The sequence below is a fragment of the Grus americana genome, chromosome 5 (assembly GCF_028858705.1).
Source record: "Grus americana isolate bGruAme1 chromosome 5, bGruAme1.mat, whole genome shotgun sequence".
Classification (NCBI taxonomy): Eukaryota; Metazoa; Chordata; class Aves; order Gruiformes; family Gruidae; genus Grus; species Grus americana.
Genome location: NC_072856.1, coordinates 33,113,216 through 33,214,403, shown reverse-complemented (window position 1 = coordinate 33,214,403; position 101,188 = coordinate 33,113,216). Strand labels below are relative to the sequence as shown.

Here is a 101,188-nt window from a genome sequence, read left to right as displayed (position 1 = left end):
CACTGAAGACTTTTGTGGGTTGGTGCGGTTTTTTTTCCCAAATCACTTGTTCAGAAATAGAAATTTGCAAGGAAAATTTCCTTCATAAATATTTTCTTAACTAAGATTCTTTGTTGTTTGTAAGATATCCTTAATTTGCATCATTTTGAGTCAACCTGAAAGAGGAGGGGAAGCAGTGTATTTATTGTGCAGAAATAGATTATTTTTATATGATTATGATTTTAAATTTTCTGCCAGTCTATAGATAAAGCTTTTGTGTATGTCTTCATCACTAATTGTTACATTCAGTAAAAATTTTCTCTTTTACCAGACTTACCACTATTGAAGCTCTTCTTTTCCTTTTTCGCATGCCTGCTTTTTCTCTCCTTTCCCTGTATCCCACCCTGTTCTTGTGAGTCCATCATTCCTTACAGTCACACCTGGACCTCACCCTCTGAGTTTCCCTTTCCAGTGCCTTCCCTGATCTGTACGTCAGAGATCAGCTGTGGAAAAGCCCATGTTGGCAGCAGTACTGTACTTTGAAGCAGTGCGATAGCAAGTTTGCTGAGATAGACTCGAATTGTTGTTCTGAGGCTCTCGGTGCGTTTGGGTGCTGTCCTTGGCCTGGTCATGTTGGTCAGTCATCATGGTTACGGTTCTACCTTTTTTTAAATAAAAACTTAGATTTTGCTCAACCTGAGCATTCATCTAGGTTACCCCAAGTACCTTACCTATACTAGGACCCTCCTGCACTGAACCCTGCACATTCATTTTGTCTGCCATGCCTCTCTGAGGGATCCCACAACATGGGATTTTTCTTTCCGTCATTTGTCACTTTACGTTTGTAAGTTTGCCCAAGGTGAGGGAGAGAAATTTTCCCTTTTACCTGGCACTTGATGCCACCTGCCTCAGACTGGTTCTTGCAGGTTAGTGGGGAGCACCCTCCAGCTGCTGAGGTCGCCAAACCTCACTTGGTTTATGAATTCCCTGCAGAACTTGCCTCCATCCCTTTTGTTTCAGGTGTTTTGCCTATGTGAAACGGATGTGTTTTTCTAAGAATACAACACTCCTCTGGAGCGGGAGTACCAACAGCCCCTGTGGTAGGTTAGCGTGCCTTCCACCACGGGCTACAAACTGATTTCTGTCCTCCCAAACACTACAGTTTGCCTTTTTCTTGGCTTTGCAGTGACTTAGATACTGTTGTAAGGTGCAAGAATTACCAGCCGAGCAGCATTTTTGATAGTCTGGCAGTTGGAGGTGCAGTGCTGCGTTTCTGAGCAGGACATACATGACATGTTAATAATGCTGCTGACAGACTTGGCATTTGGAGTGCTTTGGTTTCCCTCATTTGACAGTCTTTAAAGGTCCCAGCTGTCACATCCATGACTGACAGGACTGAAGACAACATATCCCCGTGGGCTTCCTGCATTTTTCTCTGTTTGGTATTCACTCAGGGCAGGGATGGGAAGCTCTGGCTCCCTAAGGAGTATCTGAACTCCACACTATCGGTAACATGGTTTTGGTGGGGTTTTTTTTTTTCAGTGAAGGCAACATGGTTAGCCTTGCCCTGGCCCTGTGCCTAAGGGCCTTTGGAAAAATGGCCTTTTGCACGTGCAGAGGGAGCCTCTGCAATAAGGAGTCGCCAGGAGCCTTTGCCAGTGTGCAGTATTCTGTACTGATTATAGAGACACCTCCAGTCTGAACCAGTAGGTCAGTTCCCATTGCTGCTCCTTGATCTCCTCCTTCCTTCAGGCCTCCACAGTAGTTCAGACCTATACTGCCTTCTTCACTGTCATCCCCTTGATGTTCGTTGGGAATAAGAGCCATTTTAAAGCCCTTTCTCTCATTTCTATGTAGTGCTGTGTTATTGGCGTAAGGGCTTTTCCCCACCCTTGGGGGTACGTTGTTCTGGAGAAAGGGAGAGACAGTTTGAGATAAGTGCGAAGAAGTCATACTTAGTTTTCTTTGTGAGTTATTAAGGGAGTCACAGTTGCCCTCTTGTATTAGCCCCACATCAAGGGAGTTTAGTTAAATGCTTTTGCAGGTAGAGAGGGTAATGCAAGAATGCCAGGATGGTTAAGCTTACTAAAGGGAAAAAACCCAAAGCCAAAAAGCCAAATAAACATGCATGGAACATAATTTCTCATATTCAAAGCAGATTCTTTTATCACTCTGAATTCCATCATGAACAGCAGACAGCTGTGGCAAGGATTTTCTGTACCAAGGTTAGTGCTGCATCCTCTGTTCCCACTTAACTATCATGGTGCTTGTTTCTTTCTTGAATTAGCCAGCGTGATACTATCTGGGGTGTTGGTCACCAGGAAACAGAGCAAAACCTTCTTTCTTGTATTATTTTTCTTTGTAAGCTATTGGGTAAGTTCAGTTTCTGAGATGGGGGGAGTAAACAGAACTGAAAAAAAGAGGACAGAGGCTTTTACTGTAAAATAGAGATGTCATCTTCAGGTAACAAGGAACCAACCACTTCCTTGCACAGGAAAAACTCAAGCTTCAGCTATAGATGATATAAAATATGGCTTCTATCTTTCTTTTCCTAAAAAAATGAGAGATTATGCAGTGGTTAAGGAGCAAAAGAGAGAAGACATACATATATCTCAGCACAAATATGACAAGTTGGCAAAAAGGTACTAGGCAGCTGTCAGAAATGCAGGCTTAAGAGAAAAACTGCCTGTCTAAATCCCCTCCACAAAAAACTGCAGCTCTGAGAAGCTGTTTCAGGTCGTAGCATGCTCTGTGGGGAACTGATGTGTATTTGTTTCACACTGATTAACAGCAAGTCCTTTCCAATTGATTGTCCTTCGAAAAATGCCAAACAGTACTTTGCATCAGCTGAGATCTGCCAGTTGTTCTTCCATTTTTCCTCTCTGCCCTGACTCTGTCCAGGACTTTTAGCCGTAAATAAAAGCAGAGAGACTGACTGCTGGTGGCAAGTTGTGAAAATGAGAGTGGGACCTCCTTTCAATGCACTGTGAATAAAAAATAGTTATCCCTACTTGTCTAGCAGGAGCTATGGAGAGCCCAAATCTGAGCTATAAGTATGTGTATATAGTTTTATGTCAGATTTTTGCTATTCAGATAATGCTTTCCATATGTTTTAAAAGCATTACACCCTCTTCTTTCCCCCTCTGGTTCTCCTGTGATATATGGGTAGCGATACTAGATGTTGTTCATCTGCACATCTCAAAGTGCTGTCATCTCTTAAAGACTGGCTCCATTTTAGAGGTATTTTCCCCACACCAGAAAAATAGTCAGTCTAAGCTGTATGATTATAACTTAAGAAATCCTTACAGAGCCCTGGAAAATACCAGACTAGACTGCCTGTCTCTTAACAGATTGGTTACGGGGGAGAAAACTTAAAATTCAACAGGCCTTCAAGCATGTTTTGTGCATGATAGCTGTAGGGGACAAGCATGATAGCACTTGATGGTGCTGAGCGTGAGGTCCTCAGGAATGCAATACCCAAGTATCTTTTTTTTTTTCTTTTCCTCCGCCTTGTAAATGGGCACGAGAACTCTCAATGCCACTGAGCTCTGGCCCTGTTAGCTCCATGCCCCCCAGTTCACTGCTTTCAAGGCTTCCTGTGTGTAGTGAAATACTGGAGGGTGCTCTTGCTGGCAGCAGTGTGGAAGCCCTGCTGCAACTTTGGACAAAGAAACCGGGAGGTGGGGTAAGTACAGGTAGACGGATGTAAGAGCTAAAACAGTGGATTATCTTTATTTCACTCCGTTGGAATAATCACCAGTTAAAACCAGAAAGGCTTCCTGCTAGCCATCATCCTTTAGCTGGGTGTGTTTCACCCCTAGCTGTGGCTCGTTGGTGGGTTCATAGCAAAACCTTATTTCTCATGATTGGCTGCAGTAGGGGACAAGGAAGAGAACTTGCTGTAGCTAGCAGGTTTGTACTTGAGTGAAAACCTCAACTGTCTCAGCCTACCTTGCCCTAACCACAGAGGGAAGGGAGCTGAGGGAAGCCTGGATGGGTCCTTGTTCTCCTCACTGCCTCTTTTGCTGAGGACCTACCACTCTGGAAGGTGAGCCCTGTGCTCTGCAGGGGACACCAGCATGGAAATATGGCTTATGAGCAAAGCCCAGAAGAACTGAGTTTGTCTAGCTTAGGGGAAATGAAGAACTGAGGGACAAGGAGATTAAAAAAAAATAAAATATTGTGGTGAAGAGGAGGGGGATTTTCGTGGTCCGCTTTCTAGTCTAGCTAGGACAGGAGGTTATGGACTTAAATGTCAACAAAGGAGATTTGGGATAGTCACGAAGAAAAGCTTCCTTATGGTACGCATTGCTCCATGACACGGGTCACAGTGCTGCCTTACAAGCACGCTGACTGGCTCCCCAGCTGCAAACCATCTGTGCTGCCCACTGACAAACCTGGAGGTGATAAAAGCTGAAATATTTTAGCTAACTCTGTCCATGGGCATTCTGCTCCCATACGTGCTACGTGCCCTTCAGTCACCCGCTGCCAAGACTGACACGCAGTGCTTCTCTCTGAACTGCTTTAATTAATGTGTGCCTGCTCTGGATTTTTATAGCTCTTAAAAAGAAGCTGTGAGTGGTATCTGGTATCAGAGGGAAGTTTTATATTGCTGCTGTGAAGCTTGCCATTGCTACTGCTGAGGAGGTGACCTTGGCACGTGTTCCCTCCCCTTCGCTCCTCGCACTATGTGTTAGCACCACGCTTTGCTCTTCCAGTCAAATGCTTCAAAAAAGGACACGTGGGCCAAATGATTTTTTTTTTAAATATAACTTAGCAGTTTTCCAAAAATCGCTGCTCCCTTGAGAAGAAATACAAAAACAGACCTCCAGACCTAAACAAACTTTCTCTTGCTGAATAAGCACTTGTTTTTTAAATCTCAGAACTTCATTTAGGGGAGACAATGAAGACAGTAACCTCGCCTGCCTTATTTTTCTGTAAATTCCTGTGAGTTTGTTGGGGGAATTTTTTTTCTTTTTTTTTTTTTTCCTGGGAAGTTAAATGGAACTGCTTGGCAAGGAAACAAATTGAGCTGGAATCAAGATCGGAAATTCACATGAGTAAAACCAGCATGATTTTCTCACTTCTATCCTTACAGGGCTATACTTATACCCCAAAAAAAGATGAAGGGGGAAGCTTGGAAAACGTAATCAACTTGAAGGGGATTCCAAAAGCAGCTATGGGCTGCTGTGTATTAGGCACATGGCAAAAAAAATGCCCCAAATAATTCATGAGGGCAAGGATGGGGATGTAAGAGTTGCTGTGCTGGGCTGAAGCCAAAGTCTAGTTAGTTCAAGTTAATTTCTCTGACCTTAGTGGTCAGTAATGAGAGCTTGGTTCTCCCTGGCTAGTTTGTTTTTCATGCTTCATATTTTCAGGGTGAAAACTGATGGATATTTCTTCCGGTAGTTTGAGGAGAGCTACACAGAATTTTTCTAGCAAGTCTCCTATCACCAAAACATGTGGTAGTGCCTGCCTTGCTGGGGAAGTGCTATATGGTCAGCAGGATTTGATTTACCCGGCAGTGAGTAGACTCTCAATGAGTTGCCTGTCTGAAAAACGTCAGCCAAAGTGGCCACACGTCTTTCTACCAACACGAATTTCCAAACTGCATTTAGGGTTTGAAGAAGGGGGAGAAAGACCCTGATTGGTACAACACTGCTTCAATTTGCTTGGCTGAAAGGCTCCTGCGCAGGGGGGCTGTTGGTTAGTTAACAGAGCATAGTACAGGGAAGAACTTCAAAGTTTTCACACAGATTGATCTTTGACATACTCTGTTCTCTAGCTGACCCTTCATTTCTTTTAAGGATGGGAGACGCAGGGAGTAACAGTAAACGTAGTAAGGGCATCTGTGGAATGAAGCACTGGTGTTCAGGCCAATCCTGTGGTAAGCTACACAAGCTACTTTGCACATTTTAACACCAAAGACTTTGATGCTCTAGGTGTGCTGGTTTGAGATGCAAAAAAGGCTTCTCCACCCTTCTTCCTATATTTGCCAGTGGATTGTGGTGATAGTGACATAAAAAGACATAGGGCAACAGTGTCAGAGATACATAATCTGATTTCCCAATTACAACGTGTGGCAGCGGAATAAAAACTCCCTCTGCACGTGTGTGAGCCTTGCTGCCCTGCAGATTTGATATGGAGAGGACGGAGAAGGAATTCAAGTTGCTTTTGTGGTCCTCATTGCCTCTGCTTGCCCATCTATAGCCACGCTGTGCAAACAAAACCCTCGTAAGGTAATTTGATGGTCAGCGAGTTGGGGAGATGGACCGTAGTGGCAAGGAGACATGAGCAGATATCATCTCTTCAGGCTTGAGGAACACCATGGCTGCATCTTCAGTGGTGAAGTACTTAAATGTCAATAGTCCTTACTATCTATGCCTATTAATGCCCACTGTGGTGCACCAAGTGACTCATTCTCTAAGCTATTACAGACCGCCTGAAGTGGATCCTCTTTCTCTGTGATGATAGCCAGAAATGTAGACCTCGCTTACATGCCATTAATTATTATTTTGATTGGGGGTGGATTTTTGGATGGTCCTTTTGTTTATCTAACCAAAATTTGATCTGATGCTATCGAGGGGGGTGCAAAGGTTATAGCTCATTCCCCTTGCAATGCAGTGCTACAAACACCTTGAACCCAGCAGCTGTGTCCATCCTGAGGGAGCTGCACTGGTTTAACACTCTCAGTCTATTAAAGCAGTATTGCTTGTGCATCAACAAGCTCCTCTTTCTTTTAACAGTGAAAATATGTAGTGAGCAAATGACATTTTTTCCATCGACAGAGAATAAAAGGCATTAAATCTGTGTGCCTCCGCCTCAGGCTCCTGGCTAGGTGCATTTGTGCACTGCTGGCACCTTGGACCCCTGCTGCGACGCAGAGACTTGTACAAAGGAGCCTGCTGAGGAACTGGGCACTGGAATGCTGCTGAACTGAGGTGGGAGCTTGTCACGGCACCGGGGGCCAGCCTGCCTCGGGAGCAAAGGAGTAGGAGGCAGTCCTGGGGAATGGAGCTCCTTCATTTCTCACTTCACTCGTTATGGACCTCATCATTTCACCTTTTGCTCCTGCTCCATTACTTTTACATCAAGGAGACCCGAACCACACTTGACGAATGTAGGAAATGTGTCACTGTTCCTTCAGACAGTTCCCGTGGGGAAGTCTGTTCTTGTCACGGGGCTCAAATGCCTCTCTTCTAAAACCACAAATCCCTAGAGAGGGCTGATGGTACCCCAACAGCTGAGCTCATGCTTCAGCTTGTGAGGTGGTGGTAGGGCATTGCACCTCGAGCGGAGTGTAGCTAGAAACTGTGTAACAGTACTGGAAAAATAAAAAATGGTTCCTAAATGCAGCAAAATAGTTTTTGGCGGGGAGAAAAAAACCCCAAACAAACTAGAAATAGAGTGAGATTGAGGCATTTTAAGGAGACCAAGCTCCTGAACAGGATTTTCAGAGCTGCAGCTGATCACTCTTCAGAGAAGGGAGGAAAGTGCTTTCCTTAAGGTGTGTCCGTCTGTCCCACTTCATTTCTGAGCCCCCTGGCACCCATCACCTATCTTCTGAATCTTGCTCTGAGCTGTGAACTCCTGACTTCAATAAATCCACAGCAAAGCATGACACGTGGGCTGAGATCAAGAAATGACAAAATCGTCAGAGGCACAAAATCAAAAGTACCTGGAAACCCTGCTAAATCTCCATGCGCTGGCTGTAGCTCATTTATTGACTTTTGCTCAGTCTAGGGACAAAAAATGAGCACCTGGATGAATGTGCAGAGTCGGCCTCAGTTCAGTCCATGGAAGGCAGTGCCAGGTTGCTCATTTCAATGTTTTATTAGAGAAAGAAATGCATCTGAGCCAAAAATGAACTGCAGGTTTTGTGATTTATACTGTAGTGGCCAGTGGCCTAACTATGCATGGAAATTTGGATGGGCCCCAGTTCACGATGAATGAGCAATGACCTAATGGTCTGATGCCATTGCAAATCATTTCTGTTGCAGACGATTTAAAACAACTTCATTTTTAGATGGATATGGTGCTAATGGCACCCCGGATAATAGCCAGATCTTCCATCGTCCTTATTCCTTTCCCATGGTACCCCAGATCCACCAACCCTCAGGTTTTTCCTGCCTCATCTGCAGTATGAGCAATCCACCTTGTGGTCTCCTTCCTTACCATACACCTAATGTTCACTCGCTCCGGTAATCATGCTTTTTTCTCTTTCCAGCAGGCTTGTCCCAAAGGAGCCAGGGCAGTGTTGAGCATGCCCATGAGAGGAAGAGCCTCCTAGCTTTTCCTTGTGATGCGCAGGACACCCGGTTGAGGAATACCTGGCATTCCCCAAAATTGCTCCTCTGGTGAGCGGTCTCTCTTTGCGTGTCCCTCTGACACTCCGGGAGGTTGGACTTTAATTTCTAGACCTGTCGGACATTTTTCATTGTGGTTCCCATTTGTCATTCTCAGCTTTACTGGCTCAGACCTTTCATTTCCCACTTCCTCACATCACAGAAGGCTGTCAACCTGTGTTATTTAATGACAGGGCTAGTTTTCTGCTAGTGAGCAGAAAACGCTTCTCTTCCTTTGCTGTTGATTACACTCTCACATTGCTTATTCTTAGCTCTATTTTTTTTTTGATCCAGGTGCTACGAAGAACCTGAAGGAGGAGAAGGCAGGAGGAGGGAGATGGGAAGTGGAGTGTTTGCTTCTCCTTGCCCGTTAAGGATTGAGGTTTTTCCTTTCCTGAGTGTGGTTGTCATCCTCCATCTTGTTCTGCAAACCTCCATCCTTCTCCAGTTGTTTGTTTTTAACTCAGTCCGTCTTCCCTTGTCGTGTTGCACTCCTTCCTCACTGCTCTCCCATGTCTGGTGCACATACAACCTGCTGAAGAAAACCCATGGCTTTCTGACAGCATCTCTGCAGGGGGATGCACAAGATGGATTTGTCCCCTATAATTTTGGGCTTGGTCACCATGTGAGCTGGTCACAGATCAGCGAAGGCCACCTCCAGGTTCAGGTGAATGCTAAGGCTGCAAGTGCAAGTGGTGACATCATGGCCACACAAATCTGTACTCATTTCAGTCACGGGGCAGCCATTAAGTTGGTTTTGTTCGATGCTCTCAAGTCAATTTAAGACATAGCTCAAAGCAAGAGGCTTGAACTCACTTAAATTATCTTTCAAGCTGCTGTGGGGAAAATGGCATTCAGCCCAGGTCTGGAGGAATAAAGTCAGCCACATAAAAGCTGACATGGCCACACTGGAGCAGGTTGGTGGCCATGCGTATGGGGTGGCTGGCAGCCATCACCAGCCTGTCCACGCTGTCCCTCCAGCTCTGTTTTTCCACTTGGTGGGCCATTTGCAGTGACATGTCCTCAGAGACAGGCAGCTAAAGCCAGGGCAATTCTTGGTGCACCATACAGGGTCCGTTTTCTGAAGTACCACAGACAAAAAAGTATTTTGGGATGCCCCTGGCAGATGATCTGGCTGAGAGCTGCTGAGAAGAGACCCTGGCCTAGGCCCCTGTCCTTCAAAGCGATCCTCTGCCCCATGCGGTGGGCTCACCTTGCTCCACCCTGGGGACGTGGGCTTCCCCCACCGGAGGGGACAGCACCCACTGACAGTGACAGAGCCCCTGGGCTGCTGCCAGGGTCTGCCTCTGCTAATGAGATAGCTTTCACCTGTACGTGGCTGGCAGCATCCTTTTAAAGAAATCCTTTTAATTTATTTATATGTTATTAAAGGGAACGTTTGCCTATTTGAGGGCTGATCTCTCTCAATGAAAACAGAGACTGAGGAGACTGAGACTGGCCAGGGACGAAGCCTGGTATTTCAAGCTGGCTTTTGCGTGTTGTGTTGCAGTAATGCCCTGTCCTTCTCCAGTCCGTCATTGTGCAAGCATTTTCCATCCCTTTGGATATGTAAAGAGCCAGGGCTGAGAGGGTTCACAATAAACTCGTTTATGGGATGTGATGAGTTGACTAAAATATAGGGATAGGTCTGCCTATGGATGAAACACGTAACTCCCCTGGGCACAGCTGACTGAGCTTCTCCTTCCCAGTGAGTTAACATCCATGGGAAAGGTGCAGGTACACACCAAACCAGAGGGACTCACAGGTGCTGGCACCTCAGGTTTGACCATCTCTCCACATCTCCCACAGGGAGGAAGAGATAAAATAAAATAAACCAGAAAAAAAAATCTATTTTAAATCTATTTTATCCTGGATTATCTTGGGAGGGTTGCAGAAGTCCCTGAGGGCTGGAAACCTGTCAAATCAAACCCATCCTTCAGAGCTTGGCAAGGACCAAACAGCCCTACGAGACACAGCTGTCCTCCCGTCGAGCTCCTCCCTGCACCTGATGATAATGGGAACGTGGTGCCTCCTTCCCTCTGTGCCTGCTGCCCTCAGCTATCCCTGGGGATGCCAGGTCAGGGAAAGCTGCCTCCTGTCCCTGGAGACATGCTTACAGGGCTGGCTGCTGCCCAGCCAGGGCAGGAACGTGACCCGTGAGAGCTTTGTGTGTGTTAGAGGTGCCTGAGCTTGCCCTGTGCTGGAGCTGGGACAGAGCCTGCCTTGCTGAGCCGGCTGCTTGGAGCAGGAAAGGCTATGGAGCAGGAAAGGCCAGTGTCGTGCTCGTTCATGGCAGCATAACCATCAGCAGGCTGAGATTGCACCCAGCTGTACATGGGGCTTTAAAACTTGGGCCTATCAATATGGTTATTTTTGTCTATATTGATTTTACTGTGCTAAATTAACCTGTAAGTGTTCTTCAGTATACTGTTAAGCAATGATTATAATTGTTGCACATAGCTCTTTTCATCATCTCTCTGTGGAGAAAGGTATGTTGCAGTGGACACCTTTGTAGAGGAATTACGTGCACAAGTAGTTACATATTTGGTAGAGGTGGCACAGTTCTCTGATCTTGCTGCGACCTTCGAGCAGAAATGGTCAGGCTTGCAATGGCTCTTAGCTCCTAGGGGAGATATTTTCCTCATCTTCAGCCAGCACCAGAGAAAGTAGTGCCTGCTGCAAACCTGAAACTAATCTAAGCGTGTTGTCCTGGTTTCGGCTGGGATAGAGTTAATTTTCTTCCTAGCAGTTGGTTAATGCTGTGTTTTGGGTTTAGGATGAGGATGATGTTGATAACACACTGATGTTTTAGTTGTTGCCAAGCAGTCAAGGACTTTTAGCTTCTCATACTGCCCTGCCAACGAGAAGCTGGGGGACACCCAAGAAGCTGGGAGGGGACATGGCCAGGACAGCTGACCCCAGTTGGCCAGAGGGATATTCCACACCATATGATGTCATGCACCGCATATAATGGGGGGGAGGCAGGGCAGCTCAGGGTCTTGCAGACCATTGACTCTGGGTGCTGAAAAATAGTGTTGTTTGTCACTTGTTTTGTATATTCTATTATTATTATCTTCCTTTTCTGTCCTATTAAACTGTCTTTATCTCAACCCACGAGTTTTTTGTTTTCTTGGTTTGTGGTTTTTTTCCATTTTCAATTCTCTCCCCCATCCCACTGGCGGGGGGAGGGAGTGAGCGAATGGCTATGCGGTTGTTTTAGCTGCCTGCCGGGTTAAACCACAACATGTGTGAAACACATGTGTACATGCATGCAATGATAGATCTCTGCATTCGAAAAAGCTGCAGTGATGTGCTGAGCATCTCTGCAGATATGCAAGTGTTCAAATGAAAGAGTACCACTTCTACTTACGGTGGCTTAGGCAGGTTCTCTGGTTTCTCACCCCTTTTTCTGACTGTTGTGCTCCCACAGTGACAGCTCCTCATTGCCAAGCCTTGTGTTCAGGTATTGGAGACAAGTATGAGCAAAAATGAGGCAGTCATTTTTTAAATAGTGAAATTTCTTACTTCATAATTCCCATTCCTATGCAAAAGCGGTGGAGGTCATTTTTTTTCTTCAAAGCATTCACTGTTAGGGGGAGAAAAATGTTTATCCTGAAACGCTACTATTTAAGAAGATGAATCTTCCCTACTCTACAAAGTAATCTCTATTACATATCCTTATTACACAGTGCATGTTATAAAAATGGCTTCCTAATGATGAGGCACTTTGCCTTTCAAGGACAGACAAAAAGTCTGGGATTCCTCCATTTGGGGAACGGAAGGCTGGCTGAGAGGGCAAAAATCATGGAGGTAGTGGGTAGGCTGGATGGAGAACTGCCAAATCCCACTGCTCAGGGACCAGGGGGCACTTGGAGCATTCTTCTACAACATATACAAGATAAAGCATTGTTGTGAAATGCATAGTGAAGTGTTGGACCTTGCTGTCACGGGAGGTGGTGGAAGCAGATGCTATTAAGAGGTTAAGAAGGTGATTATGTACATGTATAGGCTCTATTCCCATAAACAGATCCTGTAGAGAATAGCAGGACGGTACCCTCCAGCATCCCGTACAAGAGGGGAAGGTGTCCCAGGGGAATAGGAGAGGCACGAACTGCAGGAAGGGGCCAGGTTTATGAGTTCTCTCTAGACAGCGTCTCTTGTGAGCACTGCTGGAGACAGGGTGATAGGGTGAAACGAACCGTTGGTTTCACTCAGCAAACTGTAACTTACGTTCCTGCTAACTACGTCCCAAATGCTACACTTCCTAGTGGTCCTTTGGGGCTTTTTGTAATGGATAGCCCCCGGTGTCAGGTGTGTTCATGGTGGGGCTGTCAGCACTGCGGAGCTTTGGAGGAAAACTCTTCCCTCAGGCTTACCATCTCCTCATCTCCTTTCATTTTGTGGGCCCGGATCTGCAAATCGTGGAGCCCCACGCAGAGATACCAGACAGGGGTGATGTGAACTCGGTTCCCTGAAGCAAATACAATCAAACCCTTGTCACCTTCAGCCGGAGCCGAGCACTGCCAGCACCTTGCAGCGTTAGCCTAAGTCAGACCTGCTGCCGAGGAGGTTACGTGTACCTGCGCTGAGATGCCAGCTGCCCTCAGGGAGGTGGTTCCTGCCAACGCTTCTCTCGCCACCACGGCTGTCGTCGTACTTTTTGTGCTCCATCGATTCTGGGATGCAATATGGCGCAGGTCAGCCCGGCTTTTTCATCCTCCCACGTTGCCTCGGTGCTTTACCCCAAGGCGGGAGAGAAACACTGAATGCTAATACTGAAACCCCAACAAAATGAGCGAGCGAGGAGGGCTGGGTACACGACACACAGGCTGCTGACCCGTCCCACCTCTGGCAGAGGCTGGCGGGCTGGAGTTGCGCAGGGGTTTAATCACCAAGTCTTGCCAGGCAGAGCTGGCACTGCTGAGGGTCTCTCATCCAAAACGACCGGACCTGCGTGATCCCAGTGCGAGGGGTTTTTGCGCTGGATGACTTTATGAAGTCATGAGAGGGTGTGGTGGGTTGACCCTGGCTGGAGGCCAGGTGCCCACCAGAGCTGCTCTATCACTCCCCTCGTTCACTAGACAGGGGAGAAAAGGCATAATGAAAAGCTTGTGGGTCAAGATAAGGACAGGGAGAGATCACTCACTAATTATCGTCACAAGCAAAACAGACTGAACTTAGAGAGGGAATTCATCTGATTTATTACTAAGCAAAACAGAGTAGAGGAATGAGAAATAAAATCAAATCTTAAAACACCTCCCCCCACCCCTCCCATCTTCCCGGGCTCAACTTCATTCCTGGCTTCAACCTTTCCCCCCCTCAGCGGCACAGGGGGACGGGGAATGGGGGTTACGGTCAGTTCATCTCACGTTGTTTCTGCCGCTTCTTCATCCTCAGGGGGAGGACTCCTCTCATCTTTCCCCTGCTCCAGCATGGAGTCCCTCTCACGGGGTGCAGACCTTCACGAACTTCTCCAACGTGAGTCTCTCCCATGGGCTACAGTCCTTCACAAATTGCTCCAGTGTGGTCTCTCCCACGGGGTGCAGACCTTCAGGAGCAGACTGCTCCAGCGTGGGTCCCCCACAGGGTCACAAGTCCTGCCAGCAAACCTGCTCTGGTGTGGGCTCCTCTCTCCACAGGTCTACAGGTCCTGCCAGGAGCTTGCTCCAGCGTGGACTTCCCATGGGCCACAGCCTCCTTCAGGTGCCTCCACCTGCTCCGGCGTGGGGTCCTCCATGGGCTGCAGGTGGAATCTCTACACCCCCTCATCCTTCCTCCATGGGCTGCAGGGGGACAGCCTGCCTCACCATGGTCTTCTCCACGGGCTGCAGGGGGATCTCTGCTCCGGCGCCTGGAGCACCTCCTGCCCCTCCTTCTGCACTGACCTTGGTGTCTGCAGAGTTTCTTACATCTTCTCACTCCTCTCTCCAGCTGCAAAAGCTCTCTCTCCCAGTGCTTTTTTTCTTCTTAAATATGTTATCACAGAGGCGCTGATTGGCTTGGCCTTGGCCAGCAGTGGGTCCGCCTTGGAGCCGGCTGGCATTGGCTCTATCAAACACAGGGGAAGCTTCTAGCAGCTTCTCACGGAAGTCACCCCTGTAGCCCCCCCGCTACCAAAACCTTGCCACGCAAACCCAACACAGAGGGCAGCAGCTCCATCTCTCCAAGAGCTTCAGAAAAATTAGTGCTGCGTTTGTAGAAGCTTAGCAATACCTGGATCATTTTTTAGAGGGATCGCAATGGAAAGGGATGCTGCCAGACTCTGACTGCATACCTTATTCTTACATCAGAAACAGTGCCTTATTGATAGAGTTGGTTGTGCATTGCCCGGTAGAGTGCCTTGGTGTCTTCCAGGCTGACGTAACCGCTTGCTGCAGGTCAGCAGTTTTTATTGGTTTTAGTTCCACCGGGGCTATAATTTCAATAAATATTCTTGCCATCCTTGAAATCTCCTTCTCCCACCTCCCTGGGAATAAAGATGTTCCAATACAATGCGGATGGAAAAAGTAGAAACCGATAAATCTTCAGCATTGTGTTGATCTGCCTGGAATGTGAATAGGGACGTTACAGGGATGCCTGACGTCCTCTGGGCTCCAGCATTTTCCCCATCTTTCTCATGCGCTCCAGTTGCCACCTGGAGATGGGTCTGGATCCCGGCAGGCAGAGGTTACGGGACCAGCCTCACCACAGGGCCACTGCGGCGTCTCTGGAGTTGACAGATCTGTGGCTCCTATTTTGGGCCTTCCCTCAGCCTGGAGTTTCTCACGCTTAGTGCCAGGCCTGGAATGTTTTGGAAAGTTTTCCATTAATTGTCTAGGCTATTTTGAGCGATAGAGCTTCAAAAATAAATACATTGCTGTGCATTTTAGGAAAGTTAAGCATTTTTCACTGCGCTCAACTCAAACACAGTCTGCTGTGCAGGGTGCAATCCACTTTTATGAGACGTGTGAGAAACTGGGTAGGATATTTTTCACAGGTTATTTCCCAGATTGCCATGTTTTCGCATGGAATTCCTCTGTAGTGGAAGACAGGTGTTTCATCATTTTGCCAGATGAGGATTTCAAGCTGCTTCTGCTTTGCAGCCAAGAGGTCTGTTATGAGCACGAACCTGGTAGCTACACTGAGCTGTAAAAGCTTCAAATTTCTATGAGGATTAAATTGCGGTTCAGGTCACAGTCAGCACTGTGATGTGCTGCCAATAAAGGAGAGCAAATTGTCATCAGATCGTAATAAAAAGATTTTATTGTTAATTAATTCTGAGCACCAGAAAAAGTGCTACGTGCTTTACCATAAAGGTGGGAAATAAATCCATGTCCTAGAAAAGATGCAGCAAGGAAGAGAAGCAAATGATTTGGGGTGAGAAAAAGAGGTAAGAAAAGTGGTAGGAGGGAGAATAAAAATTCCTGTCAGGCTCATAAAGTGAATCAGGTTGAATATAAGTGGATCTTCTAGTTAATAAGTTGTATTAATATGTAATTATTGCTACTTAAATATTTATTCTGTTTCTACACTTGTAAAAGATTGCACAATGGGTGCATGAATTTAGAGCACTTTTCGGTGCTGTTGATAGCTCCTGCCTCATAACTTCACTCTTCATTAAGGCTGCGGAGATGGACAGTTTCCACAGTGGTGGACGGGTGGGTTACCTGGCTCAGAGAGGGTTAACGGGCCCATCTCCCACGGGGGAGAAGGGGTGTCCTGAGTCCCAGCTAACCATCTCTGAAGGCTGTCCCGGCTCCTCCATGCTGTCAAAGGAGGTTCATCTTGCCACTGTTAGCCTTTCAGCAGGTGAGTTTCTCTTTGGACTTGGAGTGCACAAGCGCAACGTGGAACTCTTAATTACAGCTTATTGGGAATTCTTCTCTATGCTCTCATTTTCATTAAGAAAAATGTTCGTGAAAACAACATTAAGGTTACAGTGACCTTAAATAGCACTTAAGAGGATGTTTAACTGTACAGTTTAAAGCAACTGAAATCCTGGTTCCCAGTTACCTGGTATGCCGTTTGCCTTAACTTTGCCCTGAGTCATTCCCCTCCACCATCCTACTGCTTGCATGCTGGCCAGAAGCAATTAGCCAGAAGGCATTTCTGTCCCGGCCAGCACGTATGCCACCTGAGGCAGCTTATCTTCTGTTAAACGCAGAAATAATTGGCATCCGCTCTCTGTGCCTATTCCGATTGGGCATCAGGATAAATTAAGGATGGAGCCACTCCCAGGGGAGTGATTTGTCTGTCTGGCCTTTCTACGGTGCCGGCGGCCCTGGTGTTGGTGGTGAAGGGCTGGAGACTGCCTAGGCAGTATCTAGCTCTAAGCAGGGCATGATCAAGACGAGCTGTTGGACTTCTGGCACACCTTGTAGCTTCCCAGTGGCAACTGAGGCCAAGGATGTGGAAGGTGATATATGACCTGAGGCACGGCAACATGGATTTTCAGAAACCCACACATACTCGCGCCCTCTGACCAGCATGAGAAAGCTTTTTCAGACAAGGAATGTATTTCAGGCAGTTTAGGAATTTGGCCAATGTAGATGAGTAATGCAGATAGGAGGTTGGTGGCACACACTTTGCCATCTTGGTGTTACGGTATGGATAAACATGTCTTGGAGGTTTGCGGGGGGGTGATTTACATCTGCATGAAGAGCACAGTGAGATGCTATGGTCAGGCCTTCAGAGGGGCCTTTCAGCCATTATGGGGAAAGGACTTCATGGCTCTTATTGCCCATTAGGACAAACACTTCCCCTTCTCCCTCCTTTTCCGGGAGTTTTCCTGGATTGAAATCAGGGATGAGCTCTGAGCCTTCTCCCTTCAATGGGTAAACATGGAAGCAGACCATTGACCCTGGTCAGGAAGAGACCAGGAGCTTCACAGGGGAGGGCGAGTGTCCAGCCCAGGGATGGGCCAGAGGAGGAAGGAGGAGCCACCTGGTGGCACCAAGTTCAGAGAAAAGTGTCCTGAGATGTCCCACCTTCTCCAGGCACTCTGCTCTGCCTGTCCAGAAGGAGCTCTCTGAAGAGTGGTCTCCTGGGAAAAATCCGTGAACTGAGGCTGCTTTTCCCTTGCATAACTCAGCTAGGAGCAATGACAGAGGCTTAGCTAGGAAAAGTATCAGAGCTGTCTTGGCTGTATGGATGGGCTTGTGTTTAAGTCCTTGTCCCTCATGGCTTTGGAACACACGACCGTCTGGATCTTCACAGCACGTGCAGTGAGCAGGCAGGAGCCCAGCTGGGTGCACAGTACTTTCATGCGAGGTGGAGCTCAGCTCCCGGCCAGCTGTGGGCAAGCAGATCTGCCTTTCCCTGGGCAAGTCCTCTTGTCCCAGCAGGATAACATGCCACTTTCATTTCTCCCAGTTGGCTGCTCTCCTCACTGCCACGGTGACTGCTGATGGGAGCTCCCAGGCAGGGAAGCCTCTCCTGCTAGCCTAAAAAAAAATGAAGCCTCTCTGTCTGGCAAGGGTACAGCTGCACATCCCATCATAGCGTGACTGGCTCCAGCCCCTGAACCATAATGCTAATTTTCTTTAAATGTTCTTAGCTAAACTCTGGATGACTGTTCAAACTGTGTCCAGAGACTAGACAGACCTTATGTTCATGTTTCAGATGGTACTTCCATGCCTACAGGCCACAAATATAATGGACCTGATTTCTCAGATCAGAGTAGTGCTAAGAAAAACCTTTTGGTGTTCTCCAGATGTTTCATAGTTGAAAGCTCAGCTACGTTTTTATGTCAGATGACTGCAAAAACATGCACTTTGTCTCACCGTAACTATAAGGCAGCCACACTTCACTTTTTCTAAAGACAAATCTGCATGATGCTTATCTTTTCTTCCCCCGCAACAAACATCTTCTCAATTTTATGGGGGCAATGTGGGACACCAGATCTACTCTCCTAGGCATTGTTGCTAAGGCTGTCAGCCAAAGACACAAAATGGGCTTCTTGAGAGCACTTTTTAGTATTAATTGTCCTAGGGGTTCTCTTTCCATTTAAGATGATGCTGATTAGGGCCTTGGTGATTATAAATAAAGTTTGTAATCCCCTACATAAACTTCCTCCATGTAGCTGGTCATGTTCCTGTCTCCTCTTTCTGTATCATCTAGATTGCTCACCAAATACTTAGCCTATGCTTATGTTAAAGCATCAGCCGCCTGGATTACCAAGGGATCCCTTATATTATTCTACAAAGTTTGCCACAAAATAAGAAAAGACTCTAACACGGACGTAACATCTATAGAGGAAACTGAAAAAGAACCAGTGTGATGGTAAGAGCTCATAATTCTGCTGTGAGGTTTGTATAATCTTGATTTGTTTAGTTTATTATATTATACTATACTTCTCAGGTCACTTCTCTTAGGGTATTTATTGAATTAGCTGATGCTTTTGCAAAGATCAGCAGTGAAGTATTATCACTGTTAATATTCATTGTATGTCTACATTGCAGGTTGTGTTGAGTAGAGATCTCCATGCCAGACTGCTTTCGGTATTGTTATTTCTGACGAGGCTGGCTCTAATATCTGTATGCAACATTGCAGCTTACAGTATAGCTATACTTGAACAATTTATATTGTCAGAGATCCCTCTTGAAACATAAGGTTAAGACTGTACTGTCTTTTAAAAGAAAGAAGAGATTCTGGAGCAAAGCTCTGCAGTCAGAGGTGAAATCATTGCAAATTCCGGCTGCAGAACACCTTGGGTACAAATAGCTTGGACCTGGGAGCCAGTCATCCTGCAGCGAGTTATTTGGGCCCTGAAGATGAAATGTCACTGTGGAGATGCTTTCAAAGCGTGTGGAAGCCTGGTCCTGCAAAAGTACATGTCTTTTCTGCTAGAGCTGTGCTGAAGGTCCTGTCTCCTTCAGGTCAGCCAGCTCTAGTCCCTAACCCTTTCCAGCTCAAATAGGTCCCAAAGCTTAAGCAATGCAAATAATGGATCTCTGCAAATCCAGCTTACCTGTGCTGAATTGGGCACCTGTGGGCAAGTGTGAGCTGTGCAGCCAGCAGCTCTGAGGGTGGGTAACTCGGTGCTTTTGCTGTGCCCGTTGCTGGGGTTGTGGGCTGGAGCAGAGCTCCGCCACCCCGTGCTCTGGCTGCGTTTCTGCAGGAACAACCCATTCACTCTGGGGCTGACTCCCACAGGGACAGGGGAGTAAAAGCAATTTTCTCCTAGGAGAAAGACCCCTTGAACTTCATCTTGTCCTTCCTGCATCAGAGCTAACTTCTGTTTGGGGCTCTGCTGAAGCTTGCCTACAGAGCTCTCTGCTTGTTTCTGACGCTTACCTGCAGGCCATACAATGAAAGGGTTAAATTATCTGGTTTGTGTTTTCTTGTAGTTAATTAACTGATTTAATGAAGGAAAGTGGTGATTCTGCACAGGAGGGTTCCTGTCACGCATGTAAGTTGTCAGCAGGCCACCTTACCCGGATAGTACAAGTAAACTCGGAGCGTTTGGTTTTTCTGTGCTGTTTTCTGAACTGCTGGCAATGCTCTGGGAATAACAGGATGTGATAGGGGCGGAATAGCAAAGAGGGCTCGGCAGCGCGTTTTGCAGGCATGAGAAAGTGCTGCTGAGAGCTCGAGAGCCTCCTCTCCAGGAGCACGAGCTCGTTAACGCCAGGGAGCACCCACGGGCACACGGTCGGCTTTCAAGGCTTGTGCGTAAGGTGCTTCCAGTGATGAGGGCGCGCTGGGTGCAGGCAGCTGCCCGCTGAACCCCGCTGCGGGCAGTGCCGCCCTGCCCTGTACGGCTCCCCAGAGCACAGAGGTTAAGTCCCAACACAGCCCGAGCTCTCTGCTGACACGTTCCCCTGGGCAGCGACTGCAGCTCTGAAGCCCAGCAGGACCAGATTCCTCTGCTCCCTTTGCTCACCCGGCAGTGCTTTGCACCCACTTAGCGTAGGGGTCAATGGCTGCTCCACACAGGGAGAGGCTTGGGGCCAGCCCCGAGCATGTGAGCCTGTGCTGCAGTATGGACAAGGGGCTGGGATTTATTAGCAGATGGCAAATGTTAGACCGCGCTTGCAACAGTGAAGCGGTAATGCTGTGAAAAATGCAGGGCTCCTCTGGCCCTTGTCTGCGTAGGGAATAAAGTGCGAGGCGTCTTTGCGCAGAAGGTAGTGTCTGCTCTGGAAAGGGAAGAGAGGTCGAAATGATGTTGTCCCTGGAGAATCTGAATCTGAAGAGTCAGGTAGCTGGGCTTCTTCTGAGCAGAAAAGAGGAGATGCTGGGCTGACCTTGCAGAGGACTTTCTCAACTGTTAGAGGCTTGGCTGAGGCAGAGATGCTTGTGGGGTAGGGATCACCATCAGCGTCACTGAAAGTGGTGAAATGTGGTGTGGGGAGGCAATGGTGAAGGCACAGCAGCTTATAGGGTGTGTCGGGGGGGGGCACCGGCAGAAGAATGCGAATGGCTGTGGTGGAAGGGGGAAGCAACATGCTTGGAAAGGCAGGAGAAGGTAGTCTGTTTAGTTCAAGTGTTGGGGCAGAAGGCTTTCTCCTGTTTCACACACATTTCTCCATCAGTGTTTGAGTGATTTGCTTTTCTGTAGTGAATCTCACAGGATGGCGAGAAAAGACTAAGAAGGAATCAAGCAAAGTCTGGTATGATCTGCACAGTGGTAAAAGAGGAGACAGTGTATGGGGCTGGCTCTGCTGTCACAGGGACATGAACACGTCTTTCTCCTGTGTCTCCCCCTAGTTTGAATCCTGGATACAGCTGCTCTGCCTCTCTTCATGTCCCTCTGCAACCATGCTGGACCCAAAACCATCTAGGAGAGCAGCCACCCTTTTTTTTTTTTTTTTTGGAGGACTGTGAAAGAGAAAGAGACCAAAAACAGGGGGAACCCAGCTTCCGCAGGTTACTCCTACCACTGGGGCAGACATGGACTGGGCAGCTTGGACTAATTATGCTTTTGTTGATCCCTTGGAGGACTTTGGTTTTGCCTTGAACATCTCAAACTTTCCCTTGCTGCTGGCTATGATCAGCCAGCCTGGGAAGCTGTGGGTGGTTCATGGGTTATTGCGAAAGGTACCCAGGAGGATGTAAGATGCTTTCTAACACCTTTCTGCAGCAGGAGTGCAGTGTGCTTTGCAGGGAGACTGGTGTGGCGCCATGCTGCAGCCCCAAGAGGTGGTGGTCCTAGCAATAGCTTTCTGCCCCGAGTGCGAGCACAGTACAAGCCTGACGGATGAATTTTGTACTGTGCTGTGCTTCAGGAAACAAGCAGTGTGCAGGTGAACCTGAAAGGGCAGTTTAGCAGGGCAGGTTGTAATTACATTTAGAGGGATTTGGCCAGGAGGAAGGTAGGCAAATAGTCATTTAGAAGCCCTGCTGCCATTTTCTGTACTGTAATTTAAATCCTCTAATCCCCTCATCAGGTGCCTCAGAGGCACCCACATCCTCTAAGCACACGTCTTCACAGGTAGACTTTTCTCGGTACCTCCTGCTCTCTCAAACCCTTAAGCCCTAGTTGCACAGCAGCTGCACTGTGCCTACATGTAGGTCGGTTTTGCAAGCTGGACGGTGTGTTGCCTAAGCTGCCCGCAGGGCTGGATTGGGACAGTTTTTAGCTGCTGCAGCTTTGGCAACACCCTGTAATGCAGATTTGTATCACTGTTGCCCCTCTGCTGCCATGCTTCTCTTCCCACTGGGCTCGCAAGGCCTTGCGGCTGTGGCAGTCCCCGGGGCAGCCAGCCGGCCCTTGTGGGACGCTGTGTGGCTGCCAGGCGGTTGTGGGAGTGGGTGCTCGGGCAGCTCCACCGTGCCAGCCCAAGAGCCTTGCTTCTGTGAACCCCCATGGCTTCAATACGAGCTGCCTCTGGGGATGCGCCTGTCTCCGTGGAGTGGGTGCCTAGATCCCGTGTGCCGTGGGGTGCCGCGGCGTACCCTCACTGGCCAGCTGCTGTAGGACAAAGAGTGCCGTGTGGCACTGGGGCCACCAAGGGCAGGGAGCTGGGCTAGTGGTGCAGGAGGAGGACAGGCTGCTGTGGCACCCGCTCCTGCCTCGTGGGGCTGAGCCCGTGTGACCCACTCCCGGCCGTGGGGGCCCTGCCGCCACATCGGAGCACCCTCTTTCCCGGAGCTGTCACCCCCTCCCCGCTCCAGCTGGAGCGCCGGGCGCATCCCCAGCGGCACCCACACGCAGGCGGCCGGCCAGCGGCCAGCCCAAGCTCCCAGCCCCGGCCGGCTGCTCCCCCCGCCGTGCAGGAGGAGGAGGAGGCGCGGAGCCCTCCGCCCCCTGCGGCGGAGCGGGGGGGCGAGGCGTTAGGACCCGGCGGCGGCGGCTGGGCGGTGCGGGGCCGGGGCCGGGGCCGGAGCCGGAGCCGGAGCGGTGCGGGGGGAGCCGCCGCGCCGCCGCCGCCGTCTCTCCCCTCCTTCCTCCCGCAGCCGCCCCTGCCCGTCGAGGCAGCGCTCCCAGGCTCCCCCGGGGCGCTCGGCATGAGGAGGATCAGGGCCAATGCCATCGCCATCCTGACCGTCGCCTGGATCCTGGGCACTTTCTACTACTTATGGCAGGACAACAAGCCCCGCTCGGCGGCCGCCGGCAGGTCCGCCGGCAGCGGCGGCGGTAGCGGCAGCGCCCGGAGCGGGCAGAGGGCGGCCGGCAGGCTGGAGCTCCGCCGGGAAGAGAGGACCATCCCCCTCATCGTGAGTGAGCCGCGGCCGCCGATCGTCCCGCCCTGCCGAGGCGGGCAGGGATGCTCGGGGAGCGGGGAGGGATGCTCGGGGAGCCGCCGCCTCGGGCGGGGGGCGAAGGGGAGCGAGGAGAGCTTCGCTTTGCCTTCGGGTTGCTTTGTATTTATTTTAGCATTCGTGCTTGTCACCATGGCAGCCGTTACAATCGGGGAGCAGGGTGGGCAAACCTCAGGGGAATAGAGTAATGCCGCGGGTAAAGTATTGGCGAGTTGTATCCGCCGGCTCGCCCGGGCTCTGCTCCTCCGGCCGAGAGCGGCTGCCCTTGGCTAAGGGAAAGGGTGGGTGAAACAGCTGGCAGGGTTTTGGGTCACATTCAAAAGCGCATGTATACACACACACATATATATATATATATGTATATGTATATATGATCCCAGTGTTTTCCAGTCAGGACCAGATAAGAGCCACGACCTCTCACAAGCCCTTCCTCCCGCCAGCCGGGTGGGCGTCGGGCCAGGGGACACAAGCGACACTTGCAGCGGGGAAGGGTGCAGCTGGTACCACCAGCCTCTGCCTCGGTTCCCTCCACTTTGCTGCCAAATGGGGGACCTGGGCGCAGCTCCCGAGTTTTGTCTGGTTTAAGCCAGAGACGGCAGTCTGCGAGTCGGGCTCAGGCTAGGGTTTGGGAGATGGGGGGGCCCTCGGGGCTTCTTGCTAACCCAAGGGGTGGTAGCGGCGCCTTGATGTGCCACCTCAGAATTGCTTTCAAAGCCTCACATTCTGCCCTCCCTGGGTATCTGGGGGCTCAGTAGGGTAATAAAATTGAGCTCCTGACTTGAGCGTGATGAGGACCTTTCTGCTCTGTCTACGGAGGAGGTTTGTCCTCATTCAGCCTGTATAATAGCATCAGTAAAGCTCTCCCAACTCTAGGCGATAGCTTCATAAAAAATAAATCAGCCCCTGGAGCAAAAGTGGCCCAGCAACACCATTCCCAGGAGTGATCCAGCTGAAGCAGTTCAGGAACTGCACTGTGTGTCACTCTTTGGCTGTGAATCCATTTATCAGCCCGTTACGCACACATGGAAGCAAACAAAAGCAGCAGCCTGGTCAGAGTCGGAGCAGGGGCCGGGTGCTGGGACTCTCCGCTTCCCTCCTCAACTGATGCTGGGATTTTTGGCCTGTGTCTCTTTTCTTCCACCTGTGAACTGGGGGTGGCAGGTGCGTGTGGGGGTGTTTGGGAAGCCTCGTGAATGTTTGGAAAATGCTGTCAGAGCAGCCCCAGCCCTTGGGCAGCAGAGTGAAAATCCTTCTGCTGAGACCCTCGGCCATCGCTTGCAGCTGCTGAAACTCGAAAGTCAAAACTGAGGCTCTCGGGCAGAGCGAGGACACTGCTGCTCATTAAGGCCGGGGGCTGCCAGCAGTTCGGGCTGTTCTGCTGTGAGACCCTCTAGGGAGCTGGAGTGGAAATGAATGTGGTGCCTCCCAGGCAAGGGGCTCTGTGCAAGTGCTGTTACTGCCATAGCCCTTCGGGGCGTGCTGGGAAGCGCTCGCAGGCTGGCCAGGGCCGACTTGAACCAACCAAGGATTTGGAGCACTGCCGCTTGTTGGATTCCACCTTAGCAGGGGGGAAGCTGCCCTGAGTCCCCTGATTTCTTGCGCGTGCTTGAACATGCTGCTCTGGCAGTTTTATTTCTCCGTTCCCCCGCTTATCCCTTCCATTTTTTTTTGTTGCATTTACTTTACTCCCTCTCAGAGGGCTTGTGAGGTTACATGAATCCATACTGTCTGCCAAGCACCTTAAGATCCTCGGGAGGAGGATGCTGTGGCAGTGCTGCACGTTGTTATATTGCTGCTATTTGGGGGAGGCGGTATGCGCTCATGGCTAACTGCAAAGCCTGTCGTTACAAGCTATAGCGCCGTGCAACAGCCGCGCCAAATCTGGTCCCGCTTGCAGAACAACGTAAAACATCCCAGCTCTGCTCCGCGCCTGAAATCCCTTAGCGGGGAAGAATAATCATCCTTTGCCTCTCCTGTCCCTCTGTAACTGGGGTCCCACGATGGGCCAGCCCCCCCCCCCCCGGGTAAGCCCTGGTCCCCTTGGCAGGCAGCAGCTGGGATGAAGGAGAACCCTCTCCTGATGCACCTGACAGCAGGGTGTGGTGGAAATACCACATCCTGACCTGCTGCCATCCGTTTGCATAGAGAAGGGGAGACAGGAGGAGTTTGTGGTGTTTGGGCTTCCCCTCATGCAGAGGGGAATCCCAAGGATTCAGTGGGTTGCCGTGAGAGGCAAGCTGGTAAAATGCAGTATGTGTGCCGCTGTAACTATGCAGCAGCATGGCTATCGGAGAGCTTAATGGGCTTTGCTGTGATGGGAGGCGAATGATGAGCTGTCCCGTCTGTGGCTTCTGCCTGCACTGCTGGGGCAGAAGGAGGGTAGCGACTGCAGGCAGACATGGGGCAGGAAGGTCGTCGGGGCCTGGGGACAGCACCCCCCCAGAGGGGTGGCATCTAGCTGCGGTCCGAGCAGTTGGTCTCGTGGGCTGAGTTGCCCATGTGGGCCTGCGGGGCTGGTTACGTGGGGGCTATAGCTGTGCAAAGCGGCCATCAGCACGCATCCTTATCCCGGCTCCTGGGCGCGTGGTGTACGGGCTGCGGCGCTGCCCACCGCCCTCTCCCAGCCAGTGCACAAATTGTGCCATTTCAACCACTCTGATGGAGAAACGATGAATTTAGAGAAATGATTGTCTTTTTTTGCAGTGCAGAGCCCTCAACCCCGAGTTCATTCCCTGCGAAGTCAGATTACTTGACTTAATATATAATGGCAGTCTTGTGTAAGAGGAGGCGTGCCTGTACTCTGCGTGCTTCTCGCGTCCCTTGGCCTTCTGCAGAGCCACTGAGACAAGCTGCCCGTTTCGATCCAGCTTTTGGTTTCCTCTGCTCTGCATGAGTGATGGTGTTGGAGTTCAGGTTTGGGCTCATCTGCAAATAAGGGTGACTCATGTGACTTATGGGTCTCTGGAAAATATTTTTCAATTTTCTAAAATTGGCTGCTTTTCTGACTGGGACAAAAAAAATCTTGTCTTTTGGGTGAGCCAATCCAAGAGTTCTGCTCTTGCATCTATGCTATGACATTTCAAATCCTGGGCAAATTAAGGTGAATTGCATGGTTTTTAAAAATTGAAGTGCTTTCTGGGCTTGTGGTTTTCTTCTTTATTGTCTCCCAATGCAAAGAATAAAAGTCATCTCAGGTAAAAAAATACAGTCGATTGCAAGTCTTAGCTTGAAACTGGTTTGTTATTTGTTGACCTCATATTTATTAGCACAACTTTAAACTTAAAATGTGGATGTCTGACTCCTGGAGTCAGCAAGGGAAATCTTTGGATATTAAAGTTGAGAGGGGGAGCTGACAGAGACCAGTGTCCCAGAAATAGCTCGTGCATTAATGATGGTCTGCCAGATCCCTGTTCTATAGTCAGAAATCTTGACATGTGGGCTCTCTGCAATAGCCTCTCCCCGAACAGGTCCTACGGATGCTTGAAATAAAAATGCAGAAATTGGTAAAGGGCAGGGCTGACTCGATGGTGCGCCGAGCCCCTGCATGCTTCCCTTTCCACCTGCCACGGAGGGTGGAAACACGAGTGAGTACCGCAGTCCTAGGAATGCATTTTTTTTTCTCTGGAGCACGGCATAGTTTCATATCAATTAGGAGGAGCCCTGGGCCCTCTGGCAGTTCGTTTGTGTGTTGGGTGTTTCTGGAGGATGGATTTCTTCCCTGGGCTTTTTTCTGTCCCTCCCAGGCAGGAGGTTGGAAATTTCCCAGAGGCAGAAGCTGTGCAATGTATCTTTTGGAGGGGCTTTGGCATCGTTTCCACACTACGTACGGGTGGTTAATCATTCACCACGTGCTGCTCATCTGCTTTAGCATGGCGCCGATGGGCAGTGCCCAGGACTCTTGTCCTCTCGCCTCTAAAGATCGCAGAGCGTGGGAAGCTCGCCCAGCGTACCTGTGTCCCGGTGAAGAGAGCAAGGCCATCGCTGTCGCCCGGGCAAAGCTTGGTAGTCAGAGGGGTGGCTGGTAGGTAGCCTTGACAGGGGAATTTTGCTCTTGGCTGACTGTGAGCCGAGGATGGGAGTACTTGCTCCTGTGTCCCAGTCAAAAGCTGGACGCGAGGCTGCCCGCGGGCTTCTCCAGCTTGCCGGCTTCTCTGGGGTGGTAGGAAAGCAGCAACGTGTCTGGAAGAGAATCGTTAGTTAAATGCTCTGGGTTGTGTTAGGCGGGTGCCCGATTGCTCTTTGGAGCAGGTATGTTGTCTCTTATCTTTGTCCTGCCAACTTTTGTGACCTGTGTCTCTCTTCTGTGACCCCAGTAGAGACAATCTGGCAGCTGAGAGACCCAAAATTGTAACACAGGCTCGCCTTGCCTGGGCTTGGCCCTCTGACTGCTTCCTGCCTCTCCGCTCAGCCACGTAAAATGAGCACCGGGGAGATACGATCGAGGCGTCCTTTCCCCTTGTAGCAAAGGGTTTCTAAATGCTCTGCAAACGTCGCTGAACTGAGCGTCGCCTGCCTGTGGTGAGACGGTGAGCGGGAGCCTCCTCTGGGACACGCTGCTGAGAACGGGAGGGGTCTGTAGGCAAGTTGGCGAGGGAAGACGTCAATCGTTTGATTCTCCCCTCATGTTTAGCCAGAAAATAGGCAGTGGCTGGGGTTTACCTGCTTCTCTGAGCAGCCGGACTGGCGAGCGTAGCCACGGTTGTATTTGCCACCGTGTACGACCACCCTGACGTATGCTCTTCAGACCCTGGTACACTTAACTGACTTGGCCAAACGATGCGCTCTGCTGCATTTGTTTTCTGTTGCCTTTGGCTGTGGGCAGCTGAATCCCGTGGAGCAGGTGCCACCTGATGTTCACTGTTTGTTTGTGAATGATTTTATTCCCATCCCTTCATCACACTCCCTCTGTGCACAGCTTTCAGGGGATGCTGTTTCCCTCACAACCAAGATAAGCTGCAGCTTCTGTGGATCTGTAAGTGATACCATTTTTCAGGGACTTGTATCCCACGGGATTCCTGCATGTGTGCCTGCCCGGAGGCAGGTCTTGTAGCCTTGGGGATGTAACTCTGGGAACCAAGGTGGATCTTAAATAAAACAAACAAACAAACAAAAACAACAGGAGGGGGAAGAGCAGTAATTCCTTGCATTGGCATATTGTCAGGCTTGCGAAGTACACGTTTGATTTCATGTCCTGCTGTGCCATGGGAGGGAAGGCCTAATCTTTAATGAGATGCCACCGCTCATTTCAGCAGCCTCCTTACCGTTTGACTCTTACCAGGTCGCTCACTCTTGAACCTCCTGCCCTTTGGGGCAAAGATCAGGACTATGACTATATAGGTTTCTTTCTGTTCTTACGCTGGGCGGCCGTGTGTCAGTTTGCACACACGTGAACACAGCACGGGAGGCTGTACGGTCTCCCCAAGGCTGCTGTGCCTCAGAGGCAGGCAGCAGGAACCCGAGTCCCGGGGAGGCACGATGAGCAAGCTGAAGTCTCCATGTTTAACAGCTTGTGAAATGTCTTGTTTTCTTAAAACATTTTCTTCCCTTCAAGCTAAAGGAAAAGTGAAGGGGACTTGGTCTCTCCGTCATGCCAGCCTGCAGAGCAGCTCTGCTCCCTGTGGCTCTGCAAATATCTGGGGTGCTGGAAACGAGACAGAAAAGAAGCTGCAGGTGGTAGTGCCGGTGCTTTTGCAGGGGGAAGGTGCCCCCTCCAAGTGCTGGGTTTGCATGTGCCATTCAGCCTGGCTCCTTCTCCTCCCAAAATCCAGCACCTGCCTGGCTCTTCCCTGCACCTATATGGCTTCTGCTCTTCCCAGGTAATTTTAGGGTGAGGGGCACAGCCCTTAACTCTTGGGGATTTGCGGCAGCTGTTCCTGCTGTGGCCAGATCCCTGCACCAGTGATTTTTTTTTTTATCTCTGTGGGATTCTTACAAACGCCAAATGAGAGGCCTGTGCCAGCTCCCTGGGAAAGGATGACTTGGTAACTATTTCTCCGGGGGTATTACTGCAGGAGGAAGATTCAGTGACAGTTCGACAGCTTAATATTTTATTTACAGTGTTTATGTTTTAAAAATGTGGGAATGAATGCTGTTTGCCTAAATGGCAGAAAACTATTTTATTTTTAATTTGTCCCAGTGGCCCATGTGGCATATTAAAAAATAAAAGAAAAATAAAATAAATTGTTCACAATAATAATGTTAATAAAATCCAGTTGGCAGCGTCGGCCTTAATTGTTAATCAAAGTGACGAGGTAGCTGCAGCGAGGTAGCTGGGGCTTGGGAAGTGTGGTGGTCTGGGCAGCCTGGGACGATGTGTAGAGGTGTGTGGGGGGTGAAACTCAGACTTCCTGAAGATGATTTTTTTTTTTTGCCATAACCTTTCCGTTAAATAAGTGGATGAAGCAGCTGCGAGTTTTAGTGAGCTAAAGCGTTCTTTCATTATGCAGCTGTTTCCCCAGTTAGATTTGTCTTTGCATATACAAAACTGCTCTAAGATTTAAAAGCTAAAAATATAGTAGTGTTTGCTGGAAGCAGAAGCCTTTGAGGGACATCTCAGGTTGCTCTTTGCTGCGGTGAAGCTCGGCCCAGGCACTTGATCTCAAGGTGGGCAGGTAGGGAGTCACTTGAAAGGCAAGGGGAGAAGATTTGGTTTTATTTCAGCGGCACCGAACTGGGACTGCCTGTGTTGGAGCGCTGAAAAACGACTTATTCCTGTTAGAAAAACATGCAGCATAGCACAAAGGCAATGAAACAAACAGAGGTGAACGTGCTGGGGATGAAGCACATGGGTCAGCAGGGGACCCCGGCTCGCCTGTGCCGTGCAGGATCTCTTGCTCTTCCTTGGCTCTCCCCAGGGTGCCAGCTGGTTCTTCCTGTCCCACAGCATCTCAGCGACAGTCCCAGGACCTCGTTCTCTTTTTCCTGTTTCGGTGGTGAAGACTGCTCCTTGGTGTTCCTCCAGCCCTATCTGCCAGCTCCTGTGGTAGGGTTGTAGGCTCTTTGGGGCTCGTCGTGTCGGTTGTCACCGCTGTTCTGCCTGTACAGCGCCTAGTGCAGAGGCTGTGATCTACAACATGTCCCGTACTGGCACATTAAGGTAAAGACAGAACTAAAGTGAGACCCACGGACTGGGAGTCGAGCTGGTTTACTGACTGAGCTGCAAACTCATCCTCCTTACAGGCTTCCATGCCTCAGTTTCCCCCAAAGTTTAAAATGGAGATTTTTATCTGCTTCACAGGGCTTTTGGGAGGCTTAGCTTGCAAGTTTTGTAAAGGGCTGGAGACGAGATAACCTTAGCAAAACATTTGGTTGAGTTCAGCCTTTGTACACATTTGAACCAAGACTGGGATTAGCAGAAATGCAGCAGGTCAGGGACGATCTGCTGGTAGAGGAAGACGTTAAAGGCGCAGCGCGGTGAGCTCTGTGTGCTGAACAACAGGATTTATGATGAAGGCTGTGTCCTACCTGCTGCTGTCTTTCACTGTATTTTTATAAGCACATACTCCTGCCACTAATAAAAGTGATAAAAGACAGGAGCTGGACTGTCCTCATCAGATTTCCAGGTCCAAATTGTGCTTGGGGCTGTGGACACAGTGACATATATATATATATATATATATATATATATGAATAAATTTTTAAAAAGCGCTTTGTTTTAAAGTAGCAGAGAGAGAAGCATCTGTGCTGAAAGCTGTCCTGGCCATTTTGTGGGCCCAAGAGGAAGAAAAAAAAAAAAAGGACTATTTTTCTTGACTTTTATTTTGGACAGGTTGAATCCTGAAACAGCCAGGTCTTGGCTGGAAAAGTGCTCTTACCCAGTGAAGGTGTCTTCAGAGCTTCTCTGAAAAAGTGTTCCTGCAGGACAAAATTGGAAAACACTGATGCTTTCCATCTGCTCGCATGCTGTGTGCCCTGAACAAAGTGTTTGGTGCCAGAGAGTGTCATGCTCAGTAATGCCGTGCTGTACCTTTGTGCCTTTTGGTATCAAGTATGCAGTAAAAAGCCTAATAAATGAGGAACAAGGGCTGCAAAAAGCAGCGCAGCTCCTTGGGTAACCGGTGAGGTGGTCTCTGAGTGTGGGAACAGGGATACAGTAGCAGTGCAAACGGGAGCCATCACATCCACACAATGAAGTTAAAAAATTTCTGTGCTCCCTATGTAGTTTTCCAAAGTAATTTTAAATTGTAAAAATTAATAGTAAAGTATCAGAGTTAGGAAATGTGAGTGTTGCAAGTGCTCACTGCAGACTGCTGCTGCTCAGTGATGTGATCATGCTGTAATTCCCAAGTGCTATACTATGAATGTGTTGTAGTTTTGTTTTGTTTTGTTTTCTTTGTACCTTTCTGGGAGACATTTTGGATCTAGTTGCGTGGTATGAATTACCAGCTACACCAGGGTGCTGATGGAGTAGACTGTATGTATTTCCTAACCTTCTGGCATGTCTCAATTTGGCTGAAGTACCTGTTTTACACCTAAAGGAGCAGCAGAAGGATGGATGCTCTGCAATGAGGTAACACTTTCAAAAAAATCTGTTGGAGCATATCGGAGCGAACTTGCGTCTGTTTGCATCCTCTCTGCATTTGGGTGGTCTAAGTCTGGTTGAGCCGTGCCCGCTCGCTGAGCAGCCCTGCAGGGCATTTCCAGTCTGTGCTGGGAAAACCGGACCACACTGGTTGGGCACTCCCAAAGAAATGTTGGGAAGGGCTGGGAAATCAGTGTTCCTTGAGGACTAGCTGTGGTCAGCACAGAGGCACCCTCGGGTCAGCCAGTGATGAGATGCGGCCAAGTGAGGTCTGGCCTTGGAGAGCACCTATCAAAAGCTCCCTTTGGCCAAGCGTGAAAGGGTTTTAAGTCAGGGGATGGACTGCTGGCTCGGGTCGGGTTCTCAAACAGACACAAATCTCATGCTACGTGTTAGGCGAGCCAGGAGATGGTTTACGGTGAAAGTAAACAACGCTGTCCTTACAGCGCAGGGTACGGATTGAGTCACATCGGGTAGTAGGGAAAATCTGCTGATCTGCTTGCATCACTTAGCTTACAGCATTATTAAAAATAATTATTAATTGTAAATTATTGACTCATTAATTTTCTTAGGCCCAAAGCCTCACCTTCAGGACAGATGTGCTGGAGTTGAAGGGAAACATGGTGGAGGGATAATATAAATGATTGTGCTCAGCGGTTTAATATGAAAAATAGGCGATATGGTATATTCTCCTTTCTGCTGCTGCCCAGCCACTAACGGTGCAGCTCGGCCCTGTGTGCTTGGTACCACTCTGACCTTTGCTGCCTCTGGCGCCTGTGGTTCAAGGGGGCGACCTGGGTGCTCCTGCCACCCTCATGGTTTTGGACAGGTTAGTCTCAGCGTGGCAATGCCCTAGCATCCTTGGCGCGGCGGGTCTCACCAGCTCTCGCTTGCACTTACTCACCGAGGAATTGGCAGGGACAGCGTGCTGCGGGGACCTTGTTAGAGGCATATGATGTGTGCAAAGCTGAGCCCTTTAAATCTTGGTGCCCTAGTTAACGGGGATTTAGTTCTCCCAACCTGTCACAGCCCATCTCATTTTTCCTGCTCTTTCTTTTTAGTTAGAGGATTATAATTGTCGTATTGAGCTTAAAGGGGATTGGAATGCTCTGTATCTTTCTTCTGCCTTTTCCCAATATCTCCTAAGAGGCATAAAGAAGGGGCAGGAATGGATAAACAGTTATTAGCATCGCTGCAAGTGCTGAAGCGGAGATGAGAAAATTCTCCCTAACCTTTCGTGCCTGCCTTCTTGCAGGGTCTGCACAGGATGCTCTGTGGCCTCCTGAGCTGTGGCAGCTCCCTGACACGCTGGCATTAGTCTATGTCCGCAGATCTCCTGGTACGCAGGAGCAGGGACTCCTGGCAGTCAGCTGGGCAGGAGCAGCAGCTGCAGGAGGGGAGAATGCTGATGGGAACTGGGGGGATGAAGGGATCCCCTTCTTATTGTTCTGTTCCTCCTGTACCTTAGGAGCCCCGTAAGGTGTTATTCTAGTTCCCCAGCTCTCGAGTGTGCAAAAGGAACTTGTTGCTGCCCATGGGTTGCATGTTCAGAAAACCCAGTACGCAGATGCACTCAGTTCCTTCGGCTGGGCTTCAGCAGAATCTAAAACACTAACATCTAAGTTTAAATGAAATATCTTGACTTTTTTGGGGGAGTGGGTGAGTGAGGCTATTCACCGTGGAAGAATTCTTCAAAGTGTTAGAGAGCAGAAATGCACAGTGACCATTTGAACTCCCTAGTTTATATAGCAATGAATCTAAGAAATTAGGAAATAATGCAGTGCACAGCATTTATTAAATGTCCAGGAATTTTCTAAACTGAGTCTTGTGACAGATTCATTAAGACTAAGTAAATTTTCTTGTCTAACTTTCTGTTAATGCTTTTATAATTCCACTAGAAATACAACTCCCACTGCTATATTTAACCTGCTGGCCCTGTGTGAAGCTTTAACTGTGGTCCGCGCCATTCTCTGTGGCAAGGACAGCCATGAAGCATGTTGCCAGAAGGTTATTTTGAATCATTAAAGGCCATTCATATCTTTCCAGTCTTGAGTAGGTGAGTGGAATCTGAATGGAAAATATTTTTATCTAGATCAGACTTTGCTTTAAGTTATCAATTTAATATTTTTCTGCCCAAAGTAAATTCCCATATCATTGTCATTGTCCCATATCATTGTCCCATATCAATGATGTGGGTAAACTTAGATGCATTTTGGTCATTGCCTATCGGTTGGTGGCCCTTTGAGAGTCGGATGCTGCTTAGCCTGGGGTGGGCTCAGCACCTCTGCAATGCAGGGTTCGGATCTGCACTGGGTCGCGATTGGGGTGGCTCCAGCCATTACCTGGGTCTGCTTGGCAAGAGCTGGGTGAGTGTTGGCAGTGTGCTTAGGGTTCAGATGCAAAAGGAGAGATATGGAGAGAAGCTGTTCTTTACGAAAACTCAGCCGGCTCCGGCAGCTGCCAGCCTTTTCCCTGCCCTGGCTGTACCGCTGTATGCCAGGGGAGTGCGTAGCCCTGCTCACAGCTGGGTGTGTGTATCTGTAGCAGACTCTTTCTGTACGTGAGGGCCTGTTCTGGGAGAAGTGAGGCAGGACAACTTGTTGAAAAATAAACTGTTAGGGGCTGCCACAAGCCTGCCTGGAGTTACCAGTCACCTTGCCATCCTTTTCTGAGCGATTTGCACATTGGAGTTATGCAGCCTGAGATCTCTGGTGCGTCTTGCTCCTAGCCTGGACCGCACATACAGCCTGTGCTGCTGGGTCCCTCCTGAGAGTCTGCAGATCCCTCCTCACTGGGGTGTTTGGGTGTCCAGACCAGGGCCTCTTCTGTGCAAGGTGAAATGTGAACCAAAAAGACAGCCTCTGTCCTGGGGAGTTTGTAACCTTCATAGATGAGTAAGATAAAAGGTTTGGGAGAGAAAATGTTCTTCCCCCCATTTCCCTGAGATTAAGCCTCAATATCTGTTGAAAGGAAGAAAAGATAAAAAGAAAAAAAAAAGTATATTTGTTATTCAGTTCTGCTAACCTGTGGTTATTAAATCTGATTAAAATACCAGTTGAAGCCAAGACAGCTTGGATATTAACTGTGTACCAACATTAATTCAAAGAACTTGGTACTGGACTGAAGCTACTACCCAGGGATAATTAAAACTCAGTTTGTCCTGCGGTAGCTGGTGGTGTAACTGGCCGTATCTCATTCTTTTATGTTTTCACTAGCCTTGGTAATTTGGATCACCTCCCCACCCTTTTTAATTTCTATGTGATCCATGATGGGCTGGCCACTTAAAAACTGCTTTGGCACTTTGCATAACCCGAGGGGGCTGAGATAGCTTGGGAGGAATAAATTTGGCTCGTGTCTGGGAAGGTCGGGAACTTTCCACCCCCTCAATTACCCTGAGTGCCAGCTCAGGTTTTTGGTGTGTGTTTTTTTCTGCGTGTTCGTTTGGCGGAAGAAGCAGCATTTGAGGTTAAGCCACTGGGAGTGGGAAGGCAGGTTAGAAAAAGCTTCTGAATGATTCCTGTATGTGCAAATGTTAATCATTAAACCTGTTACCACTTAACAGGATGACTTCTTGTCATGATAAGCTGCCCCTCCAGGCTGAACAGGGATAAATCTCAGGGTGTTTGCTGAGCTCTGGGAGCTGGACTTCAGCCTCTCCCACCTCAGCCCTAACACTGAATGGTGTTTAAACACTCTGTGGTGGGCTGTGGTGGCAACCTGCACGACAGTGGGGCTCCTTGGGGCTGCTGCTGCTTCTTCAGTCTTAACTCTGTCTTTGGAGAGTTAAATTTATCAGGGTAAAGTGAGTTTCCCCATGGTATGTTGTTTTTAATTGCCAAGTGACATCTGTAACCAGCGTCTGGATTTGAGTTCTGTGCTCAGACCAGTAGCCTGTGTGATTTGCTCTTCTTGGAGGTTGGGGGGAATACACTGTAGGCACTTGAATCATTCTCTCTGCAGAAAAGAGAGTGTTTGCATCTGGGAATATGCTCCAGGCTTTTGTGGTATGTTTGGGGTGTTGGTTTGTGGGGGTTTTTTTTCCCATGTTACCAAGTTCTTAAAGCAGATGGATAACAGCAAAGTGAGTGCCTGCATGCTGAAAAGCTTATATTCCTGTCCGGTGGCATGTGGCACAAGTTGTAACAGGCAAGACCATCTGACTGGGCATATGGCCTTTTTGCCACAAGTTATTAACAGTCAAATGCAAACACAAGCGGCAGCATCTACTTTTGCAGGAGCACGATTTTACAAGGATGAATTCAGCTAGTTGTATTCGTTCCTCCCCAAAATAGGAGTCTGAATGTAGGACATCCACTGCAGATGTCGAGAAGGGCTAGGTGACTAGTTCAGACTCTAGCAGTCTGAGCAACATCAGCTGGATGACGAGAAGTTACAAATGGATGACTAGGCTTTTACGCCTGTTGTTTTGGCGAGTGATACAGGGTAATATTTGTTGCTAGTAACTCTGTAATGCAGGCAGGGGAAACTTAGCAGTCTAAGGCATGAGGGCCCCAGGGTATAGCCTGTACCTGAGCTGGATAACCCACTCTGCGAGGGACGCTGGAGACCATCCCTACTCATCAGAGAGCTAAAGAGCAATGTTTCTGGGGCAGCAGCAATAGCCATCTCAGGAAGGCTCCTAACAGCCACCAGCATCTGTAAGTCCTTAGGGAAGTCTGTCCTGTTTGACATATACTTGCTATTGCTTCTTCAACACCTCCATACGGCACTGTGGGATTGGGACAAAATTGGTTCTTCAGAGTGGCTCGGCACTGTAAGCAGAAACAAGCTATTTGGAGTTACTTGAGGGAAAAAAAATGGCCAAAATAGACTGAAAACCCTGATGACCTACAGGAAATACCTTTGCTCCTGAGAAGGGTGAGTGGAAAATCCCTACCTGTTTGGTAGTGCCACTCAGGCTCCCTGTAGGCCATGCTTCCTGAAGAACTATTTACAATGCTCCTGCCAGTTCAGTACCTCCAGCATTACCAAAACGCGTGTGAAAAACAGCTGCGTGGGAATGTCTTCAATGTCATTTAGAGGGCAGCTCAACTTTCTGTCCTCCGGACAGACACTGAATCTAGCAAGGAGAAAGGTATTTATATTATGCTTTAGTAAGTGTTGACCTAAAAGAACTTGTCGCTGTGCATTTCTCAAAAACCTGTTAATTTTTAAAAAAATCTTTCTTAGCTTTTAATCGAATTGATTTGGTGCACTTGTGAAAGTGTGAAGGTGAATGGCAATATGCTCCTTGGTTTGCTGAACTAGTTTACATGAACTTTGAGGTGCTTCCTTTGTTTCAGTCTTTACTACTAAGGCTGGCCCTCAGGACCCCCAGACCCTGGAGGCAAAAGATTAAGTCTGGAAGAAGGAAAGCTTCCCTTGGTCGAGGAGGATCAGGTTAGAAATCACTTAGGCAAACTCATCACCCACAAATCCATGGGCCCTGACGGGATGCACCCACAAGTGCTGAGGGAGCTGGCAGATGTTATTGCTAAGGCACTCTCCATCATCTTTGAAAGGTCATGGAGAACAGCAGAGGTGCATGAGGACCGGAGGAAAGCCAATGTCACTCCAGTCTTCAAAAAGGGCAAGAAGGAGGACCCAGGAAACTGCAGCCAGTCAGCCTCACCTCCATCCCTGGAAAGGTGACGGAACAGCTCGTTCTGGGGGTCATCTCTAAGCATGTGGAGGAAAAGAAGGTTATCAGGAGTGGTGAACATGGATTCATCAAGGGGAAATCATGCTTGACCAGTCTGATAGCCTTCTATGATGGCACGACTGGCTGGGTAGATGAGGGGAGAGCAGTGGATGTTGTCTACCTCAACTTGAGCAAGGGTTTTGACGCTGTCGCCCATAACATCCTCATAGGCAAGTCTAGGAAGTGTGTGTTGGATGAGTGGACAGCCAGGTGGGTTGAGAACTGGCTGAGTGGCAGAGCCCAGAGGGTTGTGATCAGTGGTGCAGAGTCTAGATGGAGGTCTGTAGCTAGTGGTGTGCCTTAGGGGTCAGTACGAGGTCCAGTCTTGTTCAACATATTCATCGATGACCTGGAAGAGGGGACAGAGCGTACAGAGTGTTTTGATTATACAAAACTGGGAGGGGTGGCCAACACAGCAGAAGGCTGCGCTGCCATTCAGCGAGATCTGGGCAGGCTGGAGAGTTGGGTGGAGAGGAACCTAATGAAGTTCAACAAAGGCAAGTGTAGGGTCCTGCACTTAGGGAGGAATAACACTGGGCACCAGTACAGGTTAGGGGTTGACCTGCTGGGAAGCAGCTCTACAGAGAAGGACGTAGGGGTCTTGGTAGACAAGAAGCTCTCCATGAGCCAGCAATGTGCCCTTGTGGCCAAGGCAGCCAGTGGTGTCCTGGGGTGCATTAGGAAGACCGTGGCCAGCAGGTCGAGGGAGGTTATCCTCGCCCTCTACTCTGCCCTGGTTAGGCCACATCTGGAGTACTGTGTCCAGGTCTGGGCTCCCCAGTTCAAGAAAGACAGGGAACTACCGGAGAGAGTCCAGCAGAGGGCTACGAGGATGATGAGGGGACTGGAGCATCTCTCGTATGAGGAAAGGCTGAGGGAGCTGGGTCTGTTTAGCCAGGAGAAGAAAAGGCTGAGAGGGGATCTCATCAACACCTACAAATATCTGAAGGGTGGATGTCTAGAGGGTGGGGCCAGACTCTTTTCAGTGGTGCCCAGTGACAGGACAAGGGGCAACAGGCACAAACTGGAACACAGGAAGTTCCACCTGAATATGAGGAAAAACTTCTTGATTCTGAGGGCGACCGAGCCCTGGAACAGGCTTCCCAGAGAAGCTGTGAAGTCTCCTTCTCTGGAGATACTCAAAACCCGCCTGGACGCAATCCTGTGCAACCTGCTCCAGGTGATCCTGCTTTAGCCACGGGGTTGGACTAGATGATCTCCAGAGGTCCCGTCTGACCCCTGCCAATCTGTGATTCTGTGATTCCTTCATGCTCTCTGTGGATGAGAAAGATGTATGAAGAAGCCTGAGGTACAGGAACTTTTGTCTTTAGTATATGGTCCTAGTGTAGGGTGGGTGTGGAAGTATTTAAATGTATTTAAAACATTTGCATGTTTGCTGAAACGTAGAATCTTAATATTGTCTTTCTTACCTCGTCACTTCAGCTGTTTGAGTTTATTGTATTTCCTCTTTGCACATATGGTGGTATTTGCATCAGCCACAGAAAGTGGAGATGTTAAAATAACCGTATCATCCAGGCAGCCTTCCTGCAGATGCTGACTGCCTCCTCTAGGAACGGCCCACACTATCTCTTGGAGCCTCTTGCTTGTTTGGGGAGGTACAGAAACCATCCGATAGCTCTTCCTTCCCTCTGTCCTGTTAAATAGGTTGACAGTATAATATGCAGGATGCACAATGCTGTGGTTTTAGTCTGTATTGAGCCAGATTGAATGCTCAAGGTCCGAAACCAGAAGGAAAGATTGTCTACGGATGCTGGGATTATAGAGTAGGATTCAATGTCACTGGACTGGAGCTGGCTGCTCCTTGCTGTAGAACGAGCTGGGCCACCTCTCCTCCTTTGAAGATGTGTGATTTGGGAGGAGAGGACTGCTGTTAGAGGGGTCCGTCTGCCCCTCCAGGGCTAATTTATGAGCCTGCCTCCCATTCAGGCAATGGAAATCCCATCATCAGTGGAATTTTTCCTAGTACATTAAGTGACCTGGCTGTATGTCATGGCCTAATGGTGTTACTGCAGAGAACGGTGGGTAGAGGATGACTTTCCTTGAACATTTTCTTTGATGCATGGGAAAGGGGCAGTTCACATTTGATTCAGCTGCTAGGCAGCCAGATTTCTCTCTGGTGGTCAATAAACAAATTTACGGACCAGAAACTGGGGTACTGGCTGCTATAGTTACAACTTAGTTTCTGGTGTCATATTAGTTAGGACTTAGATATTGCACCAAGACAAGGATCTATCTACTAAAGATGTGCAGGCTGAAAGTGAATCTGTATTTCTACTTTAAACAGATTTGTAGTGGCACCTGTTCTGCCCAATGATTTTTGCAGGGGAAACAGTCCAGAGGCAGTAAGATTGAGACACTTCAACTGGTATTTTTGGTAATAAGCATCTTTTTGCTTTGACGCGTCTGGTGCACTTGACTCTTCAGAAATGTGGTAGGTGCTTAAGCATCTTCTTTTACAGATCAAGAGTCTGAGGGAGGCTCAGAAAGGTTAAAGTCTTGATTTACACTGATTGCTCAGGCTCTGTTGACTTTCTTTTTGAATGTCTTTCCCACCAGGCATTTGACTGACATCCGTTTCTCTAGAGCTTCAGTGCATGTGCAAATAGTCACGGCTCTTTTGCAGGAAGGGGAGGTGGATCAAGGAAAAGCGAGGTGAATATACCCCACTGATGCACAGTGCCAGCGTGCTTTGCCCGCCAAGGATGATGCTTCTCCTCTTGGGGTGTCTTTGGGATGAAGCATCAAGAGTGCTCAGGTGTCTGTTTGCAAGTGTGACATCTTGCAGTGATGCAAGGTGAAGGCCCTTGTAATGGGTGGCTGGAATGAGGCAAACAGTAACAAGTTGTCCAGGAATGGTTCATTGGCTCCTGCTTAGCAGAAGGAAAAGTGTCGCTGTGATTTGTGCTTACCTAGCTATGCAACGGAATTTTATCCTTGAACTGGGTTCCCGGTTAAGATAAAATCCCTGAGGTGAGATGCATGCCATTTGCACAGGGTTCTTAATTAGAAGAATTCATCATAAACATGGGCATCTTTCTCTTGTTAATATGGCAGGGGATAGAGATTAATTACATCAGCAGAAACATGTCTGTTGTTGTTTACTATTTCTATGAAATGTGGCAGTCCTTGGTGTCTGCAGACAGAGATGAGGTTCCATATGATATTGCTGTGCCGCCACTATTATGCTTTTAATTATTTAATGAATTACTGAGTTTTCAGTTGAGGTAGCTCCACAAGGCTTGCTATCTGCTGATCAGGAGATGCTTAAAACTTGCATATTCAAAAATTTCTAGATCTGCAGTGATAAAAGGGGAAAATCATGACGTTTAAATATTTAATAGCAGCCCTCTCCTAAAATATCTGTGTTCTCCTCTCCTATACTGCCACTAGCAAGAGGAGGGATAGAGTGCAAGGAGATAATATACAATGATAATTTCAAAATTAACAGCTTAGTTTAGGGCACAAGTAGATCTTGTGTCCTGCTTCTCTCCCCTCTGTCCTCTCGCCCACTCCAGTTCAGCTGGCCAAGGGATGCCATTCTGAAAGCGTCTGAAGAAGAGAAAATCCATTGGCTGTGCAGAGCTCAAGAAGTAAAGATTCAAATTTCTTATTGGGTTCTTCTGTTTGAAACCTAGCTTCCAGCACCAAGGATTAATTACTTACATTCAGGTTTTGAAGAGTCTGTGTCTCTCGCAGAGATAAATGCAAGAACGACTTGCTGGCTCCGAAGCATCTAAGCATCGTTTGAAATGCTTGCCAGTGGGATGCAGCAGGGCTCTCCTCTGAAGCTAAAAGGAACAATTAGACAACTGGAGAGTTGATTTTCATGGGGTTTTTTGGCCATCTATCTCCTCAGGGAAATTTTCTTTTAGCTGGTTTGTCTCCTTTCTTCCTCCCCAGATGGCTATCATGGTATAAACAGCTTGCTAAGGAGAGCTGTTTGCTTCCCCTGCCTAAAGAGGAAGTGAACGTATGGAAGCTGTCTTACAGAGACGAGTTTTGAGTCCTCTTGTCACTTGGCAAAGACTTTGCTCTCACCCTGGGAGCCTTGAGGAGCAACGCCAGTGTGGCAGGCAGAGGCAGGAGGGTAAGCCCACATAGATGGCGTACAGGAAGAAGGGACAAAATGTGTTTTGAGGAGATCATTGTGGTAGCAGCTGGGTACACACCTATAGTGTACTGGGCCAAATCCCCCTCCGGCTCTGACAGTAGGTGAAAGCTGTGATTTTCAGCTGCTTCTGTCCTCTAAGCACAAAAGTGAGGAGATCCGTGGTGCTCCTAGGGAGGACACGAGTGTTTGTGCATGTGTTTAAATAAGACCCGCTCTTCAGTGAGTGCTTTATTGCAGATGCTCTCTGCACACTTCTTGCACTTTTCTTTTGGGATTAAAGTGTTAAGAAAATTTCTTCATCCCCTTGTCTTCCGTATTCTCATGTCATGAGTTAGGGATGAAAGTGCCTCCTCTGCCAAATATGATCTGATAGAAGGTCTTGCTTGGAAGATTTATTTATTCGAGTATGAGGTTTTTCAAGTTTAAGTGGACATTAAATTGGAATTTAAAGAAATATCTCCAAATGAAGGAGGGCAGAATAAGCATTTCTGCCTGTCCTTGAGTTCTCAAGTGTGCAGTGCCTATCGCTCTCGGAAGAGGAACAGACTGTTGTGGAGTTGTCAAGATGCTTGAAGAGTCATGGACCTGTGGGCTGTGGTGCCTTCTCTGTCCAGAACCACCCACCCACCCCAAGTAGTTTCTGTGCAGTTTTTTAAATGTCTAGCTTGCAGTTTGGGGGCTCAGACATGAATGATTTTAAGATTTGTCGCATGTCTGAGGACAAGAGATACAGACCCTTAGAACAGATAAGAATTTAGTTAAAATAGATAAGAATTTACTGACAATCCGTAGCTTATTGGATTCCTAGATGTAAAATCTCATGTACAGCACTGAGGATTAATTGGTTAAACTCTTCTCTAAAAAATTTTATTCTTTAAGATGAGTAATGTAAAATTGCCTTACTGGCTCAAAAAAGCATAAAAATAGGAGTTTAAAGTGGCTGTTGCCAGGCAGAGAATACTGATATCTGCTTTTAATTATAGGACAATATTTTCCTTAAAAAAAAAAAAAGTGAATCCAATTCTTTTGTATCCTTATGGTGAATGGAAGAAGTTAATTAAAATAAACACTTTGGGGTTGAGATTTGCAAGGTCTTTCAGATGAAGGACTTAGGTAGACCCGGAATTAGGTTTTTTATGAAGCTGTTTTCCTGCTTTGCAGTTCTCCCTTTGAGCTGAGATGGCAAGGTGGTGTTAATAACTTCTCAAGGGCTCTGCAAGACATTGCCGCGGTCTTGTGAACATCATTGATTGTGTCCTCCAAAAGATCTTGCTGGGGCCATGCAGCTGGAAGAAGGGATGAGCAGCTGTGGTAGCTTGCTGAAAGAAGCGAGAATATTTGATTTAAGAGCCTGCAGGCACTTATTGCTGTTCCTCTTGCTCTTTTAAGGCACTAATCTTGTATTTTTCTCTGCAGGTTACCGTGAACAACTGTGCCATTCCTCCAGATTTTGCTAGCTGCCAGTAGGGACAGTGCTTGGGAGGTCAAGAAACACAGGAGGGAACTAGTCTTACCAAGACATCCCTCCATCTGTCTGCAGACGGTGCTTGTATTTCCTTGTCCCTAAGTAGTGCCTCCTTTTTGGGCTGTGAAAGAGGCAGAGGCTGAGCCAATACAGCCCCACACCAGTAGTAGATGGGGGCTCTGCTAGGTCATGAGGAGGCCTGGGGGCAGAGGGGTCATCTTCCAATAACTGGCCTGAGAAGGCACTGAGGGATGCGAGGTTTATTTGGAAGGAGTTGGGGGGAAACAGGAGGAACGAAAGCCAAGTTGGCCTCCACCAGATGCTGGCTGTGGTCCCTGAGGAATAGCATTTTTGCTCTGTTACCACTGATGTTTGTACTCAAGGTTAAAGCCCCTGGGCAGAGGTGAAGGCACCATGCTGGGAACGTTTTGCTTTAGATGGGTTGACTGCAACCTGTAGCCTGATATTAACCAGGGGCTATGAGAGGGATGATGATTCTGTTACTTGGCTGCTATCATGGAAGTGTACAGTGAAGCGTGACATTAAGTTGTTATCAACTAAAAGAAGCTGAGGGAGTTCCTTTCCCTCTTGGTTTAAAACTTGTTGCTTCACACAGGCTAACACAGTGCTCTGGGAAGAGATCGAAGGGGTGTGTGGGAAAACAGACGGTGGGGATGGGTTCCCTATATGTGCTTTTCCCACTCGCTGCTTCCCTCCAAAGTTTATCAGTAATTTGGGAATTGGTTCTGGGATATTACTCTATGTTATAATAGAAGGAGTCTGTTAAAGGCATATCTGATGGGTGCTGGAGTACTTGTATGAGCTGTCATCTGTTGAGATGTTACCAGGTTAAAGATGGTCGTTTGCTGGGGTGGTTGCTGCACCTTCAGCTCCAGTTCAGCACTGAGTGGAGGGACTGGAAGGAAAGGTGCCATTTGGACTTGCAGCCCTCAGTTCAGCTCCACGAGCTGCTGGAGCAGCCTTCCTGGAAATATCCTTGCATTTCGAGCCACTAGCCTAAATGCTGGCTCCATAACCCAGAGAGTGAATACTAATCTGGAAATAGAAAAGTTTTACAGCCTCTGACTCAGTGCATCTAAGTGACATGGAATGGGGAGACCTTGCAGGGGGTCAGGCAGGATGGATAAAGAAAGTTAATTTGGAGGGGAAGTTATTTTGCAATGTGGCAAGATAGGACCAACTTTGCCTCCTTTTGCTTTTTTCTTTGCACTCTAGACTGCAGAGAACAACATCTGTTTACATACCCCTGTAGACTTTCCTGTAGATGAGGAAAGAAAGGGACAATAATTTTTTAGGAAACCTGAGGTGTGGCTATGTGCACAGTTTCTGAACAGAGTTGTCTGGGAGTACTGCGTCCAGCTCTGGGGGCCCCAGTACAGGAGAGACGTGGAGCTGTTGGAGCAAGTCCAGAGGAGGGCCACGAAGCTGATCAGAGGGCTGGAGCACCTCTCCTATGAGGACAGGCTGAGAGACTTGGGATTGTTCAGCCTGGAGAAAAGGTGGCTCCGGGGAGATCTAATTGCAGCTTACCAGTACCTGAAAGGGGCCTACAGGAAAGCTGGAGAGGGACTGTTTATGAGGGAGTGTAGTGACAGGACAAGGGGTAATGGGTTTAAGCTGAAGGAGGGTTGATTTAGATGAGATGTTAGAAAGAAATTCTTTACTGTTAGGGTGGTGAGGCACTGGAACAGGTTGCCCAGAGAGGTTGTGGAGGCCCCCTCCCTGGAAGTGTTTAAGACCAGATTGGATGAGGCTTTGGGCAACGTGGTCTAGTGGAGGGTGTCCCTGCCCGCAGCAGGGGGGCTGGAACTAGATGATCTTTGAGGTCCCTTCCAACCCAAACCATTCTATGATTCTATGATTCTGTGTGGATGTGTTATTTGCATGGGTGTATATTGACATCCTTGAGGTTGATGTGGCAGCCCAGCTATGACTGCATACTGTAATGATATTTTAATTGTCATAACTTCTGGAGACTTTTTTCAGTACAGAGGATTTTCATCATCTCTGTACTTATTTTCGTGTCTTATTTAAAGTAGCAATTTAGCAAGTAGTAGCAAGTAGTAAAGTTTCTCCTACTGTTCTGAGTGGTACAAATGAAATAGTGATGAGATATTTGACCTCTTGAGCAAAACCATTGGAGTTCAGAGGGATGCCTCCCTGTATGTACCAAGGGAACTGACATACCTACCTAATAAGAGACCAAACCTGATTAGTTTGGCTGGTCCCCACCAAGCAGAAGTCCATCTTGGATAGCTTTTGTTTAAAAGCCCCAGAGCCTTCTTGCAGCAAGGGCTGGTGCAGGTGGCTCCAGGACCCAGCTGCATTCCTTCCTCTTGTCTGGGGCATCCCTAAGCAGGACGTGGGGCATCCAAGAGCTGGGGACAAGCCAGGTTACAGTCCACTCCTGTGTGAGGGTGGGCTTGCCCAAGACTGGATGACTCATGTGTGCATCGTCTGATGAAGTCACCAAGGCAGCAGTGACTGGCAGCAAGTAGAGCCCTCTTTCATTGGAGGTGATGTCTGAGCCTTGCAGCGGAGGCTCCACCAGCAAAACTAGTGAAGCACTTTCAACTCCAATAAATGAACATTTGCCTGTGATGGCTAAGTGAAGTTGTAGTACCTCAACCCATGAGATTTTGTTAGATATTTCAGTGTTCCCGAGTCAATGGGCCTCCTTGAGATAGGTATCTCTTTTTCTCTTGACACCTATCATCATGTCTCAGACCTGGCACAGTAGGACTTGAACTGTGTGACGCTGGTTGTGACACTGGTTAAGGCAGAGATATAAATTGCTATTGCATTACCTTTGCCACCGTGTGTGGTCTGTGTCAGTTGTCTCTCTCCAAGGCATCTGTTTTTGAAGCAGTTCATCACACACTACAGTTACATTTTTGGTGAAGAAGATCACTTTTTGCAAAAAGAAACATGATTTCTTCCCTAATCTATGATTAAAGATCAGTGGACTTTTGAAAGATACCTTTCTACTTCCTTTTAACAAAATTATTCATTCTATTGTTCCACATGACTGACATATAGATCAACCACAGGCCTTTAGCACACAGTACAAACCTCTGCTGCCTGCATTTAAGGACCGATTATTCATTTGCAGGAACAGAACCAGGCCATTATCCTCTGCGAACCAGCACACAGAAATGGGTAGTGTGCAGTCCTAGCAAATCAGGAGGGTAGCTTTTGCAAAAATTGCTCCATTTTATGATGGATATACTTTACAAAGATTTGATGCTGTGAGACAGTTTTCTATTGTTTAACTTAACTGCTAGTTTCTAATGAAGAGTGTGTTGCTAAGCTCTTCTGCTCCACCTAGTTGGGGCACTGATTGCTGAAGGGTCAGCTTTCCTGTATTACCCAAATGCACCCAGTGTCTGGCTTTTTTTTTTTTTTAAAAAAAAAAAGCTTCTGGCAAAAGGATACCTTTCTGCTTCTGGAAGGATTCTCCCTTGGGTATCCTTGACTCTGAACATGACCACAGTTAATTATATTCGGTGAGGTAAATGTCTGGCAATCAACTTGTTTCATTTTTTCCAGATTCCTTTGAGTAGCCTGTGAATAACATGCTGAAAACCAAGCTGTTGACCAATGTATGTTGATAAGGCAGTTCTGGAAAACATCCTTATGATAGTTGTATTAAGGCTTCTGTAGGTCAGACCTGGAAGTAGACTCTAGCATTGAAGGAAAAGTTGGCTTTACATTGTTTGTGCTGGTCTTGTAAGTTGCTTTTGGCTGAGCTCTTTAGGGGAGAAGCTGGAAGTGGATGCTCATAAAAATCTGATGATTGTTCTGAGAAAAGCTAATCACAAGAGCTCCCTGAGGAGGTACAGAGGCACAGTGGCGTGGTACTCATTGGCGTGGGTAGGTAGCAACACCGCGCTGGGTGCAGGCGTCAGAAATGGCTTTGGTGAATGAAGTGGGCAGAGCCCTGCAGTTGCAGTGGGGTGTGAGGCAGGAGCTGAGCATCTCCTCTCTGCACCCTGCTCTCAGGTAGCAGGCCCTGCTGCGTCCGCAGCACGCTGTGAGTGTTGATATTCTTCTCTCATAACTGGAAACTGGCTCTGTTTGCACTGGATAAGAACCTAGCTTTAAAAAAACCCCAAAAGCAACAAAACAAACTAAAAATTACTATGGTATTGCTATGGTAACAAACATCTAGAAATGCAGACAGATCTCTGTATCAGCTGCAGGCTTGGGCTTTATAGCCTGTGCCCTGGTGGTTGCATATGCAATCGGAGACAGAAATGGTGCTGTAAAGGGAAAACAGCAGCAGGTTTATGATACCTTGGGATCTTTCCAAGTATGAGACCTACTGCTCCCTCTGAGGCAGGCTAGGAGCAGTTGCAGGCTGTCGGTACGCATCTGTCATTGCCTGTTCACTACCCACCCAGGCAATGAGAGATGAGGGGCCAAATGCACTTCACAGCACTGTTATGGCTGAGCACAAAGGGCTGATGATGGGATCGCCATTGGAATATCCTGAATTTTGAGTTTAAGAACAGCTTGGCATCTCATCGGCTTTTTGGTGGGCTTTGACTAGTTGGAGAAGACAAATTCATTTTGCATATAGTGTATCATTTGCAGCTTCCAGCAACACGTTCAACAGCAGGCCTAGGAGAAGGCAAAGAGAGTTCAACTTCTTCCCTGGCATGGTGTTTAGTTGTGTGTGTAGTGGTTCTGGGTTTTGCTTTGTTTTCATTCTTGTTTTCCATTTTCACTCTGTTACGGGCAGCGTTAAAATCAGTGAAGAAGGAGAGGAGGTACCAGCAGCAGAGAGCTTTGAGTTGGAGCAGGTTCTTCCAAAGCACCCCTAAAGCATGGGGTGTCTTGGTAACTCATGTAGCCATCTTCCCCTCCACAAGCATCTCCCAAAAAATGTCAGGACCAGGCAATAGAGCAGGAAAAAAAGGTAAGGAACTTCCACTAGTGCAATTATGGAGGCATAGGGGACCCCACTATAATCATGGAGGTTGATGTTAGGAGAGAAGACCACCTGTCCTGAGAAGGCCTGGCTTTGAAGAGGAGAAGAGACCTCAAAATGCTGCCTCCTAAAAGAGGTCTTGTTTCCCTGCAGCTTTCCCTGAGGGATGATCCTGAAAGGATCCTGTCATGTGAAAAGGAAGCTGCCTCTTGTAATGCAAGGATTTCTCTGGCTTGCTGCTGCTCTGGCTCCCTTTGGGACCAAGTCGCAGACTGATTCTTCCTGACTACCATTTCTGGCTTCAAATTAGCTGAAGCTACTGAGTATGAGATATCACTGGGGACTTGATCTGGATGCTTTTGGCATGCCACTTATTTCTATTCTACTTTGCATGTGATTGCAGGGAAGCAAGGGAAAAACTCCAGGGAGCTCAGTCTCCTGCCTCAGGGCATGCATCGGCATGTAGTTATGCGCAGTCATGCCAGTTAATGCTGGTAGTGGACACGCATGGTAAAACTAGCTTTGGGCTGACACTTGTGATTCAGGATTGCCTTCCGTGCTGAGTCCTTGACTCTACAACCTTAAATGTGCCTTTTAATATTGGTTGGGGGTGGAGGGGGCAAAGGAGAGAGCTGGATGAAGTAATATGTATAGACAGATAGTGAAGTGCCCTTCAACTAAGGTAGATAAAGTCCTGAAGGATGTGCTCCTGTAAAAGTTTGGTACATCTCTCATCACTGGTTTCAGAGAGCCAGAGCAACTCGTGTTGCTTAAAGATCTATTAATTATGGAAAAAGATTGAAAAATGCCATCCTGGCAACTGGCTGGATCCTGAGCGATGAGTATTACTCAACGGCCGTGAGAGCTGCTGTACACGCTCCGGCTCACACCCTGTGGCTGCAGAGGCCTGAGTGGGAGCTATCTTCATGCTAATAAAAGTAAGATTTAAACCATTAAATGCATTTTATTCAGTAGGAGGTGCTGCTCTGCTAAAGAGTTTTGTTCTTTATTGGCGTTGGGTGCGTTGCTGGTCAGACCACCTTCAGCAGCAGCAGGGATAGACTGCCTCTGTACTGGGCACACGGGTGAATACACTGCCTGGCTGCTGTCGCTCCGTAGTCCTGCCACGTTCAGACTCATTATATAGAATACCTTTTACATCCAACCACCTACAGTAAGAAATACTTATTCCAGACTCTGTTATGCAGAGTTACAAGTTAATTCCTCTTTCACATTCACCTTTTGTCATTTAAGGGTAGGTCTCCTGCATCTTGTTCCCCCTCTAACAGTTCTTTCAAGCTTTTTGGTGGTTGGTTTTCTGGTTTGTTTTGTTTTTTTTTTTTAAAGTTTATGTTGTGATATCTTTTGGTGCTATCTGTCCCCATGCTTGCATCCACAGCTCTGCTTTTGGTTTTATTAATTTTTTTTAAACCTACTTTGAACAAACTTGTCAGCCCTTTTCCTTTGTTCATGTTTGTTCATCTCCATGTTGCTTTCTGGAGCCAGAAATGCGAAAACCCTAGAAGAAGGAGCCAGAAATGTGAGGAATGTCTCAACATCTTTTTCTATTTGGGAGAAAATGAATTGTGTTACAGACTCCATGTCTCTAACAAGCTGTATTGCACTTAACCTTTACCTTGCCACCACAACCTCCAGCTAGAAATTCATACATTATTTGTCTTCTGGGTAATGAAGGCAATTTAACAACATATGAGTTTAGAATGGTTTCTAAACACAAGCCATCTTCCAGAGCAAATAAAGATTTGGAAGAAGGGTAAGTTCAGTGTGTTAAACAGTTTGATTTTTCCAGTAGATCGTAGTGAAGTCATGAGTGTGCTTACTCTGTGTGTGTTTGTTTCTCTCTGTTTATATTTTTTGTTGTGGCTGAAATCCTGTCCTGCTGAGGTGACTGGGAATTTTGCCACTGGATTTCACTAGTAATTTACAGCACACTTAAATTTTTACATCGTGTTCTTCTGAACACAAACAATGCCTCTGTGTTTCGTGCTGCTTTCTGCAGAGAGGAGCAAGCAGACCTCACTGAGCAGAGCTCATCCTCATGAGCAACCCTATGGTTTTCATGGAGCTGTGACAGGACTGAATGTATCTACGTTTTATTTTTCATTCATATTTAGGAAGGCTGCTGAAGGCTCGGGCAAGATTCTTTGACCATCCCAGCACCAGTGACTTTTTGGGGCTGTGCTCTCTCTTTGGTGAAATAAATCTGTGTAGTGAAAAATGCACCTGCTTGGTGCTCCTAGGCAATGGGAGGTAGCTGGGCTGTTCCGCTGCCTGAAGATGTGAATGGAGTTCACTGAGTCCTACTGGTTATACTCAGCTGTCATACTTTGGAAGAGAGAATTTAAAAAAATGCATCCGATAGGTCTTGAGAAGGGAAAACTGTCTTCCTTGACAGCATCAGTTATACTCACACAACATTCCTTGGGGAAGCAAAAGGTTAGGGGCACAGCCCCAGCTACCCGAAGCAGACACCCACATTTTTTCTTATGACACGTGCATGAACTTTTAGTTTGGAAACTTGCTTGCAGAGTGGAAACTTCTGAGCTGGTGGCTGGGTTGTGAGCCAGCCAGCCAGCCGTGGGGAGGGAGGCTGTCAGGAGCGCAGTCTTTGCGTGGTATGAGGAAAGTGGGACTGGACTGCAGGGCTCTGGGAGCTTTCTGAAAATGAAATTTGGGCAAAACCTCACTAGTTGAATATGTGGAGAAAAATGTCAGACATATCTTTAATAAATGAACTCAGAAATAGCAGCTGCCAAAATCTGCCCAATCAGACTTTAGCCAGGCCAGCTATAGCCCAAGGTTTCTGTAGCATTGTTATTGCTGACCACAAACATTCAAACATTACTTCATTTGAAAATCAAGTTTTGCGTCCTTTATCTTCACCTTCTAGGTTTTGCATTTCTAGGTATACACCTTCTTCTCTTCTGCAACTATGAAGGCAAAAAATTATCCTTTCTAAAGAAAAACTGTGAGTTCTCCTAACAACATAACCCAGGAGTTGCATCTTTACAAGATGACCTTACAATACGAGACTCGCACCAGAGCTGTGAGCACTGTGTGTGCGGAGTCAGATGATGGCTGCCCTTTGTATTCGATGGGGATTGACAGAGTAATGGATTTGAAAGATCCATTGCAATCATTGACTTGATTTTGCCGCAGTTTGCACCTGCAGAATGAGACGAGTGGCCGTGTGAGCGACCATAGCGCTTTGTGCATGGGGAGACCATGTGCCTTGTGCATTTTTCCATGAGCAGTGGTTTTGGCCTTACCTGTCCTGAGTGTATTTCAAGACTGTCAGATGCGTGCATTTTTGTGATGGCTCTGCTCTTCCTTATATGCCCAGCTCTTTCCTAGTTGACAGTGATTAAATGGCAGAGCAGAGAGGCTGTGGAGGAGGCCTCTATTAATAATGTGATTGAAGTCTAGAGTGACAGAGGCCTGCATAGCGTAACACAGGGGTTTTTCATATTTGACAGGCATATATGAGCCCATTTCATAATTCTTCATTGGTATGCACCATCCTCGATTAAATTTGCTATTCGGGAGGTGAATTTAATGCCTTTGCAAATGGAGAGCCAAGCAGGAGCAGAGTGTGGCTCTGAGGGTCTTGTCAGTTCAAATTGATTGCTGAGTCCTGGAATTGGAGCAATGCAGTAACTGAAAAATTAATCAATTAGAATGGAATATCATTTGGCTCCTAAACAAAATGCCAACGGCCTGATAGTCTCAAATCTTCACTGACAAATAGACAATGAGTTTTTCCACTATTAGAAGACAATGTTGCGTGTTGCAGGGCTGAATGCGTGGCAGAGAACATATCTGAGTGAATAAGGTCTTGTGCAGAAGGACTCATTTTCATAATAAATCATGGATACGTATGCACCATCGCTATTGTCACTACAGAAAGAGTACCAGTACAGTCCCTGGGGATAGATCTCATGGCTTCAAACCTCTGCAATACAAGTCCGCTTTGTGAGCTGAAGGTCATTCCTGAACTTCTCTAAGAAACCAGGTCATGATTCAGCAGCGACATGAGGAGTTATATTAAGTCACTCTGTTAAATGCCAGTTTGGTTGTTGGTTTACAGATAAGTTGCATTTTCATATTGGGCCTGGCTAACTCCCAACCAGCATGTCTCGCCAAGAGCTTTTCTGTGTGATGTTCAAAAGCTAATGTGAAGAAGAGCTGTGTGGAGCATCACAGTAAATTATCTGACTCGTCAAGGTCACGTGCTCCCCAGGTGTTATTTCCTGGGAGGACGAGCTCCGAGCTCGAGCTCGGTGCAGGGTCTGGGGCTGTGGGCCAGCCTCTGGGAGCAGCATGGTACCCCAGCTGGCACAAAGGCAGGAGTGTGGCTCCCTGAGGCCAGTCTGCCACCTGGCTCCGTCTGCAGGATGCGCCCGGCTTCCCACCTGCGTGGTGCAGCTATTGGTGAGAGGCTGTAACAGGATCTACCTGGTGATCAACATGGGGAGAGAGGAGAGAGTTTGTGTGGAATTGGGTAATATTCAAAATCATGACCGTTTGAGCAAGACCCACTAAAAAAACCCCAAACATTTTAGGGAAAAATGTTCCTTTGCTGGAAGATGGGGAGAAATTCCTAGCTCCTACTGTGGGACTGGGTTTGTCCCTGATGGGGGTGTGAAAAGTCCCCTTGTCCTCCTGGCTCAGCTGTGCATGTGCACAGTATTTCTGTGGAGTGTGAATGTTGGCTAATTGCAAACCCACTCTATTTTATTCTTAATCTAATCTCCCTTTAAAGCTCTAACTCTTGAGGATGAATGATTAAGAAGGTACTTCAACTTCCTTTCTCTAGCCTTAGCAAGAAGCCCTTACAGCATGATCTTGAAGGCAAAGAAAATGAGCCCCAAGCTTAATATAATTAAATATTTTAAGGCTTTGGGTGAGCAGTGCCCGCTCCTCAGTGCTAGCCAACCTCTGCTCATCTCTTAGGTAACTAGTTCACTACTGACTACGTTAGCAGCTTATGAGGTCTAAAGTTGCTTTCTCCTCTGTGAAAATATCTGTGGCGGCATCTGTCACTCTAGACAATTGTGATTCACTGGGAGGAAAAGGCTGAATGTAGGTCACTTCAGTTCAAAGGGAATAGATTAGTACATCAGCACAGGAGCCACATACATGTTGTGTCTGTGCTGACAGCATAGGTGGGGGAGCGGGCATAGAGAGACACAATTTATGTGACTGATATATTTAATGAAGACCTAGACCACTCTCGTTTGAACTGTCTTATTTGCTTCATAGGTGCTACCAGGTAATCATGAGGGCATCATCTGTCTTGATACAGATGCTATAAATCAGGGTTCAGGTAATGTCTAAATGGCCACTGAGCATCTAACACTTAGAAGGCAGATAACAAAACATTGTGTCTTTTTAGTCTTTGTTTAAATAATTCAAAATCACTTGGAAAGCAGGAACATTCTTTACATATTTAAATGTCTGTAAAGACCTGGATACTTTTCAGGAGAAAAAGTGCAACTTCCTATAGAGCCTTTTTCTCGCTCTGAAGGACCTCAAAACACACTTTTACCAACTGTGTATGTATAACCTTTAGCAGAGCAGTACTCCTAGATACAGTAAGTAACCTAGATTGCTTTTGCTAAGGAGGTTTGCTATGTGATACTAAACAGATGTCTGAATGCAGACAGCTTTCTCTGTGCAAGACCTTCGTTCCCAGAGGCACTATCTCCCCAGCTACCTATTGGGATCTCTTTCTGACAATGCTGCCGTTATGGTGGGGGTGCCAGCATGAACTGCCTAGTCCCTTACCTCAAAGAGTGTGCTGTCATGTCTGTCTTCTCCCTGACACCAGATGTTGTCGTGGATATTTACAGATAGAGAGAAGTATGCTTGGAAAACAAGTGCTGTTTCAGGGAAAAACAACCCCGTCTCTCATGTTGGTGCTCAATAATTTTTAAGACCATCCCCTCACTATTTTTCAGGGGTTTCTCCACGTTGTTTTTCTCCTGAAGAGAAATATAAAAGCATAAAGGTTTCTATCAGCGAAAATGTATGTGTGTGTGTCACAACAAAATTTGCCAAATAGGGAAAAAATGGCTTTACTCCAGGGAATGAGATGAAGATCAAACAAACATAGAAGCCAGATGTATGTGTGTCTGGACATGTGGGTGTTTATACAAAATCAGTGTATGTGAATGTCATAAATATATTAAAAACAAAAATTGTAATATAATTTTTGAATTTTCCGTAAGGGATATCTGTGTGCGTTAGGCTTAAAACTGAGGGAAGACATAGGTCTTGGCAACTGCTTCACCTCATCTGGGGTCTTGTTTTCCACCGTTCTGAGCAGGCTCATTTCCTCAGACCTGTTTGGAAGAGAGTGCCCTCAGGCATCTGTCTTTGAAGCCCTTTTGGCTTCCACTGCTTGGCTTTATTCAACACTCCTGAAAACAAAAGACTAGAAGGATGCCCCCAGGGCATCATGTCCCCTCCCTCCAGTTACGGGCAATGTCTTCCTGCCTCTGGGCAGCTGGGCCAGAAAACTTTGCAGGATCCCTTGCTAACTGCTCAAGGATTCAGGATTACATAGCTGGGTCAAAGATGGACATACTTTATAGCAGTCATCTCCTGCTATATGTTATATATGTATATGCTATATCTGTCTTGGCCAGCAATAGAGCATGATACCTGATAGCATTGTGCGCCTGTCACATGTGAAGTTGTATAATAAATTCCAGTTTCTCAGGTTGCCATTCTACAATGAATATACATTAGGACTGTATTCAGAGGGGAATTCAAGTAGCCAGGATTTATGCATGGACAGAGAGGGGTTGGTTCATGCTGGAGCCAGTCACTGCATGTGGAAGTGACTGGTTTGCATGCAGTAGGATGCTGAGCTCATATAACCAGCATGGCAGCGAGTACCCTGCACTCTTCAGGGCTGCTGTCTGCAAAATGAATGAGACTGATGTGTGCTATAATGCTGGCGCTTTGGCTGTCCTCCAGTTGTCAATCCATGCTGCTTTGCAGACCTTTGGGACCAGGGCAAAGTGATCCACATGTGCTTCCTGGAAGCACCCTTCCCTTCTGTAGACAAGGACATGCAAGATCAGGATGAAATACCACAAGGATGTTTGTCCACAGAGACACTAACGAGATGGCTGAGTAGGATCATTAGGCAGAGGCCACATGGCTGCCTCAGAAGCAAGATTGTGAGTTCTTAGACATGAAAGCAAGGAGTTGGGACCATGGTAGGACAGACACCACCTTTCCATATGCTGAGAAGTTGGATGAGTGCAGTGGTGTGTGAAGCTATTGGAGAACCACTCATGACAGATAGTAACTTAATTGCTCTTGGTTTTTTGGTTGGTTTTTTTTTTGCTGCTCCCCCTGTAAACTTCCTCCACACTGTTTTCCTCTCTTGTGTTGTCTACTTTCTTCCCCAAAACTGCCCAAAAAATGAGCTTGTCAAACAATGGTAAGTCTGCTTGAAAGGTAGTGGCCAAGCCTTGTCTATCAAAACACTGTTGTGACCTGCAAGTCAGCAACATCCTGTTTCTAAACTCTTCACACTAAAACCCCGTGTCTGCTTGTGTCACACATCATAGGAGAGTGTGATGTTCACCTCACCCAGGCTGTAGGCAATAACATGAAGAACACTGTGCCGTCTTCTGTGTCCCTTGGAGGAGGCTCTGAAAGTAGCATCCAAAAATTGATGGGTGTGGGGAGAACATTGCTGTGGAAACCAAACACAGAAAAATAATTGCTTCTCCTTTCTTGCCTTATACAGGATTTCCACCTTTTCAGGCCAGATACTTGAGGTCACTTTCCTTGTCAACAGCTGAATGTCTGACAAAACTATGAGGGAAGAAGAGAAGAACAAAACAGAAAATGTTTGGTGGAATCCCATGACTTCCTAGCCATGAGGCAGGGTTGGAGAGAAAGGGCTTCTCAGGGCTAAACCAGAAGAGAGCAGAGATACAGTCTTGCACAGCTGGCAGAGAATTGCCTTTCCATGCACAGAATGCCAGGAGATAGTGGAAAAGAATAGGCAGGTGGAGAGGTACCTTGGGCAAGCAGCAGTGCTGCTAAGCGAGCCCCAGCAGACTTTCCCTACTTCTCGCCTCCATCATCCCTTGGTGACTACAGCTGTGTCACAGGGCCTGGAGAAACCCTGTGAGCTGGCAACCATGGCCTCTTCTCAGAGGGCATTCAAAATAGCCTCTGCTGGGGGCCCACCACTGGTCTCTCCAGCTCAGTTTGGAACTGGCAGCAGGCTTCAAGATTGTCCAGTGCTGATGGCAGTAGAAAATCTCTTGTGACCAATTAGCTAGTGTGGGAACTGATCAATTCAAGTTGCTTTGCTGCTTCCATTGTGTTACTCCAGTTTGTGCAAGCTACAACCAAAACATTCAAATCAGTCTCTGAACTCCTGTCAGCACTTGCACTTCTCAAAGAACAGAGATGGTTCGATTTAACTGTGGTAATTTTTATTAACATTTCATAACAGAAGTTCCATAAGAGCGTGGTTCCTAAACCACATTTAAAATGCTTTACACAGTTAAACAAAGCATGAATAAAATAGGCCCTGTGCTGTCAGGCACAGCCTTTTCTCTTAAAGTATTTTGAGCAATTTTTCAGAGAAGTATACAGACTACTTCATGAAATATAACAAGAGCCATGTGCACACTGGGATTCCTAAACCTAACTGGAAATGCAAGACACCTTCTAAAACAAATGCTGTTGGCAATAGGTATTCAAGAGATGATATCTTGCAGGTTCAGCCCATCAAGAGTAGCTTGCTCCCTAGGTAAGCAGGATCTCCTGGGAATTTCTTGGGAGTTGCTGCAGCTCTCAGTCCTGCCCTGCCTGTGCTCTGTGCCATTCATAGACCATCTATGTGCCAGCATATTCTCTGTAGCATCCCCAAGCACTGTTGTGCTCCCCAGCATCTGATTGCAGGTGGTGGTGGTGCTGTCCCATCCTCCCTGGGACTTGTCTTCAGGTCACTGGGACAGCATATGGAGTGAGTAGAGCAAGCCCACAGAGAAAAATTTCACACTGTGTGGGCCCCAGCAGCTCCACTGTGGTTTACAGAGGTGATAGCAGTTCCACTGTGGTTTACAGAGGTGACTTGGCCCTGGCCTTTGCTCTGAGAGAAGAGGATTTGCTCAGCCAGCAAGGTTGTATCTCAACTCAGTGTGTTGAAGCTGGCATTAAAGCTGTTCAGAAGGGAAACCTCTGCTGAGGGGGGTTGGACCGGCAGGGCTGGTGGGATGGAGGTGCTGGCAGGGTTGGGGATCGTGGCAGTTGCAGTATGTGAGGCTGTCGCAGTATGTGAGGCTGTGGCAGTGGGATAAATCATAGGGGGGCCTTGAGAGGGAGGAAGGTTCGGTTAGGTTGTTACTCCCTGGCTTGCATCATGTCCATATTCATCAGTAGACCTTCCTGGTCAGTTAGTTCTTCCAGGGAAAGACACTTTCTGGAGATGGCTTGTGAATGATGTTTTTCTGTCCTGGGACTTGACAGAGCTGACACAATCATGAAAATGAGCTTAAAACAAAAGGAAAGCATGGCAGCCCCCTGCTCCAGTTGTGCTGTTGTTGTACTAGCGCTAAATACTTGTAAGAAAGATATGCAAAAGCTGCAAAATATACATCCTGTCATATAAAACTGCTGTTGGACTAATTTCATAGTAACTGTGAAATTATTAACTGCACTTACCTTTGAGGGTTTTGCATACCTTACTCTAGTTAAGTAGTGATTCCTCATGAGCACTGGAGTATGGTTATCCTTGTTGAATTTGGCCAAGCCTGCTGTTACAAAAAGGTATCTTGAGACCTGAAGTCCCCAGCTGCTCTGGTTTTAGTGGCTGTTTGCACAACGTTGGAGCTGGCGTGCCTGTGTCTGGTGGCCGACAGTGACAACGCACAGAGGTGAGTGGCACTGTCTGTATTATAGCCTTGCTATTTTACAAGAGATCAGGCCTAGAGAGGAATATCACTGTGCTAGTTGAGAAATGAGCCTCTCAAGTTGTCATAGATGTGCATGGCATTAATTCCTTTCCCTTAATCTCTTGCTTACAAAGTTAATTTCACTACTTAGTTTCTGGTCTCTTGAACCATGCCAAACACAAATAAGAATGTGCTGTCAACAGCAGAAGAGAAACTCAGTCCATTCTGTCACTGAAAGGGAAAAGCGTACGTGAAAATGAGAAATGGTGAAATGAGATTAGAAGGTTTACAATATTTCCTGAAATGTTGGTATGCGAATTGTGTTGGAGGTCTCAGCAATGTTTGGGACAAACCTTAATTTGTGCAAACTACTTTGCTAATCCCTAGTCTAGACACTCACATTTCCAGTGCCTATTCATCTTTATTTCTGCTTTCATCTAGCAAATTTTTTTGGTCTATCACAGAGCATCAGTCAGAAGGAACTGGGCTCTTCTGCTCCCATAACTCCCACCTGTTGTTCCAGCCTCAGGCATGGGGATATAGGGTGTGTAGCTGCATAGAGAACTTACAAGTATGAACTGTCCTGTTGATGCAGTAAAAGTCTTAACTCTGTGCTCAGCTGTACATACTCTGCCTTTAATATGCCCAAAGCCCATATGTGCTTACATTGACTTCTTCCTCAAGTGAGAAGTGTTAATGTGAAGGGAGAGGAAAGAGGGGGTGGAGGTCAGTCCGCCCTCCTCACAGGGTTTGGCAGGGGACTGAGTACTATTTCAGAGAACCTGTGCTACTCCTGTCAAGTATGTTTTCACTTAAGAGTGAAAAATGTCCTGTGGTCAAACATCTATATTCCAGGAAAAGAATCTGATAAAGCAAGTCAGTCCTTAAAGATAAACTTTATGTTCACTTTGCCAGGCTTGTTCATAGCTGTCTGGGCTCCCCTCAGGATGGTGTTTGGTCTCTTGTCTTTATTGGGCTTTGTTGTTGTTTGCTTGTAATGAGCTGTAGTATCTAGGGCTTTTCTGAGGAGCTGCTACCTTGCTGTTTCTTCCATGTTTTGTATTAACACAGACCTGATGAACTGTAGAGGTCTTATTGAATTGTATTTATTGTTTTTGGACTTTTTTTCCCATTTGTTGAGATAATTTTGAATTCTAATCCTTTTCCCTAACATGTGTGACTCTTTTGCTGGATCTCCTACAGATCTGATAAATGTAGTCTGTCTCAATATCCAAGGTGCTTATGAAAATACCGAATAGCGCTGGATCCAGAACAAACCCCTAAGTCCTGCTCTCACCACAGGCCCCCTCTGCTCTGATGGTGAACAGCTGCTAATTCTGCTCTGATGGTGGCTTTCCAACCAGTTTCACCCATTCTGCATTAGTTTCATCTAGACTATTATTTCTCTGGTTGCTAATAACAAATCAGCCCCTATCAAAAACCTTACCAAAGTCATGATGTATCTATCTACTGCATCTCCACACCTTTAAGACTGATTACTCAATCACAGGAGAAAATTAGGTTGGTCTGACATGATGCACTCTTGACAAATCTCAGTTGGCTCCTATTTAGTACCTTGTTATCTTCTTGGTGCTCACAGAGCAGTTGTTTGATTACTTGTTGATTACCTGTTGATTAGCTGTCTGTCAGGAAGCTGAAGCTAGGCCCTCTGAGCTATCATCCCCCCAATCCTCCCTTTTCCCTGTTTTAAGAGCACAAAGAGATACTGGCTGAGATAAAAATTATAAATGTTATTAACAGATAATTAATTTCTAGTGCTCTTTTACCACTTTTTAAATTTGATGTATATGTGAGAACCATAGTATCTAGAGGGATAACCCCTAGTTGTTCAAGTTTAAATGTGTCATGGCCCTGAGGGCACTAATGGGCTTTCCTGTCCTTGCCCACTCCCCAGGGCTCCCCCAACCCTGCCGTGGCCCAGGACCCCATTTCAGCCCCCCGGTGCCCCCCCTCTCCCCCCCCCCCCCCCCGCGCATGGCCCAAGACCCCATTTCAGCCCCCCGGGGCTCCCTCCACCCTGCCCATGGCCCAGGAGTCCCGGAGCCATCATCCCCTGCCCCAGCGATGCTGCAACAGGGCTGATCTGCAGCTCCCCACAGCCCTGCCCTGCTGGGCCAGCACCATGGTGCCCATCCCCAGAGAGATGCCTGATGCCCGGGGCTGCGCCGGTGCCCCCCCCGCCCCGCTGTCCCGCTCCAGGCTGGAGAGTGGGATGGGCCCTGGCTGCCAGGCCCTGCTGCCCTGAGCCCCGCCATGGGCAGCCCCTGGCCTTTGCAGTGCCCTGACAAAATGGCTCCTGAAGAATTGTTGCTGCTTCCAGCTTTTTTCACAACGTTCATGGTAATATAAACCAAAACCAGCTGTTGTTTTTCCAGGCCTTGGGGAGACAGAGATAAATAGTAAAGGGCAAGCAAGTGACCACAAAATGTTTAAAGGCGCGTGATAAGCCAGGCTTTTGCTATAAATCAGCATTGTTCTAGGGCAAGAGGAAAAAGAGAAATGAAAGCTAAGTTTGACAAAATGGCTAGTGTGAATTAAAGGAAGAAAACATTTCAATTTCTAGAGGTACTAAAGTAATTATTTTCCTCCTCATACTGAAAATACAGTTTCAAGGGAGAGTGTAGGCAGCAGGCTGTGAAAGCAGCCGTACAGATAACGGAGCCATTGCCCTGACCCAGTGCCGTGCCCAGCTGGAGCTGTGGCGACGGGCGCTGCGAGGGGCGGCAGGGACATGGCATCCCTGGTGGGGGGAAGGCAGGGCAGGCCACTCGCTGCGTGGAGGGGCGGAATGGAATGCTATGGGAGTCCTGCATGAGGGTAAATCCATGTGCAGGAGCTTGGTTGTGCAGTGGTTGAATAAGTTTCTTTGTGTTGAAAATAGTGGCGCTTTTTTATTTTTCCTGCGAAAGGACATTTCCCTTGTTCTTGTATGGTACAAAAGGGAAATCTGAGCATCAGGCTGACCTGTATTAGGCATAACGTTATGGGCCACCTTCATTTTTTTTCTGACTTCATTCATCTTCTCTCCAAATTGAATAGTCCTAACCTTTAATTTCTCTTCATCCTCCAGTAGCTTCCTTCCAGAGTCTGGTTTGACAAAACTTGGCGCTCTGGCCACAGCTGCTGAGCTGTCACTGATTTCATATAACAGTGTTCATGATGGTTTCCGTTTTCTCAGTCCCATTTGCAGTGCACTCAATTTGCTGTATTTCCCATCTCGGCGGACCTAGTGCGGGCTTTCACTGAGCTGCCCATGGGGATGCTCAGATCTGTAACCCGAGTGGTCACGGTTCGTTTGAAATCCATCAATGTGCATGAGTAGTTCAATTTGTTTCTTCTAATGTTCATTATCTTGCACTTGTCTATGCTGAATTTCATTTGCCATCATTTTACCCAACTGTCTGGTTCTCCTAGGGCTTTCTGCACTGCAGGGTAGCCATTCTCGGAGAAAGGTGTGGAGATGTTTGCTCTTCTAAGTGTAGTGCTGCGTCTCTTGAGTTGTTTCCCAAGCCACTAAGATGGCTCAACCAAAATGCTGTGTGAAAATGAGGACCAGTCCCTGGTCTCTTGCCCTCTAAAACTCCTAAAGGAGCCTTATACTAGAGGTAGAAATGTGATCAAGCCTAGTATTAGAGAGTATCCAAACTATTTTACACAGAAGGATCTCAGATGTGGATGTGCCAGAATCTGCCTTTCCCAGCAGTTTTAGGGAGCTCCAGCACTCTGTTTACAAGGCTGGGAGCATTTTATGGCTTCTTCATGATTTAGTCTATCAAATGGCTACTATAGACAATTTGTTAAACTATTTTTGTAGTATAAACAATCCTAATTGCTTTATAAGTTGATATTTTACAGTTTCTAGGTTGTTTCCAACCAAAAACTTGTTTCTAAGAGTTCAGCGTGGGCTAGAACTGTTCCTGTCCTCCCTCCCAGTGGCCCTAGTGAATGGTCTTCAGGAAAATTAGGAGAGGAATGGCCCAGGTGTTTTAGCTCTTGCATGGGACTGGTACAGTCATATGCAGCTTTCAACTTTATCACGGACTTTTGTGAGACTGGGCAGAGCTGGGCAAGGCACAGCAGGGAACCTATTAAATCTGCTGTCTCTGTGTTTGTATGTGATAGCGATTACCAAAAGGCTGAAACTGTTTTTCCTCAAAATACTGTGTTTCAGCCACATTGGCTGGAGGCTGCTTGCAAACCCACGTTGCTTGGAAGGGTTTCCAAATGCCTGCAGTCTTGCACGTTCTGTGTAACAAGTGCTAAAGGGAATTTGGCTCTGCCTGTGCTATCAGGAACAGCAGCTTTCATCCCAAACTCAGTTGGTAAGGATAGCGAGGCCTGCAATTTTCCTTGGAGAAAGCAATTATAACACCATATCTGTAAGGGTTTCCTGCTTTCCTTTCCAAGCTCTTGCCTGTCCTGCCTTCCCCCATACCTGAGCCACTTCCAGATGTGTGGCAAACAACCTGCCTTAGCGTACGTGTGTCTGAACTGATAACCTGTGTCTAAACATGAGTCAGCTGCTCTCCCTGATGCTCTGATGCTTGTCTCTGCTCTAGATGACAAGGGCTCCCCAAGGAGAGAAGAACAGCCGGAGGGGTTTTGATGAAAAGGCTTACTTGTCCTCAAAGCTGCTGAAGGCCGGAGAAGACCCTTACCGCCAGCATGCTTTTAATCAGCTAGAGAGCGACAAACTCAGCAGCGATCGGCCCATTCGGGACACCAGGCACTACAGGTACTGTGCAGCCCTTGCTCCAAACCATGGCTGCTGCTTGGTGTGGGGAGTCCACTGCCCTCCTGTATTGTTCTGCAGTGTTAACAAAGGAAGGTTTGGGTTTTTCTTTGCCAGTGTTGATCTGTTACTTCACTGTATTTCATAGTTAATCTGGAAAGGTTTCAAATGTGCAGAAACCCTTGACTAATTCAGCCCCAGCTTGTTGCTTTTCTAACATCGCTCCTCCCAGGTCCAAGCATCATCTTGTTGTTTGAGCACAGCCCTGCCGTTGCAGCTCAAATTGCTCATCTGACAGGTTTTTTTGCACAACTCCCCTCACACTCATGGCTTCTCTCAGCAACCCTCTGTCCTGGCTGCAAGGTACGCCACTGTTGCAGCCTTGCTTTACTCTGGTGTTCCTCACCTGCTGTGTCCTGGCTGTCTGAAGCTGGTTTGGTGCCTTCTTTCCAGCCTGAGCATTATGGTTTAGATGAAGGCTGCTGGGGTGGGGATGAAACCAATGTGTGAATATTTCACGGCTTTGCAAAGTGCTCATTGTTCTGTCCTCATTTCACTGGGGGTGGACTTATTCTGCTGACTAAACTAATCTTCAGATTGCTAATAGTGCTCAGGTAACTGTTTTGTCGTTTCTGGAGTACAAAAAGATAATGTTGTACCTTGAAAACTGTAAGTTTGATGGTGATAGGATAGTGTAAAACAGCCTACTACAATGGAATAAAAATAGAAGCAAACTAACCGTGTCTGAAATGCTTGTCTGTCTGGGCTGGAACCTACACTCTACCTAGAGTTGCAAAGCAATGCTTCACAGCTGCTGGGAATGGGAAACCAGGCATCTAACTTGACTGAAACTGTAAAAGGGATGTCAGGGGACATGGAGCTTTGTGAGCCTGCCAGCACTGACAGCCATCAGGGTGCTTTGTGAATGCAAGCAGTTGGGACCTTGCTTGTGAGATGAAAGCCTTGTGCTCCTCTTCATCAGCATAGGACTTGTGGTTGGCTTCCTAGTGACTCAGAGGCAGCGGTGCCATGTCCTGCATTAGTGACAAGTCTCCCTGCTATGCAGAATTGCTGTTTTCTGTTAATCTGTTGTCATGTTCTGGCCTAAAACCAGCTCACTGCAAAGGTGAATTATTGTTTACTTTGATCTGTGGTAGCATGCAGAGCATGCTTGTTGTGAAGAGCCTCATCTCTGCACTTCAGTCTGAAGAACAACATATGTGATTCCCTGGAAATGTACGATCTTTTCAGCCCCAGCTTTGCAAGGATTCCCTTCAGCAATGGGGAGCCCAAAGCATTGTATTATCAGAGCAGATAAACCTATTTCCAGGTTCCTTCCCTTTGCAGAGGTGGCAGTTTGGGAATGAGGGAGCTGGGTTTGAGTACCTTGTCTTGTGACAAGATTGGAGTGGTTGCTGGGATGGCAACTTAGGATGAGGACTTATTTCAGCTGATACAAGTTAGACTGTGGTTTGAGGAAGGCCCATCCTTGTGTCACAAATGGACTTGGCTCCCTGTTTAAGGAGTAGGGGGTCAATAGGTCACTAACATGCCACTTCTTCAGGCACCCAAGCAGAGCCTGGACATATTTGACTCCACATCCTACAAGCTCCTTCTGACCTAGCATGTAGCTGTTTTTTTCGATCCAAAGCAAAGAGAGGGCCAATTTTCAATACAAACTTTGTCCTTGTTCTCTGTGATGTTGTAATAATGCTGAGATCTTGGGAAGACTTCCCCAAATAACACATATACCAGTCTCTGCTGCTTTTCCACTTCCTGATGCCTTAATACATTTTATATGCATTACATCATGGAGTTGTTTTGAAACAATAATAAATGTGGTATGTCTCCTTTCTGGTCTCAGGTTTTCCACTTTAGTCTTTATCAAGGTTTCTTTATATGTTTGAAAATTTCTGTAAGAAGCTGCTGTCCCCTTAATAAAATGTTGCAATGAAAAAGTCATAAACCAGTAGGATTGAATGTGATGATAAAACCAGTAACAGTTTAGTAATAGCCATAAAAGAAGAGGAAGTAAATGTGGGAGTAAAAGTAGTGGCTGTAAGATCTGAATTGTATTCTCTCCCAGCATGGATTCGGTCTATGCTTGGCCTTGAGTTGTTAAAAACACTAGGCCACAGTTTCAGGTGTGGGCTTTTCGTCAGGCAGGGAATTAGTGCAGACTGACTACTGTTTGACACTGGCTGAAAGTTAAGAAGGTGGACACTCTGGAGGAGCAGATCAGCCCAAATCTGCCATTCCTAGTATCTGCCAGAATTGGATCCAGGATTCACATCTGTGAGTTGTTCTCCAAGAATCCCTGTTCTCCATGGGGTATGAGCAGCCCTGGTGCAAGATGATCCTGAGTTAATCCTTGGTTCTGAGTATGAGAATGAATGTATGTACCTAATATTGCAAAGTCAGATGAGAAGATGGGAAGAATTGCTTTCTATTGTCAGCTGAAGTATTAGTATTGAACCTCAGCAACTCCCTGATGCAGATCACAGCACTAGCTAGTGTTTTCCTTTCTGTAAAGCCCAATGTCAGAAGGATTTGAAGTGCTCTATACAGCAACGCCTGCTCCATGCATCCTTAGCATGTGCATATCCTATGCATGAATAAACAAGATTTTACATGTATCACAGGTGAATCTGGGACTAGAGTCCATGATGTTGAACCTTTGTTCCCCATGAAACCCATGTGCCCTCCTCAGTGTGCAGCATCGTGAGTTTAGGTATCACAGCCTCAAAACTTTGCCTTTCAACAGGCACAGTTCTTTTTCAGCTCCGCCAACCTTGGTGCAGGGGCTGCTGAGGCCTCCCTTGCTGCAGCTCAACTGTGCTGTTTCTGGTTTTAGCATATTATTCTCTTCTTTAGAAATTCTAGGTGCAATGCTGCAGTGGCTGCTACTGGGTGACGTTTGGCTTACGCTTCTGCTCTCCCGTGTTGCAGGTGCACTTCTGTACGCTATGACACAGACTTGCCAGCTACCAGCCTCATCATCACCTTCCACAATGAGGCACGCTCTACCCTGCTCCGCACGGTGAAGAGGTGAGTTCAGCAAGGGGTGCTGGGCCCAGACAATGGTGCCTGGAAGGGCACTGGTGGAGAGTTAGGCATTTTCCAGCAGTTAGACATGCAGGGTGGCTGCAGTTCCCCAAATGCTTGTGATCTGCCCTTGAGCTGGCCCACTAGGACAGGTCAGGGGCTTGGATTGGCAGTGCAGGCATATCTTCAAAGACAGAACATATCTGCAGTTAGCTGCTATATAGCCCCTGTGGGGGAATCATTAGCAGCAGGAAAGGGACTTCTGGGTCTGCATCCGCAGGTGGGAACAGTCTGTATGAGCTTGGTTTGGAAGAGTTGGGGGGGACCAAAGGGCATGCTGTGTGCTGCTAGATGCAACTGAGCAAAGGGGCTTGGGAGGGACTGTGTTTCATAAACAGGAATAAGCAGCCAGCTGCCTGCTAGGGCGTGTGCTACAGAAGCTGGGACTGGCTCAGTGAGGGCAGGGGGCACAGCTCGCAAGTCTTTCAAGCAGAAGGTAATGAACTTGAAGTCTCGTGGAGACTGAGCCCTTGCGGGTCTGGGCAAGTGCTCGGGGTCACTTGCTGGTAAACAGTTGCTGAACCTGATGGCCCACCAGATCCTCCCTGGGGCTTTGTGCACAGACCCTGCTGAACCTGCAGGACACTTGTTATCTTGTACCAGTGTCTCCTCATATCTGAGTATCATCAGCAGTGGACAAATCTAACCAGGTACATAGGTGGCATAGGGCCTGTCAGCATCGCCAAGTAGATGGGAGTATGCAATTATCTGTACCACAAAGCAATGTTCCAGCTGCCCCTTCCCTTCCCTTCCCTTCCCTTCCCTTCCCTTCCCTTCCCTTCCCTTCCCTTCCCTTCCCTTCCCTTCCCTTCCCTTCCCTTCCCTTCCCTTCCCTTCCCTTCCCTTCCCTTCCCTTCCCTTCCCTTCCCTTCCCTTCCCCATCACCTCTGCGGAATGTAGGGAGGCTCTTTTCCTTTTATTTTTTACACAAAAAATGCCCTCTGTGACTTATCAAGTCATTTCTCAAAGGGTCTCTGAAGCCTGCAAGCAGGTTCAGGAGCAGCCTGTGGAGGCTGAAGGAAGAGTGAATTGTCCAGGTAGAAGGTTGAGCTGATGGTATCACTAACAGGAATGCATTATTCATCATCACCACTTCTTCCCCTGTCAGATCCTGTGGGCTTAGAGAAATGTACTTTGTGAATAAATAACAAGGTTTTTCAACTTCACCTCATGGCTAGGAGGCTGGGTTTCTGTCTGCCAGGTTTGGTGCTGCTGTGTTTCCAGAGACTTGTATATATTGCATTAACACATTTTGCTTTTTTACCTCTATCATTTCCTTTTCATTTGAACCATAAAATGAGTTCTACAGAACCACTGTTCAGAAAATGAGCAGATTTGTTTGGAATCACAGTGCTGCTAGGGCAACGGCAGGAGATTTCTGCCGATTACATCATAGGTCAGACAATAAATGGTTAGGTGCTCAGAAACCATGGTAGTAGGATCCTTAAGAAAATCTCAAGGCAGCCAATCAAATACCCAGATGCCATGACAGTTAAAATGAAGAGAAGATGACATTCAGAGCAGCAGTAATGCATAGCAAGAGAAATTGATATCCAGCTCCTATGGAGGTGATGTGTACTAATGAGCAGATGAGTGTTGCCAGTGCATTAACAGGCCAGGCTTGCTCAAAGCAAGGTCAACTAGAGTAGGTTGCTCAGGGTCGTACCTGGTCAGTTTTTAGTATCTCCAAGGATGGAGACTCTGCAACCTCTCTAAGCATTCTCTTCTCAAGGCTAAACAACTCCAGCTCTTTCAACCTCATCTCATAGGTCTGATACTCCAGCCCCTTAATTATCTTAGTGGTTCTTCACTGGACCTGCTTCAGCATGTCCCTCTTTTTCTTGTCCGGGGAAGCCCAGAACTGGACACAGCACTCAAGATACAGTATTACCAGTCTCTCAGCTGTGGTCTCCTGCAACCCAGAACCCCCAACAAAGGCCTTGAAATATAGATGACCCATCTGTTCAAATTTATCCCTGCAATCCTGTTGCCACTGGAGGAGTGCTGTTGTGAAGGACTGGCTGAACTCTGCTGTGAATGGTGGGGTGGATGGCATTTCCTCCCAGACCTCTGGCTACAGCTGAAGTCTTCATTGCCAGATGGTTTACAGCCAGTGCATGTGATTGATTTACTCCTTGCTTACATCAGAAGTCAGAAGTGTCCATGATTTATCCCTGTCTGATGAGGGATTCCAAAGACTGAACTCTTCTTGGGCTCTACAGTATTTGCAGTGTCACATAACCAAGCATTGGCTAGTAGCCTTATCTTTGAGGCCCGTGAGGTTTGACAACCCTACACAGAGGTGAAGGCTCAGGTCATGGCTGCAGTGTTAGAAGAGGTATGGTGCTGAGTCCCACTTGCAGGTTGACACTGATGTTATAGAAGGAGTTGAAGATTTCACGGTGCTCTTCAAGGCTTTTTTGTAACCCGAGAGTCCTGTCTTTCAGCAAAACACATCTGAATGCGCCAGGCTGAGTTACTGCTGTGAGTATAATTGTTGCTGAATTTGCATACACAGTCAGTGCGCCAAATGCTATATAATTATTACTTTGCAGCACTTTGGGATAAGTCAAGTGTCAAAGGGACAGGACTGTTTGGTTTATGACCTGGCTGTGAGTCTGCAGAGGACCACAGGGATATTAAGCAACAGGAGGCATAAAATTGCAATGCCTGCTTACCTGCTGACTAGCCAGGCTTGCAGGCTGTCATTATTTCTATATCTATAAGAGCTTTCTTAAGCCAGATAGATAGAGCACAATTATTTAGGTAATTAGAATTAACCATTTGAGATGCACCTGGTGAAAGTCAAATATGATTTGACTGTTATTATGGGCCTTTTCCCAAGTTTAGTTATCATAATTACACTATGGGGATGCTATAAGAGAAGTGGGAGCAGAAGAGGAAAACTGATTTTCCAGCCATTTTCCTCCTCTGCCTTAGGTAAAGGCAACAGGAAGCTGGACCTGCTGCTCAGCCTGCACAGTGCCAGGGGGACCAAGCCAGCACACCAAATCCTACTGATCCCATGCAGGGAGTCCTTCAGACAAATTTTGTTCATTTGTTTTCAGTGTAGAGGGAGACAATTGATTAAAAATACACAGCAAGAGACTAAATAGGGGAGTAGGGAAAAAGGGGGAAATGGGCTATCCACCAGAACCTGTGAACATGCCAGTTCAAATGGCTTGTTGCTGGCATCCTTGGTCCTGCAGGAGATGTGTGTCAGTCAAGAGCTGCTTGCCTGTGTGACATCTCTTCCTCGGCAGGACATAGCTGTCACTCTTAAACCAGTTACTTGCTTGGCATCCTGTTCTCCCTCAGAAATAACTGTCACTCAAAAGGCATTTTGTGTGATTGATGTCTATGCCTGATTAGTCATTAAGTGATACCATCACTTCTGCTGCAGTGACCATTCTTGCAGAAGGGAAAATCAGCTGCTTTGTTGTCTGGTCCCTTTCTTTCTCTTTATTTCTGATTTCAGTCAGTATTGTGGGTACTGTTTGTCTTTGGTGCAAATGTAAAGGTGAATAGTCAGTCTTTAAGTCAATGGACTTGAACAGCTGTCAGTGATTCAGTGCCTATGCAGAGAGCCTGTATAAATTCTGATTAAAAGGATGCTGTTGTAATGTTAGAGCATTTGGTATAGCAACTCATTACAATGACAATTTAAATAATGGCAAAAGAGGAGATTATTTTAGAGCAAGGAGAAAAAAAGAGATGCTCCTCTGCTAACATCTGGAATAAAGAGATTATCTGTGAGCTGATGAGGGATGGACAGATCAGCAGAGGAGAGAAACTCATTGACAATGCTGATGTGGTGTCATGTGACAGAGTAAGGACACTGATACTGGAAGAAGGAAGCTGTGAGAAAAGACAAAGGAGGTAGGGGATCCATGAGTTGAGGGGAGAACAGTCTGTGTTTCTGCTGTAAAAGGCAATTGTCATTTGAATTTTGGAATCCTAATAATATATTTTGTGCCTAAAAGTACTCAATTGTCATGCCAGTCTCTGCACCTCGTTGGAGGGAAATACTAGGATTACTGTATTTCTTGTTAAAAAGAGAGACAAGACAAAGTGCAGAGAAGATTAAATACCTTTCCCAAGGGTCCACAGCAAATTCTTGCAGAGCTGAGAGCAGAACTGGGCATTGAACAATGAGCTGTGAACTCCTCAAGGAGTGTTTTTTCTCTACTGGGGAATTAGTGGACAGGTGAGGAAGCGGGCATGTGTTTGCTTTTTTCCCCCTGGTTATGTTGAGTTGGAAGACCTGAAACTTGTGGAGAAAATATGATCATTGCTAGTAGTCAGGCTACTGGGAGAAGGTGTAGAATACCATTTTACAGCAATTATACTGCAGGATGCAGCCTGTCTGGATTGGTTATGTTTTGCATTGAGTTTTCACAGACAAGAATTTCTGTGCAGGGCAACCTTGTCTGTAAAATATGCAGATGATGGCTATGCTATGAGAAGCTGCACTTATACATGCAAAGAGGAGCATCCCCCACCTCCCACCCCACCATGCTAGAGGATCCAGAGAGGTAAGAGCCAAGAGAAGCAAATGAGATTCAGCTTTGAAAAATGCAAGCTCAGTCATCTAGGGACATATAAGCTCAAAATACAAATACTCTCAGGGACATATGAAGCAGCATAAATCTGAAATAGAGTGGGATGTGATACTGAGCAGTAGAGCAGTCAGGATTTTGCTGTGTAAGACAGCAGAAGACTCTCCCAAACTGAGGAAACTGTCTCTGTATGCAAAGCCATCACTGATGCTACTTAGCAAGATGGTAATTTATTTCTTTACAGCTCCATTCCTGGGAGTATGGGATTACTCTTGTTGTCTGTTTCCCGTATAAAACAAAAAAGCAAAATTAAAAAGAAGAGAAAAACCCCCAACAATCTTTCTGCAGAATTGCCTAAAATCAGAAGAGTAGGTGCCACTGAAATGAGACAAGTTGCTAGAACCAAGAGGACAGTGTTTACCTCTGGTTTTTAATATTAAAGTTTGCATAGATATCCTCATCACCAGGGTGACTAAATGCAGCTGAGCAATCTTGTTGAAGGCAATGAGGACCTGCCTGTGAATAGAGGCATTGGAGAAGGAGGTCTGAAGGGGGAATATGCTGTGTGGTTGTAGTAGAGCTGGGGGAGGGACTTGAAGAAGGTAATGGAGAATTAGTTCAAGTCTCTTAAACGAATAAGAGGCACAAAGAGGTCAGAATCAGACTGCTATGACTCCAGGGTACCAGAGTGCATCAACCTCTGAGGAGGGCAGAAGCTTTTATCCCCCCTCCTTGTGTATGAAAGCCCCTGTGTCCTGCAGGTGCAAACCTACTGCAGTCCCAAGGATATTGTGGGGTATGGTGTGACCAGCCCGAGGAAAGGGGGGTGCTCTCAGCAAATGTGGGGGCTGGTTTGAAAGAAAGACAAGTAACAAGCAAAAGAGGAGAAAACCCCCCAAATCCAGAATATCACCAAAGAAAATTGCCTTCCTCCCAAAGAAGGGAATTGGTGAGAAAGCCCCAGCAGGCCTCATTGGTGGCATTGAGACAGAGCTCCTTGCTGGGGAAAGTGGCAGCTCTCTTTCCGCTCCCCAGCAGTGATGAGCTTTGCCCAGAGCCTGGCAGATGGAACGGCCTCCTGGGGGCCTTGGGGCAAGTGGAGCTCTTCTCTTTGCCTCTCTGTTTAGAGGCAGAGAGCATGCCGCAGCATCCTTTGCTAGCTGCCCCCAGGCAAGTTCTGCAGTCAGCTTGCTGGCTGTGGGTCCTTGTAAGGTCTGGCTTAGATGCCGTAGCTCTCTGTGATATTCCTGCTTGCAGTTTGGCTCCTGCCAATGAACCCAGATACAAGGGCAAGGTTACCTCTTCCACATTACTGGAGTTTGGTGTTCCTGCTGTAATGCATAGCATAGCAGATTTGTATCAGTCCTACCATTGTCATTATTATGGCAGCTCACAAAGATTGTCTTTTTCCTCCCTGGGTCCCTGCAGCGTCCTGAACCGCACCCCTCCCAGCCTCATCCAGGAGATCATTTTGGTAGATGACTTCAGCTCAGATCGTAAGTATGGACCTATTTCCCTTGCACGTATTTCTTCCCTTCTGTTTTCCCTCTTTTCAATTGCTTTGTTCAGTCCCCCTCCCTCACAGAGATTCGCTTTTATCTGTATGCAAGAGGAAAAGAAAAGGGAGGAAGTTTTTCTGTGTTCAGTTTATGTCTATGCATGGCAGAGGCCAGAGCTTCTTCCTCTTTTTTCCTTTCCATTGGGTCTTCCCTTTCTGCCAGCTTGGCAATTGTGGCCAGGCTGCCAGAGATCTCTGTTTAGTTTCGTTATGCACCATTTTGTGAGCTGTTTAGCACAGATGTGTATGTAGCAATGGTATACATGAACACAGCAGATAATTACAAACCAAGAGAGAGCAAAAGGATGCAATGGAGCCTACAGAAAATTGCAGCCTGGCTTCCTGCAGGCAGACTGGGGTGAGACTGTCTGCCAGCCTCCATGTGTGTGGGATCCCAGGTGTCCCTGTGGGAGGCCATGGAAGGGTTATTGCTTTGGGCAGGGCCATACCTTCTCCTGGAGCTTGACACAGGGATGAAGTGTCTTCTGCATGAGTCTATACGCTCTTTCTATCTGTACAGTTGCTCTTGCTCCTGGTTGTTGTGTAGTAGTGGTGAGGTGGTGGGGACAGGAGGCTTCTTGCTTCTCCCATGATGTGCACTAGATTCAAGGACAATCTAGTTGTGTGCCACTTATAATAAATTGATAATTACTCCTTCAGAACACTTTACAGATAGCTGAGAATGCCCACCTTGGCCCGCTGCAGTAAGGAAGCATTGCTGTTTTGATTTTGCAGCTGAATACTTATGTAGCTTTGGCCAAAAAAAATTTTTAGATGCTGAGATTAGGGATTTAACTTTCTGAGGGCCTTGGAGTGTGATTTGGATAAGGACTGAGCTGTGCCCCTCTGTTGGAGTTTGGTGCTTCCGAGCACCTCCAACAAACAGTCCTAAACATCCCATATTTGGCATCTGGAAATTCAATTCTCAGTGGTCAAAGTGTACCAGAACAACAGTGATGGATCTCTGGGGCCTGAACTGCACAGGGCTCAGCCAGAAACTCCTATTTAGGCTCCTAGGTAAATGGAAAGATATTTAAAAAGCCCCATCCTATGACAGCTCTCATTTTTCTCACTGGCAGCTGGATATTTGTGGATATAGCTACTCCCCTGAGGCACCTGCATGGAGGCACTTTAGCGCGTGAGGTCTGAGGCTTTGCTTTAATATCCACCTCATTTTCTCCAAAGATACAGAGAGTTTGTAAGCTCTGGCAAGTAGTTACAGTCAGGGTGATGTGCTCCACTCCTGGAGAGTGAATGACTTGATGAGGATTCTCGTACTTACCTGAAGTTGTGACTTGGCCAAGATGAGTGTTGCCTTCTCTTGTAGCAGATGTCCAGCAAAATCTTGGTACTTTGTAATTAAGAGCACCTGCCACTTCACTTGGATGATGCAGCAGCTGCCAAAGTGCCCACACAAGCAGTATTTCAGGTTGCATGCATCCTTGAGAATGGAAATGCTCCTGCAGGAACATGCCAAGAGATGCACTTTGGCTGATTGCATTCTCCCCAGAGCGCTCAGTCTGTGAGAGGATGACAGTGGGAAAGGGGAGGTGTGAGACATGAAAAGGAACGAACAATGGACATGGAAACGGGGGTGAACTTGATGGAGCAAGGGAAAAGAGCAAATTAGAAATTGTTATTCCTGTGACCTCTGCTAGAGCAGGAATAAAGAGAAGATAATAGAGAACTAAAGACCCAGTGCTCATTGGTACAGCTGGGCTGGAGCTGGTAGCTGTTCCTCTCTGTCATCTTCCTTGGGCAATGTAAACGAGGGATGGCACGAACTTCTGGCTGCCAGCAAAGCTCTTGGTTAGGCATCCTTGTGTTAATGTAATGATGTGTCCAAGGAAGCAGGTCACATCCTTGTGGCCTTTATTAAATAAAATCAAGCAGAAACTGCCCTGAGAACAAATGGTGAGAAATGCCCAGACGAGCTGCTGAAGACAAATAGAGCAGATGAGATCCCTTTATATGACAGGACTCTCTTTTACCTGGCACTTTGATGATTTGCAGCCCTGGCTCCCTGTGGTCCCTCTGTTTCATCAGTGCTCGGTGCCACCTTGCCAGCGCATGCCGCATCGTTCTTGTGAAATGCTGAGCATGGGAGGGCGAAGGCCTGGCTGCTCAGAGTATCAGGAAACAGGCTCAGTTGTCCAAGGAGGACAGAAGCAAGCAGTGCTCTTCTGTGTACTCTTTACACAACAGGATTTAGGCTGATTAATGATAGAATCATACAATGGTTTGGGTTGGAAGGACCTTACAGACCATCTATTTCCAACCCCCCTGCCATGGGCGGGGACACCCTCCATGCACAAAGCCTCATCCAGCCTGGCCTTGAACACTTCAGAGCTGGGCATCCACAACTTCTCTGGGCAACCTCAGTGCCTTGCCACCCTCATAGTGAAAAACTTTTTCCTAATATCTCATCTAAATCTACCCTCTTTCAGCTTAAAGCCATTACCCCTTGTCCTATGACTACATACCCTTGTAAATGTGATGTTAAGCGAAAGCAGAAATTCCCCTCCCATGGAGAAGCAGGAGAACAGTTAAGTGGAGCTCTCTGTTGAAGCCAAATAATTCATGCATGTGTGCCAAATGGTTTTTTTTTGCCTTCCCTAAGCTGAGGACTGCCAGCTCCTTACCAAGATCCCAAAGGTCAAGTGTCTACGAAACACCCGGCGAGAAGGTGAGTGTGGAAATCTTTGTAGGTAGAAAGATTTTGCAGATTTTCCCACATGGCCCTGTTCGCTTGCCAGCTGCTCCCATGTTGTTTCTTATGTTTACGGTTTGTTTTTTCAGTATAAGAGTTTGGTGTCCTAGGTTGGAGGCTCTGTGGAGGGAGAATCTGGCTTATCAACTCTCAGGCTTCAGGGCTCTCATTTCGTACTTTAAATAATGAGAAGTGGTGTCCAGAGGCCCTGGCTAGAACAAGGACTGCAATTTAAGATCTTTATGAATATAGATACCGATCTAAGTCTTATCCTTTTAAAGTCAGAGCGTGACATAACAAGCAATCTAGGAGATGTGGGGAAGGGAAAAACAATCATGTATCTATCATAAATAGATACAATTAAGGAAAGTTATTTCTCATATATCTCCTATGTGCATAAATGGTAATGCTGACTTTCCCAGCTGCTCTTCAGTTTGACTCACATGTGCTGGCTTATTTCTAAACCTGTCAGTGCACAGCAGGCCTGGAGCGAGGATCTGGAAGGGGAGACAGGAGTCACTACTCAGTTCACAAAGGGCACCCCAGATAGTGGGATGGTCTGTAAGAAAGTATGGAGACATCTGAGAGCCAGGTTGACATCTCTGACCACAGGGCAGAGTAAAGGACAAGTGGGAGTAAAGCAGATAATCAGTAAGAAAGGCAACAAGCAGAGTAGAGCTTGGTCCCATGGAAGTGGTGAGAGAGGCAACAGGGTGCTCTGATGGGACAGATGCTGAGCAGGCAGCAGCATGGGGAGGGCTGGAAGTGAAGGGGGACGTCATCAAGGCAGGAACCAGATGAAAGCTCAGTGGTGTGAACAGAAGTGACAACTGAGGTCATTCTGTGTCTGCTGGGAGGTCTCAGCTGGTAGTGTGTCCCCCAGGGGATGCCCTGCTAAAGCTGCTCTCTGCTCCTAATGGAGGTGTGAGAACCACCTGCTCTTCTTCTGTAATGGCCACACAAAGTATTTTATTTTCTGAAGGAGGCTCAGCTGTTTCCCTTCCTAACCTTCCTGATCTTCTGCCGTCTTTTTCTCATTGTAGGGCTGATTCGCTCTCGGGTGCGAGGGGCAGAAGTGGCTACTGCTGACATCCTCACCTTCTTGGACAGTCACTGTGAAGTCAACAGCGAGTGGCTGCAGCCAATGCTTCAGAGAGTGAAAGAGGTGAGCACTATCTCCCCTTCTGGAATGAGTGGGGCTGACCTGTCTTGTGCTGGTGGATCCTCTGCCCTTGCATGCCATCAGCAGTGCCAGTGGGGACAGCATTCCCAGGTACTCCTCAGGCAGGCTGTCACAGAGGACGGTACAGCCTGAGCTAGATGGGCAAGACATCCCTGACTGGCTTCTACGTTCTCCTGCTAATGTGACAGGGCAGGAGGTGCTGAGTGATGGGAGGCAGTGGTGAATGCTGGAACCACTAACTTAAACCTTCCTAGTCCTGTCCACCTGTACATAGGATAACCACTTTGGCAGCACACACTATGCAACTTTTCTGTGGTTGCCATCTCCCTTCTTGCTGCTGAACCCTCCCCTCTGCCTTGTCACTGCCAAAACTTTCCTTCCAGCTCCCGTCGAGCTGCCGACACACACCACCTGCATGCAGGTGGCTTCCTAGCACAGAGGATGTGCCTGTGAGGGCAGGGATGTCTCTTTGCTGGTTCACTTGGGAAAGGATTGACATGAGGCTGGAAGAGTGAAAACGAGATAGGAATAGTAGCAGCTGTTGCCCTGACTGCACTATAGGTCTGGAGGGGGAGACTTAGGGCTTTGCTGTAAGAGCAGACTGGGGAGAGGTGATGGGAGAAGTCATAGCCATGCTTGCAAGTTGCAGGGATTGATCCCCTCCTCTGAAAGGAGGATTCCATGTGATAATGGGTCCCAAGAGAAGGGATGGAGGCTCTAATGCTGCCTTGTATTCATGTCTGCTTGGCTTAATATGAAGGAGCAGCAGAAGGTGAAACTTCAGGGTTGATGACTTAAAAGCTTCTGCTTTTTATTGCTGCTCAATAAATCCTCCATCTCGGAAGCCCATAAATGTTTACTTTACTACTGCTCTTTAAGTCAAGCTGCAGCAGCAGCATAGGGGTCCCTAAGTAGGAAGAACCTCACTAGTTTCTTTAGGGAATGATCTAAGTTGCAAAAGCTTGGGTGCTGACTCCAGTATTATTTAGTGAACAGATTTCAAGTCAGCCTATTTCTGACCTACTTCCTACCTTTCTGATGTGCATCATAGTTCAGGTTTCAGTCTTGCCCTACCCAGTCCTAGCATTGGCTGGTTGGAGCAGTGGCTGGAGCACCAGGCTGCCTGGTGGGTGCTGGGGGGGCTCAGGCTGGACAGCCATTGCAGCACAGAGGGGGATAAACATGAATAATAGCTCTCACCTAGGATGTGCCATCCTGGCCAAGTGTGCTACAGCAGGAGGAGCTATTGCAAGGCATAAAATGAAGGTTTGATAGGAAGGGCATGGAGGCTGGCAGCCGTCCAATAACAAGATGCTGTTTCTGGCATTGCCAGCTCTCTGTTTCATCATATATTTCAGCTATCACAAGACTGTCTTTAATGCCCTGTCTCATGATGTTGAAAAATTGTTATAATGTCAACATCTACTTAATAAAAGAATTTCAAAAGAAAACTGTAAATGTCTATACCATTTAATGCCAATAAAGTACTCCTAATATCTTAATATTATGTTATGGTTTTTTCAGTTTGCACTATGATTCTTAAGTATGAGGTCTTCATAGTACTTGCTAGGAGGATGCTTTATTAGTGAGTTGATCATTTCTAGGCTGATGATAATGAGTTAATTCAAGGATGGCTGAGCAGAAGATATGCTGTCAGTAGATATCAAAAACAAGCACAAAACCTTTGAGACAGTGATTCATGCCCTGTGACTTGGGCAGGAAATAAAGAGCTGTTTCTTAGCAGCAATCCTGGGTCCCAGGCTCTGTTCCCCCCACCCATGGCATGCAGCTGGCTAATACCCACCATCTTCATGTTGGATGTAGTGGCCACGGATCCCTTGCTCAGCTACCAGAACTGTACTGGAGAAGCCAGTCAAAGATTTACATATGCAGCTTTGTGTTTTCTGATCTCTGGCAGCTTTGCCAGACATTCAAGAAAAGCCTGACTTTTTTTTTTTCCCCTTTTCTCTCTCTCCCTCAGGATTATACCCGAGTGGTGAGTCCAATCATTGATGTTATCAGCCTGGATAATTTTGCCTACCTGGCAGCATCAGCAGATCTGAGGGGAGGTGGGTGTAATAAATGGCTTGTGTAATTTAGGCCTGAGGGATGGTGCATGAAAAATAATTGATGTTCTCTATAGCTTTCTAAGAAAACAGAGTGATGACCTCTCCTGATGGGTTCTCTGTCCTCTTTTTCCTGCAACTTGCAAAGTCATGTCTTTTGCAGAATTAAAACAAAACCCAACTAGTGTTTTCCTCTTGAGCTTGCATCACTGTCATAACATTTTGCAATTTCAGGGCTCAGTTAACTGATTAAACATATCACCATGCCCTCCCTACACTACATGTACACTGGAGTCTGTCAGGCACTTCCAGTTGCTGCCCCTATCTGTCAGGCTATCTCATGGCATCTTCTGAAAACCATTTTCACCTCTCTCCTGGCAGCTGAACCCCCTTGCAGCTATTCCTGCGATCACCCACAGTGCCTCGTGCTCTTCTCCCTCTTCTGTGGCTGGGGTTCGCTGCTGCACCACTTGCCGGCCAAAGACTACTTGTTCCGTGGCTACCCTTAACAATGGTGTAATGTTAGTGACTGTGCTGTGCTCAACTATCCACCACAGGCCAACTATTATTAAATGGTAGTCTTGAAAGAGGTGATGGTTATAATGATCTGCAGGCCTTTGTTCCCGGACTACATCACATCCCACAAAGTCCTTTGATTACGGCCTCATAACTTTGGCAGGCAGGGAAGTGTAAGACAGACTGGCCAAAATGCAATTCCATCTCACAGTGACAACACTGTCCTGAAGATATGGAGTGGAATTGAGCAGAGATCTGTAATGCGAAGGGATGAGGATGCCAAGACAGAAGTTGGTGACTTCTTAGCTGCATTAGGATAGGCTCTTGTCATCTTGGGTAGACCATGAGGGAGGTCAGGGAAGGAAAGTAGGAATAGCCTGTGATGTAAAGGTGGAAACCATCACTGAAGCTAATAGAAAAACAATAACAAAACCTATCTGATGTGTTTTTCCTTCTCAGGGTTTGACTGGAGCCTTCACTTTAAGTGGGAGCAGATTCCTATAGAGCAGAAGATGTCCAGAACAGACCCAACTCAGTCTATAAGGTAGCTGTCTCTGATGGACTGTGTACAGTCCTCCAAATGCCTTTACAAAGCCTTCACCTGTATGGCAAGGAGTACACCGGGACTGCCTTGCTGAGAACGAAATGCCACAGTGTTCACTTGATGACGACAAAACTCTTCACGTTATTTTCTGAATGCATTGAGGTCTATACCCTAATTCTGAGAGTATTACTCCCTGAACATTGTAAGAATAGCAATTATATACTATCATAGGCTTGTACGCATGCCACCTCTACAAGCCACCTCTTCTATATGTTTGTTTTTGTGGTTTCACTCAATACTCTGAATGCCTCAGAAATCCCTTTAGGGGTTTTTAATTACCTCCATCTTCCAGGTGAAGAATTAAGGAATGAAGCATCTAAACAGTCAGCCAGGAAGTGTAAGCAGACCTGGGAACTGAATCTTGCCTAGTAATTTCGGCACAGGATTATCCTCCTCTCCTTAAATATGCATGTCCATGGACAAAACAGACTCTGTTGGCTGGAACAGTTATTGCCTGCCTTGCTGCTGTGTACCCGGCTCTGAGGAATGTAGAATGTGACAAATCCTGATATAAAAAGTCACAGTGCTTGTCTGTATAGGCAGACAGCTCCCTTTGTAACATAAAAGTACCATTCAATTCCTCTGTGTAATTTGTGAGCCTCTGCTTTGTACTCCTGAAGCAACCAGCTTGCTATCAGCAGAGCAGTACATTGAGCAAAGTCTCTCACACCACATCTACTTGGTGAACACAGTTATCAGACAGTGCCCCTGTCATTCCTTCACACTGTGAATATTTGTATAAATGCAAAAGACACAGAATTACTCATGTAGTGCTTGCAGGACCATCTAACAAAGGCGGGAGGATGATCTAGTGAAGGGGGATCCCAGAAGCCTGCTGCCGATTCACGTCCCAGCTCTACTATTTTTCTCTTTTAAATGAGATGTAATTTGTCAGGCCTGGACAAATTGTCCCCCCTCTAAAATGAAGATGGTTGTGCTACATGTACATGTGACTATTTTGTGTGGGCTTGTGTTTTCTTTTCCAGAACACCTGTCATAGCAGGAGGCATCTTTGTGATTGACAAGTCCTGGTTTAACCACCTGGGAAAATATGATACTCAAATGGACATCTGGGGAGGAGAAAATTTTGGTAAGTTTAGGGTGTTTCAGGGGAACGACACACTAACACAGAACCACTTCCCAGTCTTCATTGCCTACCAGAACTCTCCTTTTGAGAGCTTTGATCTGCATGTTGTTGTAAGGCTAGGGCTATTGCTGTCTTGCAGGCATATGCACTATTATACAGGTGCTTCCACGGTACAAATAAGAAAGAGGAACCTCCTGATATCTTAATTTTGGCTTGTTTTTGGAGAATATTCCTCCAGTCCTTCACATGACAGTCTGTGTTGCCCCAGCTCTGAAGTCAGCAGTCACTCCTATGCTCCCTTCTTATTCCTGTTCCTCTTTCCCAGATAAGTCTGAGTTGCTTTCCCAGCTTGACAGGTCAGAAGGATGTTTTTCCTAATAGAACAAGCCTCTTTGTAAGTGTGTACAAATAGATTCAGAATGCAAACATTTAGAAGCAGACTAGGGCATCACAAACATCTGAGGAATTCAGAGGCCCAGGGCAGTCTGTCCACTCAAGTGCTGTTCTCTTATAGGGCATGGTGCTGAAACCCACCTCCTTGTGCTTAATGGTGGCACAGATGTTCCAGGCATCTCTCCTTGCCCCATGTGAAGGGATGCTGCAATGTCACCGGGTATTAGTGACAAAAGGAAGAAGAGTATTGAAAAGAGGTTCACAGACACCTCAAGTATTCGGGGCATTAATTTAGAAATTATGCAGGTGGAGCTGAAGAGATAAAAGCCTTACTCTGTTCAGCAGTCAACTTAAATAGACTTTTCTGTAGCTAACACTGCCAAAAATTATTGTGTTTCTACAATTTCCAGAAATGCCACAGATTTGTAAATAAATCCCTTTAAGAAGAGTTTATATGGTTTTTTCTAGCACCTGAAAGACCAATTAGAAAGAAAGAAATAGTCAGGAAAAGGAAACTTTTGTTTATCTGAATACAGCTGGGAGAGTTGACTCTTTCTGAAATGCTCTCTGAAACCAAGAAATAGTATTTTTGGCTGATAACAGAATATCAAGGTACCATTTTTTTAAAACAAAGTATCTAATAATGAGTGCTTGTGTTCTCTGTTTTCTGTCGTGCTCCAGTTTTATGATATTCATGGTATTAAAAAGAGATATCAAATGGGGCTTGCACTGGGATCTCAGCAGTGCTAGTAGCATCAGCTAAGCGCTGTAGGCAGAAGTAACGGGCAGCCTTTACCTGGGCATGAAGATCCCCTCTCCTGTGTTCCTCAAACTCCTCTGCATAGCCAAACTGAGCTCCTTGCTGTCACTAGCCCTGCTCCAGCTGCAGAGCCAGCCACTTGGCCATCCAGCCAGCCTCTGAGCTACAACTGTGTAAAAGCTGTAAACCCCACAGGTGGAGAAAGAATATTTCTTTAGGTTTTTGGTCGTCTGCTTCTGCCCACCTGGGAGCCCAGTGTTGTGTGATTTGTATATCAGTAGCTAGATGCTAAGCAAAGTTCTCTGTCGTAAGTGGCAGTAAATTACCTGCACACCCACAGCCCTTCTTGCACGTAGAGCTGATCAAAACCTTCACAGAACTGCTTCATTTTCCTTCAAATTGTTCTTGTAAAGCCTGGCAGTGGCTGGGTCAGGCTGTGTGGGACTGGGCCAGGTGTACAGGTCAGAGTTTTGCCTTGTTGTGTGTTTTTCCTGTAAATTCGTTGTCTCTCATCGCTTGTCTCTTACCTGCACCTCCACTCTTCACTTAAGAGGGCAAAGCTAAGTGCACAGTGCTCTGTTTAATGGGGCTTGTCCCTGAGTCGCATTGCCACACCACTGCTGTGATGAAGGCAATAGGAAGGTATTTTAAAAACGAAACAGACTTCTTTTTTAAAGCTAACTTTTGTTCAGCTCTTCAGCATAATGTGAGGCAACAAATCAGCCAGTGGCTTCTACATTGAGCCTGTTGCTGTTGCATGGCAGAGGGGTAGAAACTAGCCTATATATGACAACAAAAAGTATTAATTTTCCTTGAAATATTCAGAATGGTTAATCTACCCTCTTAAAAAAAGTTTTCCATACTTAATTGAAAATTAGATTTTATGATCGAGAAAAAATGTTGCTAATGTTCTGAAACACTATTTTTACTACAAATTACCATTTTGAGTGGAAAGGAACTGTTTGGATAAGGTCACAATTTGCAAGTGAGGGTGGGAGAGTGGTTCTGACTAATTTGGGTGGGTGAGATGGGCTGTTCCCTGCGCATGAAGGCCATTTTTAATAAACTACTTATTTGAAAATTTTTTTCCTGTGAGGAAAAAGTATAAGAGAATTTATGGGAAGGGCACAGAGCCGGACAAGCTCTATGGACACAGCAGATAACACAGAAATGATCAGGCAGCAATTACCAACTGCCTAAATATCCTTCCAGCTGGATGTGAGCTGGTAAACTCCTTTTTTCCCACTGTGACTGGGAAAAGCCGCAGTGATTAATTCATTTAAAACACATATGGATTAGGTCACGTCCTGGAAAATATACAGCAAAAAGTTCTCCTATGCTTTCCATCAGAGGATGGATGAAAATCCTTAATAAGCTATGTTTGATCTCCATTTTCTCTTCTGTTCCCCAAATCTGCATTGTTTCACCCCTTCTTTAAAGAATTCTGTCATTTACAAACCTGGACATGCAGTCTGTCTGCGTGCCTAAGATATCAATATGGCATGAGGAATCCTCTCTTGGGAAATGGACATCACTTTGTGTTACACATGCTAGATTGAGAGTTTTGTTTTTGTTATAGGCCGGAGTGAGTCAGAACCTCATTCCAGGAGAGGAAATGCCAGCTGGACGCACCATCAGACAGAAACTTATGTCTTGGCCCTTTTTTTTTGTTTTTAAAGCCCTTCCTCTCTTTGAAGCTGGAACTCCCTGTTGAAAAGAGACTGAAAATAATAAGCTCTAGGAAGGAGTCAGGGAGAGGCAAGAGCTAATAAGAAATGCTACAAAATACAGTCTAATAAAATGGGGTTTTACTTAGAAGCTAGATTAAATACACCATCTCCCCCTCCCCCCAACACACTGTTTAAACCACCTTTCTCAGGAGCTAGAGAGGAAAACTGTGGAGAAAGATGAAGGTTGGGAAGATGTTAGTGTGTGTACATGCTTTGAAACAGCCATTAGATCTGGATACATAATTTCTTTTTAATTTCTAAACATCAGAGCCCCATAATTCAGGCATTACTGGAGGAGATCCCAACTGAGTGAAATTTTTGAAGTAATCAGTCTACACAATCTGAAGCCCTTTTGGTAAGGACTACCAAAATACCCAGCTAATTTTCATTTGCCTTCTTCCTTCCTCTCTTCTCACCGCCACATGAAACGTAAGTGGAAAACCCCTCCGGTGTGGCGGTGATTAAACTTGCGAAGACAGACCCGTAAACTTGAGCGAGGTCACATCTCTTCTGTGATGCAAATAAGCGCCTGTACATCAAAGCTCCATGTTCTTCTAATCCTTTAACAAACTGTTGAATTTAGCTTCAGGACCAGCTGGATTTCTTCAAGTCGCAGGGTTCTCTCCATATTTTTATAGGCACACTAGTAGACTGATTTCTGCTCTCAGTAGCTCCCCCAGCAGAGGCAACTGGTGACAAACTATAACCCAGTCATCCACTTTTTTTTTTTTTCTAAATTAACATAGCCAAGCAGAACAAGAACAAGAAGATATTGTAGGATGGATAACATGGAGGTATGAGGGAGAGGACTCTGCTCTAGACATTGACTCACTTCCTATGCCCTCATCTTGTTCTCTCCTTTCTCCTTGTCTCCTAAACTCCCTTTCTTCCTCATATGATGTGCTTTACACAGTGAATTCTTCTTTTTTTTTTCTTCCATCCATGTGCAGGGCTGGAGAGTTACAGCAGTCCAAAACAAGGTGGGTGTGGGGGTGGTCTCAGTCTGTTGCCAAATGCCATCCTGACAGCAACCACAAGGACCTGGTCAAAGGGAAAGGTGTCTCAGTGAAATGCTCAGGGGACCAAAGCGAGGAGTGGGACTGGAGAAGGCTAGGAAGTCTCTGAGCCACAAGGGTTGCCTCCATTTTAACAAAAGGAAGATGGTTTGTCCACTCTCACCATGGTGTTGCTTTTCCAGGTTTTGCTGTTGCAGGCCATACATCTCGAGCAGAGGGGCGAGACTTTCAGGCATACTGCTGAAGTTGCCCTTCTTGGAAATGCTGTTGGCCTACCTGCAGCTGTATGACTCTTTGGGTCTCTTCCAGAGCTCTCTTTCCGAGTGTGGATGTGCGGTGGCAGCTTGGAGATCGTTCCCTGCAGTCGAGTGGGACATGTGTTCAGGAAGCGCCATCCCTATGACTTCCCTGAGGGCAATGCACTGACTTACATCAAGTAGGTGTTGGGTAGTTCCTGGTAGCAGCCAGGTCACCTTGATGTTGGGGCATGTCTAAATAAGCCTGAATTCTTTGTTGTCTTTCTGCCTGATGACAGAGGAGAACAGCTTGTGGCTGAGCATCTGTTCTCAAGGGAAGAATGAGTTGCTGTTTTCTGTGAACAAAACCTGTTCCCTTCTCTGTTGTTTGTATTAGTGCATCTTGTTCTTCCTCAGTCTGCAATGGTGGGGGGGAGCAGTACCCCAGAGAGAGACCCTGGCCATTCGTGGATACTGCCCTATGATATGTGCCTGTATATCAGCAGTCCTTAGCCATCTCTCTTGTCTCTGAGCTGCTTTTGAGTCCAGGGATCCTACTGAGCTGTATGTGCTCTGGGACAAGCCCTAAGGACAACTTACACAGCAGGGCAGATGGGAAGAGAAAAAAGATGATGCAAAGTGTTTCACAATGAGAGCAGTTAAGCACTGGCACAGGGCCCCAGAGAGGTGGTAAAATCTCCATCCTTGGACATTTCAAAACTTGACCAGACAAGACCCTGAACAATATGACCTAACCTGAAGCTAGTCTGCTTTAGGCAGGAGGTTGGACCAGGTGATACCCAGAGGTGGTTTCCAAGCTGAATTATTCCATGGTGTTATTCTAATCCGGGGAAAGGGATGCTGTAAAGCAGGGTGATGGTGACAGTCAGTCCAGGTGTCTCTGCAGAGGGAGCACGTGTGAAAAAATCATGGTAAACTATGGCTGTTAAAATTTTAACTTCTGATCTGCAGCATCCTTGCAAGGCTTTGTAGACTTAACACATTCAATGTGCATGCACCCATACTGCCCACTGTGTTTCATGTTTGGGACTGTCCCCCACTGCCTCCTGGCAGACAGGCCTTGGGTCTGCCCACCCAGTGCCTGCTCGCTGGGAGGGCAGGTTCTCCAGCCGCACTCAGCAAAGCATTTCCTCATCCCCATGCAGGAACACCAAGCGCACAGCAGAGGTGTGGATGGATGAATACAAGCAGTACTACTATGAGGCCCGGCCATCTGCCATTGGGAAGTCGTTTGGAAGGTAAGCTGCCCCCAAACCTCGGTAGGAAGGCTCTGGTAAGCCCCTTGCTAGCAAGAAATAGTTTTTGGATCTTCTCTGGGGCTAAGTGTGGGGAAACAGAGATACTCTGAATGGCTGGCTTGCCAGGGAGGTTGCAGCCTGAGTATCTGGCTAACAAGGTTTGCTTCTAATTCACTTTATTTTTCCCCCAGTAACCCATCATAAATCATTTGTTAGCAGAAGGCCAAAGGGATCTGTAATGAAATTAAAAGGGCAGACATTTTAAGTGGATAGATAAGAATATTTTCTAACACAGCTTGCAGCTGCTCTGGAAATGTGAGCTATGCTTTTAATAGAGCTTGATCCCAAGTTCCTGTGCAGATGCAGAATCCTGGGGCAAACACAGCTAGCTGGCACATGGGGTAGGTGCACTCTCCTCTTTCCTGATGAGTGAATGGGTGGTTTGCCTCATTTGTAGGGCCGCATGGCAAATGGCAAGACATCTCATTTAGAAGCACAATCTGCTTGTGAGTTGTCTCCAGCACCTGCTGAGCTCACTTCTGTGCAGAATTGTGCTCCTTACAGCACCTTTGCTAAAGCTGTTTCCAGACTACATGGGATTCACTGTTATGGGCTTAAGTGTTCGTAGTGACCCGGAAATCAGTGATGGACATCAAAACCTAGGATGAGGGGAGAGCTTGCTCTCTGTGCTAACAAACCCATATAACTCCCAAATAAACGTAAAAAATCCTAAGGGTGGTGTATATCTGTGGGTTATATCTGCCTTTGAACAAGTGACTGTTGCTGTATCAGCTTAAGGACTTAGCAAATGTGGTTGTATCTCAAATGTGTAGCTACATGCACTGGGTAATGATGCATCTCCTGCTTATTTGATGACAAGCAGGTTTGGTCTGACCTCCACACACTTTTTTGTTGTACATTGCGCTTTATTATCATGAGGCATTACATATTTTTGTACAAATAGCTTTGCCTACCTAATTTATCTGTCTTTGAGCTGACTGCAGCAGCTGGGCTGGGGCCAAATAGCAAGTAACCCTGCTTCTTGTGAAGGAAACCGGACGATGGCATATAGGACATGGATACATTGCTAATGTGTTTTAGGGCCAAAGCCTGCAGTTCTTGTTCACACAGACTTCCTAATGGCTTTACTGGCAGCATAGGCTGAATAAGAGCTGGAGCAGAGCTGTAGGATTCAATTTCAGGCAATTTCTTGAACTGTAGTAACAGCCCTGTGATCTTGTATTAAATATAGATTTTAGAATGCAAATGCCTCTGACACCATCACTGTCAACTGGGCCGCAAGTGGACCCTCCTTCCCCACAATTTTGATGTGAATATAGGATCTAAGTTCATTCTCCTGAGGTATGGGCAGTACAGTGGTCTCTCTGGACTGAGGATGGCAAGGAGCATGGGTACAGTTGAAAGTCCTTCCCAACAGACGAATGTAGTGGTGTAGCTTGAAGAGGAGAGTTCCTAAGTCACTGCTCAGAGGGAAGTCCTCTTCTTCAGCCAGCTAAAGCCAAGCAAATCAGCAGTGGGAGGACTGCTGCAGCTGAGTTAATTTCCCCTTATACTCCTCCCCTTTCCCAAAACTGCCTAAGAACAAATAATTATGTTCTTTAGATCTGAAACCGAACCTGAGCCTGGAGATGCTGCCTTGTTCACTCACCTCTAGCACACAGATTAACTGTTTGTATGTACCTGAGCACCAACACTTTCTAGGACTTTTCAGGAGCTGATGGTTGTGCAAGTTTCATGGTATGCCTCTACAGGGGCACCCAGAGGCAGAAATGCTTTCATGGGCGTACAGTAGTTTTTCTGCAATGTGTTATTTAACACTGTAGGACCTGGGACCTGCCATTGTTCTGAGCCAAAGAAAGTGCAAGAATTGCTCTCTGAAGGTGTTTATGTCTTCCTTTTCTATTTCCTGCCACTTGCCTCTCTCCTCCTTTTCACCTCAGGTCACTGCTAGTGCTCTGAACCGAGCAACAACTAGGTGGGAGAATGAGTAAGGAGGAAAAGTCATATAGTCTCCCTCAAACGTCCTGGCTGATCTTCATTGTTCCCCTTCCTCCTGTTCACTACCTTATCCTCAACAACCTGCCTGTATTTCCAGTGTTGCAGACCGAGTGGAGCAGCGACGCAAACTGAACTGTAAATCCTTCCAGTGGTATCTGGAGAACGTCTACCCCGAGCTCAAGTGAGTCAGTTCTCCGCTTGTAGAAGTCTCTGAAGGATCTGGGAGGTGGGTCACAACGAGAATCTGAGCCTTGGCAGCAGCAGGCAAAAGAGAGACTTATGCTTGGAAAAGGTTTTCCTCTGTTCTTTTTGGTGAGAAACATCCTGTGATTTCCTGGCTTGTATCCTCACAACAACTCTGCAAAAGGTTTGTTGCTCCTGCCTCTGGGACCCCTCTGCTCTGCCTCATATAGCTGTCCCTCAGAGATGTGCAACAGTGGTGTTTTTGGAGGTGCGGCATGCAGACAAGTGCCAGAGCACTACCTCCCTCCCCATTAAGGCTCGGTCTCTGCCTGTTGGATGCTCTGCCTGGAGGTAGTTGAACCAAGTAGAGCTGGACAGTCTCAGTGCAGAGGTGCAGGTGATTCAGAGAAAACCCCGGTGAATACCAGAACCAGCTGTGCCCGTGGCTTCCCCTGGCCCGGTCAGGATGCAGTAGTGCTGCGGCATTGCTCTGCTGGGAGGTAGCCTGGGTAGAGCTGTGTCGTTAGCACTTGCTAGCAAACTCACCCTGGCAACACATCTTTACATCTCAGTCAAGCAAAGTCTGTAGCTAACATGGGGCGAGGCTAAAACATCCAGCTGTAGTCTGGCCTTAACAGATCTTTCCTGTATTGCTACCAGTGAACCAGTGAATAAGTGCTAGCCCTGGAAAATGGGGAGGCAAAATCAGGATAAATCAGTGTGGATATGGCTTTTTACTGGCAATGGCCTCTTTCTGAAGAGACATCACACTGAACTGCTTGGGGTGCTGTTAAAGCACCTTATGCCTTCTGAAACAAAAGGGTACCAGCCCTCTGACCAAGTTCTCCATTGACTTTTGCCTCCTCCAGGCATTTCCAGTGGATAGCTAGCATGATATTGTTCATTTTCTGTTAAATAAAGGGGACTATGTTTCAGTAAGGGGCCAGTTACGCCCTTCTAAATGTGTGTGCGCTTTGGACATTTCAGTGTACGAAGTGCCATGCAACTGTTGTTTCACTTCAAGGGTTCCTGAAAAGGAGCTGATTCCAGGAGTAATTAAACAAGGAGGAAACTGCCTGGAGTCTCATGCACAGGATACCACAGGGAATACGTTGGCTGGCATGGGAATCTGTAAAGGAACAGTGAACAATCCACCTGTCACTCAGGTAAAGCAAGCTTCAGTTTGGTGCTTTGCTCCTGCTTCTGCTCTTTTTATTACTGGTGAATGAAAAGGCATCTCTGGCCTTGGTGTGTTTGTACAGAGGTGAATGAAGGAAGAATTTGGCCCTATTAATGATTTTAATAGTAAGCACAAAAAGAAGCCGTGCCCATCTCTTAGAGCTCTGTTGGCTCAACAGACTCAGCAGTCAGACACAGAGTGGGAAGGTTTTCATCACTCAAAGGCAACAGGTAGTGTTTGAATGCTCAGGGGTGTGACTAGTCTGTGCAGTAGGCGTGCGACCAGGATTTGAGTCATGTAAGCTGTTCCCACTCAGACTGTTGCTTGGGTGTGCTCTGCTTCATCATCCAACCCATGAGAACCAGTCCTGGGGTGTGCTTGGCTAGTACCCCGGCACGTGGGGAAGAGAGTTTCCCAGGATCAGAAACATTCCTTGGTCTGCCAGTTCAGCTGTAGCTGCAGATGGATTGAATTGTGCTGTTTTACAGATGCATTTCAGTATAAAGCCCAAATAGAGTTTAAATAGCCAAGACCCTAGCTGCAGTAATCTGGTGCAGCTCTCCTAATGGCAGTGGAGCTGTGCTGGTTTATACCAGCTGAGGATCTGCACTCAGCCTCTTCTTCTGGTGACCGAAAGCAGCAGGGAAGCAGCTTGAGAAAGTTAAGGGTCACAGTAGGATATTTTATGCCAGAAAATACATATTCACATGTGTTAACTGTTGGAAACCAGTTTGCAGCCAGCGTTCAACATGCCGTTTAATCTGACTCATTGTTCCATGTCATTACCGTTTGAAATCTCTGAAACTTACTGCATTTTGTATTTCTTTCTTGGGGAAAGTATAATAATAATAGTTGATTGGGTGGGGTATCCATCTAGTGAGAGGAGGGAAAAATGAAGTGGCTTGTGCTTTATGTGTGCTAGTGATACATGCTAGCCGGTGGATATGCTTGCATGTGTTTTCCTTCACTTGACAATCTATAGGTCCCAGATACCTGTTACAGAACATATCTGTTATGTAAAATATGCAGAAGCAGTTACATGTCATGTAAATCAGGGGTCAGGGTCCTCCCTGCTTTGTAGGCCTAAATCTGTAAAGCTGCAGAGCAGGGAGTTGCGAGGGATCCAAGGTTAATCAGACAGCTCAGATGGTCAGGGGAGCCAGCTGCAGGCTTTGAAATAGTCATCATGCACCAAGCCTGAGCATTAACTTCTGATCAGGTGAAGACTGCTGCCATAGTCTTCCCAGGAGCCTTTGGTAAGAGTTGAACAAAGGATACAAGTTTTTTGAAATACCTGATAGAAAACACTCTTTCTCCCTCATCTGATCACCATTATGATCCTAATGAATCCTTTCTTTTTCTTATGCCAAAGGAGTGGGTATTCAGTGACCCTCTAATTAGACAGCAGGACAAGTGTCTTTCCATTACCTCCTTCTCTACTGGCTCTCAAATCACACTGGAAGCCTGCAATCAAAAAGACAGCAGACAGGTAGGTAACTGTGCACCTGTTTTTAATCCCTCTATTGCCACATACCAGTGTTCCTACATCAGTGCAGCCTGCAGGGGCAAACCTAATACTATCAAAGTGTATAAAAGTCCCTTCCATCTTCTGCATCTCCCTCTTTGGTTTGTTTCATAAGCTCAAATGTATGAAATTGCCCACAACCAAAGCAGGGAGCACTGACCACACTAGTGTGTGGGTGTCTGCTCTGCCTGGGCCCTCAGCAGCATGGTTAGCTCCAGCACCCCAACCTTGCTCCTTGGATACATTTACGTTGAATCAGATCGGTGCATGGATGGAGCACAGCATCAGAGAGGGGTAGATAAGCAGCAAATACATTGAGATAGCCAAGAGAAGGGCAGTGTGAGCTATCATTTGTTTGCTTATTTAGAAGTGAGAGAACTGTGTTGTGTGTGCTGTCTTTGGACATGTGAACAGACCTTTAAAACTGAGTATGTGCAACTCATTTGAGAAATACCAACTGACATAAAGCACCGTATGTTCCACCCAAACTGCTCCCTGAGGAAAAATGCACAGCAGCAGTGTTCCCAACAAAGTGCAGTGTTCCAAACAAAATGCAGCTCTGTGACTCTGACACTGTTTCCAAGATGTGCATCCCTGATCTGTCAGGACACATAAGTCATTTTGCCTTACGGCACAAGGTAAGAGATGGCCTCTGCAATGGCCATGGTGCCCTCACAGGGATGTCATGTGCCTTTTTATCACAACTGGGCAAAACACAACAGGTGACAACGCAGCACTGGCAGACAGTGGACTGGTCTTGTTTCATCCCTAGTTCCTGTGCTTCCCTCTATACCAAGACAGAACACGTTTTCTGTCATCTAAGGCTATGCTGGCTCTGCGTTTTCTGACACATCTAGTGTTTTGATAGCCCAAAGGTAGGAGACGTCTCAGCTTGCTACCAGTCCTCAGCAGCATCCTCTTTTGTCAGTACTTTATGAATCTCTGAATTTAGTTCTTTCTGAAAGAAAGCACTGAAATCTAGTCTTGCCCATTTATGGAAAGCCTGTGTAGACTTTCCTCTGGAGGGTTGGTTAATGCAGAAGTGTCTTGAAGAGTTATCACTGTGAATACACTGGGAAAACTGGATTAGCCTTGCAAGGATATCCCAGGTGGGCTGTGTTTGCCTGCTCCTTTTCCTTGTTGGTAATCACTCACCCCCTTGCTGTGTAATTAGGTCACTTAGCTTCCCCTTAGGTGCCTTGCAGCATTTTCCTCCCTGGCAGCAGAGAGGACTCTAGCAGCTGCCAAAATCAGCTGTCTTTCCCCGCCTCCCCAGTCATGGAAGGACAAGGGTCCCCTGAAAGGGGGTGCAGTCCAAGCTCTATTAGCCAGAAGAGAGATTAATCCACACTAACACAAGCAGGCTCATTCTGCTGCTGGAGTATGATTTATTGAGCCTTGAAGTGTTGATTATATACAGGCTCATTATAAAGACATGCACACGCACTTAAGGATGTGAGCTGTTGTTTTCCATTACCTTGTGTGAACAAACTGCACTTAAATCAAGGACTTGACCTAGTAGATGATTTAGCCAACTGACTGCAAGTAACGATTTTGTTTAAGCATTTCAAATAATTAGAGACTGATTTGAATCACATCTGCCATTCCAAACCACCTTGCGGCTGAAAGGATGAGGTGGGAGAAGTGCATTTGAATTTTTAATCTAATATAGGTTGAAATGCTTTGAAACATGGGGGGGGGGTTTGGAAGTCCTAAACTCCTATTTCAGGTTTCTACTTATATAACCAGTTCTACTTGCAACGCTTAAGTTTGTTGTGCTCTTGGGGAATGTTGTTATGGTCCCTTCCTACCATAAACACAACAGTAAATATTGTTAATACTGACATTGTATTTTAATTAGCTTGAAGTCAGTCATCTTTGCAAACTCTCCCATTCTCTCTCCTCCATGTCTTTTCTAGAGGGGCCACCTGCATCTAAGTAGTAGGTGGTCTGAGTGGAAGGGGGTGAGCCTGGGCAACGTGCATCACACATATAATATCTTAAGAGGAGACGGTGGCATGACGAAAGCCCAGCTTTGAACATTTCTGGTGTCATTGTCATCAGAGGTCTGTGGTGGAAGACGTTTGGACTTTTCTGAATCTAGACTTCATGCCTATGTCTGAGTGATGCAAAAGCAAGATTTCTGACAAAAGATGGGGCACGTAATGGCTTCATTTTTTAGTGTCATCAGAGCAGATTGGTTAGGTCCTTATGACAGCACCATACAGCTCCTAAAGTTGCTTTCTGCTTTCAAACATACTGAATCTGTGCCCATGCTATGCAGTTTGTTGTGCATTAAGCGTGTCCACAGGGCAGATAATTGTGTTGTTATATTTGAGTGCTAACAACGGTCCATCTAACATATATGTAATACTCTAGTGGAGGCTTTACAATATTACAAGCTGTACGTAGAATATTATGTCAAAATAAGTCTAGAACTTTGCAAGTAGGAGGATACAAGACAATGGTCAAAATTTAGATGGTTTTTGGTTCTGTCAGACTATTCTCCCTTGGGTTGAAAGGAACCAGGAACAAAATCTGTTTGGCACCGTGATCCTGTTGATCATTCAACAGCAACAGCTGGCACTGCTAGCAGAAAACCAGCCAAGAGCTATTCTGCATAATCAGAACTAGATTTCAAACCAGATGGATGTTATCCATAATGTTATTTGGAGAATAGCATTTTTTAGTTGAATACACAATAAATTATTTCCTTTAGCTTTGGTTTTGGCTCTGACTGATGGTGGGAGTGGCGTTTTAATTTGTATTATAGTGAGGACAAATAGAAGGCAAAGTGAGAGTCAGACACTAAAACAAGAGAATGAAAATGAGAAACACTGGCACAGTATTTCCCAACAGAACAAGAAGCATGCTGAGAAATCCTATTAAACAGCCATATTTCATTAAAATGTGCTAAAGGAATGTGACCCCAGCCTGAAAATGAGGACACTAAGTTTTCTTATGAGACAAACAGTATTTGAAGTCCTGTGTGCCTTTGGATGTGACTGGGAAATTTTTTCCACCTTGCTTCTCAGTGTGTCATATTACCTGAAGTGCAGACAAATGCGACTTTATATAGATTATCGGAAAAGAGAAGGAGCGAAAACCTGTCTGTTGTGGAAGCACCTGACTTTTGATCACCCTGAAAAATTACAATAGTGTAAACACTTTCAGCTCTTGTATATATTGGGTAGAAGAGGACTGGCTGTTTCTGACTTTTCTCTTAGCAATTACACATGGAGTGCTTCTATCCAGTCACCTCAAAGTACTTTACAATGATAGATAATAGAGAGCGAGCTTTTCAAGAGTGGGGAAAATTTTGGTCAACATTAGGGAAGAGGATCAAGACACAATATTTCAAAGAAGATATGGAATCTTATTTTTCTATCTCTACTCCAAACCTGCTGTGACCAGTAAACTGTATTACCTCCATCTGCACAAGAAAGGGAGACCAAGGAAAATTTCAAGCCAAAATTTTTCACATTGTGCAATGCTTATATCTTCCAAAAGCTTTCCTTCCAAGTACAGGCCAGTGATAATGTCTGGGTGTAGGAGAGGACAGGACTCCCTGTAATGTCTGGCTGTATATGCAGGAGGTGTCTGCTCTGTTTGTTTGTTTTTCCTGAAGATGGGCATCATCGCTGTCATTTGAAAGTTAGCTGTCCAGGCTCCCCTTATGGTCTGTGGAGAAAGCTGGGCCCTTCCAGAAGGTGCTTGTACCTTGGACCCCTCCATAAGTCTGTCACCCAGTGACTAGTTTAGACTAAGTTGCGCAGCTCTGTGGTGGCTGATGGTGGGAGACAGCATCCTTTCTTCTGTTTGCACCCATTCCTGCTGCCCACCCTCCTCAGGGGTGTCCTGGTTTTCGGCTGGGATAGAGTTAATTTTCACAAGAAGCTGAGAGGGGACGCAGCCAGGAGAGCTGACCCAAACAAGCCAAAGGGGTATTCCATACCATATGACATCATGCTCAGTATATAAAGGGGGCTGGCCGGGGAGGAGGGGCCACTGCTCGGGATGGGCTGGTCATCAGGCTCCGGTGGTGAGCAAATTGCATTGTGTATGACCCATTTTGTATATTCTTTTATAAGTGGTGTTGTTATTTTCCTTTCCCTTTGCTGTCCCAGTAAACTGTCCTTATCCCAACCCACGAGTTTTACCTTTGCCTTCCAATTCTTCTCCCCATCCCACTGGGGGAAGAGGGGTGAGCAAGCAGCTGCATAGTGCTCGGCTGCCGGCTGGTGCTAAACCACAACAAAGGGTCTGAGATATGATGTTGGGCTGTCCTTGGTAATCCTGTGGTCTGGCAGTCAGGTGGGGGGGTCCTGCGAGAGGTTCAGGTGAAGTCAGGGGAGTTGCTCTGGTATCTCATGGAGGGCAACAAAGCACAGTTCCTGACCAGAAAGAGTAGAATCCATCATTCTAAAAATACCACTTCCATGTGAGATGAGGAGCCCTACTTTGGCTTTTGCTGTCAGTACACTTTGCAATAGCTCCATGCACGGCACCTCCCTGCAGCCCAGATGAGCTTTATATTCAACTCTGTCACCTTTTCAGCATTTCTCTTCCTCCTTCCCATCCTTGCCTCATTTTCTGTTGAAGGTGGGGGTCTGGGGTGACTTGAAGCACTGGGCTTTCCAGTGGTGTGATTCACTGAGAAGCTGATTGATTTGGTGTAGTTTGTTAGCAGCAGAAAATGTGCTCTGGTGAGTGTTTGCTGGTGTCCTGCTGTGTCTGTTGCTGTAGACTCTCCCTACAGACATCACAGTGGGTACCTGCTCAGCATGGAGAGATGACACAGCAGCGGGTCTCTGATCTGGAGGAATAACATAAGCGAGCCTCCCAGTGGTGCTAGTTTTCTCCTGAATGGCTAGAGGGGAGAAGAAAACCAGTGTCTCTTGGTAATTGCCCTTGCCCTTGCCCTCCATCTCAAATCTCATAACAGCATACTCCTTTACAGCAGGGTCTTCTGGTGAGCTCTGGGGTGTGTGGAAGAGATGACTGGTGGCCATTCTCTAGCACAGGCACAGAGGAAGGCAAAGGAGGAGGCTGGGAATTCACAAGTACAGAGGGGCAGGGGGAGGGTGGAGGGCAAGGGAGGATTTCCCTTTGCACAGTAGGTGTGCTTTGAAGAAGGTCAAGAGGCTCTTCACGGAGGTGTCTGTGACCCTGGGAAACTGTGGTGGGGAGGCTGTTGTGCAGGTTGCACCAGGTAGGCACAGTGTTCTGCTTTCCAGGGGAGAAGACCTCCTGCTTTCCACTCCATCATTACAGCTGCCACTTTACAGTATTAACTCTTCCTCAGCTGTTTGCAGGGAGACTTCTGCGAGATCAGACCCAGATGGCTCTGGGATCTGTGTAGGCATTGGGTTGCAGCAGCTCCATCATCGCTACATTCCTCTGCCCCTTTGCCTATTAAAACCAGCTTCTTCCTGCTGCAAACAGCTCTCCTTTAATGGTACCCTGTCAGCCAGGGCTAGCAGTGCTGGCAAAGTGATCCTGCCTCTGGCATTTAGTCTTGAAAGAATATGTGATACAGGAGCAGCAGATTACTGTGGGCTTTGTAACTGCCCTGCCCTCCAAGAAATATAACCAACACACAGATTTGGAGGAGAGCTGCCAGCAATATGTGAACATAACTAGATGTCTTAAACCACACAGCATGTAGCAATCTGTTTGCTGTATTACCCAAGAATTAAAATGTTGGTAGATTTTGACATTGTCTGGATTCTGCAGGAATTTTTTTATTGCCTTTGCATATCATTTCTGCAACAGCCTTGAGGTCCATCAGTACTGTCAAGCTGTTTCTTTTTCCTCATCAGTCTCGTCCTCATAATATTCCTAAGTTGTTTACTGACTGAGCACCCAGTCCCTAATTCTAACTGGGTTATCTGTGTGACTGAAGAGAGTGATGGGAAAATCCCTGGAGCACTCAATCCAGTAACTTGCTGATCTCAGCTGTGCCCCACTGGAGGGAAATGGCACAGCCTCACCTGGGAGATCCCAAGTCCACAGGCTCATTTCTACTTTTTTTTCTCTTCACTATCAGCCACAATGGTCCCAGTTCTTTCCAGCAGGGATGGAAGGTACAGCCCTTTCCCAGCAGAAGTTGCAATTCAAGGTTAGGACATATGTTTTGTTTCCTGGAAAGCAGCACAACCAAAGTGGACCTTCAGGAAAGGGTTGCATGTGGGACCTTGTGGATAGTTCCAAGAGGAGCAGCCCCAGAGGACAGCACTGCAGACAGCAGAGCAATATGTACCGAGAAGCTGTCAAATGGACACTTATAAACTGAAATGTTGGCAGGACAGATAAGATTATGAAGAAGAGCCGTCTGAGAAGCGTGCAGAGCTATGAAGAGCTGTCAATGTAGTGCTGATAAAAATCTTGAATTTGTTGAGAGATGTGGGGACACGAAAGAGAGATCAATATGATCTAGTCAAGCAGCAAGAAGTGTGGTTTTTGCTTTCTGCGGCTGGATTGCTTTCCATGTTGGGAGAGCTTTCAATGCTTTCCTTTCTATGGCTTGGAAAGAAACTGTAGAAGGGTTTCAGGTTTTGACAGGTATCTGGATGTCTAGAGATGCAGGACAAAGAATTGCAGGGAAACTGTGAATATAATATGCTTTTGAAAATGCCACTAGTTGCTGATCTTTGTGTTTTTTACCTTCAAGATGCTTCTGAATATCTAGCCCTATAATTCAGTTAAACTCACACTCCAGGTATCATTCATACAGGAGACCAGTGCTTTGGAGATGCTGCCCATACTCAGATTTTCAGTGTCCCCAGTTGTTGGAGTTTACTTGAGGTTTATGCTCAACCTTTCTCCTCCAGCTCGGACACACAGTTCTCTGGAGAAATGGAGGTAACAGCATATTTCTTCTCTGTCTTCTCACAGAAGTGGAAGATGAAAGGCAGTTTCATTCAGCACTTTGTCAGTGGTCTCTGCCTGGAAAACCAGACTGGAAGAGTGGTGACCAACCCTTGCCAAGCAGATGTACCTGGCCAACAGTGGGAGCTGCTACAAGCAACATGATGGTAGCACAGAGATATCCTTGTTTCTTTGTGCATGAGACTTTGGGAACAGAAGGGGATTGGAAAGGGAAGAATGGTTTTGTATGTCTGACTCTAAATGTTTTCATTGTGCCCATCTGCAAGCCACCATTTCAGCTGAGCACTTGGTGTTTTTGAGCTTTTCAGAGAATAAGCTGGGGGTGAGAGAGGAGAGAGTTCTTGAAATCTTCCCATCTGTTGTCTTAAGTTCTCCTTTGTAGCTGATGTCCGTGCACAGCTGCACCCAGAGAGGGGGTAGGATCCAGCCCAATACTCAGAGTGACTAGAACTGCATTGCAGTCTCCCCATCCGTTCCTTTCTCTGCATTCAGAGTCCACAACCTTCAGTCCAACAGCTTAATCAATGCTTATACAAACATTGGTAGCTCTTTGGCTTCCCTGGCTTTTCACTCTAACATTGTGCATGTGTGTGTCTCAGTGAGGACTGGCCAGAAGAGGCATCGTGATGAGTGGAGGGGTTGGGAAGGAACCAGCAGACCCTGGGGGCAGGTTTGTAACCTCATTCTGGTGGGCCCGTTCCTTCCTCTGCCTGCAGTAGCTGCCCTGCAGCCAAAAGGGCTGAGGTTGGGAAATGGGGCACAATGCTGACAAGAGAGCTGGAAAAGGGACAATCTGTTTTAGCAGCATAACCAGGGATTGTTTGGGGGACTGTTTCCTGTTGAACTCTTGCTTCCAGTTTTTTACAGGTGAAAGCCAGCCATGCCTCCCTGAGTGATCCAAGCCCTCAGGCAGCCCAGCTGGACCTGGGTTCAGGGTACCACATTCCTGCGGAGCTGGTCAGAGACAGGGGCTGACACTTTAGGGTGCTGGGGGAGCTGGGACCGTTCTCTGGCTGCTCTTCCTGGTGCCAGACACTGCCTGTTGCACCCCACACTGAAGGTGATGCAGAGACCTGTGTGGGCAGCACACGCTGACACTGACACTGCATTTGGCTCAGGCCTGTGGCAGTAGCCCATCCAGTGACCCGCTGCGAGAGGCAGACAGCCCCTAGGCTATCACAGGCTTGCTGCTGCCACTGCAGGAGCGCAGCCCTCTCACTGGCTCCATGACAAGCCACCCAGTCCCTCTGTCTAGTTGCTTTTCCCCCTCTCTCTCAGAAGGAGGTGAAAAGGCCTGGGGCTGCTCCCCTTGCGATGCCCAGATCTCCTCCTGATGCGCACCTTGGGGAGATTAGTTGGTGAAGCTGAAACTGCCCCCTGCACAAATGCTGCCACAGTACAGGCCTGCCCTGAGACATTTCTCCTTTGTGTTCTGGAAATACTGAAGACAACTGGTGTCTCTAGCTAGCATCCCAGTCCTGCTCCCAGTTACCAGTCAGCTGTAGCTGAGTGTGGGTTTTCAGACTTGCTAGGGGAAGCTTACCTTATTCAAATTAAAAAAAAATCCTCACAATGTTACCTTTTCCTACTAGATCTGTTAAATTTTCCTCTTGGAGCTAGGTTTTTTTAAACCAACCTTCCTCTCCAAGAGCCTGGTAGGGAAACCAGATGGTGGTGCCACCTTCAGTAAGCAATTGCTTGCCTGGATCCTTTCTGATCTGGTGTAAAAGAAACAGGATCTTCATTTGGATTTTGAACAGCTGGCTGCTTTTTATCATGCTTGTGTCCCTCTCTAATTCTTTCTCCTACCTTGATATTAGCCCAAACAGTTGACCAAAGAACAGATAGTTCTTCATACATTGCATGTGCTCAGAAGTGCTTGTGTGAAAACTGGATGATTTGTTTTCTGTTCTCGGTTCTTTTATTTAAAAAATTAAATCAGCCAGGTGGCAGGAGCTCTTTTCCTGTTTCCCCCTTCACTTTGACATCAGCTCACCATCTTGACACCGATTAACCAGATGAATGACCTGCCTGCACTGTGAAAACTCAGGAGGCAGTTCCCTTTGGTCCCAAGCTTACAGCATGGTGCAGCCACACTTCTGTATGGGAATGGGGGCACTGACTCCACAGAGATTTCTCTTTCCCTATATAGAGATGCTTTGGGCCTGAACCACTGACACCAGGAAAGAGCAGAGAAGGAAAGTAAGTAGCCTAGGAACAGAAAGAGGGCAAGGCGGGCAGACAGGGATATGCAGGAGATGCTACTTCCAGAACAGCATCATTAGGCAGTATGAGCAGGAACAGTCAAGTTCTCACATCCCTGGCTTGAAAAAAGTTGATGCAAAGACAGACGAAAGGCCATTGAGCAGGTACTGTACGTAAGCTCTGTATACAACGAAGTGCTAAAGGACTAAGTATTTTCATTAAAATGGATCCTAAGTGGACCATCTGAGCTTCCCCCGTCTCACTCTCCAGCAGCTTAAGGGTTGCAGCTAACAGCATGTTCCCTTCTCCACCAGGTACTGCTTCTTTCCTTCTTGCTCCCACTGTGTGTGTGCAGCTTTCTTGCAGTTCCTTCTTCATAACCGTGCTGGGACTAGGACCCAGCTCCTCTACAAACAATTCTCATGACTGCTGCAGACCACAGGAGCCCTGCTTATGTACAGTCTCCAAGCTTTGGGCCAGCCCTGGTTCAAAGGGCTCTTGTCAGCACGCTGGCTGCTGCCCTTGACTTTGTGCTTGGCTCCAGTGTTGGAGGTTACTGACTGCTCCTGGAGCAGAGGTACCTGGACTAGCTGTGTTGATTTGTGCCTCTTTTCCTACTGCTCACCCCTTGGCAGAGCGTGAACTGGCATCCATTTGGGGCCGTCAGCTAGGGCAGCTGAAGGTGGGACACTCCCCTTCTTCAGCTGCCCTGGCCTGAGGGAGAAAAGGGAAAAGGTGGGCATGTGCTGGATGTCGATAACTTAAATTGCCCCTGGAGTTAGGGGCTACCAGAGCCCCAGCTCTAACCAGTTTGGGGCACATTCCTCTGAGGTCACCTCCCCACTGCTTACTCCACTGTCAGCTAAAGCAGTGCTCACAGGACCTTCCTGCAGGCCCAGTGCAGACCTCCCCCCACATCATCTTCTGGAAGCTGTTGGTTTCCAATGGATTTTAGCAATTGCTGAAAAGGAGGTGTGTTACAAAAGGTTGCTTTCAAGTGTGGGCAAATGAAATTTCTCCTCAGAATAAACAAAGCCTTGTCCAAATTCATTATTAGCATACTTTCCATTTCCCTTGCACTGAAGAGAAGGAGGAACAATGTTATCTGTGCTTTTTTCCTCCAAGGTCCATGCAGTGCCATGTTTTGGAACCAGATTCCAGTGGGTTTTTTGAAATCAAACTGAGCCCTCAAATTTGGCCCAGTGATTTGTTTCCTGAACAGTGGGAACAAGGAGCTGCTCGCCCTTGTTTTCCTGTTTACTTTAAACAGCCTCCTAGACTGTCAAGACAGAGCATTTGCATTGGTAAAACCTTTTAAGAAAGCTATTATTGTATCTGATCATCCAGTGTAATTTCATGTGCTGTGAACCAATGGGGGTTTATTTAAGAGGAGCTGAAACTACTGTTGTACAGAAATCAATTTCAAAAGGTTTATTTTCCCCACTCACTTGTAAGTTGCACTTTGCCAGATGTAATTTATGTGGAGCCCAGATTTGTTTTCCCTTTTCTTGAAGAAAGCATGTGCCAGAAGCTGTTTAATGCCTGGAATAAAATCCACTTTGAAACAAGTGTTTCAGCCTGTTCTTGTTCCCCCTTACTTCCCATCAGAAAAGAGCCTCCATTCTTTCTTGCCTGGTCCCTGCCTCTGTCACTGGGTTTGTCCCCCCAGACACACATACCCCAGATCTTTCCATGGGTTCCTGGGTTGCTCCTAGAGGGATACTGCAAGAGCTGGCAGAGAGATTTCTAGGTGTATCAGTTGAAAACGAAGAAGCCCTCCTCAGCTGGCTAGGCAGGCAAGTATCCTTTCTGGCGAAAGTTAAGAGCAGCTAATGGACTGGCTTTCACATACTGAAATAAATTGCTGGGGGGGGGAAATAATTCCTCCTGTAACTCCCTCCTTGATCTTTTCCTC

At 46.9% G+C, this 101,188-nt stretch overlaps 1 protein-coding gene across 4 annotated transcripts; it reads left to right on the top strand.

The window, feature by feature from the left end:
* Nucleotides 1–22,623: 22,623 nt before the first annotated feature.
* Nucleotides 22,624–100,841, top strand: GALNT16 (polypeptide N-acetylgalactosaminyltransferase 16). 4 transcript variants are annotated; one of them, XM_054827634.1, is made up of 16 exons: nt 22,624–22,964; nt 62,316–62,491; nt 65,438–65,536; nt 71,581–71,648; nt 74,331–74,396; nt 75,464–75,585; nt 77,585–77,672; nt 78,645–78,729; nt 79,776–79,879; nt 84,085–84,211; nt 85,178–85,270; nt 87,387–87,470; nt 88,497–88,638; nt 90,025–90,141; nt 97,075–97,214; nt 99,588–100,841. In XM_054827634.1, the coding sequence occupies exons 1-15, from the start codon at nt 22,755–22,757 to the stop codon at nt 97,210–97,212; spliced, it is 1,719 nt and encodes a 572-aa protein (XP_054683609.1). In that variant the 5' UTR covers nt 22,624–22,754; the 3' UTR covers nt 97,213–97,214; nt 99,588–100,841. The 4 variants fall into 4 exon arrangements, with proteins under 4 accessions (XP_054683609.1, XP_054683608.1, XP_054683610.1 ...); XM_054827633.1 differs by having other exon boundaries at nt 97,075–100,841; XM_054827635.1 differs by lacking the exon at nt 22,624–22,964 and adding an exon at nt 26,890–27,030 and having other exon boundaries at nt 97,075–100,841.
* The last annotated feature ends 347 nt before the right edge of the window (nt 100,842–101,188 follow it).

Coding starts and splice junctions, on each gene's coding strand:
- GALNT16 (XM_054827634.1), top strand. CDS start 22,755: ATGAGGAGGATCAGGGCCAATGCCATCGCCATCCTGACCGTCGCCTGG. Junction 65,537..71,580: donor CTGCTCCGCACGGTGAAGAG/GTGAGTTCAGCA, acceptor GGGTCCCTGCAG/CGTCCTGAACCGCACCCCTC. Junction 71,649..74,330: donor AGATGACTTCAGCTCAGATC/GTAAGTATGGAC, acceptor GCCTTCCCTAAG/CTGAGGACTGCCAGCTCCTT.